Here is a 144,179-nt window from a genome sequence, read left to right on the forward strand (position 1 = left end):
CTTCAGTGTCAGCAAAATCAGCACATTAGATCCTGCAGAGGAAGGTATTGTTGAAGTGGTCAAGATACTAAAGAGCTAACAGATTTACAGAGTTGCAAAAGCAGGTTTTTACATCAAATTTCTGGGCTGGGAAAATGTCCAAATCCCTGGAATGCTTTCATTGCAACTAGATGGTATAAAAGACGGGAAATACCAAGTGTGAAACCATTAAGAGAAGGAGGTCAAATACCAGCCAATGAGGTGGTAACACCTAGATGTTTAGTAAGCCTGTGTGGAAAGAAATTCAGAAGTCTGTTTGAGGCAGTATTTAATTTTCAGTTTAAAGAAGTTTATAGATGATGGAAAAAACCCATTCACTTCTTGCAGTAGCAAGATCAAGTAAGTATTTTGTTGTCAAAACAACAGTTTCTTTAAGGAATAGCACCTTCTATATTTGAGTCATGAAATTTTACATCTCTTTGATTTTTAACAGAATGAGGCTGATAAGTCTGTCTTTTAGCCCCATAATGCACTCCTAGACCTTAGTGTGGTGGCCTCTTTTTCCCTCAATTCATTCAGAACAGTGAAACCTGTGAACAATTCACTCAGAACAGTGAAACAGAAAATTATGGTCACTGTAATGTCAGCACCGAGTTTAAAACTGTGTATTTAAACTGGTGTGTTTAAAACTGTTAATGGGAAGAAACCTAATTTCACAGTGTTCTGTAAGAAGTTTGAGGTGATGTGAATAATTTTGCTTCTACATTTACGCCAGTTTACATTGCTGCTAAGAGTAACAATCCCTTTACTGCCCTCACTCAATGCTTCCAACATGGGAACATTTTCATGTATTACATGAAAATTTCTGTCTACTTTCTCTCCAAACATCAAGGTGTGATGACAATTGTTCCATCAACCTGAAATTTGACAGTCATTAGTCTGAGTTTCGGACCAACAAAAATGGGAAAAGTGATGATCAGAAGTACGTAGTCTTCCAGGCACATCTGGTACACTTCTATTTCATGTAACTTTTTGAACTTGCTGCAATGTGGTTCCTTTGGAGAGCTCCTTATGTATGAAAGGCTTATTTTCCCTTTATTTTGTTTTCTTTTGGAATAATGATAAAAAACTATTTGAAAATAGTATGGTCTGTTTTACAAATGGGATGCTAAACCAGCAATCATTCACATAATCTGCCTCTGTAGATTTGGGAAGTCAAAAAAGAGTCTGAGTCAACCAGGACTCTGAGATCCCATATTGCATTTATTTTTCTAAAGTCACGCTGAGCTCGAAAGGAATTTAGCTGCCTAAAAATTTTTTCTTAATTTTGTTGGTAAAATCTCCAGATTTTTAAAAAATCATGTTATAGATAATGGAAGAACTACAAACTCATCTATTTATATTAGCACATAAAACCATCTGCAGATAACATGCCAGTAATTATTTAGATAGTGGTAACACTATCAGACAATAAATCCTTTGTTGCAATTTCAGGTAAAATAATCCCCTTCTCTTAACTAATGCAAATGGGATTTAAAAAATAAATAAATAGACCTCTGAGGGAAAGTTTTAAAGTCTTGCTTGGATATGCTACGTTTCTCTATAGGAATCTGAGGGTGAAGCCCTTCCATGTGACAGATGGAAAGAAACAGACACAACGAACAGAATGATAGAAAGAGATAAGCTTCTCTGAGTAACTGGGAAACAAAGGGTGGAGGGAGGAAATGTTTTGGTTTTTTAAAGTTGGTTTGAAACAGTTTTTGAAATAGTATGACTCAGGGAGTGGAGGGTTTTTGCCTAGAATAAAACTGGAAGAATGATTCACCACATGTCTGCCACTGCTCCTTGATCCCAGTTAAGTTTGACACCACTAACACCTATGAGTCAACAGAGGCTCTTTGAGATGTGCTTTGCCTGCCCTGTTTTGAGACTGTTCCAGTAGGATCTTTATCCAAGGCTAAAAACTGGCTCCCAGCATTGCCTATGTCAGTTTTTCCTGCCGACTATCAAATACCACCAGCTTCACCAAGAGAAGGGATCTATTACTACATCCCAGGACCTCTGCACTACAGCTGTACTAGTCTATACTTCACTGCCTGTGTCCAGGACCCTAACACTCTTTATCATCTCTCTGTAGCCAAGATAACAGATGTTCCCATAAAGACTTTGGGGCACTGTGTTGAAAATGAACATTTAGAGTGGTCAGCATAGCCTAAAAAAGGAAAGCTGTCATAACCAGCAGTCATGCCATGGGAAGTTTTTGTGTTATGCTTGGAGGCTCTTTTATTCTCCTTGAATATTCACGTGCTCTGTGCTTAAGTCTAAAAAACAGTTCTGCTTCTAAAATGATATGATGTAAGTTGGGGATTTGAGAAAGTAGGAAATAAGGGAACTCTTCATGTATGATGCCATGTTGTAACCACATCTTATATGTTTTTGTCTTGTCTGGTTCCAAGATTGCTCAGTCTCTGAGCTGTTTCAGCATTCTATCTGGACTTGGCCTACAAATTCTTAGACAATTGTTACCACATTTAAATTTTTGGCTAATGGACAGGCATCTATCTTCTGGAGCCATTTTCTAAAGAAGGTTGTGAGAAAATGGCAATGGGAATAATTGGGAGCACACTTGATTGTTGTGCTGGCTACATTTAAGCAGAATTAGAATATTTTACAATAGTTCTCATAATTTCTTGCAGTTGTATACCTACCCCTAGTTGCTTGTTGATTTGGGTTTTTTGGGGGGATGAGACAGAGCGTTAATGAATCTCTTACTAATGATCTTATCTATACTGCAGAGAATGTACTGTTGGCTGCCCTGCAAAACAAAATAATGAAAATCATTTATGAGAGCCATTTTTCTTCAGATTTAAGTACCAGCCACCACCTACAATCAAAAATATTTTATATATATGGCACATGGTCTTCTTTTAGGAAGAGAGGTGTTAGAGAATAATATTACCAAATAATTCAATGTATTTAGAAGCAAGATTTACCAAGAGGCACAGCAATTCAGCAACAGGTCTGGAACACATGGCATGGTTTTTATGCAAAAGCAAGTATGGATTCATCTTCCAGATTTCACTTCAAAGTATTCATTTTAATGTGAGTTGATGGATAGTCCAGATAAGAAAGTGTTCAAATAAATCCTCATGTCTGTCATGCTTGCTCTATAGGCATTGATTGTAAGAAGTTGACACTAAAAGTAAGACCAGTTTTGGGAATACAGAGTAAGGTGTTTAGGAGACACTTGGCAGATGCTTAAAGAACTCAACAAACCTCTTCAGAGGAAAAATCACCTGCTAAAGTTTTCACTTTGCAAAACCTTGTGAGTAGTTTTCCATGCCAGTCAGTCTGAGTAAGCATTATCTGGCAGTGGTATCACCTGGAAAAGCAATGATTAAGGGGTTAGTTAACAGCCATGTCAACCACATAAAATCATTTGTGTTGGTGATCACAAGTTTCTAGGGCAAGGGAATGGTTTTGTTTCTCATCTGTTTACTTTGGACTGATGCACTTAATCTACGCCTGATGCTTTTCCTAAACTGGAAGACAGCACAGAATTCAGATCACAGCTGGGTACAGAAGGCATCATCTTTCCATGGTACATCACTTCCATCTGGTGGGAACCAAAACACTCATCTGCCAAAAGTTCTGTAGAGTTTTGTAATACCGGGTTTTGTTTGTAAAGCCCGTAACAGCATTGTAATTACAGTAATTTCACGATTATAAGCCGCATCTGATTATAAGTTGCACTTCTGGGTGTCGGCAATTTTTTGTTCTTTGTCCATATATAAGCCGCACCTGATTATAAGCCGCACGTTACAATAAAAGGTATCTATTCTATCACCATCTGTCGAGGGTGGGGGCAGTGATCCTTATCTCCGTGGGAGATATTCTGCTAATGGGCCATCCATTGAAACCAGGCAGGGCATTGTTCTTTATCTTTTCACAACCCATCCTTTCTCCAGCGAGTCATTTTCTGCTGATGGCCCATTGAGTCCCACTGTGTGACTGATAAAATTACTTCTTCCCATTGGAAGTTGCTCCAGCCAGGGGGAAGAGCCCAACATTTCTTACCAAGATAAAAACAGAGGTTTTGGGACCCTAAGGTAACCCCTTTCTCCACTGGACTCCAGAGGAAAACTGGATTTCTCCACATCACCACTGGACTTCCGGAGGGAAACTGCACCTTCTACAGAACCACTGCTTCAACTGAATCACATCTGTCACTGCAAGAGGACTGCAACCACTGTTTAATCGAACTGCTACCAACACCACGGGGTGTCAGGTTGTACTCTGACTTTGTCAGGGCTTGGGGTTTGTTTCTTTGTAGTACTGTATTTCTATTTTAATTTCTCTAGTAAAGAACTGTTATTCCTAATTCCCATATCTTTGCCTGAAAAGCCCTTGATTTCAAAATTATAATAATTTGTAGGGAGGGGGTTTACATTCTCCATTTCAAAGAGAAACTCCTGCCTTTCTCAGCAGACACCTGTCCTCCAAACAAAAACAGCAACTTTTCGTTCTTTGTCTATATATGTCGCACCTGATTATAAGCTGCACTTCGGGTTCAGACCAAAATTTTAGTCAAAATGGTGCGGCTTATAATCTTGAAATTACAGTAAATTCACGAATACAAGCCGCACTGAGTATAAGCCGCATCTCTGGGTGTTGGCAAATATTTCGGTTTTTGTCCATAGATAAGCCGCACCCGAATATAAGCCGCTCTGTCGTTCGCAGCGAGGACCCGCGTGCAATTAGTAACAGAACCGTGGGAGGGCGGGGTTTACTGGCTGAGCTAAGGCTGTGCAGGCTCGGCCCGCTAGGGGCCGCTGACGGGGCCAGGTGGCCCAGCACGGTGCTGCCGCTCGGGGCCGGCCGCCGCTGCCACTGGGCTCGGTCACCCCGGGTCGGCGCTGCCCCGCGGTGGCACGCAGGGAGGAGCTTCCCCTGCTCCTACAGCAGCGGTGGTGGGCATGGACGGAGCTTTCCCGCACCCATGGCGCCGGCGGCGGGCGCGGACAAAGCACCCCGCCTCCTCCCCGGACCGCAGCAATGGCTGCGCGGGGCTCCCGTCGGCTCCCCGAGACGCGGCAATGGCGGCGCGCACTTCCCCCCCCCCGCTCCCCGGGCCGTGGCAATGGCAGCGCGCACTTGCCCCCCCCCTCCCCAGGCCGCGGCAACGGCGGCGCACCCCCCCTGTCGGCTCCCCGGGCCGCGGCAATGACGGCGCGGCCCCCCCCTCTCCTCCCCGGGCCACGGAAATGGCGGCGCCCGCCGCCCCCCCCCCCCATCCTCCCCGAACAGCGGCAATGGTGGCGCCCCCCCCCCCTCCTCCCCTGGGCTGCGGCAGAGGAGGGAAGAAGAGAGCTCTCCCGCCTCTCTCCCCGCCCCCCGTGCTGCCTGCAGGGAGCCCGGGCAACACGGTAACATTGTAACAATTGCGAAATGCCGGCTTTTACTGGCAGGTGCTTGGCTCAGCACTCTGGCTGGCACGTCTGGGGTTGTAAATGTCAGAAAATTATTCACATATTAGCCGCCCCCGACTATTAGCCGCACTTCCGGGTTTCCACCAAAATTTTTGTCAAATTGCTGCGGCTTGTATTCGTGAAATTACTGTACTGTTTTATCTTGTCTCTGGTTGTTCCTGTTTTACAGTCATGGTCAGAACTGCATTCCTGTTCACTGATAAAGGATACAGTTTTTTTTGTGGAGACAGGGAAAAAATCCACTGGCATTTGTCTTTCTGGATTTCCTGAAGGTACAGAGTAAGTGCTGCATCTGATGTCAGGCTATATAGAAATGCTTTAACTGCTGTTTCTTTGATTTATTATTGACTGAACAAGAACAGTGTCTCTAGAACAGATTATTTATTTTTTTAAAAATCAGTACAAAACTCCCATGCTTTTTAAATGCTTATGTAAAGGATTTTTATTTTTCTTTTTTGTTCTTAATTGACTTCAAAATTTACAATCTTGAAGACTGACACTGAGCACATCCTGCCCTGCCTGAGTTTACACTGTCCTTGAACTTCCATCACGAGGGAAAATTATATCAGTTCCTACAGTCATGCTCTCTTTCATTCAACAACTCAAACAAAAATTTTTCTAAAAATGACAAATGCATTGTTATTTTAAAAATAGATATAGGAATTAATTCCATTTTGTCTGCTCACCGCTTGAAGTTTTAACACTCTTAACTTAAATTCTCTTTAGCATCTCACAGAATTCTAACTGTGAAAGGTTAAACCTTTACCAAAGCATGGTCTTACAAGAAAAATTGAGGTCACATTTAAAAAAACTTGTTCCTATACTGCAGTCTGGGATTCTTGTACTTCTTCAAGCCTAGCCTCCAATCTTTCTACTCTTCTAGAGCTTTGAGACAAAGAGATTGGAGCACACCAAGCTAGTACTTTGGGAAAAGCTTTAAGGTAACTTTGCCAGTGTTGTAATTTCTGTTCTCTGAGGTTGTACTTTGTGATAATTAATTTGCAGGAAGTTTTGGATCTTTCAGTGTTAAAATAATGGTTTTTTTAAAGTAGAAGACCTCATATGATTTCTAAATTTGCAGAACAAAAAGATGGAACAAACATTTTTGTTTTCAAATAGTATGCAAGATAAAAAAAAAGTATAAATATTATCAAAAGGTTATTTGAGAGGAATTTAAAAATGCTCCTGCCAAAAAAACCCTTCAGAAACTGATAGAAAAGTCAATATTTAAAGTTTTTACTCTTTAACTTTCTTAGCAGAGTCTTTTCAGCAAACAAAGATACCCTATTATTAGCCATCCCCTCGGACTGTCCTCTCATAATTCTGAAGAATGGTCAGAAGTCTTCATGAAGTACGGCAGTATTTTAATATGTAAAAAAAAAATGTAAGAATGATTATTCCATTAGAAGATCCTGTATTTTTAAAATAAATGGCCTTTTAAGTGACACACAAGAATTTCCTTTCAGACTGGCCTTGTGAAATGTAGTGGCTTTGTCTCTGTCGTGGTTTGGGTTGGAGGCCTTTTGGTAAATAGTAAGATTTTTTAGTTTTTGTCTGATTATTCCTTTAAATGCAGTCTAATCTAGGGTTCCTTCTGGGGCAGCAATAATATTGCAGTAAGTGCTCTGTCTTCAGTGCAGAAGGAAATGGATTTTAGGAAATGACATTCAACTACACCTAACTTTTGCTGTCAACTGACCTGCAACTATTTTTCCATCCAAGTTTGCCATTAAAAGGATTTCTAATTCAGTATTTTATCAATCCATAAATCTTATAATCCTGCTGACAGGTGCAGTCCTTGAAGGCATCCCCAACATCCTAGGGATATGTATATCATTGCTAGCCCTTTGTGGCCATGTTACAGACCAGCAGAGGAGAGGGAAAAGCAACCCTTCACAGGGTCACTGGAAAGTGTGCATTGTCAGGGATGCTCAGTACTTCCCTTTTATTTTAAAATAAAAGGTGCTGACACTGGAGACACTTCCTGCAAAGACCTGTTTCATCTATCCCATCTGGTACATGCTTTCTGAATCTGGGATGATAAATAGCCAAAGGCTTCATTACAATTCTTTTATTGCTATCTGCAACCACAGCACAAAGCTGCACAAATATTGTTGCTGCACTGAAGAGTTTAAAAAGAAAATGTTAGAACTATGAGTTAGGAAATGTGTCTGTTTTGTACCCAGGGACAAAAATTTAGAGGCATGAGGCTAAAGGTGCTCTTGGTTTCTTGCCTGACTGATGATGACTGGTCTACCCTGGTCAGAAAAGTTAGGGCTAGAATTTATTTCCTTGCATTGTACAGTATGGAAACTTACACATGGAAAATTCTTAGGTTGCTGGAGGAAGCGAAAATTAAATTTGAAGAGAATTCCTTATTTCCCTAATTATATACCCAAGTGCTTTACTTAGTTCAGAGGTGGGTGAATGGTCTACTTCAGGTAGAACAAAATATTTCCATATTAAATTGCTTGTTATGAATTCAGAATGTGAATTTACATCAGTCACTGAGTTTATGTTTGGAAAAGCCATTTAGGTTTAAAACTAAAATTTGCCTGATTTTTCCAAGTTTCTGTTCTCTAGACCCCCAGGGTTTATACCAGTTTTCTTTTTCCTTCTTTTTAAAGTTATCCATCAATTTTGAATATTTTAATAAAAAACTTGTTGCAGCTTTTACAGCTTTGATTTAGCCAGTGCTCTCAGGAGACTGAGGAAGATCTGTAGAGACACTAAGTGGAGCAGTTCATGTCTGTGTTATCACCCTTGGTGTTATGCTTCTGTGTCTGTCACTATAGAGGTGAAAAGCTTTCCCCAGTCTAAACCATACACTTTTCTGCCTCACTTCATCCAAAACTGGAGTATTTTCTGCAGAAAGTTGAAATTTCAGTTCTAGAGGATGTTGCTCAGTCTAAATGGCAGTGAAAACAAGTCAAGTAAATTGAAGTTATTTTCCTCTGTCTTCTGATGTTGATCAACTCTGATGACCATATTTTGTGTTTTGTGATATTTTGAAAACATCATTTGAATTTAGAAGACCTAACTTTTTACCAATGTTTCTAAAAATGTAGCTGGTGCTGTTATTTCCAGGATAGGATTATTCAAAAAGGTACTCTAATAAGAAACAATAAATTACTCCTCATTTTACAAAGTCTGTCTACTGGTTTGCCACGCAATGTCTGGGGACTTCATCTATTGCAGATGTCCCTTCATTCTTTTATGTGACAAAATCAGGTTCTCTTCTGTAATAGATCAACATTTAATTCCCAAATTCGCTTGAAAAGTAGACAGCTTTGTTTCAAAGGGAAAATGGCCAATATTGTAAAATGCTAATGAAAATACAAAAAAGTCTTCAAAACTTCAGTTTTTCTGGTAATTAATTTGCCATGTTCTCCATTCTTTCTATTACCTCTTTGAACACACTTGAGGGACACTTAGAAGGGGACTAAAGAGTAGGAGTCAATAGACCAGACTTTGTAAACATCTGCAGGTGAGACAGCAAGGGTGGTAGAGACCAACATTTCGACACCCAAATACCCTTGAAGTCAGGAAGAGGAAGGTGCTTCCCAGGATTTTGAGCCCCAGGATCTTTTGGTGCATATCAAAACCAGCAGTGTCCCTGAGTGGTGAGATCAAGAGCTACCTAGGGGGCAATTGGCACCGACCCACCAAAGTGGTGATATCCTGTCTGAGCTGGCATATACAGCAGGCAAAGAAGGATATCCTTCACACACTGAAGTCTGATTATTAGATTAGATTCAGCCAGGATCTCCAAGGTGCTTGGGGAAAGGTCAGAAAACAACAGATGAGATTTGCATCAAGGCAGATGCTAGCATAAGGGGGGAAAACCCACTGGGTGAGTGATGCAGCACTGAGAGAGAGGAAGCTTCATCCTTGGAGATGCATTTTTTTGGAGAAGCTCAAGACACAGCTGGACATGGCCCTGAGCAACTTGAATACCTTTTGGAGTTAGCCCTGAATTGAGCAAAACTTGACTTGAGGGCCACCAGTAGTCACTTCCAGCCTCAGCTATCCCACAGGAATTTTCATGTAAGACACCCAGGTAGGGTAGATGTGCAAAGACTGAAAAAAAGATTCTCACGCCCTTCAGAGAGATAAGGTGAAAAAAGAGAAATGCCTTCACAAGAAAGGCAAATGACATACAAATCTTGTTCAAATACTCCGGTTATAGAAAATAGTCTGTAAAGTTCTCTCAAGGATGCACTTTTTGCAACATACAATGAGAAATCAGTTGTCTTCTGAAAGGATTTAGTTCAAATCCTTAAGTCAGTAGCAAGCTGGCAATAGTTAGTACCGAGCAGCTGAAAACTATTGGATATTCTGGAAGGTAATCCCCTTCCAGTTCATTATGACATTGTGGATTTCATTTTCATTTAAGAGAAAGTTCTTGTAAGAAAACATTCACAGTACCTGTAACAATGATACTATAATAAGTTTAAATTAGTGCAATTTTTAAAAATCCTCAAAAATGTACTACTTTTTTTCCTCTGAGAAATTTTTCCAAAAGTAGCTTTGTCTTTACTTACATGTTTTCTCACAGAGAAGAAAAGTCATCGCAGTGAAATAGGAAGACATAAATCTATTTTTAAGTCCAGTGATGCACATTTCAAGGCTGAAAATATTTTGAAATCCTCTCCTAAACTATACTATAAACAAAGCTGCCACATTCTTCAAATATAAGGCTAGGTTTTATGAACATCAGTGGAGGTTTTCTAGTCATCTGCTAAATATGCAAACATAAATTATCAGCTTTCTGAATTTAAAGTCCTACCTGGAAAGGAAGACAATACTTGGTTAAATCATTACTTAAATGCCAATTAAAAACTTGACTCTATGAAAGAGTCCATGAGTAATGATTTTTTATACTGTTTAGACTTAAAATTCCTCAGAAACAGTGGTTAAAATGTTTTAAGCGCTAAATTACAATTTAGCTTTCCAAAGTAAATCAACTGGATTTACTCAACAGGAGATTGCAAATCAAAGTTTGCTTCTTTTCCTTGAGACACTGGTCTAAAGCCTGTTGAAGTTAACTGGAACCTTTCAAATTAATTCACTTTGGGCCTTGGAAGATAAATATTATGTAAACACTTTTGCCTTTACAATCACTTTCTACTTCCATGCAGGATATGCAAACAAAGGGGAAACTAATAATTGGATAAAAGCTTCTGAGTGTTATGTCTGAGGAGAAGTAGTGACACATGCTAAATATCCCATTTCAGGGCTCTGGCAAACAAAAGTTAAAAAAATCTGCAGACAAGCATGCACAGCCACCTGTGCTGCTGTATGCATGGTCTACCCTTTCAGGCTGTAGATCTTACAGGGGCACTGGATCATCCTTTGCAATAGCAAAGTCTTTGCTCGGGTCTGACCAAGCCTCCTGCAGTCGCCTCACTCCTACAATTAACATATCCACAGGAGATATCTGTGATGTGCCCAGGGTTTACCTTCTCTTACTGGTACCTCTAGGTATCTGTGTGCTGAGTTTCACCTCTTTGCTTGGCATGTCTGCACTGCTAATCCTGATCCCAGTATTTCCAAGTCATTACAGTCCTACATCTTACCATGGAACATGTCATTCTCAGCTCCGTCTCATTCACCCACCTGCAATGTGCTTTGAAGTCAAAAAGGTAGCTGAAATAAAGATATTTTTGGTGCTCACCTGTCTTGTGGGTACTGGTATCATACAACAATCAGCCAAACTTCCAATTATTTTCTTTTTGCACCAACACAGAACAATTTTCCACAGGCAAAATCCCAAAGCATAAAGGGCAGCAAGACAGAAGCTCTGGAGAAGCCAGATGCTCTTGGGAGCAGGGAAGAAAGGCACGAGTGGGGTTTGTTGCTTTTGGGAGATGTCCTTCCCATCCACAGCCCAGGTACTGCAACCCTCACTGCTTGATCAGCACTTGGTATTTACACAGCAGTTTACATCGGGGTGGAGCAGGTTTGAATGTACTTTGGGTGGCAGGGTCAGAACTTGGTGAAGTATTTGTGTCAACTCCTGCCAAAACTTTGGCATTTGCTAATCATTACAACCTCATAGTGTCGAAAAGTGCATTAAATTGTTAAGTATTTTTGCAGGACTGGAGGCTACCAGACCCCATGTCAGGTATCTGAATCCTTTAATGACAAACTTGCAAGTTTAGGATTGTGCTCAAGTAACAATGAGATGGTTTCCCAATAGATTTCTAGGGATTTAGATCAAATTCAGTGGCAGTCTTGGTGATACATACTATAATGTAGTTCAATAACTTTTTAAAATCTCTGCTGTGAAATGACTAGCTAAGGCACTGAAATACACTCCTGATACTGTTTGTTTCATAAGGAAATACTTATGCAGCAAGTCCTGAGCCCTCCCTGCCACCTGCTGCTGAGCTACTTTGTTCTGAAGCTTAAACCAAGGGTTGGGATGCAAAGGCACAAGGGTCCCTCAGAGCAAAATTTCAGTATAGTACCATTTGACTATTATGCATGATGTCTAAATATAAAATACAATTCTTAGCTCAATCTAAGGTTTATTATTTTGTTATCATAGTTAACATTTTACTGCAGGAAACCTGAGCTTGGTACCTCAGTTGCAATGAAAGGATTTTTATGACAAACTTCGCTTTCCTAGTTTTCTAATTTGCCTACTCCTAAAATGCCCAGATCTTTACAGATTAATGTTTTTGTGCAGACCTGGAAAAAACCCTGTCAGTGTAAAGCAACCTATATGATAATTTACAGCCTGAAACTAAATTTATGTTGCTTAAAAGAACTATTTTCTAGCTTAGCTGTTGGAGGGGCAGAAGTGCTAAATCTAACCACAGCCTGGTTTTGCCCATTATAAGAGGTTAAGACATGAGACAAGACTAATGTGGAAAAGTGGGGCTGTAACTTTACTAGTACTAGAAAGCTGGCCATAATCAAGATGCTGTCTGGGCTAATACCTCTTATGAGTTTCCTATCCTTGGATAAAACACCAAATCTAGATTAAAAGCTCCTCCTTGCTTCAGGAACACAGCCAGAGATATTAGGCTGCATGTCAGGACCTACTCGAGGTCACCCAAGGGAGCCATGTGGTAAATGCTCTTCTGCCGCAGGGTAAGATGCAGACCTCTCTGGGTAGAGATCGGTCCTTGGCAGTGAGTCCTGGTGTATATATTAGCTTAAATATCAACTACCTGCCAGTCATGCTCTTTGGAGCTGGTTTTTCAGGAAGATAAAAGCACCCAAAGGACCAAAGAAAAATCTACACTCATTGACACTAGGCACATGTCAGAGGAATGCTGTCTGGGCAAAATACAAAAGGCAGCAATAAAACATCCTGCTACTCTGAAAAGTTTTCCCATCCAGCCTCATGGAAACCAGCCTAAAGCCAGAGAACCCAGTCTGTGAAGGAGGTGGAAAATTTCACAAAGTGGGAAAAACTTGAACCTTTGTGAAGAATCTGGATTTGCTCTCCCAAGCCCTGCAATAGGTGGATGATCCTGCACATGGCAGTCTTGTCCTACTGGTATGTTCCATGGGGTGTCATGCAGCATCTTCACCACCCCACATCCATAGGCAAGCCTAAGGAAAGGAAAATCCCTTTGGGAAGCTTGTCTTCTTTGACATGCGGGAGTGTCTGATCATGGATTGCAAAGAAACAATTGCACATCACTAATAATTGCACAGTAACTTTAGGGCTTTAACCCACTCTTATTATATCTGGGAGCATTTTTCTTGACTTTTAGATGTTTGGGGCTGGCAAAACAGCCTCCGTGGATGATATTTGGTGCTTCCTGGATTTTCCATGCAAGGTAAGCCAACAAGCCTGAAGCAGCTGGGGCTGGCCAAATCCTCTTCCCTGTTGTGCAGACTCAAGGTGTGCCAAGAAAGCTCCACAAGTGGAGGCTCAAAGGTCAGAAAGCAGTGGTGGGGGTGATGAAACTTGGTTGTCTATTTCACATCACTTCAAATGACTAAACGTCCAGGAGGAGATGTGAAAATCTCTCCCTGCATGTGCAGGATGATAAACACAAGACCTTTCTACTGAAGCCCCAACATGTGGTGGTCTTTTGGCCCAGAAGTGTTGTACCTGGCCATGTGGAAAAGGACAACTGTCTTCTGCGGAAAGACCAGCAGATTGGGTCGTGGTTACTGATCCTGTCTGCGGCTGAGGGCTCGCTGATCTAGGAGCCTACATCCAGCCTTTAGTGATACTCCTGCCTTCCAGAGGTGGCTGGCAGAAGTTGCTGATATCTTTGGCTGCCCTGAGTGTCCCTCATTCAAGGTCCTGCATGGAATTCCTCCCTCTGCCAGACGGTTTAAAAAAAAAAAAAAAAAAGAAAAAAGAAAAAAAAAATTAGACTTACACTTAAAAAAAAAAAAAACAGTTTGGAAAACATGTTGCTTAAAATTGACCCCCATTTATAAAAATTAGTTCAAGATGTTGTCACTTCCTGAGCCAGCAGACATTGGTAGCACAATGCAGGAAGCCTGTCCAGCCCCTGCACTCCCGTCGGACAGGGACAAGTTATTATGGTGTGGGTGAGATTAAAAAAGGTTCTGAGCACCCAGACAAAATTTTCCTTTGTCTCTGTGCAGTGTGCACGTAACACAGTCTGTGACCTGCACTGACCAGGGGATGGAAAAGAGGTTCCAGAGTTTTACCTCTATGAAGTCATTTGTTTCAGACAAATTGCAAACAGCAACACAGATCCATCTGTGGTAAAGACTATTTCTGCCATGTTGTCAGTGGGATGTTGCTAAACAGGGCTGCCTGAAACAGACTTTCTTTACTCCACAAGCCACCCTCAGGAGATCAAACTGTCAGGGAGAGATGCAGTAGGATGTTGATGCCAAGCAATCACAGAATCATAGAATGGTTTTAGGTTGGAGGGGACATTAAAGACCATTTCATTCCAACCCCCTACCTTGGGCAGGGATACCTTCCATTAGACCAGGTTACTCAAAGTCCTATCCAACCTGGCCTTGAACATTTCCCAGTGACTTGAGTGTCCACAGGTTCTCTAGCAACAAGTTCCAGTGTCCCACCACTCTAACAGCAAAGAAATTCTTCCTAATATCTGATCTAATTCTACCCTTACACTAATGCAGGAAGAGCATGAGTCAGCTATGAGAGACATTGGAATAATTAAATCATTTAAGTGAGCAAGAACTGTGCTCTGTGTTTCTAAGGGTATGATACACACACTAAAAAGCACTGAGCCATAAAGATGCCTACTATTGGTAATTCTGTTACCACAACATCTGTGTTCCAGCATGACCATGCAATCACATTCACAATTTACTTTAGAATTGGGAGACGAGGAATAGTTTTTTTCCTCTTTAGCACTTTAGGACCATATCCCAAATCTCTTTAAAATCAATGGGCACTTTTCCAATGCTTTCATTAGGTTTCAGCATATACCCTAGCTGCAGTAGAACAAATGGGGATCATTATTTAGGCAGATAAACCTTCCAATACCTTTAACTATGAGTAAGTTTCAGTATGACAGAGAGATGTCCTATTTGGGAGTCCATACACTGCTTGTCAACTCTCTAACAACACTGGGAGATACATGTTTTTGGAACTGAACATTTCAAGGAGATATAAACTGGAATCTGCAGTGCATAAACTGTTGCTTCCAGGAGCCCCTAAATTTTCTTCTCTTTCTTTTTTTTGGTTTCTCATTTCCTTAGTTTCAGCTTCCCCTTTCTTAGATTATCTTACAGTCTTCACTTCACTGAGGCAATGCTCAGCATATTGAATGTGAATTCAAAGTTGAGTTTCTTCATTTTAAGGCAACTCTAATTTGACTTTTCTCCATGTTTTTAGCTTTGCAGCTCTTTTCAGCATCTTGTAAGTTAAAATATATGGCATTGTAGTGTGAAATAAAGGTTTAGAAGACACAAGAAAAATTTGAAAATTTCATTTTCAATCTATATTATAGTAGACAGAACCACTGACAGTGATATGCTAATGGCTGGATGCTGGATGCAATAATCTGAAGGTTTTTTCCCAGCCTAAACAATTTTCCAAGTCCATGAATAAATTTAGTAAGCATATAATTTAGTATAATTTTGTAATTGTTTATATATGCAATTAGAACTTCCAGAGTTTTTTCTCAGTAAACATTTCTGAAGAATAACAAAAAGGAAGTTTAAAGGGTCTAAAACATACTCTAAAGTATTTTCAACATATAGACTATTATAGCATTGGTGCTGGACCTTCCTGGATTGTCTGTAGAAAGCACTTTTTTTCCTTTGATTGATGTTATCAAAGTCTTGACTAATTTTTGAAAGTGAATTTCAGAAGTTATGTTTCAAGAGAATTTACTGGCAATTGAAATATTTTTTAGTTTGTTTTTTTTCAGGGGTTGAATATTTAATAAACCAGTCTTTGATAATATCTTTAAAATGCTCAAATGTGAATTTAAGAAACTGAATTGTGAAAGTTGAGTTGATTCTACATAACAATTTTTAAAGAAGATTGTTTCCTGTAAATTAAGATCCATACCTGTACATTGACAAGGTTTAATTTCATAAAGTGGTTTGAACAAACAGAGGCATTTTCCCCCTCTCACTTAGAGACAACACACTGCAGAGATTAGCAAATACATGTTATTTGCTTCCTCAGATTTTGGTAGAAAACATTTGTTTTCTCATCAAAGTAATAGAAGTCCCATTTTATCATCAGCTGTAGTATTCAATCATATTTAAGTAAATTAAACCATGGCTACAGATTTACAGGTCTGAATTCCAGATCAGTTGATAACAATAATAATAATAATCCAAGAAATCAGTTATGTGATAAAGGAGAATTAAAAAATCTAGGAAATTATTTACTTCATAATATTTCTATCTAAAGGAAAATTCATAGCAACTTCTGTTAAAATTTGCAGTATAAGGCAATACTTGCAACAACAACTTAGAAACCTGAATCAATTACTTCAGGGTTTTTTTGTTTTACAGATACTGAGCTTAAAAATTCCTGATAAAATGAGATTTTTTGTTTATTTTCATTAGAGAGAGATGAAATGAGTCACTAAGTCTTTGACCTAAATGCCTGTTTGCTTGCATATGTTATCTCCAAAAGACAGAACAAAGTGTTATTGGGCTAGTTATTTTTCAATGTGTGGGTTACTTTCAAAATTAAATAAGAACATATTTATACTTGGTTACATATGTTCATTACCTAGTGCCACTTTGCCCTCTTTCATATGTACATTTCTCACATCCAAAAAGGATTCACTCCCATCCAAAGTTTCTTCCTAAAATCAAAATATAAGAAGGTCAGAAAATAAGAGGTTAACCATAACTTCTAACACTATAAATCCATTCAAGCCATAAATAGAAATGTGATTTGGTCTCTTAATGTTTACTGTGACCTTAAAATGAGTAGCGTGGAATTTTAAGTGGTGGAAAATTGAAGATTATTAAGGGTAATGAGTATCAACCAGAACTTAGATGTTAGAAATTGGGGCATAAAGCAGGCCAAAGCTGTGCTGGCTCTGAAGAAGTAAGGGTTAGGAGCAAGACTCACTGAGTTTATGTCAGAGAAATTCTCATTTGAACAAAACACTCCACAAAATCCACAGTACCTTGTCTGTGTTCCAGCAGCTTTCACAAAGGCAAGGCGTCACAGTGAGACATTTTCCTGCTCACCCCATGCAGTCTGGGGCTGAGAATTTCAGACCTCCAGTTCAGACTGAGATGTTGGATGTTGGGTGCCACAACATCCAAAAAAACGGACAGTCATTGCCTGGGAAGGTAAAGTTTGATAAGGAGTTACCTTGATGGTCTTGGCTTAACCTTTGGGCTTGACTTTGAAAATGCCCACTTGCAGTCCTCCAGTGAGAGTTTGGGTCTTGTTTTGAGTTCGTTTACCTTGAATAGATGAGCAACTTGGTGTCATAATGTCCTGGAGTTAGCATAGCATTACACTGTGGGTTTTCAAACAGATTATCTCAGTTTTGCCCAGTTGTGTTCACATCTCCTCTTGGAATCCTTGCAAAGCTTTGTGTAGCCTAAATTTGAGTCCTCTCAAGGAATTTCTTTCAAGTGGAACTGGCTATCCAGATTATTAGCAGAGGGTGCCACAATCTACAATGTATGGAAACCTCAAGCAACAGGGTTCTCTAGGAATTGCACACATGCCTGTACGTGCATTACAGCTTGGGAGGCCAAACCTTTTTTGTTCATCATGGCAGGACAACTTTTTGTGGTGCTCCAAGTGCACTGAAGCTTGATCCATGGGCTCTTTGCACCAAACAGGACACCCAGGTGACATCACAGAGCCTGTGAACAATGCTGACAAGCTCTGAGCTGAGCATGAGTAAAGAAAATCCAATTTGTGCTGAGCACCAACACTGAATCTTGGCCTTATGAAATGCGCTTACTGGCAGAAGGCTGCTGTTTGCTTCCGCTTTCTTTTTCACTAGAGCCAAGTCTTTAATCTCAGTGAGTGCCACCCCTGAGCAGTCTGGCATGTGCTCTTTGGGGGCTGCTGAGATACCAGCAGCCTCCTGCCAGGAGTTCATTAACTACAAGAACAGGAGTGCTTCCTGTGTGCTGTGCCAGCATGTGGCCTCCAGGTCTTTGACGGGGTGTGTTTATGCAACTGCAGACAGTACTGGCGTCTGCTGCACCTTGCAGGGTGACAAAGAAATGACAGTAAATTCAAGACCGTGCTCATTCATCGCTTATGTGAAAATATGCTACCTTCATCATGCCGGAGAGAACGCTCAGATGTGTGATGTCACTCCCCCAACATCACATGTCTCCTGGGGTACTTGCATGGACAGACCAGCAAAGTTGACAGGATACACATTTTGTTTCAGAGGCAGTTGACCATCACTCCGCTACTGAGGTCAGTGGAAATGGAGACAAGTCTGAGCCAGGCTGAGCCATGGAGCTCTCTGATACGGGCCTTGGAGCTGCCCAGCTGTAGAAGGGCTGCCTTCCTAGATTTCATAGACAGAAAGCAGTATGCAAGAGTCAGTGACTTGTTCTGTGCCAGTCAGAGTAGGTCCACTGGATGCTGTGGACTGACATTGTTTTGCACCACACAAGGATCTGGCACGAAGTCCTTTGTGCTTCCTTATTGGTATGAGTCATCCAAATTCCAACTGAAATGTAACCCCATTTTAAGACAGTTAAAAAATATAAAACTAGTGCTTAGTTTCTTGACAGTTTCTTGACTGTTAGCAAGGTAGCTATCTGTAATTTTAGAATATATCAAGAAGTTTTATAGATCTCATGAAAACACTCTTTTTCATCTCCCTGGCTATTTAGCCTTCCACTTGCTTTTTAACTTCAGTCCATCTTTAGATCCTGTGGAAACAACACTAAATCTAAATGCAGAAGAAAAATTAACTCACCATATGGAAAAACTTCTTTCTTGGAGAGGCTATGTTTAACTTGGGAAGACCCCTACCAGATTAGCAGGAATTCAAATGAAAATACATGTGTTGTAATACATGTGTTTTAAGGGTTTATACAGTGGTACAGAGCATTACACTCTCTGATAACCTTGCCAGGATTTGCCACATAGGAACAACAAAACAAAAATCATTTTCGTGAGCAGACGTCAACCCTTTTCAATGTTACACTGAAACAAAGGGTTTGAGGTATAAGAAGAAGATTAATAAGGCTGAAAAGTTTAATATAACAATTATAGCAGTGATGGAAACTTCCAAACATGGTGTTATAACCATTGCATGTAAAATGAAGAGTAAATAACCACTACAATAATATCCAGTGGTTTTATATATGTTATTCTTCTATTGTACATACATGCAGAACATACAAGTGAATATAATATGCCATTAAGCGTGAGGGGTGAGTTGTTCTCAATTTCCATTCTGAAAAGGGATCAAGCACTTTTGTACCAAAGAGGAAATATTTATAATATGCCAGTACGTTCCAAAAATGGAAGAATCAGGATGGAATAACTGGAAAAACAGAGTGATGTGAGAGAGCTTGGAGCAGAGGCCAGCCATAGGGCAGATAGAGAAGGAAAGACTTTTGACAGAAAAGCATAAGCTTAAAATTAGAGTATAACTTAAATGACTGACAACTGAGCCCTGCAGCTACTCCAGACAACTTGAAATAAAATACTAGGGGATGTAGAGTGAACTGCCCTGTGCTTTTCCAAGAACTGCATAAATTACAGACACTAATTTTCTTTCTTAGAGTTTACAAGTCTTCCATTAAGAAATTTCACAAAAGGTTTTAAAAAATGAAATGAAAAATGAACAAATAAGGAGCCAAAATCATTGTCATACTGGACCTGGAACCAAAGATATTTGATAGGTTCTGTCATGATGTTCCTTCTTCTTGCAGTTGCAGATTAGAGAGACATTGATTCCCCTGCTACTGAACATTGCAATGTCAGTCTTGAATTGGGATTCCTGCTTTCCTGTCACACTTGCCAGAAAAATGTAGCTGAAAGTCTGATCTGAAATGGAATACATTATTTCTGTTATCTGATGCTGTGCAAAGGGTGAGACTAATCTTTCATTTTCTGTCAGCAAAATAAAAAAACAGACTCTTTGAGTATATCTCCCACTGTCCTTGACTCCATACTTGCATAAACTCACAGAAAGTTTAGGCTTTCAGCTTTCTAAAAGATTAGATGATGCAGTTGTGCAGATGTTCTTCACAGAAGGTTGTATTACAAGGACAGTGCCATTACAACCAATGAACAAGAATTTGTAGGCATTCTCAAGCACTCTTTTTGTAGTGCAGTTGGGCAATTACGCTACTTCAGCAAGTATGGTAATGGAACCTGCTGGTTTTATTCAACAGAGATTCCTGCTGACTGGAAGGAAGACAATGTTATTCCAGCTTACAGTGGCATGAGGGAAATCTTGGGAAACTACAGACCTGTTAGCCAAGTCTCTGTGCCTGGGAAAATTACAGAGAACATAATACTGGCTGCTACTGATAGGACATTAGAGGACAAGGCAATCATCAGGCACAAGTAAAATGCACTCACAAAGCACAAGTCCTGTATAACTTATTTAATATTGCTCTAGCATAAAGTCACCCACCTACTGGATGAGGGGAAGGCAGTGGAGGAAGACTTTCTGGATTTCATTTTATTAAGGCTTTTGATTCTGTCCCTCACAACATTCTTCCAGACAAGACATCCAACTGAAAAGTGAACAGGTACATGGTTCAGTGGGTAAAGAACTGAATGAAGAGCAGGGCTCAGAAAGTTGTGGGCAATCTGGCTGGAGGCCAATTACCAGCATTGTTCCTCAGGGCTCAGTTCTAGGGACAGTTCTGTTCCATATATTTATCAATGATCTGGAGACAGGAGTTGGAATTTTGCTGATGATGCTAAACTGGAACGTGCTGTTGACTCTCAAAGGACAAGAGGCCTTGCAAAGGGATCTGGATAGACTGGAGCACTGAGTAATCATAATGGCATGAAACTGAACAAAAACAAACACTGGGATGGAGAAATACTTTCCACAAGTATGAATTGGGAGTGGCATGGCTGGAGAGCAGCCCCACAGGAAGGGGTCTGGGGCTGCAGGCTGACAGCAGGCTCAACACAAGTAGGCAGTGGCAAACCCATCTCAAGACGCATCAAATACACAAGCAGCTGGTCAAAAGGGATGATTGTCCTGCTGTATTCAGCACTGGTACAGGGTCATCTTGAGTACTCTGTGTCCCAAAATTTAATAATGTCCAAATTCAGCAGCTCCGTTAAGACAACTTTTCTTGGAATTGAAAGAACAGGGTTTTAAGTGCTGGTTGTTTACTTCCATTGGCTAGAGATTATTTCACATTTCATCTATTCACTTCAGTAGGAGGTGCAAATGTTTAGTACTTCCCTGAAGCAAGTGTGAAAGGTCAAATCCATCCAAGGCCTCCTTCCTTCTGCAGGGCACCTAAAAGCCAAGCACTGGTCCCTTCAGGGCCATGAGAGGCACTAAGTGAACAGCGGCTGTGTGAGCAAAACCCCATGAGTGCTCTGTCAGACTGGTCAGGTCTTTCAGCGATTTGTATAGCCCAAAAAGAAATGCTGATGTTTAGGAACATTTTATTAGGGATTTGGGTCCCCATAATTAATGTCCTTTCTATAAATTCATAAAACATGCTGAGAAGGGGCAGGCAAATATGGTTCTTCATCTTCTTCCTTTCTTCCTCCCTCACCCCACTTCTTTTCTTTGGGGTGTAGTTGACTGTTTTTTTTGGCTACCACTCCGTTGGCATACTTTAATTCTGCCTTATTTTATTTATTTTTTCACTTTGCTTTATTATTGCTGTTTTTCTCCTCACCTACATGAAATATGAACTTCACAGATTTCTGAATGAGATTTCCAATCTAGGATGTTCCAGCAGGCTGGAAACAGGGAAAAATGTCTTAATTTGGAGTAAGTTTTCTCCAATGGTAAGGGACACTGCCTGCTGCTCATAACCTCCTCTGTGTTCAAGCAAACACATTTGACAAAACAAAGGATTCAGAACAGATCCTGTGCCAGCATAAAACATCACATTTCTTTGGAAATTTGAAGAGTACTAAGCCATACCCAAGAAACCTGATTCCTTTGACAGGTCTGGGTCTGCAGGAAGAGGCAATGTCTTAAATTAGCCAAACTGATATGCTTGCAAAAGTAGCCAGCTTTAGGCAAGAGCTCCTCTTCATGCCTACAACAGAAGCAGTTTCTTTCAAAGCTTAATGCCAACTGAGAGAGATTATTCAGAGTTTAGTCCTTCTAATAAGTTGTGTTATTTATTTACTTTATAGTAGAAGTTCTAAGTCCTATAAATTTAAAAAAGGTACATATTGCTTTATAGATTCAGCATTTGTTCCATGACAAATCTTTTGAGTTTTCTGTATACTATTTCTTTAACTTGAGAGTCTGAAAATATTTTTTACATCATTTCTGTAGAAGAATGATGGGAGAAAACATCTTGCTTTCTGTCTTTCTATGAAGCAACTGCTCAAGAATGAGTTACGGTCATGCATACTGGATTTAGTGCAGGATCTTACTTTCATAAAATAAAAGCAATGTGGGCTGACCAGCATAATTCCCCATCTCCCTTGGAGAAATGTGGTGTATTTCCTGGGGTTAAATGTCTACAGATTGTGCAGAGCCCAGAGTTTTAACACTGTCATCATAGTTGGTAGTCACTTGGGTCACCAGTAAGGGTATCTCCACTGTCACTCATCATTACTTTCAGCATTTCCACCTTCTGTGCTCTTGCCAGTGCAAACTGCTGCCAATACTAAGAATGTCCTTTATACAAGTCACTTACTATGGGGTATTACAGCAATAAACAACGGTTGCTACATGGCACCAAATCTGCGATTAAAAAAACCCCAAACTCAACATCCATATGAAAAATTGCCCCATCAAAATAACAGAAGCAGCTCTCATACAAAAAAAAGAGGAAACAGGTGAAGAAATCACATGAAAAAGTTAATTTCAAAATGATATGGCAATGGAAAGACAGGAAAGGCTTTTCCCACAACTTTAAAAGCCTTATAGGAAAGCAGAGAAGATCTACCTACCCTCTGTGTGGGTACAGCAAGGTCCCTGACAGACCTGAAGAATGAAGAATGAAGATGGGACAGTGGGGACAGGCTGAAGGGCACTTTTTGGCCACACAGGGGGCTGTCACAGACTGCTGGACTGGGACAGGAGGCATGAGCACAAACCCCTGCCAGACAGGTGGGAATGGCAGTGGCAGAGGTGATGAGAGAGGGCACGCATTCTCCATGGAAAACAAACTGAGTCACTGGCCTGGCCTGAAGGATAATTTTAGTGCAGAGGGTGAAACCCAACCCTCTCTTTCAGCATGACATGGGCTGGCAACTCAGCTGCTGCTGTTTCAGTAACGTCAAAGCTGTTTATCAGCCCTGAGCAAGCGTGGGAAAAACCTTGGCAGAGAGCAGGGTGAGCCCAGCAGGTTTTCCTTTTATTTCCTCTCCTTCCCTTTTGCTCACGAGCCCCTTTGCCTGGCGTCATGGAAGGCTGAGCTGAGCCCAATTAATGGTGATGGCTGGGTCTGAGGGCATGAGCAACACCCCCGTGCACAGAGTGAGTGCACAGGGCACAAAGGGTAAGCCAGACAAGTAACATGCACACATAATTTTATTCTATGTTTTAAGGTAGGGGCTGGGAACCCTCCATGACATTGGTGCTATCGCCCCAATGCCTCCAGGCCTTTGAGGGCCCCACTGGTGGAGGCAGTGATGTTGGCCCAGCATTATCACAATCAGGAAGGCAAGGGTAAGTGGAAACCAGAATTATTGTTCCTACCTTGCAGGGCGAGAAGGAAAGGAGTCTGAAGTAGATTCCTATTGATGTAGTGGTGAAAAGATTAATTCTTCAGTCCTCAAAGGCAGCACTCTTTTAAAGGCATTCTTGTGCATTCTTGTAGATAAACATGCAGGTCATCAGTCACACACTCATGCCTGCAAAATGCACAGCGCTGGGCGATTTGTCTTTATTTCAAACAAAATATCATACTGCAGCTATGTGCATCACTTCATTCAGGATGCAGTTTCAGGTTCTATGCTGAAATGGCCATACCAAACCACATGGATCTTTACCCTGGAGTGTGCTGAATCAGTAGGCACTCAAAGTAGTGTTTGGAAATTTATGCTAACATCTTCAGGGCAGCATTTGTCCTACATTTCTAACAGTTTTCTTCGACTACTGACTGGACCATTAAGTTTTTTGCTCTTCCTTTACAAAGCAGTAAGTGCGCAGGAATGTTTAAAAAGTTTTCCAAGCTTGCTTCATTTGTTCCTATGATGAAATGCAGATCTGAAGAATAAATCTGTAAATGTTTGAGTCCATGCCATAATGCAGCCTCCTGGAAAGACTGTGAACTCCAGATCTTTATAGCCAGGGACCTCTGTCTATTTGCATGGGTACCCTTTCAAAATTTTTATTCTAAGCTATTGATGATCTTGTGATGTGCCTTTCTGTCATGTAGGAACATCCTGCAGCTTGCCTCAAGCATCAGTTTGTGGTCAAGGATGCAGAAGACGCAGGATGTGATACAACAGACAAGACTTCTCATTAACTGGTATTTTGGGACTGGTATTTTGGGACATCAGCAATTGCATATGAGCCAACTCTGGCCTCTCTGTTGGACACCCACATGTAGTTCAGTGTATGTTGCTCATATACAGCTGACACTGCCCTTGCTCTTGAGATAGAACTGCTGGCAAAATAATAGGTCAAGTCTAGCCAGACCTATCAGTTATTTAGATGCTCAACTCCTATGGAAATAAATGCAAGTGAGGGTTGCAAACACTTCACTGGACTTCACTGACAGTAAAAAGTTAAGGGTGGTGGGAAAAGAGATACAAGTTTGCAAGGAGAAAGTGTAAGCACTAAAATGAAATTAACTTCAAGGTGAGAAATACACTGATTTTGTTAATGTCCCAAAATAAGAGTATAATATATATCTATACTGTTTATAGAGATTTCTGGGCTAAAATTGATTTTGACAATTGATTATTGTGTTTCTTCCTATGTACTTCATGATGGTTGGCATTCCCTGGTAAATGGCAGCACTTCCACAGTGTGCAACATGGCTCGAAGCAGAAAAATACTAGATTTAATACTAGAATTAAGCTAACTGTTAAAATAGGAACTGAACCAAATGCCCAGATCTCCTCCCCAAACTCAAACGAAACCTTCCTTTGAGGTTCAGGGATGTTTGGTTAACTTTAAATTAAACAATGTTGTGTTTCTACAAACCCTGCTTTCAGTAAAGACTCCAAGCAGAAACACAAATATATGGCAAGCAGATCTATGTTTACACTATTTCTGGCCCAGCGGAAACCAGGAAACACGGGAAATCTCACAAAATCAGCTTTGCCTCACAGACTATTCAGCTATCAGGTTCTGTTGCTGTAACCCAACAGAATACAATATAACTCATGTACATACAATTTATTATTATTTTTTCACCAAATAACTGTGATAAACAGGTTTGCCAGACAGACATATGAACCCCCCATTTTTATTCAACTGTGGCAGCATACTATATAGCTACCTTATATTCCTTTCGTGCTCCTTCTCATTGAGTCACTGGCTTAGTTGCCTAAAGACATGTCTCTTGTGGTACACAACAACAAACCAAAGCACATCATAACAAAGATAATAAACCAGGTGTACGCATGTTGTGCTTCATATTTGGTTTGTGGCTAATTCAAAATACGTAATCCTAAATTTTGCTGCTTGACATCTCTTTGTCAACTCTTTGGACTTGTAGAGCAAAATATGAAGAAAACATTGTTTTAGAAGGAACATATTTAGACATATAAAATTGCCCTGCAAGTCAGGGCAAAATTTTTAAAGCACTTTTGCGTACCAGATTTTAGCAAATTTTCAAATTCATATTTAAAGGAACATTTAATGCTATTGCGAGAAACTACATCATTGTCAGCAAAACATAATACAAACACCCTAATTACCCAGCTATCTGCTTGACCGCAACAAAGCCATCCCAAACAATTCAGTATCACAGATTCATGTTTGTTAGCCAGACTATGTTTCCCAGATTCTAACAAGACACATATTAAGAAATGCATCTTAATCATTATCCTAATGAGAACTATATGCAGTTAGCATTTAGAGTGTCACACAAAAGATACACAAGGCAAATACACAATAAGTGCACCTTAAATTCAAGGAAACCCAATCCTTCTTTTCATTAGTGTGTTTCAGTGAAACAGCCCTCTCCAAGAGAAATTTTTAATGAACTAGATAAATTTTAACCAGTATTATATATGCTTCCATTAGGCATGGGGCAAAGTAAAATGCCATTCTGACCATGACTGTGAAAGAAATACAACCACTGTATCGCTTACATACAAAAAGCTATGAGAATAAAAAACACTAAAAGCCTTCCCAGCATCTCTCCTCTGGAGATACCAGACTTCCCAATGTTTACATTTGTTTACAGCCAGATGACTTCTGGAACAAACAACTACTCAACATGTGTAAGAGGACAAGAATCTGTCTTTAAATTTATTTTCAAGTAATAAATAAAATACATACCTTACAAAATAAATCAGTTAATCTAATTCGGTAAAAGTGTAAAACTCATCACACTTCTGAGAATCTCAAAGGTGCATGAAGGTCTAGTTTGAATTTTCTAATGCAAAATATATGCACTCCATGGACTTTTTGGTTATGTGAAGATATTAAGATTGAAATGCTGATGAAACAAGAAATAAAACAGGCTTCAACGGAGTGGGTGCGAAAGAAAGCAAGATTGTCATGTCTGCTTAGATTTCAGTGTCTTGCTGCCACACTGCAGAGAGGACATCTAAAACCTGTCTCTCCCATTCCTCCTTCCCACCTCTCTAACAGGTCCCAGGCTCTGTCTTTCTCTCCATCCCAACCACCAAACACTGTGTGAATGTAGATTCAGCCTTTACTAACTGTGTACGAAGAACAGCTTTTTTTTTTTTCAAACCTCCCTGGAATTATAAAGGTGTTTCCACACCCTGACTAAAGACTGTTGAAAGTAGTTACAAAACATTAAAGCAGTTTAGAGTGCAGTACTGTTTAATCCCTTTGCATAGGTTAAAACTAGTATTGCCTTGAAAAGTGAGTGCTGAAGTAAAATGTGACTGAAAATTGTCTCATTACACACCACTGGAAGCCTTCTCCAAAAGGGAGATGCATAAAAACTTCGGCTTACTTCTTTTTGAAGGTGTACCTCTCCCTCCTTCCCTTCCTTTCACACCATTCTCCCAAGAAACAGAAAAGTATTTTTTTGCATGTCAGCAAGCATTACATGAAAAGAAACTCCAGTTTCTTTTCAGAAAGAACAAAACTTAGCTCAAAAATTGACTATCAGCTTCCTGAAGAGCAGAGAGAAAAAAAACCCAAACAACCAAAACAGAACACAAAGCAAAATAAAACCGAAACAACAAATTTACACAATTTTGATGCATATAATTTAAAATTATATTTTTTACTTAGGGATGAGGTTTTACACAGGTCACCTTTCCCTTCAAGTTTCCAGAAGTAACAACAAAAAAGACAACAAAATTTAGCTTTACTTCTAGACAGTACCATTGCTGCTGTCTGCTTATGCTTTGTCTTCTTGAAAAAATAAATGCAATCTTTGCAAAAGGAAAAATCAACCTTAAATAAATAGTATCTAGAAATGCTATCTTACTGGTAACTATATAATACTGCAAGTGCTTCACTGAGCAGATTAATGTGATCTAAAGATATCTTTTGTTTTATGTATTTTACTGCTATATGCCTATGTTCTCTCTCAAGTTTGTTCTCAAAACTTACAAATTCCAAAAAGAGCAACAATTAGCTTGAAAAAGTATCTTAGATGTCAACAACTGACTACTAATAACCATCCTCTTGGCTAGTATGTGTTTGCACAGGGCAGCCAGTGTCCATAATCAGCATTCATCTTTCATCCTCATCAGTTGGGCTGTCTGGCAGGTGCTGGGTGGGGTGAAGATGGAGGGGTCTGCAATGCCTGGATGGATGTCAAAGAAGCGAGTGGAGGTTGTCACGCTGTAGTTCTTGGTGTAGGTTTCCTGTACTGGGTAACAGTCTTTGACGGTGTAAATGCCGACCCAGGATTCCACTGCAACCAACCAGAAATGTGACAGCTTTAGGTGACAAGATGAATGGGACAAGATGATGTCAGGCCGGGGGGATGTGGCACGGCCACCAGGCAGGGGGAAGCCAGGACCTGCCGCAGCCGCCGGGCTGGGGGATGCTGGGACGCGGCGCGGCCGCACGGTGGGAGCTGGGAGCTGCGAGCCATGACAGCTGGCGCCGAAGGCGAGCAGGACTGCCGGGGCCCGCAGCACAGGGAGGGCACTTGGGGCTGCGTTTAAAGGCTACACCGATCTGTGAAAAATGTTTGCAAATTGAGCACCTGCCAGTAATTCGTTACTTTGTTGCACGTGGCACAGCTCCTCCCTGCAAAAAAAAAAGTGCACCTTATAGTCCAGTCACCTTATACATTGTACAAAGTTGCGAAATTTGCTGACTCCCAGAGGTGCGCCTTATAATCTGGTGCGCCTTACAGTCGTGAAATTACTGTACCTACTGTGATCATAAATCAGTTCCGCTGAGGAATGCCTGTAGCAAATTCTTCTAGTCCTGAGAACACTTATTTTCTCCCACCTAGCAGCAATCACACACACTTACTTTCAGTACTTTCAGTTTTGTGTCATAGGCTGTACCACAACCACATTACCAGAAATAAATGGTGACATGAAACATACATATACTGTATCCAAAGAAAGGGTAGCAAACTAAGCAGTATTTGAATATATCTATTTGAGAATGTTAATATGCAAAAAAATTTCTGACCTTGATACAGTTTTAAGTAGACAGAAATGGAGGCAACCTTTTACTGAACAAGTCTTCTCTCAGAATTTAGAATAAAAAAGAATGGCTAAATATGATGCTACCAAAGTAGCCTGTATCTCCCCTAAAACTTTTATAATTTTAAAAGAAATATAATTTTACAATACAATTCTAGTTGAAAAGTATATAGGAGATAGTAACTTTCAGACATTATGAATGATTGTACAGAAAAGCACTGGAGATACAAAATAATACAGGATCAAAATCACACATCATTAATTGAATGTATCTGGATACAAAGTTCAAAAAAAATTCCAAAAATATCAGATCTGAAAAAAAATTATTATTGGAGTGAGTGATAATTTGCCTTTTGCAGAATGCCAGAGGATATATCAACTTAGTTACAGAGGTCTAATGATCTTATCCTTCATTCTCTACTTCATTTGTTCTACTTTTACTCAAGAAAGAAATATTTTCCTCTAGCTAAATGCTCAAGTTCATAACCAGCCTATGTATTAGATGACCATAACCATAAAAGTTGCATTAGCTGAATAGTCCCATAAATTTCACAGTTTTAAAATTATTTTTATAGTTGCCTAGGACATCAATAAACCATAGATGAAATGGAAGCCAAACTGCTAATAAATTTCTATGCATTCAAAATTTAACATACTACACCTTGGAAAATTCAGCCTCCTTTCTTTTACGATGCAAGTGTTCATCTGCCACGTGCAGAACTAAGTCTTGAGAGCAGATATTTCTTACCAGTATAGAGGACAACAAAATTTAGGCACATATTAAGGATTTCAGTGGCTGCAGAACCATGTGTAGACAAACATTGACAAAAAACTTGCTTTGTTTCTGCTACACAGGCTCTAGTTTGTGTGCCCCTAAATATAGTACCAATTCTTCTCTAGATAAATTTCGGATACAGGCTGACAGATTCAGACACGAAATGATGCTGTTTCCACGCCAAACTCTGTCTGACACCAAATACAACACAATCAAGTCCCCTGAACATATTTAATCCTGCTGAAATATGACATTTTCCTAAAAAAATGCATTATTATTAAAATTATATTCTGTCCACAGGGCATTTTCATTACTTCTTCCAGATAACTTTATAGAAATATGGAAAGCCAGGGTGAAACGTGAATAATTTTATTTTTCCCTGTGCAGCAGAGACATTGACTATTATTAAAATTAAACAAAAGCATGCACGTACATTTCCTGGCTGGTTTCCTGTCAGACCATTCCTGTACCATAACTTCATCTCCAGGTCCCCCAATGGAGTACTGATCTTCATAAGTTGAATTGGCAGGAATATCATATGGATCCCATGGCTCTGTCAGAGAAATCTTTGAGCAAAGCTTTGTAACTTGTTCAATCTGAAACATCACCGCATCTTTGTAGAGCAATATGTACTCAAAGAACCTGAAACATTAAGAAAAAGCAATTAATATATATAGTCTTTTTCTATCCTAAGCAGGGAACATTGCTGATATGTAAGCTTGCCTTTGACTTCTCAGTATAAGAACATTTCCATTTGCTTTAAAGTTTGCCAAACTTTGAGAAATGCTAACCAGTTGGGCAAAATTTCCCATGCTGGAAGTTTGTCTCAGCTGATTCTTTCCAAAATAAATAAATCAGGCTGAACTAGTTCAGCTGTTTCTGAGAACAACAGAACAAGCTTTCTGAGAACAACTGAGAGAAAAACATGTTATTATTCCTAGTTTTGGTTGAGGTTTTTTTTGTTTGGTTGTTTGTTGTTTTTTTTAAAATAGCTGTTTCATTAAAAAGCTCCAGTGCCTCCATGTTTTGCAAAAAGAACTTAAAATGTTGGCAAGAGAAAAGTTTTTATTAAAAGTTGCCCAGATTTCGCTAAGTTATAAGCCTTTGAAAAAAATCCGCTTGCATAGGCTGGATAGAAACACTTAGCCACAAATGTGGTAGAGACTTCCTCCGTACTGGTTAGATGGTATCTGCCATCCTCACAAATTTTTCTCCATGGCAACACACACAGCTTAAGTTGGACAAGGTGGTGAAGGAGGAAATACATGGCCCCAAGTGCAGAACCGAGAGGGTCATCCTCATACGGCACAGTTTCTCTCTGAAAGCCACCACACCCAAGAAGTAGTGAAAAGAAAAAGCAGAGGAGCAAAACAGTAGGGCAGAGATAAGGAGAGGTGTGGAGCTCAATGAGTTTGAGAGGCTAGAAGGTCAAGTCATCAGCATGGACAATTAATAAGGATTTAAAACCAATCCTGTAATGAGTATGAAGTGTCCAAGCCATGCTCTGAGAAGAGATGATAAACATTTACATGGACACTTTCATCTAGTTTCTGTTTACAGTGGTCTGGTCTACCACCAGTACTGCTACATTGCTCCCATACCTTCAAAAGGGAGGTGGTATGTCCTTACCTTTAAACTGGGCACAAAACCAGAGAGAAATAGAACATCGAAATTATCAGAAGCATCAGCTTATCTTGAATACCCAATTGGAAATTGCAGAAACTTAACTTCTCCAGGGTACACTTTGCATTACCAGTCAGATGAGAAGTTGTTCAAAGCATGTCATAAATCATCATCATGCATGTTCTAAATCTTTTGCAAAGGACTTACAGGGGTGACTTTCTAAACCTTCTAAAACTCTGAATTCATTATTAGAAGCTTCCCTTGAATATCTCAGCTCAAGTATTTGGCTAAAAGCTACTGTTATGCAGTGACTCTAGAGAAAAGAAAGGGAACAGCTTCATCTTTCCATCTGTAATTCCTCGCTTTATTCATAATACTGTTTCCATTTCCTGGGGGGAAAAAAAAGCAGCTTGGGTGTCTTTGGACACCGACATCTTCTACTTGCTAGTACCTAACACTATTCATCCTATGCCACCAGAAAGATGGGAAGATAGTATAAAACATTGCATAATTCATGTAATTGAAGAGATGATGCACAAAAGCAATAGCAGACCATTCTCTATTTCCCAACTCCTGCATATTTCTCTTTGCAGTCCTCACATTCTTTTGGGGAGGATGCAAAATTTACATAAAAGAGGGTTGAAACCAAAACAATTTACAGTTTTGAATTTGTAGTACACAATTGCACCAGACAGCAGGAACTTCATCCTCCACTGATGCTGTGGCATTTTAAGGTTGCCTAATAACAAGTGTCTCAGCCTGGTTGAAAGCATCTGAGCAACATTCCCATCACTTCTTGAGAGCATCATTTATCCTGCATGCATGGAAACATGGTTAGGCTAAATGCCCTTAGCCAAATTGAACAGTAAAGAGTATAAAATCGGACAAGGAAACTAACATGATGTGAACTGGGGCCCATCTCTCACTTACAACCTTGCAAAACATGGGAGGTAGCTTGTCCTGCTTTCCAAGCGGGAAACTGGGAACTTCCCCCAGACTGACAAGACTCATGCAAAGAGGATGACAAACTGCAAGGCCTTCCCCATGGTACATCATTCTCCTGCCCATATCTTAAAATATTCCTGCTCCTGCCATGACTTTCACCAACCTAAACTTGCCTGCCATTTTCTTAGTCAAAGGCAAGGTTTCCACAGTCATGATGCGCTACTGAATTATTCAGTATCTTTTTAAACTCTTTTCTTCTGTAAACCCAACCTGAGATTACATAAGGGCATACATAACTTTCATATCACATTTGGTGCAGAGAGTACACAAGAACACTAAAATACATTTATTTATGTGTTTTCAATGACAGTCTAATCACTCAACTACTCTTCAGCTGGCTGCCCAGCAGTTTCCATAGAAGTAGGATGGGAAATGCCTTTCAGAGTAATCTATCACCATGTTTGAGACATCTGAGTGATAATACAGTGATTTTGTAAAAGAACACAAAACCCCAGTGTATTAGAAAAGCATTACAAACCACCAGGAATAAAACTAAAATGTCATATTTCTTTTTTATTTAAAATCCTCGCTTAATTCACACAGAAATTTTACTCACATTTTTAACAATCCTGAAGTAAGCAAGATGGACATTATGAAACTCCAAAGTAAATAAAAATGAGGAAAATCCAGACAAATGAAACTCAGCACCAGTCATCTCTCTGGTAGCCATTCTATAGAGAAAGAGACTCCACCACTGTGGTGGCAGGCACATGAGAGGAGATCTGCAGAAAACATCATTCTGCTCACTGTGCACGACAGCCCTGGGTAAGCAGGGGCAAAATTTACACTGTCCTTGTTCAACTCAGATGTGCCTCACATCCAAGTTTCATACAGAATTGCACTGTATCCTGGAAATAGCCAGCACAGAAACCCAAGATTACACAGGATCTGAGTTTATGGTATACAAAAGGGGAATGGTTAAGTTGTTGTTGTATAAAGAGAAGTATTTACCAGCCAAAATTAACAGCAAAATGTGCATGAGTATAAAAATGATAACTTAAAAAAATTTAAAGTAAGAAATATTTCCTTCCTTTTGTTTTTAACCAGCCAAATCCTGAGTATACTGCCTCGATTTGTTTGAGGTGCCTGAGATTTCATTGGATTCTTGAGGGGAAGCACAGAGTCCTGAAAATAGGTCTTGGCAAAGTAACAGGAGCGAAAATTATTTTTAATTAGTTTTTCCAGAAAAATGTAACATATTTCCAGCCTGCATCCACCTCTAATATTATTTTTGTAACAATTTAATTACTTAAACTGTAACTTCAATAAAGCCCTAACCTAAAACCAAGTGCCCCCACTAGGCCTCAACTAGGCACCTTGAAACAGATTTTAATAAGATACTTGGACAACTATCCTATTTGCCTGACTGAGATCCTTTCCTTTTTCCTTTCCTTTTTCCTTTCCTTTTTCCTTTCCTTTTTCCTTTCCTTTCCTTTCCTTTCCTTTCCTTTCCTTTCCTTTCCTTTCCTTTCCTTTCCTTTCCTTTCCTTTCCTTTCCTTTCCTTTCCTTTCCTTTCCTTTCCTTTCCTTTCCTTTCCTTTCCTTTCCTTTCCTTTCCTTTCCTTTCCTTTCCTTTCCTTTCCTTTCCTTTCCTTTCCTTTCCTTTCCTTTCCTTTCCTTTCCTTTCCTTTCCTTTCCTTTCCTTTCCTTTCCTATCCCTATCCCTATCCCTATCCCTATCCCTATCCCTATCCCTATCCCTATCCCTATCCCTATCCCTATCCCTATCCCTATCCCTATCCCTATCCCTATCCCTATCCCTATCCCTATCCCTATCCCTATCCCTATCCCTATTCCACCCTACCCTGTCCTATACCTCATCCCCTTGTACACTATGAGACTCTCATGATCCTTAATACTCCCTTTGTCTGCACCTGAAAATGGATAAGATTTTTTCCTAACTCTGGACCATATCCTGCACAAATAATTTCATTGATTTTACTGGAAGCAATCATGTAAGACAGGTGTGATACAGGCTGTATCAGTACTTTCATCTCCCAAGCTAAGCAGTATTTTTCTGAATAAGAGACCAAGCAAGTTAAATGCAAAGCCAGAATACTACACAATCACAAGGTGAAACACTTGTGTTAAGGACATATTGTAAGGGATGGGTGTGCATCCAAATACTGTCCTGTGTCTGAGACTCCTCATGAAATCTGGGGAGATAGCTAGAGGTCCCTCTCAGGACACAGCCCAGATAACATAAAAACACTCCTGGACCCTCACAAAGGCCTTAACTAATAAACTTGTCTTCTGAATGGGTGATTTTTTTGCATGTTAATAATGAAATTCATAACAGTGAAGTGTTTTTCAACATTTGTCAGAAAAAAATCATTAATGGTAAAATCATGCTACCAGTTCTTTTTCAGGTGCTCAGTCTGCATCATGCACTGGGTCCTCCCCAGTTCTGAAGCCTGCTAGCCTGCCCATTATCTAACACATCTGCCTGACACCCAGGGCTCACTTCTGCACTTCCAAGGGCTTCCTTGTGAAATACAAACGGAGAAGAAAGAGCTGCTTGCTGTCCAACTGTCTTTGTAAGTGACTCAGAGGAGCAGAGGCACAAACAGTGGCATAGCAAGACCCATGTGATGTATTGAAGAACATCAGACAAGGTCATTTGCTAGAAAGAAGCAAAATAATGGTCTGCGATGGGTAATATAAATTGGGTAATACAAATACAAACACTTTCTGTGTAAATCTGGCTCTGCATAATTTTCCTCTATGGCTTTGTACTATCAACTTACAGTACCAGAGCTTTAAAATACTCTTTATTATTTTCCTTTGATTGTTGTAGCACTGGAGAGACACTAATCTGTGATCACAAACCAGTTGCGTGAGACACTGTATTAAGAGAGAACAGTACCACAAATCCTGCCCGAAAAAACCACTGAAACAATGGTAAAACAGACTTTACTGCAAAGGTGTACTGGGGTTTCTTGAACCTAGGGCTTTAACCTGTTAATTCAGACTTCCCAGCAACTGTAACCTTAAAACTCTCACTCATGTCAGCCAGGACTTATATTACCTAGTAGTATAAAGCTAGTGAAAAACAGAAGCAAAATTTTATGTATTATTTGTATCTGAGATACTGTATTACTCAGTAGGAAACAGTATTTGCTATTCAATATCTCAAGCTGAGGTCACTGCAATGATTTCCAAGCTAACTTTACTTTCTCTTTTGCAATTAAATTAATGCTTGAAGCCTCTGTCTGCCTTTGTCAGTCATTCTTTGCCAGCTCTCTTTGTAAAAATACTTTTTAAAACATTTTGAAAGAAGCTAACCTCACATCTAACTAGAAGAAATATCCCAAACAAATTGCCTGTTCTAATGTGTGTGGATAGGTACAGCTGTATATTTAATTCTTGAGGTTATCTTGTATCCTCTTGCATCATTGTGGGATACCCCCACAATACCCCACAATGATACCACTCTTTTTTACACATTTTTTTACTGAAGATGGACTGGGAGAATGGGAACCTTTACTAGAAGTGTGACTACATAACCCCATCTTCTCTGGTCCACAGATCAATAGTTCAAGGGAGCAAAGCAGATAAGCAGACATGCAGACAGTTGATAAACAATCATCAGGTGAAGAACATTCATCTGCTTTTGGAAGGATCTGGCAAGCTCATTTCAAAAGGCAGAAGCATTCGTTTTTTACTACAGTAAATTCATGAATACAAGCCGCACTGAGTATAAGCCGCATCTCTGGGTGTTGGCAAATATTTCGTTTTTTGTCCATAAATAAGCCGCACCTGAATATAAGCCGCTCTGTCGTTCGCAGCGAGGACCCGCGTGCAACAAAGTTGCCAAATAGTAACAGAACAGCGCCAGGGTGGGGTTCACTGGCTCAGCTAAGGCTGTGCAGGTTCGGCCCGCTAGGGGCTGCTGACGGGGCCAGGTAGCCCAGCCCGGCGCTGCCGCTCGGCGGGGCCACTGGGGGCCAGCCGCCGTTGCCACTGGGCTCGGTCACCACGGCCCGGCGCTGCCCTGTGGTGGCAGGCAGGGACGGAGCCCCCCACCGCCTCCCCGAGCCGCGGCAGGGGCGGCCCGGGTCCACCCCCTCCTCCCCGAGCCGCGGCAATGGCGGCACGGGGCCCCCCCGTCTCTCCCCCAGGCTGTGGTAGGGAGCTCTCCCGCCTCTCTCCCCGCCCCTCGTGCTGCCTGCAGGCAGCCAGGCTCCACCCGCGGTGCAACAGAGTAGCAATTTGTAACAATCACAAAATGCCAACTTTGCAGCAGCTCGGCTCGACACTCTGGTTGGCTCTTCTGAGGTTGTAAATGTCAGAAAATTATTCACATATTAGCCGCTCCTGAATATTGGCCGCATTTCTGGTTTAGGAGCAAAATCTTCGTCAAATTAGTGCGGCTTGTATTCGTGAAATTACTGTATATTTCTGGGAACTCCTTTCCTCTTTCCCATGAAGTTTTTGGTAATTTCAGACTTGTGTTTTTCTTCTGGCATATCAGACCTCAACAACAACAGCAATTTACCATATTTGATCTCACATGTTTGGCAATGGTGCAGGACTATGGTATATTGTACAAATATAGGATTGTGCAAATACATGTGACAGTAAATGTAAAGTGATATTGTATAAAAGCAGTATTCTTAGTCTGACTTAAATCACTCACAGACTGTAAAGGCTTTCTTTTTATTTCTTCATTTTCAAGGAGATCAGGACCCCTGTATCAGGTATCCAATTAACAAGGTATATGATGAACTTTGACTACACCACCAGTTTCTGAAGCAGAGAGAATTAGCCAACAGTAAGTCCTCTTAATTATGCAGTTGGTATAAAAAGAAAACCTTAAATACAGGAATCAAAAGGTGCTAAGTCAAAGCTACACCAGCTAAAGTATGACATACTTTTGTGATGTTAATTATGAAACTCAATTAAAAATTATTAATTTCTTATTATTTTAATTGTTTTCCCATAAATTAGATTAGCTAATAGGGATAATCAGCTCTTCAGCAAGAAGCCTGTCTCCCTTCTGTCCCTTTTTGGCTATTTGACACTTCTTAATAATCCAGCAAGTCACACTCCTGAGAACAATGCATTGCAATTGAAGTTGAAATTCAGAAAAACAGTAAAACATTTTGTTTAAGGGAGTTGTGTTGTGCAAGAGGCTAAAAGATGCACTTTCCTTAATAAAGAGCATCTGTATGTTTCCATAAGTAACAGTATATTTGTAATTGGAGCCCTCAGTAGACAACAACACAGCTTAAAATGAAATGAATGGAAGATATGGCCAGCACAGCATAATGTTTTCAAATGAAACAATGGAATCATCTCCTAGGGAATATGACATATACTCGCAGAACCACATGATATCAAAATACACTTAAGGTCAGAGATAATTTTCCTGTTATGGGTTTGTAAAAAAGCCTAGGACAATGACGCTTCCATGAGTAAGTTAGTAACAGTTACTGGAAAATCAGAGCAGGGCTTAGAAGAGACCAAAAAGAGTGCGGAAGGCTAGGATTCACCTCTCAGTATATACAAAAGACCTTAGTAAAGATGAAATAAAGAGGGAAATGACAGAGGTGCACTATAATTTATATATTACATTTCTCATCCTTCTTTGTGCTATATACAAAAGGGCAGTAAATAACTCAACTGGAAGAATTGATGCTCAGAAGTGAGACATGGAAATGCTCTTTTGAATGTAATTATTTTAAGGCATTCTGGGAGGTTGTACAGATGTAAGAAATAGGAAACAGAAATTTAACATGTAGATAGAGCCAGAAAAAAACATGGTTAGAATGACTGAGAGCATCTCAAAAAGGAAAAAAACCCCATACCCAAACATAAAAGACATACCTGTGTTACTGTTTTTAATTTTACCTCTAGAGACCAGCCAGGAATCTGCAGCTCGTGCCAAAAGGTCTGGCAGGACCTGGGCAGGGCCAGGAGCAATGGTGGCCAAGCCCTACTAGCATGTATAAATGGAGCCCACAGGGAGCAGTACAGGCCAGGATAGGCCACAGGGTGTGGGGCGGCTTTCCTGTTCAAGGGTGTTCAGTGAGGGTGCTGAACCTTTGCCAGGTTGACCAAGGAGGGAGCAACAGGATGCACCCAGCAGAAAGGCATAGCCTCCCTAAACTCTGAAGCTGCTGCAACTGATGCAGCTGCCCAGACAGAGTTCTACTGGACCCAGGTGTCACCTGCAGGGTGCACCTTGCTTAGATAGTGGCAGTGAGCATCTCTGTGAGAGCTGAGGCCAGGTACAGGAACACCTCTGCTTAGTGACAGAGCTGCGGGAGCAGGCAAGTAGGCTGAGGAGTATCATGGATTGCAAAGACCTTTGAACTGGGAAATGGGAAAGAGATAAAACCAGGTTTGCTAGAGACAAGCCTGGGGGAGGCACACCAACGCTTGAGGTACTAACAGGGTCCTTTGGTCTGCCCTCTCAGTGGAGGGTATGGAGCTCTACACAACAGCAAAGACACAAGCATTATTGATGCATAAGAAACCATGGAAGTGCTTGAGAACAGTCACACAAGACTTCTTCCCCTCATAAAACAGGTGGCAAGATCAACAGCCCAACTGAAGCACATCTACATGGATGCACAGAGCAGAGGCAGATGGAACAGGAAAAGCTGAAAGCCATTCCGCAGCAGAAAACCGTGATATAGTTTGAAAGATGGCAGGATGACTTGTCCTGGTTTGGAGGACAGGTGTCTGCTAAGAAAGGCAGGAACCTCTCTTTACAGTAGAGAATGTAAACCCTCTCCCTCCAAATTATTAGAATTTTGAAATCAAGGGGTTCTCAAGGAAAGATATGGGAATTAGGAATAACAACAGTTCTTTACTCAGAAAATTAAAATAGAAATACAAAGCACAAACCCCAAACACTGACAAAGTCAGAATACAACCTGACACCCTGTCAGTCAGGGTGTTGGTAGCAGTCCCACTAAATGGTGGCTACAGTCCCCTTGCAGTGACAGATGTGGTTCAGTTGAAGCAGTGGTCCTGTAGAGGGGTGCAGTTTCCCTCCAAAAGTCCAGTGATGATGTGGAGAAGTCCAGTTTTCCTCTGGAGTCCAGATGGATAATGGGGTACTTGGTGTCCCAAAATCTCAGTTTTTATCTTGGTAAGAAGGGCATGGTTCTCTCCCCTGGTTGGAGCATCTTGTAAAGGGATGAAGTAAAGTAATTTCACGATTATATGCTGCACCTGGTTATAAGCCGCACTTCCAGATGTTGGCAATGTTTTGTTCTTCTTCCATATATAAGCCGCACTGGATTATAAGATGCACTTTCGTTTGCAGCGAGGATCCGCGGGCAATAAAGTAACGAATTAGCAACAACCATGCAATCACGGGGTTTACTGCCTCAGCTCAGGGCCAGGTGGGCTTGGTCCCACTCGGGGCTCCCAATGGAGCTGGGTGGCCTAGCTCGGCGCTGCTGTTTGGCGGGGCCCTTGGGGCTGGTCGGGCGGCGCTGCCACCGCCACCAAGCAGAGCCGCACTGACACCACTGCCGGGCTCGCTTTTCCCGGTCTGCCACCTGCACTGCCATCACTGGGCTTGCCCCGGCCTGGCACTGCCTGCTCCCCCCGCTACGCAACAGAGTAACCAATTTGTAACAATCGCGCAATCGTGGGTTTTACTGGCAGGTGCTTAATTTGTGAGCTTGTCTTGGCCCACGGCTTGCACTTCTGGGTTGGGAAATTTCTGAACTTTGTTCATATATTGGCCTCTCCTGAGTGTAAGCCACACTTCCAGGTTGGGACCAAAATTTTAGTCAAAATGGTGCGGCTTATAATCGTGAAATTACTGTAATTTTATCAGTCATACAGTGGGACTCAATAGGCCATTAGCAGAAGATAGATCCCTGAAAGAAGGATGGGTTGTGAAAAGATAAAGAACAATGCCCCACCTGGTTTCAACAGATGGTGACAGAATAGTACACTTGATCACATCCTATATTGTAACCCAAGACACTTGCACAGCTAGAGTGTTGTAAAGGATGACTGTAAACGCCTCAGAAGAGATAGGAAGGAGAGATAAGTCAAAGTCCCAGATGTCTGCTGGAAATATAACACAGCAGAGAGGAAACAGTCTAGAAGGTAACTGGAATGTGTGGAAGATAACTTCCTGGCACAGCTGGTGAGGAAGCCAGCTAGGTAGGGTATCCCTCTGGACGTGTTGTTTATAAACAGTGACAAGCTCTTTGGTGATGTGACAATTGGAGGCCATTTTGGGCACAGTGATCACAAAATGACAAGAGTTTTAAATTATCAGAGAAGTAAGGACAGGGACGTCAGCAGAACATCTTTGACTTTTGGAGGGCAGATTTTGGCCTATTCAGGATGAGAAACAGGCCAAAGTAGTTAATGCCTTCTTTGCCTCAGTCCTTAATGGTAAGACCAGTTGTTCTCTGGATACCAAACACCCTGAGCCGGAAGACAAAGACAGGAAGTGGAATGAAGCCCCCATAATCCAAAGGGAAATGGTTAGTGACTTGGCCATATTTGTGCATGACACACAGAAGTCCGTGGGGCTGGATGGGATCCACTCGAGACTATTGAAGGAGTGCACGGAATTGCTCACTGAGACAACTTCCATCACTTCCCAGGAGTCCTGGTGTTGTAACCCTGTACCCAGATGCTTTAAGAATGGTATGTCCCTGCAACCCCTGTAAAACCTATGGACTGACCCTCTGCAATGGGATTGGCAAGAAGCCAACATTCCCCTCCCCTTTCCTGACCATTGAAAAGACCCCAGACCTTGAGGATCCTCCTCTTTCTTTCTTCTTTTTCCCTTCTGAAGCCATGAAGAAATAAACTGAGGAAAACCCTGGGAAGAGCCTCTATATATCTTATCCTGTTCTACATGATAGCTCCTCAGGCTAGCTCTGCAGGCTACATAGGGAGCAATAGGGTGTTTTATCAGATGGCACTCCAACGTAGGTTTTTTTCATTAAAATCCATGTGAGAGGCTGTGACCCGTACTTACAGGGTTCAGAATGCCGAAGGTTTGCAGCTACCCTGAAGGCAAAAGACTGCTTTTATAGTAGTTTCAGCTTACAGTTTCAGTTTCAGGGATGAGATCGGGACCTCATCAAGCCCAAGGTGGGCGATCTCAAACAGAGACTTCAGTGCACAGTTTTTCACAGCCCCAGGCACTTGCTAGAGAATTTTAAGTATAAAAGCTCCCTCCCTGGGGTGTTTGTGTAACAGCGGGGTGCCGAGGGAGCTCGAATTCCACACGGTGGCTGGCCTGGGGTCGGAGCTGTGCAGAGCTCTGGAGGCACACAGAGGGGAGGGCATGTTGAAGCCTAAAACCAATCTGCCATGCGGGAAGTATAGTGCGCCAGAACCGGTTTCAAAAAACAGTGGCACCGCCCTGCAGCCAGCGGAGTCTCCATGGTGGGGGCAGGGGGGAAGGCCCAGCCGGCACCTTTTATTCCCTCCTCCTTGCAATGCGCGAGAAATACAAACAAATAACCACATTTTTCTGTGTTTCGACTGTGCACTGCGGGGGAGATATTAGAGTAGATTGCTTTGGGAAAAATCAAAATGGGCACACAGCAATCTAGTTAAAAAAAAAGTGTGTCTTCTCAGATTAGAGAACTTTTGAATTCTGCAGATATTAACATCTCTAACAGAAAATCAGTACATTTTGCAAAGGGGCTGTCTGTGGAAAAATCAGATCTTATTTTGGAAGATATGAATTTGGTTCTATTTTGGAATGAAATTGGGGATTTATTAACATTAAAAGTGGAAAATGGAGATGAAAAAGCCTCTATATTCCTCCCAATATTTTTGCAAATTAGGAAACTTTTACTTCAAACAGAAAACAACAGACAGCCACAACAAAGCACCTCGGATTCCTTTTCCCTTTCTTTAAAATCCACTCACCTGGGGCTGGAGGAACTAACGGGGCCCCAAAAACCTCCCCAGTATTCAGGATGTGAGGATTTTTCGAAAATGGTCAGCAGTTCTTCGCTCTATCCCTCTTTACCTACTGTGTTTCCTTCAGAGCAGAGTTCCGATCCCCCTCCCCCTCAGGGTACTGGCCACATGGCTGATCCTCAGAGGCCTGAGGGCAAGAGCCAACATGGCTCCAGCCACATGGCTTGCCCCTGGGGGTCGTTAGACAATAGCGGCCACGTGGCCCTTATTTCTTCATCCCATAATCCCTTTTTCCCTCTGGGACCACCCCTAAATCCATTCCTACCCACATCCTGTAATATGGGTTTCCATGGTTACCCCTCTCCGGCTCAGGTTACACATTCCTTTCCTCCAAGCTATCAGGATGGAAGGGTGGGGGGGGGGAGGGCCCCTTGCAGGACTTTCCTGTGGGCCAGGGCTGAGCTCACAACCTCCTCGGGACAATGCCTCTGCAGAGGAAAAGGATAAACAAATCACAGAGCCCGAAGCGGGGTTAATGCCCAGCTCTGAAACTTTCAATCTGGTAACCAATGAGATCCCGTCTGCGGCACCTGTGGTCTATCTGGGTAGGAGAAATGGAAAAAGGACTTATCAACCTTATCCTATCAAGATAAAAAGGATATTTGTAAGGTTCAAAGAGAATTTGGCAGAAACAGTGAAATATTTAAAGGATTTTTAAAAGCTACATTTAGTTCAAATGAGATAGTACCCAATGATATTAAGGATTTGTTCAGCTGTCTGTTAACTCCCTCAGAGTATGATCTGTGGGAAAGCATGTGGAAAAGATCTTTAAGAGTGCTTTTACAGGAACTTCAACAAAGCCCAAATGGTGCAAAAGATGAGGATAATAATGATACTACACAAGAACATCTCATTGATGAAGGAGATTGGTAGTGTCCTGAAAAACAAACTCGGGTATTAACCAAGTTTGTTTTGGATAAGATCTGCCTGGTAGCAGAAAAAGCCTTCAATCAATTACCTACTGTTGAAGTTAAAGGTAGTTATGTTAATATTAAACAGTTTCCTTCAGGAAATTTCTTGCATTTTCTGGACCGTCTTCGAGTGCAGGTGGAAAGACAGGTACCAGATCCAGTGGTGCAAGTCGAGTTAATTAAGGAGATGGTTCAGAGGAATGCTAATGAAGCCTGTCGCAGGGTCATACTTAGTCCTCCCCTCGAGCCAGCACATAGTCTAGCACAGATGATAGAAGCCTGCACCAGAAACACAGAACTGTTCAGTGCACCAGAGAGGAACCCAGGACCAGCACAACCAAAGTCTGCAGCAGCTGTAACACCAGGACCAAGAAAGCAACCGGTGCCTCCAAAACAGCTGCAGCATATCACCTGCTTCCAGTGCAAGAAGACAGGACACTATGCTAGGGATTGTCCAAACAAGCAGAAACAGAAGAAGACCAACAAACAAAAAAAACTAGTTGCACAGTGCGTGCCTGCCATAAATATCATAACGCCCAAAGATAAAAATATAGCGAGTTCCACACTGGCAAAAGCCTCTCTCTTCAAAACAAAGGGAGAGGATGGGACAAATGGTGTGGGGATTCAAGATAGCATAAATGTTAAATATTCAGTTAGCAAGGGTTGGATGCCTTTTGGTCGTCTCAACCTCAAGACTACAAAAGGTTTGTATTTTATGTCAACAGAGTGGACAGTTATTACAGTGAACCTGTCTAGCACTTCACTGGACGTGATGCTGTTGCATTTGGAACTACGCTGTAAGTATTTAGTTATGGGGAACACAGCACACACACCCTTGGAGATGGAGTTACTTCCCATATCCAAGAAGGAAAACATCTCCGGTTTCATTCTCTTAGCACACTGCCCACAACCACCTTATTACCTGGACAAGAGGCAAATCCTCACCCAGGCCATTCCTGTTCCAAAGGAAATCACAGCAGAAGGAAAATCACCTGAAGCCTATTGGGCAGAAGTGGTGGGTGAGGAAAAACCCTCTCTGGCATGCAACTTGACCCACGGTTCAGACCATCTCCATGTGGAGGGGGTGCTGGACACAGGGGCAAATGTGACGATCATACCTGAAAGGATGTGGCTGTCACAATGGGAATTACAACCCGTGACAGGCAAAATCCAAGGTATAGGGGGAATCAAATTGGCTAAAATATCAAAAAGCATCGTGCAAATTGAGGGGCCGGATGGAAAAATAGCTAGTGTCCATCCGTTTGTTACAGACTACAAGTGCCCCCTGTGGGGAAGAGATACCATGTCCCAGTGGGGGACGAAAATAGTTATCCCCGAAACTCCCCAGGATTTTTAAACGCGGCCACTGAGGAGCGCCCTGCCCACAAATTGACATGGTTAGATGATTCCCCAAGATGGACAGCTCAGTGGTCAATGAGTAAAGAAAAACTCCAGGTGCTGGAGGAGCTTGTAACAGAGCAATTGGCAAAAGGACACATAGAAGAAACTACAAGCCCTTGGAATTCCCCGGTATTTGTAATTAAGAAACCAGGCAAGGATAAATGGAGGTTGTTACATGATCTCCGGAAAATAAACAAAATTATAGCAGACATGGGATCACTTCAACCAGGGATGCTGTTGGGGGTTGGGGGATTTTTTAGAAATTTTTCCCATTATTATGTTAAGCTGGCCGGGGCGGGTCCCCTTTAGCTGTTAAGTGCTCAAGACAAAGGGATGGCTGGGCTGGCCTGATTGCTTGATTTCGGAAGGGGGTTTGAGGGGTGGGGGGTGGATGATGGAGTGTTGCTTTGTCCTTCCGCGGGTGGGGGGACACTCGCAGCTCGCCGGCCCGAACTCAGGGAAAGAGGCTGTTTTTCTCCATGGTGGGATCAGGCCCCTGCACTCCGACTGCTAAAGCTTCCTGCTTCTGAGAACAGCGCTGAGAACCGGGATGCCCATGGTGAGCAGAGTGTTTTCCTCACCCTTCTCCCACCTGGGACGGAGCTACCGCCTCGCTCCCCTGCTCCTGCAGCAGCTGCGACTGAGAGGCTGCCTGCCCTGCTCCATTGGGACTGTGTGGATGAGGAGGACATCTGTGACTGGAGAAAGGGACTGAGACTGAGTTTCGTTCTGTTCTGTCACTGTTTTTTTTCTCATAGCTGATGCTGGTTTTGTTTGTCTTGTAGATATATCAGTAAAGAACTGTTATTCCAAACCCATATCTTTTGCCTGAGAGTTCCTGAATTTCCAAATTATAGTAAACTGGGAGGGAGGGGATTTTCACTATCCATTTTTTTTAAAAAAAACCCAAAAAAACCTCTCGCCTTTTCCTCTTCATGGCAATACTGTCCTTTTAAACCAGGACAGATGCCCTCCCCAACGATGCTTCCTCAAAATTGGAAATTGGCTGTTTCAGATATTAAGGACTGTTTCTTTCAAATCCCTCTACACCCAGAAGATGCTCCACGGTTTGCCTTCTCTGTTCCTACCATCAACAGAGAAGCCCCAATGAAGCGCTACCATTGGAAAGTACTCCCGCAAGGGATGAAGTGTAGTCCCTTCATATGCCAGTGGTATGTGGCCTCATTGCTGTTCCCCAGTACGTGCTCAAGAAAGGAAGCTATCATCTTACGTTATGTTGATGATTTGCTTGTGAGTGCCCCCGATGACTCTATACTCCAACACACACTTGACCTACTGGTTAAGGTTGAAACCTCTGCTGGATTTCAATTGCAGGATGATAAAGTCCAAAGGATGCCACCTTGGCAGTACCTGGGCTTGGAAATCACTGCAAGGACCATTGATTCCTCAAAAATTGGACATTAATTGTAATCCAAAGACCTTAGCAATCTCCATTCCTTGTGTGGGTCTTTGAACTGGGTTAGGCCCTGGCTAGGCCTCACTAATGAGGACCTAGAGCCCCTTTTCAATTTATTGAAGGGGGAGAGAGAGCTGGTTTCTCCCAGGGAACTGACCCCAGAGGCAAAAGCTGCAATGGAAAAGGTACAGAAAGCTCTAGCAGAGAGGCAGGCTCATTGCTACAAGCCTGAACTGCCTTTCAAATTCATAATTTTGGGAAAACTACCACACTTACAAGGTTTGATATTCCAATGGATCGAGGGGCAGAGAGATTCGCTCTTAATCATAGAGTGGGTCTTCCTCTCCCACCAAAGATCTAAGACCATCACTAAGCCACAAGAACTCATAGCTCAGCTGATTCGGAAAGCAAGGTTGAGACTGTATGAGCTGGTTGGTTGTGACTTTACATGTACCCACCTTCCAGTCAAACTCTCTGAGGAGGGAAGGAACTCTCCTGAGAGGCTGACAAAGAATATGTTTGAGCACTTGTTCCAGAGCAATGCCAGTCTCCAGTTGTCTCTGGACAGCTACAGTGGACAAATATCAGTCCATGCCCCGTCTCACAAGCTGTTCAATGAGGAATTCCACCTCATTCCTCGTGAGGAGTCGGAGACCACTCAAGGCTCTCACAGTGTTCACAGACGCTTCTGGGGCTTCCCACAAGTCGGTGATGACTTGGAGAAATCCTCAGACTCAGCATTGGGAAGCTGATGTTGAGTTTGTGGAGGGATCGCCTCAGGTAGCTGAACTGGCTGCAGTGGTAAGAGCTTTTGAGAAGTTCTCAGAGCCAATCAACTTGGTAACAGACTCAGCTTATGTAGCGGGGGTAGTGTCCAGGGCGGAGTAGGCAGTGCTCAAAGAAGTTGACAATGAGCAGCTTTTCAGGTTGCTGTCAAAACTAATCTATCTAATTTCACATAGAGAACATCCGTTCTATGTGATGCATGTGAGGTTACACACTGATTTGCCAGGTGAGATTGCAGAAGGGAATTGTCAGGCAGACTCCCTTGCAACCCCAGCTGAAAAAGTACGCCTCCCAGACATCTTTCAACAGGCAAAGCTGAGCCACCAGCAGTACCATCAGAATGAGCCAGGTCTGATCCATCAGTTCAAACTAACATGGAGTCAGGCTCGGGCCATTGTGGCCACCTGTCCCAGCTGCCAGCTCCAGGCCATGCCATCGCTAGGTGCAGGGGTTAACCCCCGAGGCCTTGGCAGCTGTGAGGTATGGCAGACAGACATCACACACATTCCCAGTTTCGGTCGCCTCAAATACGTTCATGTAAGCATTGACACATATTCAGGTGCGGTTTATGCCTCTGCCCACGCAGGAGAAAGAGCTGTACATGTCAAACAACACTTAGTGCAAGCCTTTTCCATATTGGGGATCCCTAAGGAAATCAAAACAGATAATGGCCCAGCGTATGTGTCCAAGGAGTTCCTGGAATTTGTCTAGCAGTGGGGAGTGGAACATAAGACTGGCATCCCCCACTCCCCCACAGGCCAAGTTGTGATTGAGCATACACACCAGATGCTCAAGCAGGTTCTGGCTAGACAGAGTAGTTTAACTGTGTGGATGAATCCACAGCAGAAGCTCTGCAAAGCCCTGTTCACTATCAATTTTCTGAACTGTTCATTTGAAAACATGAATCCTCCTGGTCATCATTTTAACAGTGGTAAACAGTTCAAGTTGTCTCAGCATCCACCAGTTTTGATTAGGGATCCAGAAACATGGGAAATCAAAGGTCCTATGAGCTTGTTACCTGGGGACGTGATTATGTGTGTGTATCCACTCCCTCAGGCCCTCGACAAATTCCCCAGAAATGGGTGAAGCCTTTTGTTGCCAAACAGCCAGCTCCAGCTGAAGGGGAAGAGAAGCAAGTCGCAGTTGCTTCAAAAAGAAGATGCTGCTGGAGAGGAAAGAGAACCTACATAGAAGACTACCTTCCGGTAGATTCAGAGACTCTTAACATGCTTTAAAAATGTTTGTTTTCTTTTTAGAGAATGCCTTCCTTCCACTCAACCCCATGATAAACCCCATCCAGGATGTCATCCTGTTAACATTGAACAGTCAGGTAGCTGCATGGATCATCCCTTGGCCATGCAAAACGTCTGGGTGACCCTGGCAAAGACACTCCAACAGGAAAACATATGCCTGTCCACAGCAGCAGCAGAAAATCCTATGTCCACCTGCCTGGTAGGAGTTCCCTCAGCCAGTTTTGAAATAGAGATGTTAAATGAACTTCTCAAGTCACACACAATTTCAGTATACAAAACTTGTAGGCAGCAAACAGAAAAGAATCCTATAGAGGAACTGCTGTCAAATTTGCCAAAAGCAGCTCAGGAACCTCAGGAATTAGAGTTGTTAGGTTCCTATCCAGCACAATACTGCATTCATCTTGCAATCTATCAAAAAACCTTCTGACACCAAAGAATTCCACAACATAAAGCAATATAGAGAGGAATTCATGGCCAAAAGGTGGTGCAATGTTCTGAGTCAGAATTGCAGCAGATACCCCATTTCTAACAAGTCCCAAGAGCCTCCCTAAAGGGTTGTTCTTGGTTTGCGGAGATCGTGCATGGGCGGGAATTTCCTCGCGGCTTTTAGGAGGACCATGTGCCTTTGGGTGGTTGTCCCTGTTGGTACCCAACAAAACCTTAATTAATGATTGGACTCATAAAAACAAATCAGTCTATAAAATCCAAAAAAGACGTGTAGACAATTTGGACAGAGATTGTGACTCTGAAATTTTTCATTGGGCCAAGTCAAAAAGAATTGCTGTATCTGTGTTTCTTCCATGGGTTGCAGTAGTCAAGGCTCTGGGTGAATTGGGCCACCTAGAGTGTTCGGTAGTCAAACAGGCAAATTTGACATCCACTGCCATCAGCTCCCTCCTAGAAGATGAGCAAATTACCAGGCAGGCCACACTCCAAAATCGTGTTGTCATAGGTTTTCTCCTGCTGCTACATGGATATGAATGCCAGGAATTTGAAGGACTTTGCTGCATGAACCTGACCTCGAAAGCTCCTAACATCCATGCTGTCCTTCGAAACATGAACAACTTGATTGGACAAGTGAAGCAAGAATCTGAAGATTGGTTCAACGAACTGTTCAAGGGCTGGGGATTCACTGGCTGGTGGACTTCTATAATTAAAACTATTTTGTTATTCTTTGTTATTCTTTTCCTTGTAATAATGGCGTTCGGAATCCTTCGTCACTTAGTTCTCAAGGCCGTTAGTGGTCTCATGCCTTCTGTCGCAGTGGTAAATCACATAGAGATGAAAACCCTGAAACAATCTAATTCTCCTACTAACTCCAAGTGGTGGGAAAAATAATAATTTTAATCCAGAATAACCTAATATCCTTCTTTCATCTTTTAAACAAAAAAAAACTGTGAGATGTTGTAACCCTGTACCCAGATGCTTTAAGAATGGTATGTCCCTGTAACCCTGTAACCCCTGTAAAACCTATGGACTGACCCTCTGCAATGGGATTGGCAAGAAGCCAACATTCCCCTCCCCTTTCCTGACCATTGAAAAGACCCCAGATCTTGAGGATCCTCCTCTTTCTTTCCTCTTTTTCCCTTCTGAAGCCATGAAGAAATAAACTGAGGAAAACCCTGGGAAGAGCCTCTATATATCTTATCCTGTTCTACAAGATAGCACCTCAGGCTAGCTCTGCAGGCTACATAGGGAGCAGGGCTAGCAATAGAGAGTTTTATCATCCTGGCTCCCTCAGAAGGTCACAGTTGACTGGAAGCTAGCAAATGTCATGTTCATCTGCAAGAAGGGCAAGGAGGAAGATACAGGGAACTAAAGGTCTGTCAGCCTGATGTCAGTGCTGTGAAAGGGTCACAGAGCAGATCACACCTTGAGTGGCATTATGCAGTATGTGCAGAGTTGGGTCTAGCCCACAGGCATCTATGAAAGGCAGATCCTGCTTGGCCAACCCAACCTCCTATGACAAGATGACCCACTCAGTAGATGAGGGAAAGGATGTTGATGCATTCCTGGGTTTTAGTGAAGTCTTTGGCACCATTATCCACAGCAATATCCTGAAGGAACTGGTTGCCTACGGTTTATATGGTGCACTGTTCACTGGGTTAAACTGTCTGAAAAGCTGGGACCAAAGAGTGGTGGTGAATGGAGTTAAATCCAGCTAGTGCCCAGTCATGAGTGGTGTTCCCAAGGGCTCAGTACTGGGGCTAGTCCTGTTTAGTATCTTTATCCATTAACTGGGTGAGGAGATCAAGTCGCCCTCAATAAATCTGCAAATGACACCAAGTTGGGCAGCAGTGTTGGTGATCTGCTGGAGGGTACAATTGCTCTACAGAGGGATCTAGACAGCCTGGATCAACAGGCTGAGGTTAATGGTATGAGGGCAACAAGGGCAAGAGCTGGGTCCTGCGCTTGGGTAACAACAACCATAGGGAGCACTTCAGGCTGTGGAAGAATGGTTGGAAAGCTGCCCAGTGGAAAAAGACCAGAGGTTGCTGGTAGTCAGCCAAATGAACATGAGCCTGGAGTGTGCTCAAGTAGCCAAGAAGTCCAATGGCATCCTAGCTTGTATCAGCAAATGTGACCAGGGCAGTGATTCTGCCCCTTGTACCAGCCCTGGTGAGGCTGCATTTAAAGTAGTGTTCAGTTCTGGGTCCCTCACTACAAGGACATTAAGGTGCTGGAGCATGTTCAGAAAAGGGCAGCGGAGCCAGTGAAGGGTCTGGAGCACAAGGCTGATAAGGGGTGGCTGAGGGAGCTGGGTGTGTTTAGCCTGGAGAAAAGGAGGCTCAGGGGAGACCTCGTTGCTCTCTACAACTTCATGAAACAAGGCTGTAGCCAGGTGGGTGCCAGTCTCTCCTCTCAAGGAACAAATAATAAGACAAAATGGCTTGTAGCTGTGCCAGGGGAGGTTTAGATTGAATGTCTGGAAAAATTTCTTCAAGCATTGTAACAGGCTCAGTTGGGTGGTTGAGTCACCATCCCAGGAGGCATTTAAAAGACCTGAAGATGTGGTGCTTAGGGATATGGTTTAGTGGTGGCCCTTACTGTTGTTAATTTAACTCTTGGACTCAATGATTCTAAAAGTAATTTGCAACAAAAATAATTTAATTAGTCTAATTGTCAGATTCATATGGAGTTTTCGGACCTTTCTCTTAACCAGGGTCTGAAACAGGATATTAAATTGGATGCTATCTCTTCCCCCATGAAAGTGTCTATTTTACACATCAGAAAGGCATAGAACAAGGTTCCTTAATCACAAATAACTACATTGAAATACTCTCCGTTTTCCAGACATGCATTTTAGAATAAAAGAATAATAAAATATAAAAAAACTTCTTTCAACTAGAACTGGGTACTGCTGCTTCTTACACATCTTAGTTTGTGTTTATGAACAGAGAAAGATCTTCATATACCATGAACAGGGATGACATGCATTTCAGGAGCCCTGCAATGATCTTCATCAAGATTATAAATCCCATCATGCATATACTTGGCTAGTTAGTTGCTTTTCAGTATGCATTCCTGCAGAAAAAGTACAGTAATTTCACGGTTACAAGCCGCACCTAATTATTAGCCGCACTTTCGTTTGCAGTGAGGATCCGCATACAACTTTCACAAAGTTGCCAATTAGTAAAAGAATCGTGAATCGCGGCATTTGCTGGCTCAGGGTCAGGCGGGCCCGGCTTGTGGCCGCCCCTCCGGGGCCAGGGTATGCCTGCCACCGCCTGGCGCCCATCCTCCGGGGCCGGGGCATGCCTGCCGCCGCCCTGCGCTGCCCCTCTGGGGCGGAAGGCTCATATTTCCAGGTTGGCGAATTTCTGAACTTTGTTCATATATTGGTTGCATCTGATTATAAGCCGCACTTCTGGGTTGGGACCAAAATTTTAGTCAAAATGGTGTGGCTTATATTCCTGAAATTACTGTAATCATGAAGCAGTCTGAGGAACAGATTGACCTTTGGAACAGATGGGGAGGAGGTCCCTATTCTGATAGAGCAAACTTTTATTTCATGATGGACTTATGCCCTGGAAAAATTTGTGAGGATATGCCCTTGTACCAGATTGCTGTCCCAAGATGTAATGTTTTCCACCTCCCATCTGCAATGCTTTCCTGAAGAGGGATGATACAGGTCTTTGTGATATCTATCCAATATAAAAAAGCAAAAGACTGTGTCTGTTTTCAAGGGAGTTTGAAAGTCAGGCCAGATAATCAGATGCAACAGTTTGACAGTACTCTTCAACTTTTCAACCTCCATCCAAAGATCTGAGTATAGCTTAAACAAACTTTGTGAAGGATGGAAATTCACTTCACTGGAAAAAACTGCAACCTGAAATCAAGAACTACATTCTTCCTCCCCACCTCCACTGTAAAAATAACTTCATTACAACCAGAAGTCTTGTGCAGGTCATTTTCTTCTTCCTTCAGCAGCTATCAATCAAAAGTAATATTGTTAGGTGAGTGCATAAATTAATGACTGGATTCAAACACAGTGTGTCAGTGTGTTAAAATTCCAGCTGGAACTGACTGAAAGTGTAGAAAACAGAAGAATTATGGAAAAGAAGGGAGTATCTGTGTGAAAGAAAACATATAATTAGGGAAGATGCTAATTGCTACAAGGTTGTAAAGGAAATGGCATTTTGAACACATATCCACTGAGAAGTGGTGCAGTGCGCAGTAATGATTTAGAAAGGGAAGTTTACAGCTCATTAGAAAGGTCATTTTTTCTGCTCTGCTTAGTCCTGATGTGACCAGAACACTGACGTTGCTCCTGGTTTTAGATGCCTCACTTCAGGGAACAGATAAACAGGTAGGATATAGTCCATTGAACAGCAAGGACGGTGGGATGTTTTAGAAACAGGACCTATGAAGAAACTGAGCATGTTTAGTCTACAACAGTAAGACACAGGTACAATGACAAAATGGTCAGTATACTAAAAGCTAAAACTGAATACCAACTTTTCTCCATGTCACCTGAAGCAAGGAGAGCTTACTTAGGAGATACTCTGAAAATGTCTGTGTCTTCTTACAGTACAGTTTTTACAAGAACTGGTAAGAAAATCAGAATCAGAGAAAACCAATATAAAACTTTTCTCTTCCAGGATGGAGCAACAGGTTACAGTAATTTCATGACTATCAGGCACACCCTTTTGACTAAAATTTTAACCCCGAACCCGGAAGTGCGCCTTATAGTCCAGTGCGCCTTATATGATCTACAAAGTTGCGAATTTTGCTGACTCCGGGGGGTGCACCTTATAGTCCGGTGCACCTTATGGTCGTGAAATTACTGTATATGGCAACTTAGGAGGCCTTCCCAGCCTTACATGTAAGTGACTGGAGAATACTGATGGCTGCTGCTCTATTTTTTGTAACAGACTAGCTCAATCAGTAAGTCCTGATATGACAAGACCTGGACTCTTGACTGCTACCTTCCTAGTGAACAACCTTTGGAGATTACTTCCTGAGACCTCCCAAATGCAATAGTAGCACTCTCTGAGGAGTCTCAGCAAAGGGCTCCATCTTAATTTCATATGAGAATTTGAGAGATGGTGCCAGCTCCTGCACACTCATGACCTTCAGCTCTGTTTGCCTGCACAATTAACTCTAATTACACCATCATGAATGAATTAAAGACAAGTACTGTCTAAAATGAAGACTGGTGAGATAGTGGTCAAATGAAACATGATCAACAATCACAGGGAATACAGTAATTTCACAAATACAAGCCACACGGACTATAAGCCACATCTCTGTGTGTCGGCAAACATTTCGTTCTTTGTCCAAAAATAAGCCGCACCTGAGTATAAGCCACTCTGTCGTTCACGGCAAGGACCCGCGTGCAGCAAAGTTGCCAAACAGTAACAGAACCACGGCATGGTGGGGTTTACTGGCTCGGTTTGGGCTGTGCAGGCTCGATCCGCTCGGGACTGCCAACGGGACCAGGTGGCCCAGCCCGGCGCTGCCGCTCGGCGGGGCCACTTGGGGCCAGCTGCCACTACCACTGGGCTCACTCGCCCCAGTCCGGCGCTGCCCCGTGGTGGCAGGCAGGGACGGAGCCCCCCCCCAGCTCCCGCGGAGGCAGGTGGGGACGGAGCACCTCGCCTCCTCCCCAAGCTGCAGCGATGGCGGCACAGGGCCCCCGCCTTCCCCCTGGGCCGCAGCGATGGTGGCATGGGGCCCCCGCCGCCTCCCCGAGCCGCAGCAATGGCGGCATGGGGCCCCCGCCTTCTTCCCGGGCTGCGGCAATGGCGGCATGGGGCCCCCCTGTCTCTCTCCCAGGCTGCAGCAGAGGAGGGAAGGAGAGAGTTCTCCCGCCTCTCTCCCCAACCCCCTGTGCTGCTTGCAGGGAGCCAGGCTCCACCCGCAGCGCAACAGAGTAACAATTTGTAACAATCGCAAAATGCCAGCTTTTACTGGCAGGTACTCAGCTCGGCACCCTGGCTGGCACTTCTGGGGGTGGTAAATGTCAGAAAATTATTCACACATTAGCCACTCCTGAGTATAAGCTGCATTTCTGGTGTGGGAGAAAAATTTTAGTCAAAATGGTGCAGTTTGTATTCGTGAAACTACTGTAATTAAAAGGTTGAACTATCTGTTAAACTTGCTCTTCACAGAACCGTTTTTCTTTGGTCCTCTATTGAATCATTGTGCTTTTTATGACAACGACTTTTCTACTGTTGCGGGGTGGGGACAGGCTTTCAGCAGTCACCATATGCCTACTGCTTGTAGGAATTCTCTGTAAGCAATAACCATGATGCAGCACAAGAAACTGGCATGTCCTTAAAAATCAGTTGGGCTGAAAATACATAAATAATTAGTAGATGAAAATTCACTTCAAGAACTTTATTTTAAGTTATTGGGCACACATCGGTGTGTTTGATACAGAACTATTTCACAGGTTATCTGTTAATCCATCACAGAAGCAACAGCTGCTGAAGAACACTGCAATCAGCTAAAGGAAGAATAGTTAAGCATACATTTCTATATTTAAGAATGTCTATAGCTATTTTAATTGTATTAAGCACCTGACACACCTATTTTTCATTCAAGGACAGTTCTAAGAAGCAAAGAGCAGAGGGCAAGATGTGTAAATAATATTGGTATAAATATACTACATTGGCACAGCTGAAAGTTTTCCGTTACTCTGGAAAAGGTCACTAGCCCTATTGAACATGTTTAGACTACCCATGGTGCTTAAAACATGACAAAAATAGCTTTACCATTTAGCATCTGACACAAATACAAACTGAAGTCTTTAGCAAAGTGGTATGCTTACCTAATTTTGGGGTGTTTTCCTGACATGGAGCCCAGTGTCCTACATACAGGGAGCCATCATTTTCTTTAAGTTTTGCCTAATCATATGAATTTAGAACTTCTGTGCATGCTGAATGTCTCTTCCTTTACCATTCCTATAATCATAACAGAAATGAATGCATCTTGTTTTAAAAAGAGAAAATTACTTCATAGTTATTTAAAAATTACACAGTCTCATATTTGCCTATTACAGGTTTTTTTGCTGTTCTAACTGCACTACTTTACATACGTAATGGGCAAAATTTTAAAAACTGAGCAGTGATTTTTAACAGCCTACTATTTTGGGCATTCAACATGAAGGTACTTAAAAAGGGCAAATTTTCAGAGGGACAGCATTCAGTATTTTCTAGAATTCAGCGTGTCAGAATAAAAATTTCAAAATTGAGGTGCCTAATTTCAGTAGACACTTTTTTTTGTATTCAAAGACTGCATAAGAAACTCCTGAATTCTCTCCCCAGAGAAGCATATGAGCAGAAATCACTTTCTGCCCATCAGATTTTCTCTCTTGTTTCCAACTGCCAAGAGACAATTGTTTTTTACACATCATAAGAGCAGATCCTCATGTAACTGCTGTTGTTTGCAATTTCCATCCATCAGCTACGTAATTAGAGAAAAATATGGCTCTGTAACCCTTTCTCCAAAATTATACATTAACCTGGCCCAAAGTCTCATGAAATCAGCCAGAAAAGTTTCACTGATTTTTACAGATGCTACATCAGGTGTTCCATTTAGAAGAAAAAATAAGCTGAAAAAAGTTTAAAACCTAACATGGTGATCAACTTATCTCATATGGCCAACTTAAGGAGATGTTGAAAGGCAAACACAACATTTTATACAATCTCAACTACACAAATATATACTTCCACAAGTTTTAGCCAACTTTTGCATATTCTATGCTTTGTGATATTTCTTCCCCTTCTTCTTCTCCCTTATAGTGTTCTGAGCATTGCTTTTGTCATAAAAACTCTCCTTTGGGAAGTTTTTTTTTTTATGTAGTCTCCTGCTACAGCTAACTGGACAAAAATCCTACAACTCTTAAAGTAAGGAAACTCGGAAAATTAATTTTCTTATGAGAAATCTTTGGAGTATTTTAATTTATCCATTTGTTTTCTGGTCTGCTGTACTGCTTGCAGTGCTTGATCTCCCACATTCTCTGAATTGCATTAACCATGTAGCTGGACTCATCCAGGGAACAGGAATGGTTTCTGAGGGAAGAAGGAGGTGCTACTGAAAGGGTAGAGAGGATGGAAGAAACCTTCTGCACCAATCAAGCCTCATGTGGCTACTGCCTCTCCCAGTGCTCTGCCCTGCAGCTGCATCTCAAGGGCATTGTACCTGGAGGCTGCTATGTATGACCAGGTCTCACAAAATTTAAGTTCTACATGTGCTACTTGAGTACAAACAGTTTGGTCTAGTGATTTGAGCTGACTTCATTCCTTATATTTGATGCCTGTTCATACACTGTACTAAGATGCTGGTAAATATCACATACATATTGTAATGATGAGATGTTCTCTTACTTTTCATAATATTTTAAGGGACATTAAAAAATACAAGAATTATCTACAAAAATAATCTATAGAGTTTCAGCCTGAAACTGCATTCACATATTTGGAGGCCAGGGTTGTAAGCCTTGTTTATTCCATTCTTTCAGAGGAAGGAAATCTGAAGAACCAAACTGTGTTTCAGACATGTGTTAGACTTCCAAAACACAAGGCAGAAGGTCCCACTTGACCCACTATGTATCCGTCTACCAGGTTCCAGCTAAGCAGTTGTGGTACCTACATTTTTGAGGCGGTGCCTCAACTATCATCTCATTGTACATCATTTTGACTTGGTTTGACTATGCTGGCACAACTTACGTTATAGAGTGGGTACTCTGGACATGTCTAGTGACCAACTGTTTCCTTCCTCAGAGGACAAGATTACTTACAGTAATTTCATGAGTATTAGGTGCACTGGAGTATAAGGCGCACTTCCGGATGTCGGCAATTTTCCAAATTTTGTCCATACATAAGGCACACTGCTGTATAAGGCACACTTTTTTTTTGCAGAGAGGATTTTTGCGCGCAACAAAGTAACAAATTAGTAACGGAACCGCGTGATCGCAGGGTGTACTGGCTCGGCTTGGGGCTGGGCGGCCCTGCTCGGTGCTGCCGCCGGGGTTGGGCAGGCTCGGCTCGGCACTGCTACCGGGGCCAGGTGGGCTGGGCTCAGCACTGCCCCACCACCGGCCCTGGGCTCAGCTTGGCTCAGCGCTGCCCCACCGCTGGCCCCAGGCTCGGCTCAGCTCGGAGCTGCCCTGCTGCCGGGGCCAGGCGGCCTCGGTTCAGGGCTGCCACCAGAGCTGGGCGGACTCAGCTCGGGGCTGCTGCAGGCTCACACTTCCGGGTTGGCAAACTTCCAAACTTTGTCCATATATAAGGCACTCTGGGGTATAAGGCACACTTCTGGGTTTGGACTAAAATTTTAGTCAAAAGGGTGCACCTTATATGCGTGAAATTACTGTATTTTAGGAATTTAGGAACTTAAAATAACCTGGCTATGAGGTAAGTGTCTTATGAAGTCACCTACTCTCACATTCAGTGAACCTAAAAAAAAATGTAAGTATGGCACCAAAGAATGCACATAAATGTATTGAGAATAATTATCTTCATGTTTACATTTGGTTTAGAGTTAGGGAGAGCTGAAGTTAAAAAAATTAGCAATTTTTTATCTTCTGCTGTGTTGAAGCAATTATATGATCTCTTACATTTTCCCTCTCCAATAGTAATGAGATAAATTTAATGCAGTAGGATGTTTCTACTCTCATTCCCTTATCTCCTCTTACTCTCCCCTAATGATTTTTTTTAATCTATAAAAAAGTGCAGGAAATACCTCACCCTCACACATTTATCAAGCACATTATCTGAATTTGTGCCGTCCTCTGTTTTCTGGAAGAGATACAGTAACAAATCAGTTTTGCTTTGCAAATCCTGTGTGGTTTTGGGCACAGGTACTTAAAACAATACAAGGAAGTGTCCAAATAATCACAGAATGCTTTGGGTTGGAGGGGACCTAAAAGATCACCTAGTTCCAAGCCCCTGCCATGGGCAAGGACATCTTCCACTAGACTCAAAGTCCCCAGGTATTCTCATAAATAAGAAAAAGAAAGTAATTTCTTGTACAGAAGATACAAGTTAACAAATCTGGATGTAATTAAATAGTGATACATTAATTTGGAAACTAATTCTAATACGAATTCCTCAAACTGTACAGAATACTGCTCTACAAATAAGCATCCCCTGAGAAATACTGGAACTGCACAGCATGAGTAAACTTTTCAGTACTGGTTGCCTGAAGTATGGCAGAATCGTAAGTTTCCTGGCAAGAAAAGTACCTGAATATGATAAAGTTGCAAATAGTATTAGGAGATACTGAAAGAATGAAAAATTAAATCTTTCTTCATTGTGTTCACTGGGTGGACTCTGAACTTCATATGAGTGTTTAAAAACCTTTTGCACTGCCATGCACAAAACTGCCCTTGAAAAACTCTGGGGAAAATCTGGCCATTCCCCCTCAGAAACATTAATTTCTGAAATGACAGGTACCCATACAAACAGTAGGTTTCCATTCAGACAGACTACTTAAGGAGAAATTTCCCACTGTTTAACAACTACACAGGTCTCACAGCTGCTTTCTTGTGTAGGGTTTCACCAAAATAAATGGCAAAGCACAACACATTTAGAAACCCTCGTATCTACTGAGCCATCTGATTTTCAGAAGAAGTAGCAACTGTGAATTCCCACAAAGAACTGACAGAAGGACAGCAAACTAAGGTTTGATAAGTGTGAAAGTATCAGAACTGACAAGAGTAAGGGATGGGTAACATCAGAGACCAAAACTTCAGCAGAAGTTTTAATGGTTTATCCCTTGCCATCTTATACCACTTTTTTTTTTTTTTTTTTTTTTAACTGTAATTGGTCCCAAGTTCCAAATAAGAACAGGGTAGAACGAAGACAGAGGATTTTGCTCTTTATCTTGCTGATAAGATGGACTACATAATGTGGAGGTGTTTTGGGGGCCTTTTCATCTTACTCCATTAAAGCCTTAAGAAAATGTACATTAGAAAATGGTTTGTTCCACACAGACAACCTGAAAAACTAAGTTACAGACATCACAAAACTTTTCCTGCTAAAGCAGTTGACTGTGCCTTTGAACATATACTCTAAAGTATGAAATAATATTTGGCAACAGTTAAAAATTAATAGCTTCTGAAGAGCACATTACCACACTAGAACTCAATCATTAAGGGTCAGTGAATCTGTTTTTGGAATGATTTACTTATGAACTATTCAACTGACCAAAACAGTAAATATGCAGGGTATTATTACAGTGCTGTTTTTTAAATTAAGTAAAGAAGTAAGTGACCTTAATAAGAGATGTCGCAATACATGTGGTAGTACTGGTCTTCTGCATTGTTTGCTGTCTATCACATTATTACATTCCATTATGAACTGTCTTCGGGAAAATTAATAAATATAAAAAATAGGATAACTAGTAAGTACACAATATCACTTTCCATTTGAGAATCGCAAATGAGTTTAATGAATTTAAGGATAAGCCACTTCTTAGATGCTTCATATAAACTACAATTTGAACTGCAATGAAGAGATTGCTTTTGTTTATAATTTAGGGAGAAGTTAGAACAAAGAAAGTTAAGGTGGATCAAAGAAAGTTTCAGTCTTCTAATATTCGAAAGAAGGGAGCAATTGGGATCTTTACTATTCTTTCAGAATTCCATAAATCTTACGTGCTCTTATACCTGTAGCTGTTAGATCACTCCTTGAGGATAGTTGGGTAGAATTAGACAGTTATGCAGTCCTACATGTATTTCTATTAAGCTTTGAAACATGTTCTTTTTTAGTTACAAAAACAAACAAACAAACAAGCAAACAAACAAAAACAAAATAATTTCAAAATGGAGACAGAGCTCCAGAATCAACATAATTTGGTATTTCTCAATGATATCTGATAATCTAAATCTTCTTCACTGCCAGAATCTTACATATTAATTTTGTCAGAAATTAATAATATCCTGAGATTGCTCACTTTCATATGCAGAAGAAATAAGCTACACACATGCAGTGCGGCATCTGCATGCATATTACCATGAATTTTCAATCACTCCTTCAATATGGCAGTGTATACCACTGACCTTCAGCCACAGGGTTGACTGACTAAGGTAATTTCCAACCTATGCATCCAGTCTCTTCTGTTCCTCCTACATATATAGGACAGCAACTCAGAGGGATCCAAATTTCAGACAAACATTAAACCAACAAGGAGCTATTCAGTGGGGAAAGGCAGAAGGCTGGATCAAAGTTCCCTCTGGACTGAATTTAGCCCACAAAACATAGTCTGGATAATGCCAGAATGGAAGGGTAAATTTCATAAGGAATGAAAGAGAGAAAATAAGTTTTCATGGAATGAATAGCTAAGTAGCTCCCCAGACACATGAACTCTTAGTAGCCAGAGACTGAAAAACTGTAGTAACTACAGTGTGAGCAATGTACAGGAAGAAAATACCTGCCAAATTAAAGTTCTGATGCCAGAAATTTTTAAAATAATGAAAAAAAATAAACAAAAATCTGTAAAAGCATAAATACGGTCATTGCTAAGTTGTGGGAACAACGTTAGGAATGTTGCTAAAAAATTCTCAGAGCAAAAATAAGAATTGCAGAAGTCACCTTACCTTTTTGACTTTTTGTGATACACGGGAAGCATCTTTTAATAATCAAGTGGGACACAAAGTCAAACATCTGCACCTAACCCTAAAACCAATGATTAAACTGATTCTCAAATAAATGTTAGCCAGGGATCATTATTAACGAAACATGAAAAAAAAGCATGAGTTCACATGAAAACAAATTACAGTAATTTCATGACTATAAGGCACACCCTTTTGACTAAAATTTTGGCCCGAACCCGGAAGTGCGCCTTATAGTCCAGTGTGCCTTATATATGGACAAAGTTTGGAAATTTGCCAACCCGGAAGTCTGAGCTGCAAGCCGCGAGCGGAGCCGGCAGGGCCGCGGCTGCCAGGTGGATGCGGGGCCATGGGGCCGCGGTTGCCGGGTGCAGGGACCCGTGGCACAGCGGCTGCTGGGTGCAGGGGAGCCCGCAGAGTTGCGGTTGCCAGGTACAGGCGGGCCCAGGGGCCCATGGCTGCCGGGTACAGGCAGGCCTGGTGGCCCGCCGCACCACTCCTGCTGGGTACAGGCGGGCCTGGGGGCCCATGGTTGCCGGGTACAGGTGGGCCCGGGGGCCCGCGGTGCCGCCCCTGCCGGGTGCAGGGGGGCCCGCAGTGCCTCAGCTGCCGGGTGGAGGCGGGGCCTTGGTCAGTAACGACGGCGGATCCTCGCTGCAAAAAAAAAAGTGCGCCTTATAGTCTGGTGATCCTTATATATCGGCAATATTTCAGAAATTTGCCGACACTCAGAAGTGCGCCTTATAATCCGGTGCACCTTATGGTAGTGAAATTACTGTATTCCTTCTTTCTTACTACCACCTGTTATAAATTAGGTTTTGGACAAGGACATTTAGGCTGCTGCTGGAAACCCCTAATTTACTCCTGGGTATTAAAATTTAAGAGGTTCCAGCTCCAGAAATTGATACACTACTTAAAACAAAGGCTGCCTCACATGTTGAACCATCTGTGCTTTCAGACATGGGAACAAATTCTTGGCAGAAAACCCTGTCCTTGGCCCATGACTCTAAGGTATGGGAAAGTGACCAGGATACAGGCAAAGAAGCATCCTCTGGAGCTTGGGACAACACAAAATTTCCCTGTGAAATTTAAGATCTCTAGTGAACATACATCTCCCCTGAGGCCATAAAGTGAGGCAGTAAACAAAAGCAACTGAAAGAAACGGGGTTGCTTGGCAGAGGTAAGGAGAAGTTTCATCGGCCACTGGTACCTTCACATCATGCAATGCCATGCCGGGCATAATGCTCCTTATCCAAGAAGAGCCAAAATATTGCACAAAGTGGCCCTATTTCACCCAGACATCATCCCCTCCCCAGCACATCAGACACTATACCATGCCTTGAAAACACTCTGGAGGAGAAAATAATTGCCCCTTTGAGTAAATAAGAGTAACAGGTAAAAATACTTCAGCAGAGAGAACTCATCAAGTTTCTAAGCATCTGCTTCCTTACAAATCTACAGGTAAGGCCAAGATGAAAGTCATCTGAAGACAGGGATGAGGCTGATCACGATGAGGTTCAGGAGTTGGATTACTGGTGCTGCAGCTATACAGATTCAAAGCTGGATGGCCTCAAGTCTGAATAGCTCACTATTATTTATTATGCCCTGTCAAGGCTAGCCACCAGTCAGTTTATAGCAAAATTGAGAGGACAGAAGGATACCTGAACCACAGTTTTTAATTTTGAATCAACTAATGACTTGGCATACCAAAAAAGGCATAATAAGTTACCATCTCACTGACTTCACTTGTCTGGGAAAATGTCATCCAGTTGAAAACCTGTCCCAGGCAGCTAATAAATGGATAAGCCTGTTCATACGCAATAAATATCAGGTCCCTATCTGGAAAAGAAAGCTTTTTTTTTTTTTTTTACCTCACAGAAGCCTTATATTAGAAAATTCTGGTTTAACCTTCAGAGGAGACACTTGTTCAGATCAATGGCCTTTGGTCCTGTGAGAATAGGCGTGATGTTGCCAGTTGTGAATCCTAATTGCATCAGGCCTCAACCTGAATGGAGCTCAAATTAAGATCATGAATATAAAGATGTCTTTCATTGTGTTTGTTTAGCTATGCAGTCACATCACCAGCAGCCGTCTGACCGCAGAATACTGAATCTCCTTCTATTCATGTCCATCCTAAATCTCTACCAAAAAAAAAAAAAAAGTTACAGTGATTTATCTTTTGAAAACATTGGTCCAAGTCATAGAGATATAGGCATATTATATTTCAATTGCAGTCCTGGTTTTGCCTTAAGTTTTTGCCATAATGTCCAACAGTACAAAATGAGTCATAAGTTTCAATGCAAAAACACATTATTTCAAAAAGTTCAGACAAGCAAGAGATGATAGAAGGGAAAAAAGAAGTAATTCCCTAGATTTAAAGGGTTCGGGTGGATAAAAGGCTTAAGCCAACATCCACTAGCATCAAGTACAACATGGTGTTAGTGACTACCATTTAATGTCTTCTAGAAAAACAAAACTTCTTAATGAGAACCTCTGTTTTTTAAAAACATCTAGTAAACAGTGTCTATAACTCACATGGGAGTAAAGACCCCAGTGAGTGTCTGACAGTGGTTTTTAAGTACACCAACCAGCACTCTAGCAAATTATCAATCTGGGGTCACTGGACACCTCATCTACATTTTTTCTCCAGCTTTAAAGGGTTTTGTGGATCCTGCTATTTTGAATTTAAGAGCCAGTTTATTTTGTTCAGTTTAGATGTGTGTATTGGTATTGTATGAAATGACTCCAGAGCACCTAGCATAAACAAGTTTCAAGAACACTACACCAAACAGAACGGCCATCTCAAAGCAATGGATTTGCTTACTCATACTCAGGTGGTTTTTTCTGCATTTCTTTTTCACAACTAACAAAGATGTTGTTGTTCAAGGAAGCATAGCACACAAGACAGAAAAAGTTTTGCTAGGCTAACAGTTTCCAATTTCCTCCAACAGAGTCCACTTGTTTGTCACTGCAGCAGTTTGATGGCTGAAGAATTTCAATTGCCTCCGAGCAGTGTTTCAATCTCTTTCCAACCAGTCCACTGGTAACAACAAAAAGCAATTACAGTAATTTCACGATTACAAGCCGCACCATTTTGACTAAAATTTTGCTCCCACCCCGGAAATGCAGTTTACACTCAGGGGCGGCTAATATGTGAATAATTTTCTGACATTTTCAACCCCAGAAGTGCAAACCAAGGTGCCGAGCTGAGCAACTGCCAGTAAAATCCGGCTTTTCGCCATTGTTACAAATTGGTTACTCTGTTTCGCGGCAGGTGGGGCCGGCTCAGTGCCGGCAGCGCGGGGGGGGGGGGGTGCGGGCGGGGAGAAGGTGGGGGAAGGCAGGGAACTCCCTCCTTCAGGCAGCGAAGCTCGAGGGAGAGACGGAGGGCCCCCCGTGCTGCCATCCCCGCGGCCCGGGGAGAAGGCGAGGGGCTCTGTGCTGCCATCCCCGCGGCCCGAGGGGAAGGTAGGGGGCTCCTGTTCTCGCCTGCCACCGCCGCCGCTGCCGCAGGAGCAGGCAGGCTCCCGTCCCCGCCTGCCGTGGGAGTGGGGGTGCTCCTTCCCCTGCTGCCGCCGAGGGTGCCAGCGGGCTCTGTGCCCCCCTGCCACCACGGGGCAGTGCCCGTACGGGGCGAGCAAGCCCAGCAGCAGCAGCGGCCGGCCCCAGGTGGCCCTGCCGAGTGGCCCCGCCGAGCTGGGCCACCTGGCCCCGTCGGCAGCCCCGAGCGGGCTGAGCCGGCACAGCCCGAGCCGAGCCAGTAAACACCCCCGATCCCGCAATTCTGTTACTAATTGGCAACTTTGTTGCACGTGGGTCCTCGCTGCAAACGACAGGGCAGCTTATAATTGGGTGCGGCTTGTGTATGAACAAAGAAAAAATGTTGCCGATACCCAGAGATGCAGCTTATAGTCAGTGTGGCTTGTAATCGTGAAATTACTGTAACTCCAGTGTCTTCCTGAATAGCCTGGCCAACTTCCAACAAGATCAAGAACTTGGAAAAGAGAATGATTGCTGCTGCCTGTAGGCAGAAACAAACAGAATGAACAGTTGGGGTGAGATGAGATGCTCCTCCATGCAGCCATCACAGACTACAGTTCCTCCTTACACAGTGCTCTTCTCCAAGGAACCAGCTGCCTTGGCAGGGAACATTACTGAGGGATTCAGTAAGCTGACTTATGATGGAAATGCAGGACTTGAGGCTTGTACAGTCAACACTCCACATCCCATCACACAACTCTCACTAGAACAAATGAAGCTTGCTTCAGGATATTGTCTAGCATCTGACTGTCCACGTGCATCCAGCACAGCAGCTTTCCAAAGCCACCTTTCCAAACTCACAGTCATGACCAGCAGCAGACACTTGAAAGAACCGGACACCTATAGGAGGAAAGTAAATGCAGGAGGTCTAAGTACCTTCCCTCAGTTCTTGTTCTCAGAAGAACAAGCAGTTTATGAAGAATCTTAGCAGTTTATGAAGAATTTGATGTCCCAATAACTCAGGTTACATTTAAAGAAACTGTTGAAAATTCATTTCTGTTTCACTGCAAATTAAAGGTCTCACAAGTCTGCACACTCTACATAATCTTAAAAAATGGATCGTGGGTTCATGGGCAACTTGGTCAATTCTGAAAATTTTATCCGTGACAGTCTTTCATTCTCCAAAACACTGAACTGCAGAAACCACTCCCAAAACCAAGTCTGGGAAACAAAATTGCAGTTGCTCAGGGTAGCTCAATACCTAGCCTATTGAGTCACCACAATGACCACAGAAAGGATGGATTATATGATTTTAATAAGTCAGACATCGTTGTTTTTTCCTTTACAATCACACATCCTAAACCAACTAAACAGTAGTTAAGTCAGATGTGTGTCCACACTCAGTTTATTTTGCAAAGTCATCGCCTCTTCTCCAGATATTGTATTTGCACCTAACCTTATGCTGTCTCTCTTCAGTCAAGGACAGGGATTGACACACACAGGAAAAGAGCCTGCCAGAATAAGAGACTTATTTCTCTAAACATAGCTTTGTCACTCTATCACACCAGCAGTTTGTGGTGCCAGGTGAAGAATTTATCCTCCCCTTAACTGTGCCTATCTTTTGCAAATATGATTGAACTAAAGGAATTTAACATGCAGTTCTGTTTTTAAATTAAGACTGATAGGGTACCTCCTGATTGTTTTTCTGCTGTGCAGCTACAGTTTTTAAGACACTAACCCTAACAGTTGCAAATACACAGGCACCTCAATGTGCTGAGTACTGTACAATAGGGCAAGGAGGTTACAGTTAAAATACATGCACAGAAGGAAAAAAAAAACCAAAAAAACAAACAAACAAGAAAACAAAAACTAAAAAAAAAAACCCCAAAAAAACCGAAAAAACAACAAAAAATTTTCTTCCTCCTAATGACTGTCTTGACCACATGGAAATTTTTTTTCTTCCCACCATCACATTTCACACCAGGGGGCATTGCAGATGAAGCCTGCTTGCAGTGTGAACAGTTGAATGATCTCCTTTCGCTGGTGCCCAAGCTTAAGGATGAAGTTGAAAGACTAAGGAGCATTAGGGAAAGTGAAAGGGAAATAGATTGGTGGAGCTTCACCCTCCTATCCTTGAGGGAGGCCCACCAAGAGTGAGAGGACTCCCAAAACTCCCACTGTCAGGCAACAGGAGGACACCTGGGAAGTGGAAGTGGGTCCATAAAAAAAATTCCTTCCAACCCCCATCCCCTAGCCAGGTTCGACTTTACAATAGGTACAAGATCCTGGATTTAGAGAGCCAGTCAGATGATTTAGAAGAAAATTATCTGAACAGTGAACCTCCCAATCATGCTTCATCTGTGAGATGGAACACCATCTCTTACATCATAAAGAAAAGAAGGGGAGTCATGGTGGTTGACTCCCTTCTGAGGGAAACAGAGGGCCCCATAGGTCAACAGGGACCCATTCCACTGGGAGGTGCGCTTCTCCCCCGCAACCCGGGTAAAGGACTTTCTGGGCTGATTCGGCCCACTGATTATTACCCACTATTGATACTCCAGGCTGGCAGCGATGAGATTGGAAAGCGGAGTGTTAGGGCACTTAAAAGGGACTTTAGGGCACTGGGTCAAGTGCTTGATAGGGCAGGGACACAGGTAGTCTTCTCCTCAGTCCCTTTGGTGGCTGAGAAAAACAGTGAAAGGAATAGGAGACCTCACATTACTAACAAGTGACTCAAGGGTTGCTGTCATCAGCAGCATTTTGAGTTCTTTGATCATGGGGCAACTTTTGTGGCACCTGTGCTGCTGAAACCAGATGGGCTCCATCTTTCTGTTGAGAGTAGAAGGATTTTAGCTTATGAACTGGCAGAAGTTGTTGAGAGGACTTTAAACTAGGTTCAAAGGGGGAACGGGATGCAGTTGGGCTGTCTGAAAGCAGGCCCAAGGGTGGCAAACCTGAGCTAGGGATGAAGTCAGTAGCCCAGCTGAAGCGCACTGCACGCAGCATGGGTAAAAAATGAAAAGCTGGAAGCCATGGTGCAACAGCAGAGCTATGATGTAGCGGCTATCACAGAAACATGATGGGATGACTCATAGTTGGAGCACTGTACTGGATGGCTACAAGCTCTTCAGAAGAGATGGGGAAGGGAGAAAAGGTGGAGGGGTAGCCCTTTACATTAGGGAGGCTTTTGATGCCATAGGTATTGAAACTCATGATGATGGAGTTAAATGCCTATGGGGAAGAATTAAGGGTAACACTAACAAGGCTGACATCCTACTGGGAGTTTGTTATCGTCCACCCAATCAGGAAGAAGAGATGGACAACTTATTTTTTAAGCAGCTAGAAGATGTTTCAGGATCATCAGCCCTTGCTCTTGTATGTGACTTTAACCTGCCAGACATCTGCTGGGAACTTATAACAGCAGAAAAAAGGCAGTCTAGGATTTTCTAGAGTATATCAAGGACAACTTTTGTTGCATCTGGTGAGTGAGCCCACGAGGGGAGAGAATATGTTAGATCTGTTGTTTGCAAATAAAGGTGGGCTGGTGGGAGATATGGGGGTTGGAGGTCGCTTGGGGCACAGTGATCATGGAATCAACAGAATTCTCGATATTTGAGGATAAGCATCAATAAGACTTTTGAACTGGATTTCCAGAGGGCAGACTTTGGCCTATTTAGGAGACTTATTCAAAGAGTTCCTTGAGAAGCAACCCTTAAAAACAAATGAGCTCAGGAAAGGTGGATGCGCTTCAAAACAGAGGTCTTGAGGGCACAGGAGTAGAATGTCTCAGTGTTCCAAAAAATGAGTTGACAAAGTAAACATCCAGCCTGGATGGGCAATGAGGTTTTGAAGGAACTTAGGAATAGAAATAGGATGCATCATCTTTGGAAGCAGGGTCAGGTCTCTCAGGAAGTATTTAAGGGAGTTGTTAGGGCATGTAGGAAAAAAATTAGGGAGGCCAAAGCTCAGTATGAGCTTAAAATGGCAACTTCTGTAAAGGATAATAAAAAATGCTTCTACAAATATATTAATAATAAAAGGAAGGATAAGACCAACCTTTGTTCTCTATGGGATGAGGGAGGGAACTTGGTAAATGCAGATGAGGAGAAGGCAGAGGTGCTTAATGCCTTTGTCTCAATTTTTGGTGGGAAGACAGTTTGTCCTCAGGATAATTGTCCTCCTGGATTGGCAAATGGTGTTAGGGAGCAGAATGGTCCCCTTGTTATCAAAGAGGAGGCAGTCAGAGAACTTCTGAGATGCTTGGATATTTATAAACCTCTGGGACCAGAAGGGATCCATTCCAGGGTGCTGGAGCTGGCAGGATGAGGGAGATGGCAGATGAGCTTACAAAGTCACTCTCCATCATTTACCAACAGTCCTGGCTCACTGGTGAGGTTTCAGATGACTGGAAGCAGGCCAATGTGACAGTCATTTATAAAAAAGGTGGGAAGGAGGATCTTAGTACAGTAATTTCACGATTATAAGCCGCACCATTTTGACTAAAATTTTGGTCCCAACCTGAAGTGCAGCTTATAATCAGGTGCGGTTTATATATGGACAAAGAACAAAAAGTTGCTGTTTTAGGAGGACAGGTGTCTGCTGAGAAAGGCAGGAGCTTCTCTTTGAAATGGAGAATGTAAACCCCCTCCCTCCAAATTACTATAATTTTGAAATCAAGGGGCTCTCAGGCAAAAATACGGGAAATAGGAATAACAGTTCTTTACTAGGGAAATTAAAATAGAAATACAGTACTACAAAGAAACAAACCCCAAGCTCTGACAAAGTCAGAGTACAACCTGACACCCTGTCAGGCAGGGTGTTGGTAGCAGTCCCATTAAATGATGGTTGCAGTCCTCTTGAAGTGACAGATGTGATTCAGTTGGAGTAGTAGTCCTGTAGAAGGTGCAGTTTCCCTCTGGAAGTCCAGCGGTGATGTGGAGAAATCCAGTTTTCCTCTGGAGTCCAATGGAGAAAGGGGTTCCCTTAGCATCCCAAACCTCTGGTTTTATCTTGGTAAGAAATGTTGGGCTCTTTCCCCTGGCTGGAGCAACTTCCAATGGGATGAAGTAATTTTATCAGTCACACAGTGGGACTCAGTGGGCCATTAGCAGAAAATGACTCCCTGGAAGAAGGATGGGTTGTGAAAAGATAAAGAACAATGCCCCACCTGGTTTCAATGGATGGCCCATTAGCAGAATATCTCCCACAGAGATAAGGATTACTGCCCCCACCCTCAACACATGGTGATAGAATAGATACCTTTTATCACACCCTGTATTGTAACATGCGGCTTATAATCAGGTGCGACTTATATATGGACAAAGAACGAAAAGTTGCTGACACCCGGAATGCAGTTTATAATCAGGTGCAGCTTATAATCGTGAAATTATTGTAATTATAGGCCAGTTAGCCTGGCCTCGGTACTTGGTAAGGATATGGAACAATTTATATTGAGTGCCATCATGCAGCACTTATAGGATGGCCAGGGGATCAGAACCAGCCAGCATGGATTTAGGAGGGGTAGGTTGTGTTTGATCAACCTGATCTCTTTTTACAACCAGGTGATCTGTGTGGTGGATGCAGGAAGGACTGTGGATGTTGCCTATTTGGACTTCAGCAAGGCCTTTGACACTGTCTCCCAGCATATTCCTGGAAAAGCTGGTAGCCCATTGCTTGGACAGGAGCACTCTTTGCTGGGTTAAGAACTGGCTGGATGGCTGGGTCCAGAGTGGTGGTGAATGGTGCTGCATCCAGCTGGCGACCCGTCACCAGTGGTGTCCTTCAGGGGTCTGTGCTGAGGCCTGTTCTGTTCAATATTTTCATCGATGACATGGATGAGGGCGTTGAGTCCTTCATTAGCAAATCTGCAGACAATACTAAGCTGGAGGCATGTGTCAATTTGTTGGAAGGTAGGAGGGCTCCACAGAAAGACCTAATTTGGATGGATGGGCAGAGTTCAATAAGATGAAGTTTAAAAAGTCTAAGTGTCAAGTCCTGCATTTTGGTCACAATAACCCCCTAAAATGTTATAGGCTGGGAACAGTGTGGCTGGACAGTGTCCAGGCAGAAAGGGACCTGAGGGTACTGGTCAACAGCCAGTTGAACATGAGCCAGCAGTGTGCCCTGGTGGCCAAGAAGGCCAATGGCATCCTGGCCTGTATCAGGAGTTGTGTGGCCAGCAGGAGCAGGGAGGTCATTCTTCCCCTACACTCGGCACTGGTGAGGACATACCTTGAGTACTGGCATGGTTCTGGGCCACTCACTTTAGGAAGGACATTGAGATGCCTGAGTGCCTCCAGAGAAGGTCAACAGGGCTGGTGAGGGACTTGGAACACAAGCCCTTATGAGGAATGGCTGAGGGACCTGGGGTTGTTTAGCCTGGAGGAAAGAAGACTCAGAAGTAACCTTACCACTCTCTGTAACTTCCCTGAAAGGGGGTTGTAGTCAGGTGGGTGTTGATCTCTTTCACCAGGCAGCAACTGACAGAATGAGAGGACAGAGTCTCAAGCTGTGCTAAGGGATAGGGTGGATATTAGGAAAAAGTTTTTCACTGAAAGAATAATGAAGTATTGGAATGCTTTGCCTGGGGAGGTGGTGCAGTCACCATCCCTGGATGTATTTTTAAAAAGAATGGATGTGGCACTTGGTGCCATGGTCTAGTTGAGGTGTTAGGGCATGGGTTGGACTTGATGACCTTGAAGTTCTCTTCTAACCTTGTTATTCTGTGATTCTCATAGGACAATCTGTTATTGGGCCTTCCCTGAAAATAATTTTGTGGAAAACAGTATGGAAGAGAAGGGTGAAACTGCGAACACAGCATGTGGCAAGTAATTCTCCAGCTCTCAAACACCACCTGTACTATTCCTGCTCTGTTCCATACTTCATGTTTTTCTTTCTTCATAACTGACCACTAACATGTGTTGAGTAGCTTCAGCAGTGGCAGAGTACACACCCCTTGCTCTGTTTCTCTGAGAAAATGAAAGATGATGGATCACATGAAGTTCTGGCCTCAATGCAGTCAGTAGCATTTTGAGTTTGGACTTTGTGCCAGGATTTCTCACCAGTTTGAAAGGTGTCACTCAAATCTACACCGTTTGAAGTTACCTTAAAACGAAACTCTTGCCCCAACTGCAAATCATGCTAATGACTACTTTGTGAAGTGTCCTGAGATAGAGGCCAATAGGGGGTTGAGCAAGAGTTGTGGATGATATAATTCCTCCAAAGCCATCTTCCCCTGGCCCCTGGCATGTAGTTTAATAGATAAGGTCTCCTAGATACCAAGACTGAGCCAAATTCCTTAAGAATTTGGTCACTCTCGTAGCACCTTGGAAGATTATTGGTTAGAAATTAGTTTGTGTAATTGGTCAGTTCACTTTAGAACTTTTGACTTAGATTGGATGCTGTTCTTTGTATAACTTTCTATTGGTTGTATTTTGAATCACCCCTGAACCTATAAACATGACTGCCTCCCCTTTGTGTCTGGGGATCCTGCTCAACAACCCTTTGCATGAAATAAAATTCTTGTGGAACATGTCATGTCAAGGGCCTCCAGTCTTTCTCTGTTGACTAAATGTAAACTACTGAGAAGTCGCTGATTGATATCAGCACTCTCAGGTCCTGGCAAAACACTCACCAGAGACAAAAAGAAAGTTTACAAAGAGTGAGGAAGGTTTAACATCCAGAGAGCACAAAAGGAAGAAACTTCATATAGTAGGCAATAAAAGACTAAAACCCACGTTCTGTATTTAACAGCATGAACACAGCTGCACCTCAGGAGTTCTAGGGAACTTCCCCTTTCACATTTTATCTGGAATGACCTGGTCCAAATAGGAAATAGCTCAATATACTCAGTGTTTGTTTTCTCTTCTTCTGCTATCAGTAGAAGCTGAGCACTATGCACACTGTCCCCGCCCATCTTGTCTATTCCCAAAAATTTGATCCTGAAGCTGAAAGAAGCAGCAGGGCAAGGCATGTTGGAGAAAACAAAAGAAGCAGAGTGCAGCAAAGACTGGGTCTGTAAAAGAAGTGAAAAAGAAAGCCCAGAAATGAATCCAATTGGAATAGGCTCTCCTTGAAAAATCTTAGTCTAGGATCATTGTTGGTAGTTTTTACACTCTGAGCCAGAGTGGCGGAGCCAACTGTGTGACCTAGAGAATCACACACGGAAGACGCTGGCTAAAACCACATCTATGACTTCTTTAATGGGTCGGCTCTGTTGGTTGCCTGGCAAGCGAGGTGTGTGCCCAGGTGGCAGGTGACACAGTGCAGCTGGACAATAGGGAATGGGCAGTCTTTATCAATGTGGTCACTGCATCTCAGGTGATCTTAAAACAACTGATGTGCAAAGAAGTGATGTTAAACGAAGCAGTAGATGGGTGGCTACTTTTCTGAAGCTGAGGTAGGTATGCTTTATTAGGCTGATGTAGATATGAAAATATCACATAGCGGATTCCATTAATTTGAAACATGTATCTACCTAATAAAATCTGAAAGTTTCATGTTTTCTTGCAGTTATCAGCCTGCAAGCCTTTCCACACCTGCAAATATTTGTGTTTTTGATTAACCTCAGCGAATAACTCAGACAAAGCTGTGTCTAATTAAGGTCCACATTTGCAAGAAAATTCAGAAAATGTTTTGTAGAAAAATGTGGTTGTTGGCCAATCCTGACTGCTGCTCATAGATTACATCTGATAGGAGCTAAATGTGAGAATTTAGACTAAAATTTCCTTAGAGACCAGGGCAGCACTATTTTTCTTGTTGATTTTGTAATCACTGCCTTAGCATAATTACAGTAATTTCACGAATACAAGCCGCACCATTTTGACTAAGATTTTCCTCCCAAACCGGAAATGCGGCTAATATTCAGGAACGGCTAATACGCGAATAATTTTCTGACATTTACAACCTCAGAAGTGCCAGCCAGAGTGCCGAGTCAAGCAGCTGCAAAGCTGGCATTTCGCGAATGTTACAAATTGTTACTCTGTTGCGCTGCGGGTGGAGCCTGGCTCCCTGCAGGTAGCACGGGGGGCGGGGAGAGAGGAGGAAGAGTTCTCTCCTTCCCTCCTCTGCCGCAGCCTGGGGGAGAGACGGGGGGCCCCGCGCCGCCATGGTCGCGGCTCGGGGAGGCGGCGGGGGCCCCATGCTGCCATGGTCACGGCTCGGGGAGGCGGCGGGGGCCCCATGCCGCCATTGCCGCGGCTCGGGGAGGCGGCTGGTGCCCCGCGCCACCATTGCCGCGGCTCGGGGAGGAGGCAACGTGCTCCGTCCCCGCCCGCCGCCGCCGCCCGGGAGCAGGGGGGGGTCCGTCCCTGCCTGCCACCACGGGGCAGTGCCGGGCCGTGGTGACCAAGTCCAGTGGCAGCCACACCTGGCCCCCAGCGGCCCCGCCGAGCAGCAGCGCCGGGCTGGGCCACCTGGTCCCGTCGGCAGCCCCGAGCGGGCTGAGCCTGCACAGCCTGAGCCGAAACAGTAATCCCCGCCCTGCCGCCGTTCTGTTACTATTTGGCAACTTTGCTGCACGCGGGTCCTCGCTGCGAACGACAGAGCGGCTTATACTCAGGTGCGGTGTATTTATGGACAAAAAACGAAATATTTGCCAACACCCAGAGATGTGGCTTATACTCAGTGCGGCTTGTATTCGTGAATTTACTGTACCCCTTTCTTGTAAATTTCAAAACTGAGTGGAAAGAGGTTATTTTTCAAAACACAGGATAAATCCCTTTGCCTCTAACTTCTGAAGGCTTCAGTTTACAACTCACTATGTCCACAATGAAATGAAGTTGTGATCGCAATTCTAGACCTGGTCCAACACGTACTGAAACCAATGGGAGACCTTCTGTTGACTTACATGGAAGAAGCTGGGTCATGCTCTGAGCAGATGCTACAGCACATATAACAAAACCTCTCTCCAATAATTTTCTGCCAGTTTTGGATGGCAAAAAACATGGACCTGGAAACATTAAAGACCCCTGAGGTTAGATATTGTCTACAACAAAAATCTAATACAGAAAAAACCAACAAGTGCACCTGTCTGCACTCTGCCGCTTTCTAGCCCTACCAACCCTGTCAAAACTGCATCCAGAGCAGGTATTTATCAAAAATGATAAATAAAAGATAAGATCTTGGCAAAAGGCAGACTTTGGCCCAGAGTCTAAAATGTAGAATAATTATTCAACCTTAAAGTTTTCAAATAAAATAAACATAAGCTTGAAGAAATGAGTACAGTACAACTTAGGAGCTAGAAAAAACCTGTTTCAGGCTATGATATGAAATTGATTGCCAGAAAAAAAAGACAGTAGCAAAAAGGAATATTGATCTTTCAACAGGAGAGACCACTAATCTTGATGATACAGCATTTGTAGGCTAGTCTTTACCTTGTCTCACACATGCCCAGGGTGGACACACTATTATTTAAACAATTCATAGGTGGGAGAGGCCAAGGTATGGACAGACCTACTATCCCCACACTGGGAGGTATGACATGTTGTCTGAAAGTGACTGACACTCAGTAACCAGAAATGTCTCACCAGGAAGGCCTTTCTAGGCCAATCAGTTCTTCCACCCAACCTGAGCTTGGCAGGCTGAGGAAGAAAAAAAGAGGCTCTTTAGTCAGCATTTTTCTACATTTGCTTTTCAAGCAAATCAAGAAACAGACAATGACACAGGGATTTTTGGGATTAGTTATGGGCTTAACAGATAGATCCTGTATAAATGAAGAACAGGAGGTCCCGCAAGGCTGTGCAATAGGAATGAATACACTGTACCACACATAATGGATGCATCCTGACACCTTGACTTAGGACCAAGCACTGGCAAGGACCAAGAAGGTCCAGAGAGCTTGTAACTCAAACTTGTTAGCAAATTACTGAGTTAGAACCTTCTCCCTTGCCTCATAACGTTATTCACATGTTTGAGTATATTCTTCATTATACCTCACCTTTTTGCATTAGATTCCAACTCCAATTTTAATAGCAAAACAGCTGGGAGGGAGGGTATCTCTGAAGGTAAAAAGGTGACACTGTTGACCTTAAATCTCTCGATATATACACACATACATGTACAGGAAAGATAGAACCAAAGCATGTTGCTGACAGGTTTCCTAGCGCCAGCTGCTCCCAGCACGCCGGTGCCTCGCCTCCGCTGGCCCCGCACTCCCCCGACTCACGCAGGGGAAGTGCCGCCAGCAACACGGGGCCCGAGGGACACCCGTCCCTTCCCGGCTTCGCATCACCCTACACTGCCTGGGAGGAGCCTCCGAGCTCTGTGCCGACCCTCACCGCCCCGCCTGCCCCCGCCGCAGATCCCGCCGCCACCTACTTCTTGCAGGGGATGAGCGCCTTCCTCTCCTCCAGGACGCGGAGGCGCTGGTTGAGGCCGTCGTAGGAGACAGCGGCCCGTGTGTTGCGGCCCGAGCCATGCTCGTAGAACACGGTGCGCCCTTCCCACTGCCGCGGCGCCTGGCATGGCTCGGCCGCCGCCGCCGCTCCACTGCGTAGCAGGAGGACGCCCAGCAGCAGGGGCAGCCGCAGCACTGGCCTTGGCCCCAGGCGCAGCTGCCACCCGGCGGCCGGCCGCGCCATTCTCCCTCCGCGCTCCCTCGGCGCACGGCCGCTCCGCACGGCGCGCAGGCGGGCGGACAGGCTGTGGCGGGGGGCGGGGGCGGCCCGCCTCCAAATCCGCATCATCTCGGCGGCGAGAGTTGGTTGTTGCCATAGCGCCCGGACGCCAGCGGGGCACGAGGCAGCGCGGAGACAGGCGACGGGGACCCTTCCCCTCCCAAGTCTCCCTCCCGGCAGCCAGGAGGGTCTCGGGCGCCCTGGCCGTGACCACTGCTCCGCGAGAGTGCCCAGAGGGGCAGCTCGAGCTCCAAGCCCTGGGCGCTCTGCGTGACCTCGGGGAGGGAGGGGATACAGGAAGTGACCTGCTGGGACAAACTGCTGTAATGGCGCCCTCGAGGGGGGCATTTAATTGCCTCCCCACGGACAGTGTCACCAAGTGTTCCTTCACCACTTGCATTGCTTCATCTCCCACTGCCCTCTTAGGTGTATCAGCTAAGTTTCCTGCCTGGTCTGGATGTGTTTTCTTCACCCGCTAAAGGAAGGGGAGGCCCGTGCCCCACAGATGTTCCATCTGCAGCTCTGCTGCATCTGCAGAGGGCAACAGCGGTGGCACCAGGATACGTGGCCGGGGCAGGTACTACTGAGCCAAGCTGGGGCTGTTTCAGGTCACTGGGATAACCTGGCATTGAGTTAATCTTCTTATCTCAGCGCATCCTCAAAGACTGGGGAGTGGCATTTCCCACCGTGAAGAACGGACCCAGAGGTGCAAGAGGGCAAGATGGCTGTAAGGGAACGCTTTGTCCCCGCGTGGGCACACCACTCCGCTGCACCAGGAGCGCGTGGCCGTGGAGCATCAAGGGAAGAAAACTAAAAAACAGCTTGGGAAAAGTCTGAAACCCCTTCTTCCACTCGTGTGCAGATGCGGTGGTGGACAGAGGCCCGCATAGCAGCTTCACGCTGGCCCCGCCGCCCGCTCCCATCTCGGCTCGGCCGCCGCCGCTTCCCCTGTCCCGAGCAAACTGAGCCACGAGCCTCCACCCCGTCTGTCCGCCCACCCGCTTCACGCTTTTCCCCGTCCGTGCCGAGCTCATGGAGGGAATTCTGCAAACCCCTGAACGCGTCGGGAACAGCCGCTGGAGCTTGGTCAAGCCAGCAAAAAGTTTCTTCTCCCTTGAGAAAACGCGGCACATAAAGTTCAGCCCCACGAGAAGAAGCTGCGATTCGTATACCCTCGCCTTCCCTCTCCCCGCGCCGAAGCACAGAGCCCCGCGGCAGAACCGTGTGGTTTGGGTTTCTTTCCCCCTCCCCTCGCCCCCCTTCCACCTGAAGGAATTTATGACACAGATGAAAACTGAAACGGAGCTGGAGCAGCGGCCGAGAGACGCAGTGATGTCGCCGGGGGATTAAACGGGGTGGAGGTGATGTCACCGTGCCTGCACAGCAAAACGCACACATACACGCACACCCCCCACCCCCCGGAGGAGTGGGGCTGCCAACGGAGAGCGATCGGCCCCACGTCACTCGTGCCACTGGCATAAATGCGGTCCCGCGATGTCCATGGCTGTCGGCGTGGCGGCTCCCGCGACTTGACTTTAGCAGGGCTCCGGGAGGCAGCGCAGCTCCGCGCCCTTCGGCTGCCGGGACCCGCGGTGCGGCGGCGGACAAGGAGGAAAAGGAGGAGCAAGAGGATGCTGCGCGCCTTGGTGGCGGTGTCCCTGTGGCTGCGGGTGAGCCCGCGGGCGCAGGGCGCGCCGTGCGAGACGGTGCGCATCCCCATGTGCCACTCCATGCCCTGGAATATCACCCGCATGCCCAACCACCTCCACCACAGCACCCAGGAAAACGCCGTCCTCGCTATCGAACAGTACGAGGAGCTGGTGGCCACCGGCTGCAGCCCGGTCCTGCCCTTCTTCCTCTGCGCCATGTATGCCCCCATCTGCACTCTGGAGTTCCTCTACGACCCCATCAAGCCGTGCCGCTCCGTCTGCCAGCGCGCCCGTGACGGCTGCGAGCCCATCATGCGCCGCTACAACCACAGCTGGCCCGAGAGCCTGGCTTGCGACGATCTCCCCGTCTATGACCGCGGCGTCTGCATCTCCCCAGAGGCCATCGTCACCGACGTGCCGGAGGGTGAGAACCCTGGGAGCAGCGAGAGGTGGGAGGGAGGACTCCCTCCCCGCGCCGCGGGACAACCCAGGGTGGGACGGGGGGCTGCGGGACCTCCACGCTCCACTCCTGGAGCCTCTACCGATAGTTTTCACTCCTTGACGCACCTCTGTTTGCAGATGTGAAGTGGACGGACTTCACACAGGGCTTTATGGTGCCGGGCAGAACCCTGGAGCCCGACTGCAGGAGCCGCGGCCAGGGTGAGCCTAGGACGACTCCCTGCCTCCACCTCCCCGGAGACTGGGTCCCTCTGACACCCCTCAAACTTTCTCCCTTCTCTTCCTTTGAAGAGCGATGCAGGTGCAAAAAGACAAAGCCTACGCTGTCAACCTACTTGGCCAAGAACTACAGCTACAGTAAGTGCATGGGGGAAATGCTTCACTTTGCCTGTCCCACATCCACCTTGGGTCCCTGCAAGTCAGGCAACTCTGTGTGGGTGCTTAACCCACACCACGTCCATCCAGCAAGTGTGACGTCAGAAGACAGCCTTTCCAAATGGGTGTTTGCCTGGGCATACTTAGCTGTCCTCTTCCAGAATCCAGCTATAGCACACACCATGTGCTGGCAGTAGTAGTAATTGACTAGTAGTAATTGCCTAGATGATGGTGTGTTTCTGACAAAAGCAGTAAAATGTCGGTAATGCACACCCTTCTGCTCTGCAGAAAGGGTGCTTGCTGCTGCAAAGGTCACTCGTCTGATGTGATTGTGATGCCTTGGCCAGCTCCTGTTTTCATCCAGCATGTAGAATAAACAGGAGTTTGCTACCCAAATAAAACTCGTAAATGTGAAACAGCTGCAGCAAAGTAAAATGTTTTTAGAAGGTTATATATGCTTTTACTTACTAGCCAGAGTTCTGTCTGGTGCAGAAGGTCAGAGATTTACTGAATTCAGTGACAATTTGCACCATCCAGCCAAGGAGATGGTTGATAGTTTTGTTATATGTTGCATGATATATTGGCAATAAAATTAAATATTTACTCCTCTTCCCCCTTGGCTTCTTCCACCTCAGATTTCTGATGGTGTGAGTCAGGAAGAACTCTAATTAAGATTAGATAAATGCCAGATTAAACCTAGTGTCAATTACAAAGCCCCTACTAGCTATGATTTTAATATAAACTACTGCTTAATTTTGCATTTTGTGGGCATTTTCTCAGATGGCAAGTTTTTTCCCAGTCATTTTTCCTGTTCTTCTGCAGTAGAGTTATAATATAATTAAATTCCTATTTGTTTGATATTGAATGAAAGTAAGTTTGTAGCTATTTGCTTCTTTGTTAGCATGTTTGATGGGAATAATTAAGCTGAACCTCTAGCTTAGGTGATTATACAATTTTTTTGTGCATTATATCATTTTGGTGCATTTACACAACATTCTCTTTTTATATAATTCCTTGATCAGGAACATCAGTACAGCATAGAGATATGTTTAGGTGGAGTAATAAGCTTCCACAGTTGCCTGAAACATATGAAAAAGTAGTGATGTCAAATGACTGTTCCAAAATTAAAGACAGGTGTTAGCCATGTAAATTCTGATTTCAGTGATTTCAGTGGTAGTGTTCCTTGAGTAAAGCCTGTATACTGGAGTCCAAAATTCAATTCCATTGCATTTGTGAAATCAAGATCTTGTTTTTGAGATGTAACTTTTTATTCAACACCCTCTGAGATAAATAGACCTATTTATATGGAAAATTAATTGAGGGACAAGATTTATTGAACTGAAAAGCAATCAATTTTTTTCCTGAAAACCTTTAAAATAAGACATACAGCCAAATTGTACTTTTGGCTATCAGAACCAATCAGACTTTTAAATGGATTTGAGTCTCCAAAACTGAAATTCCTCACATGTTTTGTGTCTGTTGTACATGTCTTGATAAAGGTAGCACATAAACCCCAGACTGCATTAAAAGTACTGGTCTCCTGTTGTCTGCATGTGAAGTAGAAATTCCAAATGTTACGAGGTTCATGTGAAGGTTTTTGACCCGGTGGCTGGCAGGGGCAGGCCGATCACCCTGTGGTCTATGCACTTCTAATGCTTTTTTCACTGAAGAGTGTTTGGACAGTAGAACCCTTTCTCTGTTTTGATATTTTCTAGAGACAAATTCCTTTATGTAAAAATTAATTTATTAGATCTGTTTTTTCTCACAAGAGAGAAGAGATGAAATGCTGGAGTGGTAGGTAATGCCAGGGTTTGTAGGTACAAAGTTAGCCAGGGATCATTTCAGAGCAATCTGTAGCATTTCACATTCTTGCATCCATGCAGACATGCAGTTTTCCTCAATGAAAGGTAAAAATACAAGTGATTGTGTATTCAGAGTCAGAAGAACCTGTTTCGTTGTCTCATTTATATGAGGATCTCACTATTGGTAGAGAATTCAAAGGCAAAAGATGAAAAAAAATAGCTTAGGTAAATTATGGCAATCCTAAGCCTCTTAGTTTTTTTGACTATTGTTTCTAGCCTTCCCTTGTTTCTTATATTTAAGAAAAGACTTTTTCCTGGTTGCAATCTACAGGAAGTTATTTTAATTTTGAAAAGACTGAATTAATGACAACTGTCTGTGAAGTAAATTATTCATTACTTAATTGGAAAAAGCCGTACGTGGAGAATGGGTTAGGTTTATGCAAAGGGTTGTTTGAGTCTGAGTTGAAGGAGCTGTTTTGTGTGTGTGATTCCAGGTGAGATTGGTTGGCCTGATCTGGCAAAGATTTAAGCACCTGTTTAATTTCACAATTGTCAACAGTCCTATTGAAAACCAAATCGAGATCAGGCCCCTGTTATTCTAAGCCACTGTTCATGCCCACACAGGCAGAAGTAGTTCTAGTTGTGAAACAGCAGCAGTTGTGAAAACAACAGCTTCCAATTCAATATATTTTATTTAATTCTGAGATGTGTTTAAATTTCTTAGACTGTTTATTGTTCTCACTCCTCTATTTTTCTATTTGAAGTCATTCATGCTAAAGTAAAAAGCATAGAAAGAGGGAACTGCAATGAGATAACGACTGTAGTTGAAGTCAAAGACGTACTCAAGTCTTCAACACCAATTCCTCTGTCCCAAGTGCCTCTTCTTACAAATTCCTCCTGCCAGTGCCCACTTCTTCAAGCAAAGCAGGATGTTCTCATCATGTGCTATGAGTGGCACTCAAGGTGAGCTGTGACAATGTGCAAAAATGTGTTAAAACTGGCTGTGATAGATGGGAAGGAGGACCAGCAAAGCTCACTTCCTCATCATAGGCTTGTTTTGCTGATAGTTTTTCTTAGTATAACTCATACATACATGTACGTGTTTCCATTACCTTCACAGATGACTTTCTCCACTTTATCAGCCTCAGCTCTGCACCGTGATGTGGTGTTTACAAAATTTGGCTCACGCAAAGAGCATAAAATCTGTTGGCATTAGGTGCTGACAGCATATTGACGAGGCATCATGCGGCAGTTCAGTCACCTCCAGCTTGGGAGTGTTTTTCCAGGACCACTTTCCATAGGGATGTGCTGCTTTGTTTGCAACAAGCCAAATGGTGGCAGGACCACGTGGAAGGCATCCTTCTGTCTCACCAAGGGAGGGGGCAGGAGCTGATACACATCTTCTGTGAGCAGAGCTGCTGGAGTCAGAGCCAGGCCTTCTCCACTGGCCTGTCCCTACTTTGGACCAATGCCATCAACAAGATGTTTCTGATCCCACAGCCATACCAGGACCAGCCAAAGCTGCAGCCACTGGAGATCCATCTCCCAGATTGCAGATGAAAAATAAATACTCTCAGAGCAGCTAGCCAATCCTGCTGTACGATTAAACAGAAAAACAAACCAAAATTAACTTTACCAGACCTTTCATCTGGCAGTCAGCCTAGCCCCAGGCATGGAAGGAAATCCAGCATACTGGTCTGGAGGGAATGGAGTGATGTATCACTGCTGCCTTTTCACCCTGGTTCCTTGAGACAGAAGGGGACATCTCATCCCCATTAGCACCCCAAGTGCACCAATAGATGCCAGCAGAGCAGGTTGTGGTGTTTTAGGTTCTGTGTAGGCCTGTGTGTTGTGGTTTGGCGATAAGGCTGTCTGTAAAATGTGCAGGCTGGTTTTACATATTGTGAGGTTGCTGTTAATTGGTCACGCACACTTGTAAGGACCACACAGCATCCCCGTGTGGGATATGATATGCCATGTCCATGTTTTTTATAAGTTTTATGTTGATATTTTGGTAGCATTTTATAGATGTTTCTAAAATTTGCCATCTGATATCTTATTGTTTTAACTTGTTTTTTGGTGAGCTAGCAAACACAGTATTTTATTACTACCCAGCTCTTTGCCCCTCCAAGTCTGAAAGTATTTCACAAGTATTAATGTAGAGCCCCCAGTTTGTTTTAGCCGTTTTAGGGATACAAGCTCTGACTCATGTAGAAGGACTATGACCAGAGCAGTGATGGAGGAGTTCTGGGTTGCAGAGGATCCTCTGGAGGCTGTTAGGAAAGGGAGATTTCATAAGTCAAAGATCACAATCAGCATCTCCATTATTACAGAAAAACACGCAATTCACTAAATATCTTGTGATGGTTTTTAAAGGTCTTTGAGGTTTTTTATTTCATATAGTGTACTAAAATGGATTTGCAACAGAAACATAAACTATTATATGTGTTTCCTGTTGAACTCAGTGGCAGGCAAACAGAAGGTTTTGAGTTACAGCAGTTTTTTTAAATGAGGGAGGCAGAATGAGTAGAAGCTATACCTCCTCTGCAGTCAATGGCAAAATTCCTATTGCGTGTTGTTGGGGTTAGAGCCTCACTGGATAATTTGACCTGAACCAAAGTTGTGCCAGATGTACCCCATATTTTGGTTTCATTCATGGCTGTGTGGCCTTGGTGTCAATCCTGTACATTAATCCTCTAATTTCTCTTTGGAAAGAAAACATACAGCATATTGGTCCTGATTCTGCAAGGTTTGCACTCACGTTAGGCTTTTTATGTTTGTCAAGCTGGATGCACAGCGGCTAGTGACTATGAGAGGCAGCATTTTGTACTGTGTTTGAACTGCTGAGAGAAACAGCTCTGTTTATGGAGGTCAGGCTCTGTTACGCTAACCTTCACCAGCCAGAACAGTGCTGTGTGACATTGTATGCATTTATAACGGCATCTTGATGTTTCCAGCCAACACTGGTGTCTAAATAAAAACCCCAAGAATTTTAGTGAAATTTATATTAGGGTGTGTTAAGACCTGGAATCTCAACCAACCAAACAAAAAACTCCAAAAAGGTTTCTCTAGGTTGGGAAGGTGTAGCATCAGGCTGCTTTAGAACAAGCTGCTTTAGGAGCTGTTTAAGGCATATATATTTAATAGTCACTTTTTTGTTGTTTATTTCATAACACCTGGAATGTTTTCATAATACCTCAATCTTTTCATGCAGGAGCTAGCCAGATTTCACTGGTAGGCAAGTATGGCAAGTATCACTAATCATACATCTTCCAAATTCAGCTTAAAGTACTCATTAAGGAGTTAGACATAGGAAACACATACAGCCATCTTCATGTATTTTTAGGTAGAAACAGATACAGTTGTAAGTGATCATATATTACTATATTTCAACTAAGCTGTATTAGCTGGTGTGTGTGAAACAGCTTCTTTTCTAAAGTCAGAAGTAAAATGCATCTGTTTAATCTACTCTTCACACAAACACACAGAGAAACATATGGTATCCCATCATCCCATACATAAAACCTGTCAGTACTAGTACCTGTGAGTGCATTTCAACCCCAATCTGTGTTAAATCATCTGGACTGGCATCTCAGGAATTAAAATCAGAAATATCTATAACTTGTGTGTATTACTTAATTTTCAGGTTGATGCTTCTTGATGGATGTCTAGTTGAAAAATGGAAGGACCAACTAAACAGAAGATTGAAGGTAAAAGCAAGCAAAGAAAAGTGTGCTGATGTTCTTGATAAAAAGTTAAACACCTTTCTTTTACTTCAGTATTGATTAATTTTGATGACTTTCAGATATATGTAACTCCTATGGGTACCATTATTTTCACTTGAACGTTTTCAGCCCTAGTAGTCACCCAATTATGAGTGAAAATTTGGATACTTTAGTCTTGTGTTTCAGGATCTCTAAAATTTTATTTGTATTTAATTTTACCCTGTGGGATGATCTTCCTGTGAACTCTGGTTTCTTACAATAATGTCTCTAGGAATTTCTTTCATATCCCTGCTACCACAAGGAGTGATGATACGAAAGTGAAGGTGATTATGCAGATGAGTGCATAGTCCACATTAGACAAGAAAGGAAGTTAAAATCCTCTGCACTGGATTAATGTTTTTTGCTGCATTAAAGATTGCAGGCTGGAGACACAAACTTTTCACCAGGTACTCCCTACTAAGACCCACCAAAAGGATTGGACGTTCTCTCTGAATTCAGGAAACTCTGGAAGGAAAGCTCCAATATAGGGACATGGGTGGCAGGCACAGCAGATGCCTCTGCTTTTTGGGGCTTCAGGATAGCACTTGATATCACTCTATACTTTCAAATTCCTCTTTTTAGTGGAAAGAAAGGATGGATTGAGAGAAGGTCTGATTCTTTCTCCCTCTTTTAGAGATGGAAGAAAGTTATTTTTGGAATTCAGAAAGGTTTTCAGAACATTAAGGGCATACATGTATGTTTGTTTTAATTATGAGTTGATTGGCAATTGATAGGGAGGCGGAAAAGAGATGTAGGAATCCATAAAAAGAAGCTTTTAGATTACAGACCAACTTCTTGCAGGAAATTGCATTCAATAGTCTTTCATACCCTCTTCATGTGAAACCTTTGTGTGGAAAAGAAAATGTGCTTTACATCTTTAAAAAATAAATGCATGGCAATTGCAGAGGGTGCCATATGGGATTTAGAAGAATATTGACATATTACTTGGATTCCCGAAATCCTTTAGCTGGCAACTTAATGGCCTGTTACTGGCACACAGTATATTTTAGTCACCTCCTCACACTGTTTGTCATTTCTAATTGTGTCTTGAATCATGTTTGGGCGTTAGTTTTCAAATTGTCAAATAGATGCATGACTGCCAAGCAAAATACCCTTCGAAGCACATGTCATTTCCTCTCATATTAGTAGTTTCAACAACTAAATCCTCATTTAAGCATGTTTGAGTGGGACACGACTAAATGTCTGCTGATAGTTTTGGTTTTATAAAGATGTTTTATAAAATGACTCTCACCACACAAAGCCAGTATGGAGCTAGGTATCACGGTGGCTTCATTTTCATGCCCCTCATTCTTCTGTGAAGACTTGCATCCAAGTTTGGTCTTGAGTTACCACTTCAAATGGGTGTTTTGAGCTGTCTGTCAACCACAGAAGACAGTTGTTACATAACCACAATATGGCTGGTCTTTTCTCCAGCTAGGGCAAGTGTCTGAGTTGCAAGAAAGTCAGTGCAGAGATACTGAATAGGGAAGCTGAAGAGCATTTCTTTTGCTCTGATCACTGGGTAAATGCCCTGCCTTTAGGAGTTTCAGAAGCGAAAGATAATAGAGCTGAGACCCTTTCTGGGTTCTACTACCTACCTTGTTTTCCTTAAAATATGTATTTCTGTTCCTAGAGGTGAAAATCCGCAGTCTCTGTTGCTGTTTTATGGATCCCTCCACGTTTTGGAGAGCTGACTAATTAAACTTAGTGTAAAAACTACTGCACTACTGGGTATAAAAATCTGACAGCTGTTATCTTTGGTAGACTCATTGCTTCTCAAAATTTCTTGGGGATGCTGCTGAATAAAGCTGCAGGTACATTATTCAAACCATGCCATTGCAACTCTCAATAGTGTGATTTCCCTGTGATCATTGCTATTGTCTGTCCATAACATAAGCTGATTCGTGCCCAGTTCTCTCCATCCCAGAGAAAAGTGAAGCAGGAAGTAAATACCAGCTCCCCTTGTAGCTGTGTGCTTAAATATTTATTGTGAAAGGATAGTTTGATTCCTGTAGACTTTTCTGAGGAAAAGTAAAGTAGTACGTTCAGCAAGACAACAAAGAAAGACCTTGCAGAGGTGTTCCAATGCCCTGGTTCTGACCTTTTGATGGCATGGTACCAGCTCCCCTCTATTTCTGAAAAGGCACTTATATGCAGCATGAGTCCGAGATGGGCAATTGTCATTTCTATCCACTGGTGTTGTGGAAATTCCCTCTAACCTAGTACATGTATAAGGTTCTCCCTGCAAATAGCCATAACATGCTGACATCAATGGCCTTGCAATATAGAGCATTAAACTGTTAAAGGCAGCACTGGCATGGGTGGTTCAGGATACCTTGATTACAATGTAATTATTTATGATTGTGTCCTTCCCTAACTCATCCTCTTTGTCTTCTGCATTTCTATAGAGATGGGAACAGCGACTGCAAGAACAAAAGAGGCGAACTGCCCGCAGTAAGAACCAGAATTCAGGACGCAGTGCTCAGAGGGGAGCCCTGAAACCGCAAACCAAGAACACCAACCCACTGATCAGTGGCCCCAAAAAGACCATTAAAATACGAAATGGCCAGAAAGAAATCAACCCCAAAAAAGTATGAGTGTGAAATTCCCGAAAGGAAGGTCTTTCCCTGCATGACAATGGTTGCAATCTGGCATGGTCAGCATGTTTTATTAATCTGGAACTCATTGACTTAAAAAATCATGTCAGTTTTTCTACGTAGAGGTTTTTGCTGCACTTTACAGTTACAAGGTCTACTTACCCTTTCAAGTCACTGCAAGCCATGGAGCATAGGTTTGCACTAATATGAGTCAGGCATATTCCAGCAATTGAGCTTTATCTTTGGGCTCTGATTTCCCATCTAGATAGAACTAGGCTTGGCTGCCAGAGGTTTTGACTCCTTGTACCAGTTGCCTGGTCTGCTTCCCTGCCAGATGTTGGAGAGCTACATGGAGTTTCTCCTCAGCTGGTGTAGTAGTTGGTGAGTTAGTCTGTGAATTAGCTGAGAGCTCGCTAGACTCGGCAGCTGAGGAGCAGCAGAAGGATGGTAACCTCTGGCAGATATTTCAGGTAGCAATGACTGCAGCTGCTGGAGCCAAACCTATCTGCTATTTGGAAGCACAGCCCTTGTTCAGAGTGTTCAAAAGAATAGTTTACCATTAAGCATCTGGGTATGCATTATGTGGTTATTTTAATGTGTGTGACGAAAATATGCTTACAGTGATAGTATTTGATCTTGTGGGCTTGTGTAGTAAAAATGCGTCCAAAGTAGACATTCAGTTTTTTATTGTACTTCAGGTTGGCTTCTGTTGTTCTAATTTCAAACATTAAACATCTAATTGAAAAATCTGTATTTTTTGAAAGAACAAATTAAAGTGAAAAGATTTGTAGGATTCTTTAACACATTTGCTGTATTACAGCTTTGCTATAAAAACTGGAATAGAAGCTTTATTCTAAAGATAACTGGTAGCTACTGTACAGTATTAAGGAGAAAATAGGACTTCAAGTGGCTCAGTAATCATTCAAATAACTTTTTATCATTTGATACCATATTTCTAACCTTTCTCTGAGATCAAATAAATTAATTAATTAATAAATAAGCTTTGTTCCTATTAATGAGCTTCTCAAAGCAACTGGCTATCTGCAGTTTTTCTTATCAGAAGGTAACATTTACCCTGGAAAGGGTGACAGGAAAGCAGATGTTATTGTTTACACAGTGAGTTTACTTACTTAACATTTTCTGTGTGAGATATTAGAGCTGCCGGGGTGATACAAATCTAATCAACATAACTCCAAGATGGCATTTATACTATTCCTTCCAAGGTGTACTTGGATGAGGCAGCATAGATAACACATTCTGATTTCAGTTTCATGTAACACACAAGAAGATCACCCATATTAAGATCAGAAGAGCTCATGGTAGATGCCTGAAAGATCTTCTGAATTTCCTACAGGAAGACTAAGGACTAGACTGGTCAATTCTGGCAAAATGAGGATTTTTATAATAGAGAAGTTCTATGTCAGAAAAAAAAAGGAGTTTTGTGTAGATTATCATAAGGAGTAACAATTTGTCGTGTCAGTATTTTGATCTTTGCCACAACAAGAATTCCAATGAAATTTGCATGTGTGAAATTCACAATAGATTATGCTGAAGGGATTTTGGTTGCAGCAGTTTTATACTTGGTAATTTGCTCAAGCAAATTTGAGACATAGATGCCGAGTTACTATGTTTAAAACAAACAGATGTGTCAGAAGAAAATGGAATCTTGTAGTTCATTATATAATTAGGTGGTGCAAAGATTTGATTATAATTCTTCCAAGACTAACAAAAGATAACATAATTATTCTTCTGATTTTTGTTCCAGCAGAGAGAAACAGAGCCATAGGACATGTTTATTTGTACCACAGATCACATATTTCCTTGTTTAGGAACTTTAATGAAACCATAACCTGACCCCAAGACTGTATTACAGATCTGTTTCAGTTTAGAATGATAAACAAGAGGGTTATAAACCTCAAAATACTGTTTTTGAAGAAGTATGTCTGATTGTACTGCATTTTTGTACTGAATTACTACATAAAAAAATAAGGCAAGTGCTTTTTTTCCCTGCCAAGAAGATGGAATCAATCAGCTTGTGGCTGCACTCTTTTTCCTTTGCTCTGACTACTGAATGAACTACACTGGCAAGTCACACCTAGCAGATATCTGTTCAGTTTCTCCACATTTCTTTGTGAGCAAATGATCAACTTTCTGGTTACCTTGCTCAGAGAATACATACTGAAGTTCTCTAAGTATCTACAAACTAAAGTTTTTATCCCACGGTAACCACAAGGGGCGTCTCTTGATTACTCTGATAAAACATTAACCTTCTATCTGGATGTACACTGCTTGATATGTTTAAGGTACGTTTGGGGCTTGATCTTAATATCCCTTCCTTGCTTTATGCTCATTTCCATAGTGTTTTATCTACAACCCTTTTGGCAGCAGCAGGAACCAATCTAATATTAATAGATTATCTGGAAACCCTCAGATTTACTGCATATTCAACAGGCAAGTTTGAAATTCTGTTTTACCTTCCAAAAAGGCTGTTTTTTAATTTCAGAGATGCTACATGAAATATCGTGTTAGTAGTTGAAATTCACTGCAATTTTTTCAGAAAGTCTTGGCTAGCTCTAATCAGAAGTAATGCACTTTATAGAAAGTAATGACTTGAGGGTTATTGGGGGGTGCAGGTATTTATAAATGGAAACATAATTTTTTTGAATGCTTGTTGACCCATATTGATGGATTATATTTACAAAATTAATTGTAGCTGATGTAGTTTACCAGAAAAGTCTGGTTGAGGAAATGTTTTCCGATGTTCATTTACATTCAACTGCTAAGCACAGCTAAAAGGGATGTGTTGGTTGTGCATAATTGGAGTAAATATTTTTTCAGGTTTCATTCATTTGGAATCTAGGTTACAATTCTGGATAAAATAATTTAAGAGCTATTTGAGTATTTTGGACAGGAAAATCTTCTTTTTATTTGCTTAGGAAGTATTTCTCTGTTGCATGCACTGACTGGACGAAAGTTGCAACACTGAAGTGAAGTGACCAGGTCACTCAGGTCTTGTTGGAGAGGGGTTTTATGAGTTTTTTAAAAACGTGTTTCATAAAACAGTTCTGAATTGCTTTTGCAGTGGGCGTTTAAAATGGTGCAAATCATTCAAAATTAGAGTGAATATTTTTTCAGGTTTCATTCCTTCGAAACTGAGGCTAGGACATTCAGTGAAAATACTGAATGATACTTCTAACTAAACTGAGCACATGTGTATGGGTGGTAGTAAGAAACTCACTACAAGCATACATTTGGTGTTCCAGGCAATTTTTATTTTATACTAAAAAAATGCCAAGCCCGTCAGTAAGAAGGCAGCTGCAACACTGAGAAAAAAACCCATTTAACACTTCAAGGATTTGGCCTGTTGATTTTTCATCTTTAAGTAGTTGCAGTAATTACATTAATCCACCAGCAAATTGTTTGTTCCCCTTTGCTTAATCAAAGTTTTATGACTCCAGTGCTGGAGTGCACTAGCACGGCAATGGCTACACCTGGGCATGGATATGAGGGTGAGTCTGACATTTTGCCGCATGCCAGGGAGCAGAGGTGGAGATTGGACCCTCTGGAGACAAATGTGCCTGTTCAAACAGCCCTGAACTGCTCCAACACCTATGGGATAGGAGGGGAAGGGGGAAGGGGGAAGGAGAAAGGGGAAGGGGGAAGGGGAAGAGGGAGGGGGAGGGGGAAGGGAAGTTCCGGGAAGGGAAGGGAAGTTCCGGGAAGGGAAGGGAAGGGAAGTTCCGGGAAGGGAAGCTCCGGGAAGGGAAGGGAAGTTCCGGGAAGGGAAGTTCCGGGAAGGGAAGGGAAGTTCCGGGAAGGGAAGTTCCGGGAAGGGAAGGGAAGTTCCGGGAAGGGAAGGGAAGTTCCGGGAAGGGAAGGGAAGTTCCGGGAAGGGAAGGGAAGGGAAGTTCCGGGAAGGGAAGGGAAGTTCTGGGAAGGGAAGTTCCGGGAAGGGAAGTTCCGGGAAGGGAAGTTCCGGGAAGGGAAGTTCCGGGAAGGGAAGGGAAGGGAAGGGAAGGGAAGGGAAGGGAAGGGAAGGGAAGGGAAGTTCCGGGAAGGGAAGGGAAGGGAAGGGAAGGGAAGGGAAGGGAAGGGAAGGGAAGGGAAGGGAAGGGAAGGGAAGGGAAGGGAAGGGAAGGGAAGGGAAGGGAAGGGAAGGGAAGGGAAGGGAAGGGAAGGGAAGGGAAGGGAAGGGAAGGGAAGGGAAGGGGCTGGAGGGTGTGGATTCAGTGTTCTGGGTGTTCTGGGTCTAGTATCAGCTGGCAATTGATGTCATGGGGAGTTAATAATTGTAGGGGTTTTTCAAAACACAATTACTTGCATTAGTGCTGAAGTGGATTGACCCATGGCTTCTTAAAATACAAGAAAAATGGGTTTGGAAAAACACACTAACTTATTAATTTATCCCTTGCATGTCTATTCTCTGTATTATGATATCCCCAGCTTTTTGTTGTATTACCTTTCCTTCTTCCTTATTTTTACCATATCAGATTGAAAGTTAGTCAACATAAAGTGTACATAAAAGTGTTAAGGAGTTTGGAAACACCTGGCTCTGTGCATCTGTGTCTATTCCAGCGTACTGGAATGGTCAGTCTAATGACAGCAACTTGGAGAAGGAACAGTGACAAGTCTCTGGAGAAAATAATTTGTATGTTTTTACCCCTGGCAATACAAAAAAAAGTTTTACTTTTAACAGTTGTAAAATAATATGTGATGTTGCTGTGGAGTCTAGGTAACTGTTCTAAAGGTTTCATTTAACAAACACCACATTTGACCATGTTCACAATAAAATTTCTTTAAGTGATATATCCCTATTTCAGTATTTGTTATTTCAACATCATATTGATGTGACTATCACTCATTCTTTAATGGCTAACCATATATACATTTATTGGGGTACTTTAAATTTGAATCAATAGGTAATCAAAGCTTAAGAATTCCTGCTACAGAGTACATAAAACTATTTTTGAAGTTTTCTGATCATACTGATCTTTTAGGTCATGCCTACTTTAGACAGCATTTTCAAACTCACATAAATTAGTCACCTGCAAGTGAAATTCTGTTTACTTTGGTTTCTATTTAAGTTTCTCCATTTCACTGAACATGATTAAGGTTCCACCTATAGGCTGTATTTAAGCACCTAAGTTTCTTGTCTGTTTTTTCAGACATGTCAAACACACATCATTCCTGCTAAAGACAATAGATACTATATATGCTCAGCATTCCTGACACCTGGAATGAACTTTAGATCTAGTTCGGCAGGTGTTCCATGTTAACAAAGTACTGCACCTCCCCAGAATAACCACTAAGGGCTACACTCAACTGCTGACCTTTGTATATTTTAACCAGTTACTCAAAGCTCAACAATGACCACTTAGGCTGTTTTATTTTTTTTTCCCTGAACTATTCTATATGCTCTTATATTCTATATTCTGTTCCATTTCCTAAACAAGGAAATATGTGGTCTGTAATACAAATAAACGTGTCCTGTGGTTCTATTTCTCTCCTGCTGGGACAAAAATTAGAAGAATAATTATATCTTTTGTCAGTTTAGGAAGAATTATAATTAAATCTTTGCACCATCTAATTCTGTAATGAACTACAAGACATTTTCTAAATAAAGTCATAAAGGCCACATTCTCTTTTGAATTGGCATTTAGATATGAGATAAATGGACAGAGACTTTTTGTAAGTTTTATATACAGCAGTTTTGTGTAAATTTAATTGCAGGAAGATTTTAATCTGTGAGATTCCATGGAGTTTATGTTGGAACAGAGTCCTCCTGACTCTGTAAATCAAAATATTGCTGATCCCACCAGAAATGTTCAAATCCTTAAAAATTGTATCCATATCTATGTCACAGTAATATAATTTTCAAAGAAGAGTGGATGGCAGTATAAATAATGTGTGCAATACCTACGGGATGATTTAAACTTTTAGAGAGACAAAACATTCTCTTAAAATACTGACAGTATTTTGATTGCCATTCTTTTGAGTGCATATTTTGATAATTGTAGAAAAGTCTGCTTCTCAGAGATATAAAAGCTTTGCAAATCTTAATCTCTTCATCATCTGAATAGAACAGTTATGTTTGCTGTTTTAGGATGTATCTGTTAAATTTCTCCTTTCCAAAGCTGCTAGAAGACTTTAAGAGCAAGAACATGTTTAGGAGAAGAAGATTAGCATTAATAAATGAAATGTTCCTACATTTCAATTTGGGTTTGGATATGTAGGCAACATGAAGAAAAAAACCGTCATAGATCTATGCACAATATTTCAATGGAATCTACTTAATCGCTTTAACCAAACACAAAGTGGGGATTGTAAATGATGCACATGAATATGAAACCCCGAGTAGACAAAAATCCTTCAACATCCAATAGTTAAACCAAAATGATGAAAATGTCATATTGTTTGAGAATTATGTGATGCAATATGAAGGATAATGGTTAAGCAAGAGCAAATACTCAGTATACAAAATTCTACCCCACTTAAATATGCAGAGGCAGAGCTATGGTACCCTCACAGCACATTGAAATTTCTCAGTCCAGAGCAATAAGTGATTCACAGGATTCATAACCCCCATATGATACTTATCAAGCTCTTTGATTGTGAACTTCCACCAGACATGTAATGGACTCTTAATAAGTCATAAAAGCATTTTGCTGTTTGCAACATTTCTGCTCCTGTCAAAAAAAAAAAAAATCCCACCTAAACTTTCAACTTTGTCCCGCTAGTTGAGAAGCTATTAACTCCAGCAAAGATCTGAAAGATGAGCTGAATTGATATATGTGAAATTGCTGTACTCAAGCAAGCTGCTCTTTTCTGAGGCTGCTTCTTGGTTTAAAATACAGTATGCCAGGACCCAAAAGACCTGTTTAAATAATGTCAGGAATAACAGTTTAAATGAGTTTTTGAAGTAAAAAAAAAAAAAGAAAGAAAGAAAATAAGATACAGCAATCCTGAAATATGTTTCTCAGAACTCACCTCACTGAGGTGACATAAATTCTGCACTAATTACAACATCCTGTAGGCTAGCAAACCTCAAGCTGAATTTGTCGCAGTAAAGCAGCTGTAGGTGAAAAAGGGCCACTAGGAGAATGCTCAGTCCAACTTTTGCTGGAGGAATATCTATAATAACAAATGCCCCATTACAACAGAAGTATTTGTCAGGAAGCTCTTTATAGCAGCTAGTTATATTAAATACAATAGGAGCAATAAAAAAAGTATGAGAAGAACTTCATTCTAGACTTCACACTTAAAATCAACAAGGTAAGTAAATTGCTTTAAGGGAATGCCATTCTTTATAATCTCAACCTTCAACAGACTCAGACAGCAACAGTGAGAATACATCAGCTACAGAATAATGTTTGTATTCTTCATGAAGTCCAGTCAAATTAGACTGGACAGGATATAAATTTGCTAGTGTGGCAAGGGGGTACATGTCAAGAATAGCTACTATGTAAGAGCTGGCTTTATATTTTAGTTCCTAGAATATATTTTGAATCAAGTAAATGGACTGGAAAGGATCTTTTAGTTTATTATCCTACCTGTGACAGTAATCACTAGAAGCTATTTAGGAAGAGGATGAATAAACAATGCAAATGTTTTTAAGAGCCCTGAGGGTGCCAATAGACCTTAATAGCCCAGAACAGTCTCACCTGGGATGCACATATATACAGTTGGCCAGTGGGCCCAGGAGCCCCATTTGGCTCACATTTGGAGCTGCAGAACTCAATCCACATCACCAGCGGTGGTACCATTAATAGTGTTTTAATCACCTTCCTTGACCCTTGTCCTTCCTTCTTTTTAGAGTAGCTATACACAAAACACTTTAGAATCCTGGAACTGTTGGAAAGGCATAAATCTGGCCAAATGATAAAAAAGAAAAATAATCTACTCAACATAAAGAAAACTGTTACTAATGTCAAACTCCTAGCGGGCATTACTAGTTACATTGATATGCTTTGCAATATGGAAGAGCTGATAACAAAAACTGCCCAACCAAAACTGGATGGAGTATGAAGAAAAATGTTTGCTTATGTAGTCCTAAAATTAGTTGTTGGGTAGACAAATACATCTAATTACATTAATATCAATTTTCAGAGACTGCATCTTAATTGTTTAGTCTGCATCTAGCTCTCCAAATGCAAACTGAATGCTTCTTTGTGCATGTTCTAGATTAGATGATCCGTGAACAGCATTAGACAAAATATCGTGTGCAAACTGAGCCCGAATTGATTCAGGACAGGTCTTCTTTGCCTCTTCTGGATCAGTTGGACCCATTAGTTGCCTCCACTCTTCCACAGCATTTTCCTTTGATAAGACCATTATTACTGATGGACCCCTGTAAAATCAATATAAAGAAACTCTTACATTATTCTGAGATTTCTGACATGCAGACTTAGCTTTAATGTCAGAGGTACCATGAAGGGTTCTAATAAGCATTGATCTATCTTAATGTTATTAAGCTGCTTAAATATTAAAATTTGTTTCTGTGTGTTTTGTTTAAGGAAAAGTCACGTATTTGAAAGCCAAAGAGATTATGATTATCAGACATTTGGATTTGGACTTCTTGTCCAAAAGACATTCTCACCCAGTCATTTCTGAAGCAAGACAATACATACTATTTTTATCAGTTATACTAACAATATTATGAGGAAGATATTTGTCCTGCATGATGAGAAAAAGGATTCTGTTGGAAAGCAGTTCCTTTTAGGGAAAATAAAATCCAAAATGAAACTACCCATAAGTTTGAAAAGAATTGTAAATCTCCCTTTTAAAGGAAGAGTATTCTGTGCTGGAAGCCACTAAACTTGCCAGAAAGAGTGACAGGTTGTAAAATCCTATACAGTAAATTGTACAGAGTGACAGGTTGTAAAATCCTGTCATTACAGTACTGTAAAGCAAGATACTTACTGTGCCATACAATCCACCAACTGTTCAAAAAAGGGTTTTCCTTCATGATCCTTGTAAAACTCTGCAGCCATTTCACGAGTTAAAGCTTGTTCTTTTATCTTTGAGATGCTAAATCCAGCCTCTTTAACTTTTTTCATAATTTCATCTAGGAGAATAACAAACAAGCTCATTTTTTATTTAGATGGTTTAGATGCAACAACTGTACATCCCATACACCCAAACTTTAAAAGTTTCAGGAAACACTAGATGCCTTTTCCTAAAAAAAAATCACTAATAGCTATTAGAATTCAGTATCAAACCAAATACAGACAACATAAGAAGCATTTCAATAGTCCTCTAAAATAGGCAGAAACCATTGTCACTGCATTATCCATCTTGATGCATGTATCAAACTGAGATTTTAATAAACTATGCCAATAACATTCACTGTTATTTCTCACATTGAACAGAGTGTGGACTGTAGTTGTAATGCTGTATCAAACATCAGCTGGCTGGACAAAATCAATCTGGATTTTCACAAGAGGGGAAGATAGACTCACAAAAGCCAGTGATGAATTAGCATTAGAAAGACTACCAAAATTTGTTATGACAGGATAGAATAATGCTAAGTAGAGGATCTAGATAGAGGATTTTTAAAGAGTGGAAGCAGACATCCTTAGGGCAAGATTCTGAATTGTACATAGAGCTCTTTTTATTTTGATTATTTTTCTCCTTACTCCCTTAGACTACCAGTAAGCACCCCTTAGCCAGGTGCCACTTCACAATAGATATGAGGCCCTGGATCTAGAGAGTCAGACAGAATTTAGATGACTTAGAAGAAAATTATCTGCCCAGTGAGCCTCCCTATTATGATTCATCTGTCAGACAGATCACCACCTCTTACATCAAAAAGAAAACAAGGAGAGTCATGGTGGGGGACTCCCTTCTGAGGGGAACAGAGGGCCCCGTGTGTCAACCGGACCCATCCCACAGGGAGGTCTGCTGCTTCCCTGGGGCCCGGTGTAAGGGTTGGTCCGAAGATTCCCTGATCTGCCTCACAATCATCATCAGAGTCTGAGGCCCTGAGACCCCTACCACCCCTTTGGGCAGGAGCTGCTGGGTTGGGACCAGGTGGATGCTTGCCAATGGACTGGGTTTGGGTGCATGCTTTACTGTCATGGTGCACTGCGTTCAGGCAGGTACAGGCTGAAGGAACCATACTTTCTGCACCTGAGCGAAAGGCCTCACACACAATAGTCCATTAATCTCCTCACCTTTTGGCCAGCAGCCACTCGCCTTGAAACGGACTATAAAATTACTATGTTCTGAAGAGACTTTTGATTCTTCTTTCTCCCCACGGATGGAAGACATCGACGGATGATCCGAGGACATCCCATCTGTTGGTAGCTATTCCCCCTCATTCTCTCTCTCTCTCTCTCTACTTTGCCACCTTTATCTTTCTCCCTCTTATCACTATCCCAAAATTGAGTTGTTGACCCTTAATAAACTGCTTTGCTGCTTGTTGCTGAACAAAACCTTAGTCTCTTGCTGTTGTCTTTTGCACCCTGTGGTCAAACGAACCATCATGACCTCCACTCACATTGTGTGGACCGTGACACCTGATTACAGGATATCACTGAGAGACTTCCTGGACTGATCCAGCCCTTTGATTATTATCCACTGCTGATACTCCAGGCTGGCAGTGATGAGATTGAAAAGAGGAGTGTCAGGGCAATTAAAAGGGACTTTAGGGCACTGGGTCAAGTGGTTGACAGGACCTGTCCTGTCACAGGCATAGGTAGTCTTTTCCTCAGTCCCCGTGGTAGCTGAGATAAACAATGAAAGGAATAGGAGAACTCACATCATTAACAAGTGGCTCAAGGGTTGCTGTCATCACCAAAATTTCAGATTTTTTGATCATGGGGAAACTTTTATGGCACTTGCCCTGCTGGAACCAGATGGGATCCATCTCTCAGTTAAGGGAAAAAGGTTTTTAGCACATGAACTGTCAGACCTTGTTGAGAGACCTTTAAACTAGGTTTGAAGGGAGAAGGTGATGCAGTTGGGCTGTCTAGTAGCAGGCCCAAAGGTGGTAAGCCTGAGTTAGGGGTGGAATCAGTAGCCCAGCTGAGGTGCATGTATACCATGCACACAGCATGGGTAATAAACAAGAAGAGCTGGAAGCCATGGTGCAACAGCAGAGCTATGATGTGGTTGCCATTGCAGAAACATGGTGGGATGTCTCACACAGCTGGAGCTCTGCCCTGGATGGTTACAAGCCCTTCAGAAGAGACAGGAAAGGGAGAAGAGGTGGAGGGGTAGCCCTTTATATTAGGGAGGTTTTTGATGCCATAGATATTCAAACTCATGACAATAAAGTTGAATGCCTACGCGTAAGAATTAAGGGCACAGCTAACAAGGCTGACATCCAACTGGGAGTTTGTTATCATCCACCCAATCAGGAACAAGAGATGGACAACTTATTCTTCAAGTAGATAGAGGATGTTTCAGGATCATCAGCCCTTGCTCTTGTAGGCGACTTCAACCTGCCAGATATCTGCTGGGAACTTAATACAGTCAAAAATAGGCAGTCTAGGAAATTTTTAGAGTGTATGGAGGACAACTTTTTGACCCAGCTGATGGGTGAGCCCACCAGGGGAAGGACTGTGTTAGATCTGTTGCTTGTAAATAGAGATGGGCTGGTGGGAGATGTGGTGCTTGGAGGCCGCTTGGGGCATAATGGTAATGAAATTATAGAGTTCTCGATATTTGGTGAAAATCAGGAGGAACATCAATAAGATTTTTACATTGGATTTTTGGAGGGTAGACTTTGGCCTATTTAGGAGACTTATTCAAAGAGTTCCTTGAGAAGCAGCCCTTAAAAACAAAGGAATTCAGGAAAGGTAGGTGTGCTTCAATATAGAGATCTTGAGGGCACAGGAACAAACTGTCCCTGTGTGCCAAAAGGCAAGTCAACGGGGCAAAGTAAACATCCAGCCTGAATGGGCAAGGAGGTTTTGGAGGAACTTATGAGTAAAAAGAGGATGTATCATCTTTGGAAGGAGGGTCAGGTCTCTCGAGAAGTATTTAAGGGGGCTGCTAGAGCATGTAGGAAAAAAGTTTGGGAGGCCAAAGCTCTGTGTGAACTGAAAATGGTGACTTCTGCAAAAGATAATAAAAAATGCTTTTACAAATATATTAATGGTAAAAGGATGGGCAAGTCCGGCCTTTGTTCTGTATTGGATGAGGGAGGGAACTTAGTAACTGCAGATCATGAGAAGGCGGAAGTGCTTAACACCTTCTTTGCCTCAGTCATTAGTGGGAAGACGGCTTGTCTTCAAAACTACTGTCTTTGGTTGGTACATGGTGTCAGGGAGCAGAATGGTCCCCCTATTCTCCAGGAGGAGGCTGCTGAGCAGTTTAGATGTCCATAAATCTATGGGACAAGATGGGATTCATCCCAGGGTAATGAGGGACCTGGCAGATGAGCTTGCAAAGCCACTCTCCATTATTCACCAACAGTGAGGTTTCCAGATGACTGGAAGCTGGCCAGTGTGACACCCAGTCATAAAAAAGGTGGAGAGGATCCTGGCAACTATAGGCCAGTTAGCCTGACCTCAGTACCTGGTAAGGTTATGGAACAGTTTATACTGAGTGCTATCACACAGCACTTACAGGATGGCCAGGGTATCAGACCCAGCCAGCATGGTTTGGACAGGAGCACTCTTCGTTAAGACAGGACCAGTTCTTTGTTAAGAACTGGCTGGATGGCCAGGCCTAGAGAGTGGTGGTGAACGGTGCTGCATCCAGCTGGCGACCAGTCACCAGTGGTGTCCTTCAGGGGTCTGTGCTGAGGCCTGTTCTGTTCAATATTTTCATCGATGACATGGATGGGGGTGTTGAGTCCTTCATTAGTAAATTTGCAGACGATACTAAGCTGGAGGCATGTGTCAATTTGTTGGAAGGTAGGAGGGCTCCACAGAAAGACCTAATTTGGATGAATGGGCAGAGTTCAATAAGATGAAGTTTAAAAAGTCTAAGTGTCAAGTCCTGCATTTTGGTCACAATAACCCCCTAAAATGTTATAGGCTGGGAACAGTGTGGCTGGACAGTGTCCAGGCAGAAAGGGACCTGAGGGTACTGGTCAACAGCCAGCTGAACATGAGCCAGCAGTGTGCCCTGGTGGCCAAGAAGGCCAATGGCATCCTGGCCTGTATCAAGAGTTGTGTGGCCAGCAGGAGCAGGGAGGTCATTCTTCCCCTACACTCGGCACTGGTGAGGCCATACCTTGAGTACTGGCATGGTTCTGGGCCACTCACTTTAGGAAGGACATTGAGATTCTTGAGCATGTCCAGAGGAGAGCAACAAGGCTGGTGAGGGGCTTGGAACACAAGCCGTTATGAGGAACGGTTGAGGGACCTGGGGTTGTTTAGCCTGGAGGAAAGGAGACTCAGAGATGACCTTATCACTCTCTGTAACTTCCCTGAAAGGGGATTGTAGTCAGGTGGGTGTTGGTCTCTTTCACCAGGCAGCAACTGACAGAATGAGAGGACACAGTCTCAAGCTGTGCCAAGGGAGGTACAGGTTGGATATTAGGAAAAAGTTTTTCACTGAAAGAGTGATAACGTACTGGAATGCTTTGCCCAGGGAGGTGGTGGAGTCACTATCCCTGGATGTATTTTAAAAAAGAATGGATGTGGCCATGGTCTAATTGAGGTGTTAGGGCATGGGTTGGACTTGATGACCTTGAAGTTCTCTTCCAGCCTAGTCATTCTGTGAATTCTGTGAAGTTAAACCAAGAATGGGAATGCATCTAATTGAGCAATGACCACTTTTGAGTCAGTAGAAATACCTGTCTGAAATAAGTAATAGAAGTTTGGAAAGTGTCTCTCTCTTTTGACTAACAAAGATGCTGGACAGGTAGTCTGCCGAAGTGCCTGATCCTTAAACAGTTTAACTTAGCTAGCAACTCTCTTCAATTCACCACTGTTCTAGTCAAAAAAGTGCTATAGGCAGCTTAAGCAAAAGCTATAGGCAGCTTAAGCAAAAGAAAGGTCACATTTGAGATCTCGATCTGAATTATGAAAGCCGTCTAAAAGCATTTCTCTGCACAGAAAATGTACTTTAGAGAATCAGAAGAATCTTTTGTAGAAATGATTACATCACTAGATATAGCCCATACTTTCTAAATGCCTTACCTTTATGAGTCTTTGCAGCATCAGGTCTGATTAGTGCAAAGGTTTGTTCCTCAGGGAAGAAGAATTCTAGTTCCTTCTGAGCATCGCTGGTTGTAGAACTTCCATGTAGCTGATTGATAGGTACATTTTCAATCGCATACTGTGCACGCAAACTAAGAGTCATTAAAAGAGTGAGGTTACTTAAAAGCATAGCCATTTTGAGCTCTGAACTATAATTAGTCTTAACCCAGGGAACAGTGTTGATCTGGAAATCAGAAATATGAACACCCTCCCTTCCAACACTTGTGTCGTTATATTGGAAAATATACCACTTATTTCTAAATTAAATGGCACTTCTGACAGCAGCAGGTAAGATCATACCATTGCAGTTTCTCAGAGCAATGTGATAAGCATGTAGAACTAAGGTGTCTTTTTATAAAATGTATAGGAGAAACTTAGTCACAAATAAAATATTCTACTGATGCAAAGTTTTCAATAAGCTACAAAAAAATCATAGTGGTATTTCAAGAAAAGTAATGGTGTCATTTCAAGAACACCTGTTCCCCCTCCCTCGCTCCCTGCCCCCCCACTTTAAGAATAGATATTGCCAACATTTTTTCTCAGACTCACAGACTCTAGGGCTCCCCTTTCACTTCATTGCACTTTTTAAAACTCAGCTTTTAATACTGTTTAGCAGCTATTATATCTAAAAAATGTTGTGGTTTCTATGTGTAATACACTACTACTTTCAAGAAAAGCTTAAAAAACTGCAGAAATGCATATCTTTTTTCCAGATGATGGCACTATAGTTACACTAATTGGAACGTGGAACAAGATAAGGAATGTGAAAGTAAGTTGGAAGCTGTGAATGATGGTTTACTTCTGCAATTATTACCTCTCTGGATTTTCCTTAGCCTCTTCAAGAGTCTTTGGGCCTAGTAAACGTCTCCAGTGGAGTACTGCATTTTCTCGTGTTAGAGCCAATACAAGAGTTGGACCACTGTACAAGGGGAAAAGTAGCATTAAAAAAAAAAATTAACTCTTGGAACTTTTAAAAAGTAATTTGGTTATATATATCCCAGACTAGGAAAATCAGCTCTAGTAGTGGAGTACCTTAAAACTGATACAATTATTTAAACAGGTACAGGCTGATAAAACCTTATGGGCTTAAATATGGATTTAAATTGCAAAGTTACTGTGTTTTGTTACAATGGTGTCCTGGGGTGATGTTATGGTGGCTTGTATCCCCAACTGTGTGTTCTGTTTAAGCGAAAGTTTGTTTAGCCTACTTATCAGTTGGCTCCCCTCCCCCATGTCTGTGCTTGGGAGGCTAGCTCTGCTGGCTCAGGCTGCCTCTGGCTATTTGCTGCTTTTGCTTGCTTTTGCTTGCTTTTTGCTTGCTTTTGCTAGCTTTAGTTTTGCTTTTGCTTATTAGTTAGGCAGTCCAATCTCTTTCCGTGGACTGTTCTTTGTTCTTTCTTCCCCCTTTCCTTTCTGTATACCTTCTGAACCTGTTTGGACCAGACCTGGATCACCGAGGAACACCGGGACCCTGCAACTGAGATCTGCAGCAGCCATTCTCAGCGCCGGAGACTGACACTACCCACAGGAGAGATTTTCCTGAGTTTGTCACCCTCTCACACCGGTGAAAGAGTTTTTTTTTTGTCATCCAGGGTTGTTAATTTTCTTCTCTTGTGTTGGGGAGTGTTTTGTTAATTAATAAACAGGTTTTTTCCACTTTTTCCTCTGAGGAAATTCTTCCCGAACCCGGTAGTGGGGGAGGAGTCTTGGGGGGGTTTGGGTTTTTTTTCTCCTGGGGGCTCCTCCAGGAGGTTTTTCCCTAAATTTGCCCTAAACTAGGACAAATGGCAAGACAGAAAGACTGATTATGCCACAACTGTGTCCCAAGTCAATAGGAAAGGAATATCCAAACATGATTTATTTCTCTTCCCCAAGGTACCCAGCACACAGCCTGGCTGAAGATTTCAGAGCTGTCCTACAAACAACCTAAATGTAGCCTTTTCAGAGCATAATCAAACTGTTTTCACTCAAATCAGTGAACTTGACCACAAAGACATCGTACATACAGCAATATGGAGTAGGTAGTAACTTCTAAAAGCTTGGAGATTTTTATTTGTTGTACTTGAAAATTATTCCATTATCTGCAGTTATCTGTTCCTGTTTTGCCTTTTAATAAACTTTTAGACACATGTGTATCTTGCAGCCATGTATTATCCAGAAAGTGTTCAATACCAGATTGGATGGGACTCTGAGCAACCTATTCAGGTGGAAGGTGTCCCTGCCCATGGCAGGGATTGGAACTAGATAGGCAATAATGATCCCTTCCAATCCAAACCATTCTGCACATCTATGAGTCAATAATTATTTAATGTGAAAATTTCAGTCTTATCTCATTCTATATAGATTCTATAGATTCATATTCTCCTTTTTCATTCAATGTACCTGGTCATTTGCTCTAGAAGGACTGGGAAGTAATCTTGATCTACATGTTCTTTGTAAAACGTACGTACTTGTTCCTCAGATAGAATTATTTCTTTCTGCATTGCTATTTGGAAACCATCATCCTTTATTCTTTGCATGATGGAATCTGTTAAATATATTGAAATAATTTTAAACTGCCATCCATTCATTCATTTGCATCCTTGTAGAGAAATGACATGGACTTTTAAATGACAATGTTACATTTTATGGGTGAATTTGTTTCCTTACTAAAGAACAGGAAACTAATTTAAAGAAACTGTTAGGAGGCATCACTAGTTGCCTGGACACTCAGAAAACAATCCTCATGATCTTTAAGCACTCTCTTGCTTGAAAAACCTCTATAGGAATTCCTGACTGAGAAATACGATTCATATTACTATCAGCAAAAGAAGGTCTAAGAAATTTGAACAGGTGAAATGTTTATTTAACTAAGTCTTACAAGACCACATGAGTGTGTAAGCAGTATTTGGCAAAAAGTCAAAATTACCTACAAAATTACTGTGTAATTACCTAAACATGAACTGCAGAACTGCTGCTCTAAGCAAAATGCTAGACAACCATAAGGAAAATAATTTCACAAGGAAAGATCAAAATTGTAGTCTTTCAGCTCTCTGCACATAAATTTGCTCAAGTACAGGGATTCTCAAGTTAGAAATAAAAATACTATCTGAAATCTAGGAAGAAATGTAAATATATGACTGAAAAGTAAAGCAAACTTTTTTGGATGAAGCTGCATGTAATGGGGTAGATTTTTAAATTAAATAAAAAACACTGTCTGTTTAGAACTGCCCTTGACTTGCATTGCCTCATGCAGCATAAAGTGTCTTGGACTGGATCTTTTTCCCCTTGCTGTTGATCTATCTTGAGCATGCTGTTCAAGAATATCAGCTACTTTATTATGGTGAGAAATCTAGTCCCCTATACTACATTTGAAAATATGAGCTTCTCTGAGAGGTCTTCTAGAAATATTCCATCAACAGAATTTCTTGAAAAATTAACCAAAGGAACAAAATATAATTGACATTTGCATTCTCAAAGTATGAAAAACATTAACCTTGTAACTTCATTCCAGAGAAAGATTACTGCTGGCCTAGTGGTGGAGAGACAGTATAACCTAAAAACTTCTCATTAATTGAGTTAGAATTTATAATTCAAAATTCAAAATATGAGAGTATTTATATACCTTTGATAGAAAATACAGTTATTAACACTTACCTCGCCTTTCCTTCAAGAGACTAGGTCTAATTATGGCCAAAGTCCTTTCAACACGTTGTTCTACCCTATTTATATGAAAATTTGGGAAAAAGAAGGCAAGGTGTCTGCTGGCGTCTTCAACACTGTCTTGTACATCACATAAATTTACCAGATTCTCAGTTTCCGTGAGTCCTGGCAACCTGATGAAACATGAAGTAATACTGTATTTAAGTCGCTGCTTAGTGTTAACAAGCTGACTTTTTGAAGACTTTCTTAAAATTTAGTGAAATATAAGAATAGAATGCAAAACTAAGTTTTTATTAAATTCAGATTCATGAGTAAGGTATCATTTCTGAGAAGAGAATTATTAATCTTCTCAAAAAGTGCCTGATTATGTGCTCTGAAGGAGAAATCTTAGCCAGGCCACTTTAACGATTCTACTGTACCTCATCCAAAACACTTTCTCTGTTACATGAGGCAGAATTACTATTGACAAGTGTATAGTGTATAATGAATGATCAGTAGAAGTCTTGTGCTCAATTCATGCACAGCATGATCATAAAAATGATAGCACTATAGAGTTGTTGATAACAGAGACACTTCTCATTGTTTCTTGCCTGTTTGTTTAGCTGTGTAAATAAAATCCCTTTTGGCCACTTGTAGAAAATGCAGTATTCCCCAGCTGTGCCAAATAAATGCAGAAAGGGATGCAGCAGGCATCGACAAAAATGTCAAGTACTATAACAAATTCTTTTCCGGACAAAGTATTTAAGCTCATGTTGCTTTAAATAAATGTCTAGTCTAAATATAAAATTTAATCCGGTATTTGAATTTCTGTGAATACTTTATTGTCTGAGGCTGTGTACACAACTACCATCCTTAAAATTTTCTACAAACCCTTGGCATAGAAGAAAAACACACATTTCAAGATACCATGGTTGTGAACAGCTAATCCTTACAAATTTTTTTGTATCTTTAAGCAGGGACAGAAACCCAAGTACCCTTCCCCTTCTCTGCTGACTTTTACAGTGTTCCCAGGGAGAAGAGCATGCCTCAAGTGTGCCCTGGTCTACCCTGAGCTATATCTACAGTTTCCCAAGAAACACAGGAGAGAACATGTGAAAGAGCGCAACCTTCAATCGGCAGTGCAGGCAGTCCCCTGGCATGGGTGAACTAGAATTGCAAGGACTACATCAGCTTTGAAGTGTGTCATTGTTCCCGTTTTTCTGAAAACCCATTGAAGGTGAGTTCAAAAAGATCAATGATCTTGGCTTGTCATCTTTAACTAGGAAGCAAGGAATTTCTGAATTTCTGTGAGAACTGGGGTTACATCTCTAGTGGTGGTCCTGTGAAGGACTAGGCGATAAACTCTGACTGCTCCCTGGACCTGCACACATTGGCACATCTGTTTCTGTAGGAAGATGCCCTGGTGTATGGTGTGCTCTGAACACTGTGACTGAATCACAAATACACATTTTAACTTACTTGACTGGCTCCTCAGGCTCACCAGACTCACTTGTTTTGTGGAGTTCTTTCCACTGAGGAATTGCATCAGTTGCTTCTTTTTTAGTGATTATCAAAACATGGCATGGTCCACTCATCATGAATTGAACAAATGCATCAAAGTCAGGCTAAAAAACATAATTCCCCCCCACCATGAATTGCAGGAATTCTGAGTTTGTCATCAGAAATGAGACAATTATGCTTTTAAAGTAACTCATACATTCCTGTTCCAAACTGGCATTGACATACATGTCTCAGAACTCTGATAGATTGTTTGTGAAGTTTGTTGATAAATCATTTGAGACAACATTATCAAATCTAGAAAAGTAAATTGCAATTGCATCCAGAGGTTAGTGGTCAGAGGCTCAGAGTAGCAATGGACATCAGTGACAAGTGGTGTCCCCTGGGAGTCATATTGGGGACCAGTGATGTTTATTATCTTCATTAATGACATAGGTGAAGTAATTGAGTGCACCCTCAGCAAGTTTGCAGATGACACCAAGCAGACACACCCTAAGGACAGTATGTCATCCAGAGGAACATGCATAAGGAGGGGGCCCATGAGCATCGAGCATTAACAAGATCAAATGTAAAGTGTTGCACCCAGGTCAGGACGACCCCAGGTATCAGCACAGACTGGAGGGATGAACAGATTGAGAATAGCCCTGGGGAAAAGGATTTGGAAGTACTGGTGGATGAGAGGCTGGACCCAGCAATGTGCACTTGCTGCCCAGAAAGCCCAATGTGTCCTGGGCTGCATCCAAAGCAGTGTGGCCAGCAGGGCAAGGGAAGGGATTTTGTCCCTCTGCTCTGCTCTGCTCTGGTGAGACCCCACCTGGAATGCTACATCCAACTCTGGGGTCTCAGCACAGGAAGGACATGGACCTGTTGGAGTGAGTCCCGAGGAGGCCATCAAGGCAATTAGAGGAATAGAGCACCTTTCCCATGAGGAAAGACTAAAATAATTTGGATTGTTCAGCCTGCAGAAGGTTCTGGGGTCACCTAATTGCAGCCTTCCAGTATACTTGAAGGGAGTCTACAAAAAAGATGGAAAGGGACTATTTACAAGAGCATATAGTGATAGGACAAGGGAGGATGGCTTTACATTGAAAGAGAGTAGATTTAGATCCAAAGAAATTCTTTACTGTGAAGGTAGTAAAGAATAGGAATAGGCTGCCCAGAGAAGTTGCGGATGTCTCATCCGTGGAGCCCTGTTCAAAGACAGGCTGCATGCGGCTCTCAGCAACCTGTTCTAGTGGAAGGTGTCCCCACCCTTGGAACCAGATGATCTTTAAGGTCCCTTCCAACCCAAGTTATTCTGTGATTCTATGATTCTGTATCAAACATTGTGTGTTTCGTTTGTCTTTGTTCTTCCTGTGCCTAAGTCTACATTTAAGTAGTCTCAAATTGGCTGCTATTCCCATGAAGATGAGTTACTTTTACCTCTGTTTCAGAACTTCCTCTGTCTAATCTACAAGCTCAGCTTTCCTAAAACCAAGATCTTCATGGTTCCTTATAAGATCCCCTTTCTAAACCATAGTGCATCCATGCAGTGATTACAATCAGTTTTCTTTTTTCTCTCTGACTTTAGTAGGAACCATATCATCTCACTCTTATTCATCTGGAATGCCACAGGAACACCTTCCCACCTTCTCCTTCAGATTAGGTGAACCCTTCCATTGCTCCCTCTAGTAATATCACACAATTTGTCTGCATGTAATTCCAGCCTCTATTTTACACATATAGCAGAAAGTATAAATATTTGCTAAGCAACTTCATTTTTTGTCTCAGATGCTTGTGAAGCGTTATTTTAGCTATCACACTGCTGGAAAATATGGCCATATCCATGTGCTAGTTTGCTATACCATTGCCATTTAATGGTGGACAGCATAATTTAATAATTTTTTTGAACTTTATGTCTGTCTTTAGCTATTTTTGTCCGCTAAAATAGGACAAGACACACAAAAAAATACATTTTGGCTGAGATGCTTCCCACTCTGCCTTTGCACATGTTTATTCCCAGAACTACCCCATGATAAAATCTGGGGGGAAAAAAAAAAAAAAAAAAAAAAAATATATATATATATATATATACATATAATATGTAGATATGTAGTCTCACTTATTTTCTGGCTGGAAAAATGGAAAAATATATGTCAAATACATATGTCAAATAGATACTGTCACATAGGTGGAAGTATTGCAGAAATAATCTATACAGCACCCTAATTTTCTTTCCTACAAAGGTCACTGGACCTGTCATAATGTTTTAAAATCAGTATAATTTTATTTTGATAAATAGTGTTATAAATTAGCTCCTTGTCTAAGTTTCATGCACATTTAGATAACAGAAAGAAGAATAAAATTTTTTAGTATTTAATTGGAGGTCAGTGTAATTTGGTTGAAATATTAAATTCCTACATAGTGATGTTTTTATGAGTTAGTGAAAGAAAAGGGAGAGAGAATATCTCTTTTTGTATGTACTAAATCTAAATTAATTCATTTATTCAATATACTTAAAATTTACCATACAGAGATTTGCAAGCATACCTTGGTAACAATTATATATTTTACCTGTTCATTTCATTTATGTTTTTTAGTTTGTTCTTACCTCTTCTTTATTCCGGGCATAAAATACTCTGATTTGTTCTTCAGTAAGCATTCTCTCCTCTGCTGCTTTAATGTCAAATCCTGCATCTTTAATCTGCAATTATTTGGTTATTACTCATGGGCATTTGAAAATGGATACACACAAAATCATACATTATTGTAAATCTAAAGATTGATTGGTTTTGGAAGCTATCCTAAATTTTAAGTTCTCTGAAATATTCAAAATATAACTGCTATCTTTGCCTAAACTGAACTTTCAGCCTTTCAAAGCATTTCACTAAATTCAGGATTACAATACCCCTAAGTTAATGTTTGAGAACAAATATAGTGCAGTTCAATGTACATTCATTCAATAGTTAATAATCCCTTCTATTTCACACTGAATGAGTTCCTTTGGATCACTTTGAGTGGTTAACATGCAATTCATGTTGCAAGATATTATAAATTATATTGTAACCAAAGTAGTCACATAAATATGCTTGGTAGCAATAGTATTAGGCTAAACTACTTGGCTTTAGAAACAGCAAATAAAGAAAACTGAAATCTGCAGCAATTTCACAATTATAAGCCTCACCATTTTAACTAAAATTTTGGTCTGAACCCAGAAGTGCGGCTTATGTTTCAGAGCGGTCAATATATGAATGAAGTTCAGAAATTTGCCAACCTGGAAGTGTGAGCCCGCAGCTCCGAGCCAAGCTGGAGCCCACCCAGCCCCGGTGGCAGCAGGGCAGCACTGAGCCGAGCCCACATGGCCCTGGAGGCAGCACGGCAGCACTGAGCTAATTCCGCCCAGCCCCTAGCAAAGCCAGTAAACCCCGCGATCCTGCGATTCTGTTACTAATTGGCAACTTTGTGAAAGTTGCACGCAGATCCTCACTGCGAACGAAAGTGCAGCTTATAATCTGGTGCGACTTATATATGGACAAAGAATGAAACGTTGCCGACATCCGAAAGTGCGACTTGTAATCAGGTGCGGCTTATAATCATGAAATTACTGTACTTTATGATTTTTTTTTGTTTGTTTGTTTGTTTTAAATTAGGTTACTGCACTAAATGCAAGCATTTGTGAGTGATGCACACATGACTTCCATTGAAGTTCACAGTCCATTGGTATGAGGTTTGTACCATATACTGATATTTTAACAGCAAGGGCAGTATCCAGTCCCAGTACTGATGACACACCAATATTAATCTGTGTACCAGCACTTAGCCCTTTAAAAGCCCCTGTGCTGCTGCTGAGTGTTTTCAGCCTGCCCTGAAAAGGCTGACTCTGGATCCAGTATGGGAAAACACACTTCATGGCTGCTTCAGCTAAATTGTGGTTTTTTTGTCTTTCTGAGCTTTCTAGCTTCCTTCCTTTCCAGCTAAGGTAGGGTAATTGCAAAAACAATATATAGTACTGATTCCCTTTCCTGCAAAGGTCACTGTCCCTGTCATAACACTTTTAAAAATTATTCTAATTTGGTCCTAATATATATTCTTATAAGCAATTTTAAATTTTTTTTGGTAACAGAAGCAATATGAATCAAAGTCTAACCTCTGCTGGCATAGAATATTAAAACAATTGTATGAATTTGAATGTCATATTATTTCAGGTAAAAATCATTGGGCTTTTATCACCCTTAGCAGAGAAGCTTTATCAGATTCTGTTCCAAAGTCTGGGCATAAATAAGGATCTACTTAATCTTACATTTTGCTATTATGCCTCTTAAATGAATAGAATGAATCAATAATTTAAAATTCTCTCTACCTTTTTTTTAATTTCTTCTACACGTCCTGATAAGACATCATCAGGTTTTATAATTCCAACAGAATAAGTGAGTACTTCTGAAAAAGGGAAAAAATAATGTGCTAAGTAATACATTCACCAAAATTAAGGGGACCATCTTTAATGGACCTGAAGTTCACATTTAAGCATTTTACTGTAACTCAATCAGATCCCAAAAATTGTAGAAGAATTTCAGATAGTGATAATGGAAACAACAGACTACTGCTTGCTACCAATACTAGAAACACTTAAGGAACTGCGTATGTTAAGAAAAATGTTAGCGCCAAATGTTAATATATTACAGTGTCTGAGAGATCCTCTAACCTGAAGCTGAACCTGAGCTAAACCCCTCTTTTCTGATTTTCTTTCATGTTTAGGTTCTGAGCATTAGTGTGAAGCCTGTAGATAATTGCTAAATGATAGTACTGTACTTCTAGGTCTCACAGCGTTTATGAGAAAAAATATAGGCTAAAGCTGAGTTCAGGAAAATGCCAATTGAACCATACAATCAAAACAAACAACAAAACGTGAAGAGGAAGGAAAACTGTGATCTAATGCCTCTCACAGGGAAAAAAAGCACAAGATCAAGAAGAAGGAGAGGATGGAGGAGTTTGTTCCATCTCAGGGTTGTAGAATGGCATTCTCTGCATAGATGAAGCAGTAGGAACATTCAGTAGCCACAGATAACAATAAAAATAGAAAATATGTAGGTCTCAGCTAATGAAAAACCTGAGATAAATCACAGACAGGACTTTTAAACAGGATGGTGCTTATTTTTCAATATTTTTGGAAGCTTTTCCTGCTTCTGTGGATTTATGTTCTTCATTAAATCTGTTATTAAATCTAATCTGGTGAAAGAGTAATCTGAGGTAGAAGCATGCCATGCTTCACAGATTAACTCTTCCAATCCTCTCAGGTTGGCTCCATCTTAGTATTCCACCTCAACAGAAGTACAGAGCTCATACAGGGACTGTGTGGAAGTGACTTTCAGGCCTTGACTTCACACAGGAAAATTCCCTGACACATATAACTTCTGTCTAAAGTCTGAAGGTTCCCAGAGTGGGGGTGAAAAATATAGATGATGATAGTCCAATATCTTAATTCCTTACAGAAGAAAGCTCAATCATAGCATTTCATTAACACAACCAAAGGAAGGTCTATTAGTGCTAGACATAGGCAATTATTAATGAAAAGACGTGTTCTCTTTCTTTCTGTTAACATTTTTAAAATAAATCAAATGTATTTACCCTCTTCTACAGTGTCCTCAGCAGATCCTTCTGATGAACCTTCTTCTTGAAAAACGAGTTCTTCTACCTAAGGTAATTGCAAATGGAGTAAAAGTATGTCACCAGTGCAAAATTAAAGTCACCAAACATAGCTGTCACCTCTTTATAACACATTTATCTTAATGTAAGGATGGATTTGCTACCCTGGAAAACAAGCAATTCTAAGAAGGACCTTTGGTCGATCTGACTTTCCTTAATTGAATTTCAGTTTGTTAAAAAGTCCTTTTTACTCTGAGTTATTTCATCTCCATTTTAACAAAATAAGCAATGAGACATGATTATTTCCCATGTCTTTGTTTCATATGATACATATATATTAAAAATACTTAGCCCTGAAAGAAAAAAGATTGCTAAAACATTTATGTGCTAGTATCATTTTGTCGGTCTCTCCACTTCTTAAATTGCTAGACTAACTTGCAAATTTGTTTTTGTAAGGTACCATAGTAGAAATTTGGGGGTTCTGAGGAGAACAAGCAACAAGGGAGGACTACAGTAATTTCACGACTACAAGGTGCACCCTTTTGACTAAAACTTTCCCCCAAACCTGGACGTGCGCCTTATAGTCCGGTGCACCTTATCTGATGGACAAAGTTCGGAAATTTGCCTACCCGGAAGTGAGAGCTGCGAGCCGCAGGGGGAGCCAGCAGGGCCATGGCTGCCAGGTGGAGGTGGGGCTGCGGGGCTGCGGCTGCTGGGTGGAGGCGGGGCCATGGGGCTGGGGCTGCCAAGTGCCTGCAGGGCCAGCACTGCCGGGTGCCCACGGGGCCAGGACTGCTGGGTGCCTGCGGGACCAGGGCTTCCAGGTGCCTGTGGGGCCAGGGCTGCTGGCTGAAGGCAGGGCCGGAGCTGCTGGCTGGAGGCGGGGCTGCGGGACCAGGGCTGCTGGGTGCCTGCAGGACCGGGGCCACTGGGTGCCTGCGAGGCTGCGGGGCCAGGGCTCCTGGCTGGAGGCGGGGTCGGGGCTGCCGGGTGGAGGCAGGGCCACGGCTAGCAAACACGTGGGGGGAGCTGGGGGCGGATCCTCGCTGCAAAAAAAAAGGGTGCCTTATAGTCCAGTGCGCTTTATATGATCTACAAAGTTGCAAAATTTGCCGACTCCCGGGGGTGCACCTTATAGTCCGGTGCGCCTTATGGTTGTGAAATTACTGTAACTTTCTAGGCTTCACAACTACTGTGAATTCCAACTGTGGGATATTTCACAGTGCAGGCTATTGAGGTCAGACTGAGCTGTCCTTATGTTCTCATGTTACCTGGAAGTCAGGAGTCAAAGGTGACAGAATAGAATTCTTGAATGGCCTTTGTTTTTAGTAGCAAACTGGATTATTAGGTACAGAGCAATCCCCATGGCTTTGAGCAAACTGATCTAGTGAAAGGTGAGACTGCCTGTGGCAGGAGGGGTTGGACTTAGAAGAGTCTTAGAACTCAGATAATTTTACTTGATTTCTAAAAAAAAAAGTGTATCATATATATCATTGTTTATTGTTAGGACAAAAATACAAAAAATTAAACATTATCTAATCACTATCATAGACATTTAGAGAAAGTGTAAGTGTAATAAAAACACACATTTATGCATAAGTGTCTGGTTTGTGAGTACCTCAGCACGTTCCTTCGCTCCAGCTGCAATTTCCCTTTCTTCTTGCACTAACTCTATTACTGTCTTAGTTATGAGAGGGGCATTTACACCTTTCACCAGCGCAAGAATTTTACCATGCTGTAGAAGAGAAAATAACACTCTCAGTGAATTTTCATCACTTAATTTACACATTTACTTGAATTTTTGAAACATGCAATATCTTGACTATTTTTTTCAGCTATGGGATCATTTCCTATGCCCTATGAAGGGAATACCAAAGCTACTACTGCCTCTCTTATTTCAGAATGAAATTTTTGTGCATTTAATTCCTTGCTTCTTTCTTTACCAAATTTTCCCTGTTTATTTCTAGGCTCAATACTCATAATGCATTTGGAAGCAAATGCAAATATGAATTTTACTTGTTCTTAATTTCTCTAACATGGAGTTTTCTGTCTTTTTTTGTGTGCATGTGTGATATTTCGGTGCATTCTCTACCACATTCAGATGCATAGTAGTGAAGCTAATGGTGACCAAAAATATTGCTAACATCTCTACACAGCATTCAGATTCAAACCTGAAAGTGTCCTGAAAGTATCGTTATCCTTGGTCTCTACTTATGGAAATTCAAATCTTGGCACCTTCAAGTTAAAACAATCCCCACCTATTCTTGAGTGAGCAGTGCACTGCAGCTGTGTCCTAGGAGAACCAACTTTCTGTATCCATCAGTGAGAGATAAATATATGGTTAATTGCTATGATTATTCAAGTATGAAAACAAAATTTTATTTGTTATTTTAAACACCTTATAACGCCAGGAAATGTGAACTCTCTTTCTGTGATGAAAAGATAATCATTTCAGTGTAACCACATGTAGGCACTTTATGTAAGGCAAACCTGGAAAACATAGCTGGATTTCTCACTAACTACCAAACCAGTGACTACCACAATTCTTCTGTGCTGTATGTGCAGCACACAAGCATGGGAAACAACTCCAGCAAACAACATCAGATAGTACCATTCTACATAATGTAAAATATAAAGACACGATTTATACAGCTTCACATATATTTTAAAATCTATTGAAAAGTTAAGGCAGAAGTAGGCAGCACATTAAAAGAAACTGATGGGATGTACTTACAACACTAAAAAGAAACATAGGTTCACAACTCCTCCTAAATGGTTTCAGAGTTTCAATGCTGTCAGCTTCTGCCTGAAGTCAGACAAAAAAAATTATTTGCTTACATAAGTGCATATGCATATGCATATATAAAGGAAACCCTGTTACTCGCAGGAAAACCCCACTCTTACATACTTTGGTGTTGCAAATTCAAACTGCAGTCCTAAATGCAACTAGTCCTTATAGTGATGAAGAAAGAACTGTTTTGGTAATATGGGATTGTCCTCCGTTTGTATTACAGCACTTAATAATGGAAAAATATCTTCTCTTGATACTATTTTCTCATGTAGGTTATAATAACATCTATAAATGAAGAAGTAGCCCGTGCAGTCTTGATGGAAGAGATTATCCAGTGTATTAATTTTTTTTTTGTGAAATGTGGTCAACTGTATGAAAGCATGTGAGATGGCCTCAGAACATAACTCCCTGCCTTTTTAATGTATAAAAAAATCCATGTTTTTTTCTGGAAAGTTCTTTCATCTTGGAATTTTAAGTTTTCACTAACATAAAAAAGGATGAACTTGGTCAATATCTTGGTTAAACTGAGTCTGTGAAACAAATTTATCTACTTTAAATATGAGATATAATACACTCATATATATATACACTGCTAGTGTAAACAAGTATTTTTATTACTACAGTCTTGTGATTTTTTTAGATTTTCCCCCTTTTTATTTTCTCAAAAATGAAATACCTGGTAACATTTGCAAAAAACGATGCAACAATTTTTCACAGATGTAAGAATTTTAAATGCAGTGGTCCATAATGCAGAGACCTAAAACTAAAAGTCGTATAGTCTGGCTTTTGAATATTTCTGCAATCTCATCAAGGAAAAAAATGTTATGGGATATCAGCTCTTTTTTTTTATTATATCTTCTTAAATATTTATTACCAATTCTAATCTACCTCTAAACAGAGTCTTATGAGCATATATGCAGGGAAGGCAACCAGGCCAAAATTACGGCAACTCAATATAAGGACAGTAAGATGAAAGCTCTGGATATGCAAATCAGAAGAAATATTTAAATGAAAATGTAAATATAGTCACACACAGGATTTATGTCCTTACCACAGCAAAATGCAGGACATTGTCTTCACTGAAGTCATTCCTTAGTTTTCTGAATAAATTTAGCACAGCTTTGCAAGGACCACACCAAGCTTGATACACATCTATTACTAAAATGTAATAGTTTAGAATTACAAACAGATGACTTGAAGAACTTATAAAATGTAACATTTATGTTTGGGTTGAAACAGCACTGGGAAGGCATTCACATGGATCTTTCAGTCCTCTTCTAGTCAATGAATATATCCTTAATACGTCAATGGACTCAGTGGATACATTAGTGGATGAATACTCTTTAATTTCAACTACTTTTGACTTTGGAAATCTGCTTCAGCATACTATTTGAGATTATTAATCCAAATAGCAACTTTTCTCTCATATTCCTTTTCCTTTTATTTTCTCCTCTTCCCACTGTTGGTTTTCATTCTTATCTAGACCTTTTTCTACAGTATTTTCACTTCTCTGAACCTTTGCCTGTTTTTATCCCTTTGTAGAAATGATCCTGTTACAGATTTGTTCTTTTTTACCAAAAAACAGTTCCTACAAGACATAGGAGACATAGTTATTGGACTAAGTGAAATGAAAAGTGGGAATAATGCATGCCACAAAACTTGCATCCTCTAGAGTGCTGCAGTAATTATTATTATATTGTGCAAGATTTTACACACAGAAGTGTCCAACTCCCTACCATGAAGAATACCATATTGGAAAGATATTTTCTAAACATTGGTGTATAACAGTACATAAAAATAAAATTTAGATACATATTATTTAAATGAGTATTTATCATATAAGATACTGCATATTCAAAATTGCAATATATGATCTTAAAAGTATTTTCCAACTGAAAGAATTCTATGATTCAATGACTCTATTATATACTTTTATAAATATATATTACTATAGCCTTTCTTTAAAAGATATGGTACTAGTCTTCTAGAATATCTGTCGAAGATGATAAATAAATATGAAAATGTGTACCTATGTCCATAAAAGAATAAAAAGAAAATATTAGCTGTTAGTACCTACTATACCCTTTGTCAGCAGCATTTCATCCCACTGGTTTTGATTGCTTATTATGGTCTGAAACAAAATTAATTAACATTTTAACATTCTAAAAAGGCAGAAAAAACATCTATTTCCCTCTAAAATTATTTAAGTAATTAGGATTTATACCTGCAGCTGGATTTCTTTCTTCTTGCCTGCCATTTCCCTGTGATTACAGGAACAATATTAAAATCCAAAGTACTTTTAAAGTTTTTAAAAGAACATATGACATACAGAACTGATTTTTATGGTTCTCAAAGTATTGCTACCTTCTGATGCCCTAAGCATTTGACTCAACATAAGCCCCTAGAATGATGGTAATTAATATTCCACTTTGGAAGTCTGTGGAGAAATATACGACTTGTTTGCAAAACCCACATGGCACAAGAAAGAGAAAAAAAATTTAGTATCTTAATCTGTTAGGATGTGCAAAACTTTTGACCTCAACAATCTTTCATGCTTATAATCACTCTGCTCAGAATAGCCACAGGCACTTTAATGGGATGACAGCTGCTGTAACACTGGACCATTTCAGAAAAATATTGATTAAAGAGCTTCAACTGTAATAACATCAAATCAGTCTTCCTGTCTGCTGTGATACATAAAAAGCAATGACATACTTGTGCCCCATAACTAAACTCCCAAACTGAATATTGATACATTCATCATTCTGTCATTAATGAATAATGTCCTTCATATATTTATGGTAGACAACTAACTGTGAACTGGACAGAACAATGATCTCAGTTGAGATGCATACGTGGATGGAGTTTGACTTCAGCATGAGCAGCTTGAGTTTCTAAGGTTCTTGGTTAAGGTGGTGGTCTTTGCCTCAGGAAAAATGATAGTGCCTCGATGATTGTGACCTCCTCTGGCACTGTTATTTGAGAAATCAACCAGCAAATACGTCCAGGGTTTGAACTATCCTGATACACTCACCAAAACTGTTCCCTTCAGATCACAGATTGAGGCATAGAAGACAATATGAGAACTCTTACCCTCATGTTTGTTTCACATTTCATGTAAAAGTGTTAAGAATTAAAATTTTAAATGCAGGCTTTCTTCAAATCTTTTAAACCAGGTGGTAGTACAAAGCATAGCATTAATTCCTATCCTTTGAAGACTCCAAGGAGATGATGCTGTCTACTGACACTAGAGGCAACTGGCAGGTAGAAATATGTCATATTAGTAGGAAATCTTCATCAAAATAACCTATCTTTCATTTTTACCTTCTGTCACAGAGCAATGACAATAAATTCCTTGCAAGATCAGTTCTGCAAAACATAAACCAATACATGAAAATGGTCTATACATCCCAACTGTTCTACATGCTCCCGAACTAAAAATATGCAGTCATACACAATCAGATGGAAAACCAAAGCAATGCAGAACAGATACATATTGCTGTGTGAAAATATACAAATGTGGACATTATCATGGCATAGTAGCTGTATGTGGTAGACACATGAAGGCTACACGTGACATCTATACTTTTAAATAAAATTTTCACATAGCATTCTCTCAGTAATGCAGGCAGTATTTTACTGATTAAACCTGAACAGACAAGCATGTTTTCTCCTTTGTCTATGATACAGGAAACATGCTTCTCTAACCTTGACAAAAGGCATTTTTTGATCCACACTCTGCAAGCTCTGCATTTCTTACAACACTCTTTACAACCAAAACTGCTTCCTTGAACTAGTTGGACATGAAAATAGACTGGGTGCATACTCAGATACGCTAAGTGATATTCACACAGTGAATACACAAACTGATATTTAAATATGCACAGTCTTTGCAGATAACCATTCAACATTTTAGTACAAACCCTCGTTACACATATACATAAAGATACCCTAGAGCTTGTGAGATTTTGACATGCTGCTATGTATAGGTATGTGCATGCAGACACATAACACCCGAGCATAATAACCTCTTGTGTGTGTGACAGTGGATCCTTGTGAGTTCCTAGGTGGCACTCTGGTGGCTCATCTTCACACACACACACACACACACACACACACACACACACACACAGAGGAAAATGTGTAAGTGAACAAATGCATAGTCACACAGCCCAGTTTGGGGCCGACAGCACTCTACACCAGATGTTGTAACCAGGAAGAGTTCCCAGACACTTGTGTACCCCATGGTTTGATATACACCCTCCACAGTAAGCACATCACAGCACAGTGGCTTGGGTACTGCTCTGCCCTGAGGTGAGAGTCCACTCAGGAACACACAGGCACCCCCAGCCCACTTACACCTATCTTGGAGTAGCCGCTTGTCTGGGGACGCTCTGTGGCCACCCAACTGCTGCCTATCAACGGCCTTAACGTCCTTTCCCATCCTTTACCCAGCCCAGCCCTATCTCTGCTCCATCTCCTAGGGTCATTTTTTCCCCATCACTCTCTATTATCAGTTTGGGATTGACATGGCACCAGCAGCTGAGATACAGGCCTGCTGAGAGGGATATGGGGAGGGGGCTGGGGTATGAAAGGTTGGTAAGAAGCATCACCATTTTCTCTGTTTTCTTTACCCTAGGGAGAGTCAACCTTTTCCTTTTAACATGTGAGAAAATTAGTCTTGGCACCTAATTAGTGATCTTCCTTCACTGTCTTACTTGCAAATTAAGAGAGCAAGACAGCGGAGGCTAAAAGAGGAAGATTTTAGTGCAGGTCATGGTGACCAAAAGAGGGTCTTGAAAGCATAATAGTGGTGCCCATGCTCATACACTATCAGTGCAGGTCTGTCATCATACGGGTGCAGAACAAAGTTATCATTTTAAAGATGAACATTTGCACAGCAGTAGCCCCCAAAAAGTTCACAGAAGATAAAGGCAAAGTTTATTTGCACACATAGAAAGCACAATTGGTCCAGAGTACAGTGGGGCTATTTTCATGTATTAACTCTTACAGGCATCATTATTGGTGGGAATTTCTTGTGAAGGTAAAGGCTTGAGAATGTTCACAAATCAAACATTGGTGTCTCTAAACTGCACACATTTCACATATGCATGTTGTTACAGAACTATGAATTGCCTGTGCATCCAATTTATTTTTCAAACCCTGCCCGGTCATACTATGCCCAGGCTGTCATGTCCGTCTCCCATATATTAAGAAAATCTACTCTCAGTGACTTTCTTGTAGTTTTTCTAGAGCATTCTGGTACTGCTAACCGAAGTATGACTTGCAAAGCCCCAAAGGAAGAGTTACTTTTATTTTATTTCATGAAAATAATATGAAGAAAATAAGTAGGGCACTAGAACAGATGCTCTTCCTCACAGTTGAATCTTCTCAAGTTGAAGGATGTTCATTCTGCAGTAGTGGTAATGAGGCAATGTTTCCGTAGAGTTGCACCAGTTTTCAATGCTGAGATCGTGCTATGTCCTAACATCTCGGATTAGATCAACAATGTGGCAACAGAGATTTTGTATTCAGATTGGAAATAATGCATTTATATGGCAAACATAAATCACTTCCTACATTTTTTACTGGAAAACCCTAACTTTGGAACTAGTGCAAGCTCTGCATTGGCCTCCTTGGGAGTGGGGAAGTGCTATTGAATAATCTTTATTTCCCTACATGAAGTAGGAAAACCACTTTTGAAACTTTCATAGATTTAAAAATTGGAAAGGACTAAAAAAGATGAGATATTTAACCCAACTGCCATGTGGAAGTTAAAGACTCAAAGACTACACTATGTTTTTGGGGTTTCCTTCACAAACTGCTAACTTTTTTATCCAGACCACTTTCTTCATGAACAGCCACATTTTTATATATTACAACCCACCCACCCCCCTCAAAAAACAGTCTTTAAGATGAAACACTAGAATGAGGTAATGCTCATATACCAAATATTAAAAGGCTAACACAGCCTGTTCTTTAACTGCTCTGTTAGAATGAATTATATATATGCTTTGGATATCACAAAACAGTTAATGTAAAGGGATTTGGTATTTCAAAGTGCTGAGAAATAAAAAAATATTATCCTTCTTTTGGTTAGAGGGTACAGTTCTATAATTTTTTAAATTAATTTATTGATGACATACTTAGCTTATGTAGACCAACAGTATTCATGACCCTTATAAAAGGCATCCAGAGAGAAGGGGTTAGGATTTTACAAGGTTTTTCCCTGAATCAAAACTATTCAAGTTTTGTATAGTGTATATGAAAAGTGTAATGAAAATATGCAATGGATAAACCACAAAAAAATAGATTAATGATTCATAACTGCATAGTTTTTCTGAGTAACTTTAAAACTATTTCACTCTATTTTGTGCATACCACTTGATTTCAGGTCTGCTCTTTGTCATGAGCTGCTAATGTCCGGAGCGACCTAGTTCCAAATTACTAACATTCTTTACAAAATAATGGAAAGCAGTTGTACACTCTTCTGAGACTTGTAAACCTCGAGATAAAACTAGAGATGTGTTTTCCCTGCTAGTCACGGTTTTTATGTGCCCTAATACATGCTCTGAAGTAATGCCTATGCAGCTCTGATGATTGCCTGCTGGTAAACACAGTGGAGGTCTTGATCACTCTAATTTATAAACTTTTGAGGTCTTTTCAGTGGCTCTGTAGTTCTCATGCATACTGATGCTGCAGTGTGTTCAACCTATGCTCCCTGCACATTAGATTTCCTGCATGTGTGCTAGTGGTCCTCCTGCCTCTCTGCCTGGATTCGCTCTAGGATTGTTTATGATGAGAGAACATCTGACCTTCCCAACTCTTTTGCACAACTGTTCTTAGCCTGGAATTGTGGCAGCCACTGTAACTTGAAAGCTCTGTATGTATGTATTAGCTTTTTCTGCATCAGTCGTAAGGAAACCATGGATCTGATAGTAGTGGAACAACTTTCTGATTTCTTATCTTTTTCTGTAAAACAGAAAGAAAGTATGTGAAATGGTGGAAAACTTAACTTCTTGAAATCAAAGATAGCTTTTTTTTACTTTAGAAAGTGCAAAAGTGTAGAATGCGATTTGTGCTGCTGTAAGTGTTGATCTCTATCTGATGGTTGCTGGAGGGATAATTCTGTGCAGTAGAACTGTTTTGGTAAACAAAGAAAGAGCATAAAATAAATAAATAAACAATTTTCTGTAAGGAGTTTCTGTGAAACACCAGTCAGGGTGACAGACCAGGTGACTCCAAAAGCAGACAATGCACTTCTGAGGGGCAGCCCAAGACTGCCACAAGTTCCAGTTGTGGAGGTTTGAGGAGCAATTTGTTTTGCCCATAAGTGGACACAAAGGATTTGACAGCTTGTTTTTCAGAAATTACCCAACTTTGTCAGAGGTAGGCATATTCCCCTAACTTGCCCTGAAAATAACATGAATGGTAGCCCTAAAGGAAGTTACTAATACATAAATGTTTGCCAAGTTTGTGCCACAAGAGAGGTTCATGAATGTTAATGTTCAATATATAAAAAATGAACAGATGAAAAGGAACTCAGATAATATAGTAATTAAGACATCTTTAGAAATATAGGCATTCGTCCTCTCAAGTAATATGACTATTACTTCTGGGACTTGATTCCCTAGAGCAAGAAAAATCAGGGATTTTTTTTTTTTACCTTACATAGAATCTTAAAATTATCTGAATAACAGCATGGTTAATAGTTGTGGATGTACACATGATACTTTTATTTATTTTTGATCACAGACTTTATCAAAGTTTTGAGTTGGGTAATTTCAGTACTAATATTTTCATGTATTAATTTTTTCTTATTCCTTGTCTATAATGATTAATCTTTTGAGTGTATGAAACACATTTGACATGTTAGGTACTGATTTATAGAATATTAGAGCGTAACTTTGGGAACATCCTTTGTAGTTATAGTATATGCAAACCCATGAACACAAGAGTTTAGTGAGACATAATCAGTGGTTTCCAACAGCTCAAGAAACTAGTAACTCTGATTTGCATCATACCTAAGCCACCTCAAAACAAACTAGTAGTTTGCTCTCTAGCAGTATCAAAAGTACAGATTCACCAGATTCACGTAGTTTTACACTAGTTATGTGTGGAGGTTAGCCTTCTACTCAAAGAGATAGAGAAGACTGGTCTTTACATTGGGATCCAGAAAGTGTAAGAAAATGAAGAAAAATAGTATTTTCACAATTATAAGCCGCACCTGATTGTAAGCTGCATGTCCAGGTCTCAGTGACTTTTCGTTCTTTGTACATATATAAGCCGCACCAGATTGTAAGTCACATTTTCGTTCACAGCGAGGATCCTTGCCAATTAGTAATAGAATTGTGGGATCGCGGAGTTTACTGGCTTGGCTCGGTGCTGCCCCGCCCCTGCCAGGAAGTAGCCCTGACTCTGCACCCCCATGACCACCGGCTATGCTCCCCCGCCAGCGATGGCCCCGGTACGGCTCCCCCATGGCCACCAGTCCCGCTCCCCCGCTGCCACCGGCCCCAGCCCGGCCTCCCTGCTGCTGCTGGCCCTGGCCCGTCAGCGGTGGCCCTGGCCTGGCTCCCCCGCCCCCGGCAGGCTCAGCCCAGCTCCCCCGCCGGCAGTGGCCCCAGCCCGGCTCCCCTGCTGGCGGTAGCCCCAGCCCGGTTCCCCCGAGGCCATATATTGGCCGCTCCGGAGTACAAGCCGCACTTCTGGGTTGGGACCAAAAATTTAGTCAAAAGGGTGTGGTTTATAATTGTGAAATTACTGTATCTTCCCATATATCGAAGTAAAACCCGTGATACCAGGTAACGAAGGTAGATTGGCGTTCACGTAAGTATTTTTAACCAAAGTTAGCTGGTAAAGATACAGCAGTGGTTTCTATTTTACGAAACCTAAAAATCTCCAGATATGGAGATCCTAAAAGTCATTCCCTAGTTAGGGAGACACAAGAGGCTTCTCTCATAGCAAACCCTGTTCTGTCACGCCAATGTACCCCTGTTCTGTTCCCTTGGTCGGCCTGTGGTCCCTACCCTGTCCCTCAGTCTTTTGGTCACTCCCATCCTGTTTTTCCATTGGCTCCCATGCCCTAACCCCACCTTTGTGCCACCCCCATGTCCCCTGGAAATTGGTCTCTGATGCTCCCTCCACCCCAAACACCTATGTACTTGAACCTGGACCCTCACTACAACCTTTGCCTTTGCTTCTGACCCTGGACTATCCACGCTCATGGCTGAAATAAGCATCTCTGTGGAACTCATACAAGGGCCCTTCCTGCTTCTTTATTGCAACAGTCTTAATAGCTATCCAGGTCACAACACCCAGAGTCCCAGTTTAAGAACCTTCAGAACAGTTAAGATGGCTCAGCTGAACTCAGACCTCTCTATACTTTAGGGATCTTCAACTAGTATAATTTTCTTGCATATTCCTGTTTTGACAGGGAGAAATTCAAAAATATGAACATGTGAAAAATGTGACTGAAATATGTGAAAAGCTTGACTACAGTAATTTCACGACTATAAGGTGCACCCTTTTGAACCCGGAAGTGCGCATTATAGTCCGGTGCACCTTATTTAATGGACGAAGTTGCGAAATTTGCCAAACCGGAAGTGTGAGTCGCAATGGGAAGCAGCCCTGGGGGGCGGTGCCACGGGACCGTCGAGTCGCGAGGGGGGGCGGGAGTGGGTGGTCATGGCCATCAGGAGCCATGCAGAGAGGGAGGGAGCTGCTGCTGGCCCCGGCCTGGGCGCGGGCGGAACAAGAAGCCGGGCGGCGCCACCTGGGGCGCAGCGGTGGGGGAAACGAGAAGCCGGGCGGTGCCAGCCCTGGTCCGGGTGCGGGGGAAGTGAGAAGCCGGGCGGCCCCGGCCCGGGCACAGGGGGAACAAGAAGTGTGAGCCCGCAAAAGCCCTGAGCCGAGCAGAGCCCGCCCGGTGGCGGCATCGGGCCAGTGGTGGCACAGCCCAGGCGGTTGGGGAAAAGTGCCGCCGCAGCAGAGCCCCTGCGGCCGCGGGAAAGCAGCGGTGCAGCCCCTGCGGCCACGGGAAAGAGGCGAGGAGCGGCAGCGCCGCCACCAACCGTGGGGAAGGGGCGAGAAGTGGCGGCGCAGGCGCCGACCACGGGGAAGGGGCGAGAAGCGCCACCGCCACTGGCCGGGGGGAAGCTGGGACGCAGTGCGGCCGCATGGTGGGAGCCGTGAGCTGTGAGCCGTGCCAGCCAGCGCTGGGGACGGGCGGGAGTGCCGGGGCTGCGTTTAAAGTTTACACCGATCTTTGAAAAATGTTTGCAAATTGAGTACCTGCCAGTAATTCGTTACTTTGTTGTGCGCCGCGCGGCTCCTCGCTGCAAAAAAAAGTGTGCCTTATAATTCGGTGTGTCTTATGGTCATGAAATTACTGTATATTCATAGTAGTAATTCCAAGCAGTACAGAAAAGATAGAAATTATTCATCCTGACACATGAAGTATCAAAATTTGCTGGAGGAAAGATTTAGAGGATTAGAGAATACCAGGCCTGAAAATAAGATGGAAAATTACATGAATGCTTGAATTGTAATGTAGCCCAAGCAGAATAAGCTGTTACATCCAGTCATGGGACAAGCTAGTGTCTGCACAGCTGTATTGGGTAAGACATTTTGTAGCATATGAAGTAATGTTCCTTGCTAAGATAGGAGTGGAAATTAGACACAGTAAAAGAGCCACTGAAACTTTGTCAGAGGCTAGTTGAGGTAAGCTTTTATGGACATAATGAATAAAATAATAAAGTAATTGGAGCACAATTTGGCTTCTGTAAGTTTGTTTTGGTTTTGTATTTAAATTCCCTAGGAATTGGCCCTATGGTCATTTAGAAGAAAAAGTAGGAGAATGAGTGGTTTATAAAGAAAAGAGTGCCCAAGGTGGAGGCAGTTGAAGATGACATTGAGAAGGCTAAATCTTAACAAAATCCTGTTAAAATGTTCTGAGCCTAAAGATCGTGTCAAAGGAATTAAAATTTTTCAAGTTGCATTCATTAAAGCTTCTGCAGAAAAAAATGGCATTGAGTTCTTCTCTTTATTGACCTTTTTGGACTCTGAACCAATTCATGCAAGCAAAAAGACTATAAATTTCTAAACAATTTGTTGTGTATCTATTCAAAGTTAATAAAATTAATAGGGCCAGAAAATAGTTCTTGATACAATGTCTTCAATCATCACACCATTTAGCCAACTGAAGATTTCCAAAATAAACCCCAGTCCTTAGAAGATTGTTGGTTAGAAATGGTGACTACTGGTGTGATATTCAGAAACATTTTAAATGTTGGATCTTGCTTCAGGTGCCAGTTTCACATCCAAGGGTTCATGTTGGTTCAACTTGTTTAATGGGTGCAGAATTTACCTCCATGTAGCAGAGCTGCACAGGCTGGCAGTAGCCAAGCTTTGCACCTGGCACAGGCCAGCTTTTTTGCTAAAGGGATAATTTTGAGGGATAAATATCATGTGCCTCCCCAAAATGTGACAGAAGCATGAGATAAACCATAAACTATTGCTTCTGTCATAGGTTCCTGTGGATGTGAAAAGAAAATCAGAGGTTTGGTCAGTAGTGAGTGTTCATACATCAAACAGGGTAGTCACTGCAACAGAGTGTAATAGCCACTTGTGAGCAGGAATTGGAAGTTTTTATGCTGCTAGTGATGTATTTTAATCTCCAGATGAAGGTCCTACTGGAAGAGGATGCTAGAGCAAGCCTGTGGCCAGATGACTCATCCCATTTGTAAGCTGAAAATTGGGTTTCTCCCGGAGTTTTCAGGACAGTGTGTGCTACAGGATCAGAAATAATCTCTGAGTCATCTCAAAACCAGATTTACCTCTGCCATCATGGTTTCCTTCCTATATCCCTGATGTATGCAGTGCAGGAGTACACTTCATGTACCTAGGAGGTGTTCCTGGTTGTAAAGATCCCTAGTGCACATAATTCCAGTGCCAAACACCCTGCCAGTCCCACGGGAACACCACAGAGGTTGGAGGTAAAACAAAGTTGTTTGCCCTGCAAATGTCTTGACAGATATGAAATACCCATATATCCCAGTGAATTATCCTCACTGATCAAATTTAATGCACTTCAGAACCAAATCTAATGAATTTCACTATACTGCTGAACTGAAAGTTTATAATCTTATATCTTTCCATGCATGTTTCAGTTCTAGAGCTCTGTCTGTTTCTGATAACACACTGTGTAAGTATATAAATGCAATTATAAGGCCATCATACCTATCTGGGAGACTTTTGGTAATGATTTTTTTAAACTATTCCTTCTCCTCTTCTACATATACAAAACCTCTATCATGTTGTCAGCAGCTATTTGATCCTTAAATGAGAGAGGTTCTATCTTTATTTCAACTATGGAAATAATTGTCATAGGCTATAAAATAGTAATCTAGTTAAAAGTAAGTTAAGGGTCTTTCAGATATTAGTTTCAGTGCTTTCCTCTGTAAAACAATACAATAGTGTTATACACGTTTCTACATTCAGTATTTTATATCTACTCAAATGGTCTATTTTTTTTACAGAGTAGCTATAAATCTTCCTTTCAACTTTGAAAACAAAGATAAAATCTGTTGTAAATCTCATTGCACCGTTTTCACCTATATTTCTTCAATGCTCTCAATTATGCCCAGTTAATATATCTCATAACTACTTCATAAGCTTTCATTAACTAAAACTCAGAAATTTGAAACTTCTGTGTGTCTCCTCCTAATTTCACCACTTTGCCTGAAATTGTCAGCATCAGAAACACACAAAGAAGCAGACAGTTACTTGAATTACAAATGGCAGAAGTGCATTTTTTCTCTTGCATATAATTTGTGACAGCTGTTTATTTTTAATGCAAGTCAAGTGTTGTCTATAGCACAATGTACACCTAGTACATCAGTACATTAGCACATCAATATGCCTAGAGTTTTAACCAATACACTTTATGAAGTCAGAACATTTTTCTTCCACATCTCAAACTCACTTGTAATTTTCACATTAAAATATTAATGCTATATTCCAAAATAGTTACAATACAAAACTTCATCTCCAGCCTGAGTGTCCTACCACATTTCTCACCTTCAGGTGTTTTGTTTCAGGTGTGTGATTCACGTCAGCCAGGAGGGGTGAGAGCAGCCTGATTGGGTTCAACACAATCCTAGAAAGTTGTTCCACATAGAATATTTGATATTAAAAACAACTACCTAAGGAAGAATCTGAATTACCGAAATTTGTCTTTGTTGGATGCTTCCCCATGACTTGGCAATTTAGCTAGACTGAAACGTCCTATACAATATTTAAAATATTTTGTCTGTGTCAGAGTAGGAAACCTGGCAGTAAACCATTGCCATAGCAGCAAGTTACAATCCTAGTGAGAGAAAACACCCAGAGATGTCTGCTCAAGCCAAGTGGAAGTTCTCAGATTTTCTTGTTTTCCTTTTAATGTCTGTCTAGCATCCATTCTGTATCATTAAACTCTGGTTGCATTTATGCTACTGAATCTAACTGTGTGCAAGAATATTCCCTGGGGCTGGACTTGCTTGGTAAATTTGTAATCTCTTAGAATCATCTGCAAGTGTGGTGAGTGGTCTCAGAAAAGTGTTTATCCCTGACAGCCAGCACTTTTCATAAATATCTGCTCATGATGTAAAAGCTGAGAGAATCTAGAGACCCTGCTGTTTATTCCTACAGATACAGCCATGCTTGCTTTGACATGGTGCTCTGGCAATGTCTTAGTAAGCTTCAGTCTGTGCTCCAGGTTCTGCTGGACATACTAATGTCATGCTATAAAACGCCTTTCTGGTTTGACCTTGAATTGAAGAAGGGCATGGCCTACCCTAAAGGAGGATGTCTACCTTTCTTCTAACCAAAGAGGGTCTGAAAAAATAATCAGAAAAGTTCATCTCCATCTGGGACTCTTTGGGGACCACAGGAGTTTTGAATACCATGTCCTGTTTTCTCAAGACATGGAAAATGGCAAAGGTGATGTTCAGAAGAGTGCAGAGTTGAAACCTCAGTCATCTGTAAAGTCACTGTGTTGGTCTCCAGTAGGTCTTCAAATCTGAGGACTGGGCCCGGAGGAGAGCGTCCCAAGTACACAGTCTCCAGGTTCTCTTTTGATTTTACTTTGTGTCACTCTTCTCCAGTAGCATTTGCCAACTCCCAAGAACAACTCAGGGGCCTTTCTTTCATGTGCTGATGTCCAGATCATCCTGCTCAACAATAGGATCTGGCCTGGGGCTTCCTCCAGTATAGGAAAATTGAGGTTTATATCTTAAATTTTCTCATCTGAGAGAAGGAGGCTGAATGTTGAAGAGATTAAGAGACAGATGCTTTTTTATGTGAGGCAAGATATGCAGAGGCAGGGAATGAGCTGTAGCAGACAGGAGGGTGGAAGGACAGAAGTCAGCAGTTCCTCCTCAACAGAGAGTCTCTTATGGCAACAGCAGCAAGGAAAATAGCATCAACCAGAATTGCTTGCTGGAAAACAGCTGTGGGCCCCATTGGGACCTTTGCTCCTGATCATGACTGGCACCCTGATGGCAAGCACTTTAAAGTAGTTATAGCTGCCAGCTGAGGTTGGCTTTGGCAGGCACATGAATTTGTGTGGGAACATGCTATCCCTGAGTCAGGAACTTTCACTGCCTGCCTCTTCTTCCTTTGCATGTGGGGCTTCCAGGGCTCTCACACACTCTGACACCCACCACAGACCACATCCTTGGTCATAAAAGGCATACACAGACAAAGACATCACAAAGTAAGGAGTGCAGCCTGGCTTCATTTGTAGAGAAAAGCCCAGGGAATGCCCACTTGTCATGTGCTGTGCTGAAGAACAGCTCCCAGGTGGAGGTGATGTAGGTACAGATCTGCACCTTTAGAAGGACTGTGTGTAGATCTGCCAAGGGGGAGAAGCAAACATAATAAATTTCAAAAACTGCAGGCAAGGTGGTTGCAAGGCTGTGATGGTTTGGTGATAAGTTTGAGCACTGTAGTTAGCTAGCCCTAGCCCTGTACCAACAGCCCTTCATGGCTGGGCAGCCAAAGAAGTGCCCTGCTGCACCCTGAACTGCAGTGATTAGTCACCACTTTCTTGTGTCTCCATTTTTTTACATGGCTCTGCATATAAGAAGAAACATTCAGAGGAAACATAATTTTTGTGGCGTAGACAGCTATACCAACAGGATCTTTTGCTTGGTTTTGCTTAAATATGCCAGCAAGTTGTACTACAGTTTAATTTAAGAGGACCTGGAAACATCCAACACTGAAGTCTTTTATGATATGGCAATGATGCAAGCCCTATATCGCACATTTTAACAAGGCAGATTTTTACTGACAAGCAGCATATCCTTGGTTAAAACAGAGGGAAGATTCATTGTGAAACCTGTAGTTTAATATAAATGCAGTACACAGGAAGGTTGTATATGATATTTGTATGCATGTGTATGCAAACAGAATGCAAACCCACAAGAAGGATGCCGTTTTATTTTTCAACACTTGAACTTAATTCAGAAAATCACCATTGAATTTTCAGCATTTTTCAGTTATGTTGTGTTCTTCCATTCCCTCCCTCTTGTTCTTTGTTGTTTTGTTTTAGTTAAATAATTTATCCGGCAGGTCCCACTAGCACGTTCTTTGAAAGGAGTAGAGAAATAAAATGTATAGACTTTGAAGTAGCTGCTAAAATATTGTCTCTTGCAAATACAAAGGATAAACTTTCCAACAAATGCTAGTAATCCTATAGAAATAATTTTGAATTTCATAATGTAGCATTAATATGCATATTCAGACTTGAGCTTCTCAACATACTTTCAGGTCAATCTGAGATTTTATCCTGTTGAGGCTTCCCTAGCATTGGCCACCCTGGCTTTGAGAGTTTTATTTCTGGGGGGAGGAAGGTGAAAAGATTTATTCTACATATGCTGTCCAGAATGTTGAAAATTTCTAAACAGAAATATAATAACATTTTAAAAAATAATATTAAATGTTTCAGCTCTGACTGGAGCTCATCTTGCCCAGAGTCTTCTGGTTATGAATTATTTCAGAAGTTCTAAAAAACTGATATAATCTATCCTGCTTGTAAATTGTGTTAGTACCTGCCTTGGGATGACTTTATGATGCTTGTGTTCCCAGTCGTCTGTTATGTTGGTGTTGAATATTGAGTTCTGCAGCTTTAAGACTGGTTCCAGAAGTGAAGGGGAAAAGAAGAGGTGCAGAGTTCGTTATCAGAGACAGCACTTGCCCCCCTGCATCCTTCACACAGACTGTGTTGTCTGAAGTGGACAGCAGGAGAGAGCTCTCCTTTGCTTTGGTTATTTTTTCTGGCTAGCTAAGGCAAAGAAGCTCCCTGGACTGTTTTTTTTCTATCTTTTTCCTGGAATTGTTTGAACCTGCTCTGGACTGAAAACCCAGAAAAGCACCCGGAGCTCACACCTGTGGCCCACCAGGCCTGGCCTGGGCTGCGCCCTTTCCCAGCGCTGGGAGGGACTCTTCTGAATTTGTCATCTCTTCAGAGTGGTAAGAGGTTTAGCTGCTTAGTATTGTTCATTGTTGTGCTGGGGAGTGGTTAAGCCTGTCAAACAAACAGGGGTTTTTTCCACTTTTCTATAAGGAAAAACTTCCCTGAACCATTTGGGGGAGGGACTGCTTGAATCTATTTCCTAGAGGGCCCCCATTCAGAGGTTTCCTCCCAAATTTGCCCTAAACCAGGACAGTACTTCAGCAGAACTGGATCCTGGAGAGAAATATGAATGGAATGGAGCTAGGAAATGGTGATAGCTGACAGAATGGTAGCAAGTTTGTAGTAAAACTTCACACTTACTTTCTCCTACTGTTCTGGAGTGATAGGATCTTGAATTCTTATCTTTTCAGAACTGTCTCAGGTGGTCTAAATCAGCTGACAATCTGACTTGGAATATCAAAAAAACAACTGCAGCCCTACCATGTCATACCAAGGTTCATAGAAGTCTGTGTTCTATATCAAGCTCTGTATTATACCTCTATCATTGCCCAAAACCAGATGCTAATAAAATGCTAAAGAGGCTAAAAATTATCAAGAAGAAGGTGGGCTGTGGTGATATGAGAGGTCCAGTTAGTCAGAGTATTAAATAGGCTGGTGTTTGCATATGCTGTGATATGAGATTTTGGTTTGAGAGCTGTCATTAAGACTCCAAATCCTGCTGCAGCCCACTAGACAGAGATGTAAGTGGAGATTCAGCTTGGTGCTAGACCTAATTATCAACAAAACAATGGCATCAATGATCAAAAGAGATCAAACCCTCAAAGAGTGGAACTGGAACTCACAGCCATTTCTTTTGAGGTTTAGCTGAATGTGACCTGAGGCTTGACTGAGCCTTGGATTAAGTTTAGTCAATGGAGCAAACTAAAATGAGCAAGATAAGCAAATGAAAAAGCCCCAACAAAACCCAAAGAAAGAAGCTGTGAAGTTAGAAACAGTCATGTAAATATTCCTGAGTAATGACAACCAAAAAAGAACCAAATTCCACAGAGAAATGCAGAGAGTCAGAAGATGGACACCTAGTAAGATCAAGGACTGACCTACTTCAAGAGATGATGGGCAGTACCTCATACCTGCACTCGGCTGGTGAACTCAGCCCAGCAGCAGGTTACTCTCAGCCATCCACTCTGTGCCTTAGCCAGCAGGAGGAATCATTGTCTTAAAAAAGGCTATAAACTGTGTATATTCCTGTTTTCCAGTGACTGCACATGGTTAAGGATAGACATTAAAAGGGACTTGAAGAGCTGAGGTTTTTAAATACAAAGCCTTCCTGCTCTTATGCCTTTTCCACTTTGCAAAGCACACACAGAGCTCATTCCTGTTTATCTTACAAAACCCAGCTAACAGCCTCACTGTTTCTTGCTGATTACAAGTAACATTTCTTCTGCCATGACTTTAGTTATAATCATGCAACAGATTTGAAACAGGGCACAAAGAGCTTGACTTTTATTGTAAAAAAGCACTGCTCTCAAATAAGCAAAGGATGCTTCTTTTTTTTTTTTCTTTTTTTTGTGGGGGGGGCCGAGGAAGGTAGGAGGGGGTAAGGGGGTATGTGTGGGAGGGTGAGTGGGCAGGGAATGCGACGTTTCGTTGCTGCAGGAAATAAAAAGTTGTAGTATGTGAGACTCTCAACAGTGCCATTACTTGGACTCACTTCCAGGACACAGGTTGCAGCCTTGGATACGCTTCAGTCCAAACTCTTTACATTGTCAAAGCCGGGCTTATGCCCTAGCTCCTTGTCCAGGCTTTTCTGCATTGAACCGATATCCCAGATGCAAGCACTGCCAATGAAGTAGTCCGACTACCAAAGCTTTACCACCAGTCCGCACAGAGCTACCGCAGCTTAAGTCAGCGTGCGGAATTCCCCATCATTAGCCTGCACGCAGAAGACTAAAAACTGTTTGCCAGGTGCTCCCCGCCCACCTCCTCCCCTCCAAGCTTCAGCACCGCCGACAGCGGCGGCCGGTGCGGCGGTCCCGGCGGGGTCATCGTGTCCGCCCGCCCCCGGATGCGCCGCGGTCGGGCCAGGGCCAAGCTGGCGGAACCTGTTAGCAAACTGCAGCCTGACATCCCACTTCTTTGTGTCTGGAAATTGATTTGCTCTCCTTTTGTGCCCTTATAATGAGATTCAGAATCATTGCAAAGCTGACTTTAAAAACTGTGAACGGGAATTCAGAAATGCAAGGCCATTTGATAGTTCAACATGAAGCCAAATTACGCACAACAGGCACAGTATTTGTATCTTTATCTGTATGATCCTTTGTGTGTTTTTTATTTCCTCATGGCATCACCAGCAGGCTGGAAATAGGAGATTTCCACACAGTCCCTCCCGGCATCTATAGAACACTCCTAGAGAGGCCCTGCTCAAACAACAGAATAACATAAGCCTAGGAATAAAATAAAATTTGTTCCAAGCTGGACCATCTTCAAGCAGGCACATGACAAATACTCCATTTTGATGAATCAATATCATGAGGACATCACAAGGACAATGTAACATCAGGTAATGCAGTGCCGGTACTATCACAGATGTTTGACTGCCTCCACTCCTGGTTCATCCACCAAAACAATGGGCTCCTCCCATAGATGCCAGGTGAGGTGAGGCTGGGGTTCCCTAACAGGAGGCAGGCAGGATTTTGAAGAAAGAACTGTTTCCAATAATAGTCAGAGAGTTGGAAAACCAAAAGAAAGGAGATATACTGTAGGACACTTCCTTTTTGAAGTGTAAATGCCTAACTTTTCCAAGCTTACTTGTGACTGATTTTAGACACATTCACCCACAATCCACCTGAGAATACTAACTACAAATTGGTAGCAGCTGCCACTCACAGAACAAGGTGAGAGAGCAATATGTTTTCTTACAGAAATAAGCATAAAAATGGCATTGCCATCTGTATCCACATACAGCCAAAGTGTAGCTGAAGTCTGTTGAATTACAGAGGGTCAGGCTTACTGTACTGCTCTGGTAAGAGGCTCTGAAAAGGGAGAAGCGGAAACCACTGGAGCAACAGTCGCATAATACAGTGCACAGTTCTACAGGCTTGCAGGGGAAAATTCAGACTTGCTTGTATTTCCAGTAGCTTTTAGCTATACGGTGTTGAATCTGTATCATGACAAATTGTAGAAATCTTGCCAAGGCTTTCACACTGGCAGTTTATCGAAAGCTTTGTCACTGTTGGCACCCAAAGCAGCGAGCTAGGCTACGTCCATATGGACTGGAACAGCAAATTTGGATAGCAGGGAGGGAATTCTCAAGGCAATAACATGACTCCTACTCTGGCAAACTATATGAGGTACATATATGAGGAAAATGGATGTAAACTAGCTAATGTAATTATTTAAGAATTTAGGATTTCAGGATAGCTTTTGTTTTTTGATTTTGTTTGAAACCAGAAGACCAAGAAGTAGCATCTCTTGATGCTTCTACTCCTAGAAAAAGCTAGAAGAAACAGAGGAGTGACGTGGCTTTTAAACATATAATACACAATGAACTGCAAATGCAAGCCTGTGCTTGGGAACAGAAATAGGAGAAAAATACACTAGGTTGAGCCTTTAAAGAATAAAGATTTGGTTTAGGTTTGCCAATTTTAATATACTCAATTTCTGTTGTGAGATAGGATTAGGAGCAAAAACAAGGCAGGCTTAAAACTTAAAAGGGTATAAAGAAATTTTTTATTAACAACAGAAAAAACAGAGAAATTAAGAAGTTCAGGATAAGATTTTCAGATCACTCCCTCCTCCCCCCCACCTCCCACATTTCTTAACAACAACAAACAGAGACACTTCAGTCATTCCTTCACTTAAATAATTGTTTCAGTTCACTTCAGGGAGAGGAGTTTCTTCTTGTTTGGCTATAGGGATTTTTTCCAAGAGAAAAATAAAGTTCTCTTCTGTCTTCACTTTCATGAATAGCATTTGCCCGGGAAAATCTGCAAATTGTGAAACTCCTCCCATCTTCACAGCTTTCCCAGAGCTGTGTTTGTGGACCATGTCAAACTCATGGGGTATTACTTTTAAGGGTGAACTGTTCAAAAGCAAAAGTTCTCTCCATCTCTTTTTTCCTCAAATTCCTCTGTTCATACTTCATTCCCAGGAACAGAGATTCCCCTTTCTGTCAGAGCAAAACATCTTTTTCTCAAACACTTCAACCCCCCATGTTTTCTCCATGATTTATAGGAATCTCCAGTGTAGTACAGTCCACCCCATAGCTTACAAAAGGATTTTCCAGTCAACTTTCACAGCATCTCCTCAATCTCTTCTCATCTGGAAACATGGCTCTTACTTCACTAACTTTGGTGTATACTTTCTGCTTTATTTCCTCTTACTCAAGGGAGGATAGGAGGTCTGCAAGTCTTATCCAAGCATTGGAAGGGTTAAAATTTCACACAGAAGGTGCAGGTGGCTGGGCCAGGCCATGCTGGAGCTGTGCCAGGATCCCAGGCTGTGCAAGCCGCTCTGGGGGGCATGCTGGACAAAATTGCAAAGTCCAGCAAGCAAATGCATGGAGGAGCTCCACCAAAACAGAGCCCAGTTGCCTTCCCCCAAGCCGCGTGGGCTGCTGGGGGGCTTCGCCTCCCCACAGCTGCTCTGAGACAGCAGCAGGGCCCCATCGAGCTCTGGCCACAGCAGTGGAGGGGAGGGCTAGGATCTTAGTTAAGGGCTTCTCCTCCCTCCTGGCCATCAGGGCCCCTGAGTGGAAAAAACAGGGCCCAGCAGCTCCTGAGCCCACCCTTGCCCACCCAGGCCACATGGCAGGGAGGGGAAGAGCCCAGGCCTGGCCAATGTTACCTGGTGAAAGACTGGAAAAGAAAGAGAGCTTTTCTTATGTTTTCTTGCTTTTACCAATGTGATTCATAGAGTGAAGTAGCTTCTCTAATTGGTTTCCCAGGCTGTTAATTACTAAATCAGCCTCCAATTGGTCTTATCAATTCACAGAGGAAGTTCTTATGGAAAAACTTCTGAGTGTGCCTTCCCCCCCAGGTTGTCTTCAATGCAAAACCAGCGCAGAAAACAAGAGCATCTTGGAAAAAATGCAATGCTAATTAGAAAACAAATATATCTCACAGTTCAAGGAGTCTAGTTCTGATTTGCTACAAATAGAAGGAATTTTTGATCCATAGTAGTGCGTGTTTTGTTACTCAGCTTTAGTCAGTGGGTGAAAGAGAGAATTAGAGAATTTCTACTCTTCCTTTGTAACCCTTTTGAAAGGTTTCTCAGGAAGGAAGTACTGAGCATCTAACTGAATCCCAAGGAGACCACGTCCTTACTAGAGTTCTGGAAAACAATGTTTCAATAGAAATCATGAGTTATCCTGACATGTTTCCTGCTTCCTGAAGTTCCTGGAAATCCAAGGGAGGACGGGCCAAAATCATGGTTTTAATTAACGCATTATAAGACCGGGCTTCCTATGGCCCCACAAGCTCCACTGCCCTTGACTCCCATGCAGCAGTCTGAGAGGAAAGAGCTGTGCCATGCTGTGTCAGCTACATGCAGCAGTTTTTGTTAGGAAGTTTTTCCACTGATGTAATCTGGAACAGACCATAGCAAGCCAGATCAATCTTAAACCCCTCAAACCATGATCCTAGATAAAAAAATGGGCTCTTTACAGGTGACAACCTGAAACGCCTGTGCTTTCACATGTCAGCTGAAAGCTGCATTCAAGATAATTACCATTGCTTAGTGGAGTACTGCACCACACAGGACAGATGTCTAAAGGGCAACAGCTTCCTCTTCTGGCCAGAATCTGTTCCTGCTCCTAATCCTATCTGCTTCCTGCTCTCACCTTGCCTCAGAAAGCTCTCAGCTTTCTGCTGGGTCTTATGCACAAACCAAACCAAAACCACCCTGTAAAGAGCTGGAAAGATTCCAGACCTGCACTATGGCCTTGAGCCCCAACAATACTGTACAGCAACAATTTCCAGTGCCAGGGGCCAATGCAACAAATGTTCCCCGCAGCATTCCCAGAATGGGGAACTGGGAGATCTCAACTTCCCAGGCCCTTCACTCCAACTTGCTCTTTGACACTGACATCTTGTGACCAACTGTGAATATAACAACTCACTTGCTCTGATGGAGATGGGACACTCATTTCAAGGGAATGATCATATCATGTTATTCTGTATTTCCATCTGTTTCCACTAACTCCCCAAAACAACCCCAAAATGAAAACAGTGTTTCCAGTGCACACCATTAGCACAACTGCTCCTCCACACATCCCTCACCAGCACCTTTGCTGAGAAAAAACACAGTTCTTCTTCTCTGCCACTTGCTTAAGATGCATCCTTCAATACTTGCTTCTCAGAGCCAGCCACTAGGGCCAGCAATGCACTGAACTTCACCATGTTTAATTGTCCTCTACAGGAGAGAGGACATTCTGTCACCTGTACAAAAAGTGAAAAACGATTTCCGAAAAACTAAGGTACTCTCACAGTCACTATCAAGGTTCTGTTATATCCATCCTTTTACATTAAAGCTAACAGTCTGTAGGGTTGACATCGGTAAGACTAGGTCTGCACACAGAAAACACTAGAATGTGACTTTGCTGAAAGTTCTAAAGTTTATTCCATGTTAATTTACCAATAAACTCCATGAAAGTGTTCTACAAGTATATATATAATCTGAAGAAAAGAAAAAGTGAATATAAATTACAGTTTAGATATGAACTACACTTACAGAGCTATTTTGGATAGGTGGTCATCCAAATTCAGGATGTAACATCACAGACATCTGGAGTAATCTCATTATCCATGGGTTCTTACAATGTGGAACTCAAAGAAAAATATAGTAAGGGTCAGCATTCAGGCCACTTACCTCAGTGAGTACATATTTTCATACATGTTCTCTGCTATTCTTGGTACCAACTTACACATCACTGAACTGCCACACCTATCTAGTAAATTAGGCATGTCTGGGATATTCCTAGGCACTGAGGCCAACCAATGTGGAGGTGCTTGCGCCTATGCTAATAAATTCTCACATTCTCCAAGCAGGCTGGCTGCACACAAAGAGCTTCCTAGAATGTGCCAGCTCCAGAAAGAATGTTCAGAAGTCCCTGAAAGCGCTCTGAGAGTAAGTACAATAATTTCACGATTATAAGCCGCACCTGATTCTAAGCCACACTTCTGGGTGTCAGCAACTTTTCATTCTTTGTCCATATATAAGCCGCACCAGATTATAAGTTACACTTTCGTTCGCAGTGAGGATCCATGTGCAACAAAGTAATGAATTAGTAAAGGAATCGCGCAATCATGGGATTTACTGGCTCGGCTTGGGGCCGGGCGGGATCGGCCCTACTCAGGGCTGCTGACGGGGCCGGGTGACCCAGCTCAGCGCTGCTGCTCAGCAGGGCCGCTTGGGGCCTGCCGCTTGCACCACCGCCACCAGGCTTGCCCCAGCAGGAGCCGGCAGGAGCCCGCTTTCCCCTGCAGTGCTGGCGGGAGCCCGCTCCCCCCACCCCACAACAAAGTAACCAATTTGTAACAATCGCACGATCGCGGGTTTTACTGGCAGGTGCTCAATTCGCGAGCTCGGCTTGCGGCTCGCACTTTCAGGTTGGGAAATTTCCGAACTTTGTTCATATATTGGCTGCTCCCGAGTGTAAGCCGCACTACGGGGTTGGGACCAAAATTTTAGTCAAAATGGTGGGGCTTATAATTGTGAAATTACAGTAATCACACTCCTTTGCCTGGGCCCTGGTTAACTTACTACCACCAATCCTCCTAGCAAGGAATGTCCAAATACGCTTGATATGACAGAAGGATGGAATGCTATCCAGAGTAATCCCTTACTTTGGTGTGATAGTTTCACCTGAAACACTGTGGCCAGCTCTGGAATCCTTCTCCTATCTTAGAGCACAAGAAAGACATGGATCTATCAGCAACTCCAGAGGAGGGCAACAGGGATGATGACACGACTGAAATATCTCTTCTTTGAAGAAAGGCTGAGAGAGTGGGAATTTATCAGCCTAGAGGAATCTCCAGGGACACTTATTGCAGGCTTTTAACATATGAAGGAGTCTTGTAAGAAGGATGGAGAGAGAATTTTTACCAAGGCTGGTAGTGACAGAACAAGAAGTAACTGAGAACCAAGAACTAAGAAGTAGGTCTCTGAAGAGAAAAAAAGGCAAAAGGAAAGGCAAAAGGAAAGGCAAAAAGACACTCAAAATCATTGCAACAAAATGATACCAATACAGGAATCAATAGTACTTATATTACTGTGAATTACAGTAACATAAATACTATTTCTTCTTCTCAAGATTATATCTTAATTTTATATAAAATTATTAATTATATATGATGAAATACTAATATTCTTCATCTTAATATTTCATTAATTTACAAGAATTTAGTAGTATTGAAGTGGAACATTTTCACATCAAATTTTCTATCATCTTTCTACAATGACAACTGAAAATTATTGAAAAGTGCCTTCAAATAAGCATCATAATACATTAATCAACCACTGAACAAAAAATGATGAGTTCTACAAGTGTCTTTCTTGCTCTAAATTATTTTTAGATTTAGGTGAACTGCAAATCACGATGGATATTTTAAGCATTGTTTTGAGGTTCACTGAAGTGATTTACATGAAGATTACATGCAAGGCAACTCAGCATCATGCAAAAGCTTAGCTATTATTCAAACAAGATAACTGAGGTTGACAAGAAAACTACCAGGAAAATAATTCAAAACACTGGTGTGACACTGTGCCATTTTAAATCTTACATTTTTACCTCAAATTTAGCCTGAGTTCTTGCTGTGCGTTTGTGGTTGTCCCAGCTGCCTGCCTGTGTCAACTCACAGCCTACGAAAGGCCAAGTAAGTCCACACTTACTTTTGCGATTGTAATACATTTTATATAGCAGAAGTGAGACCTATGTAGCTTAGTCTGACGTGACTTTCCGTTATCATGATTTTTGTGGGAGAATATCGGCTTTTCATTTTTTGATATTTATTGCTGAATATGCCTCTTCTAAGACCAACAGCTGTACCCCACAGAATGTGCAGAATGAGGTACAGGATTACTAGTGTCTAAGCTACCTTTTGAAGGAGAAAAGTACAGTGTAATACAAGGAGAGATTTCCAGTCCATCACTTAATGATGGAGAACACAGGTGCAACCTGTGAAGACTCTAAAGTAGCCACTGGCAACTTAAACCAACAGGAAGACACTTACTGAATGTTCCTGAGGAGAAGCATATTTAAGAACTACAACTGTCTGCTTGTTCCTGGGGATGCAGGTCTGCCAACAGTGATGCTAACGCCTTATCAGGGTACGAGACCACAGTATGCACAAAATGCAAACCACTTTCAAATAACTATTGTTCTAATATCTGCCTTTTTCTGCAGCACAGCAGATGTTATCAGGTAGAAATGCCTTTTACCCAGAAACCACACCATAGGTGCTCTGTGAGGCCTCATGCTTTCTGGGCTCTCCCATGTATTTCAGGACAAGGGATCTGTATGGCAAATTTCTCATAGACAAGCTGTAAGAGACCTGTGCCATTCACTTTTCTATGCATCTAACCCATAGATAACCCTATACTAGGCTGTTCCACCTGCCTTCTGCCTAGAGATCCTCTTGGCAAAGAGTAGAATGTTCCTGTTATTAACTTACATAAGAAATGAGCACTCAGCAAAAGGCAGCAGCACTCTTACCAGCAGTGCCTAGCACAGAGGACTTTCAGCTTCATACAGTCAGTTCCACAGGTAACCAGCCCTTTACAGAGGAGGAAGGAATCCCTTGGAAGCGTTGCACAGCTGGCACACTCTTCCAAGTGCCCAGTATATTTCACAATTGCATGGAGCTGGTATTCCAGCTGACCTGTGATGAATCACACATCTCCTTGGTGTGCCATTTGCAGCTGTATATTCACTGTGACATCCTGTGTGACCCTAATCTAGGAAGACAGGCACAGCCCCGCTGGCTTGAAGACAGACCAATCCATGATCTTTTGCCAAGGCCCTGTTTGTCTAGTGGGACATGCCTATCCATCCAGGCTACCTGTGCTGTAACTAGCCACACAACGAACTGCCAATTCAGCAAATCTCTCAGTCAGGCTGTCCTTGGCTGAACAGGGATCACAAGGATTCTGCCTTCCAGGCTTTCCTCCTGCAGCTTATTTAAGTAATAACAAGTCCACCTCCCTTACATTTGTGTTTGCACTTTCTTTTCACTGTCTGGCAGGATATTGGTACTTGGCACGTTTGACTGCCCAGTAAATTTACCGATCTCCTTTTTCAGTTGGTTAACCTGGATAGACAGAAAGCATAATAACCATAAAACTCCTAACGAAAGAAAAAGCATTTAATTGACTATTTCATATTCCGGCAGACAAAAGTAATACTGACACCGCTTTCCCATTTTATATGCTCACCTCTTCTGCAAGCTTTTTAAACCAGTTTTGCAATGGTCTAGACAATGTCTGTCATGAAGTACTCCTCTACCTTGACTGACCACAGTCAGTTGGAAAAATCTCTAACATAAATTAAAAAAAAAAAAAAAGGATTACAGGATTACCATAGCCACTATCTCTCTTATAAACTCAGAGGAAAAAGAGAGTAAATATTTCACACACCAAGATTATATCCAAACCAAGGGTTGTGCTAAACAGTGAACAAGACTCTAAATAAAAACCTTCCATACTCTTAATTTTTCCCACTGAGAACATGGAGTGCCCAATCTTATTATGTGCTATCATCAAATTACTGAATATCAATGTTAATCAAAGTAATATTTATATCAATATCAAAACCAGGCAGGATCAGGATCACAATTTTGGCAGGATCCAGACAGCTTTAACTTGGTTCAGATCAGGTCCCACTCCATTCTAGTGATATGTCAAGTAAGTTAAAAAACTGCTCCTGTATCAGCTGCTCTATTTTCAAGATAACTTGTGTGGTAGCTGAGTTGAAGAACGGCACTGACTCCTAGGCTATAACTTGAGAATGTAGAACACAGCAGGCATCTTAATACGGTTTTTTTTCAACCTACAGACCACTTACAAATGCCAAATGGCAACTGATGCAACAGTAGCCTTTCAGAGCAATGCAACATCTTAATCCTCTAAAAACGTGGAGTTTATATTTTAAGCTTGCTCTTCAAAACCTTGAAGATATTTGTTTATCGTAAGCACCTGCTACTCTTTTACAGTGTAACCGCCGCACACTGAACTTAGCAAGCGCTTTATTCTTACAGCCTACCAATTCGAGTGTTTTGTAAAAACTCAAATAATTGTCCCATGAGCACATGAACAGCTGTAATTTGTCCAAGCATGGCGACAGACTAGCAATTCTAGCATCAGAAGTCCTGTTTTTAGCGCCGTCTTCTTGCATCTTAGGTGTTCACCAGGTAAAGCATCTAGACAAACACGGACAGAAGCTGTGCCGTGACACCTTCCCGTGCAGTCACAGCGCTACCGGTGGGGTCGCTGCACCACACCCTCCTTGGCCCCTGCGGGGGCACCCAAAGGCGACGCCTCCATCCCATCCTTTCCGTCCGCAGCAATTTACCTAAATTTCACTCTTACAGAGTAAGAATTTAAGAAGCCCCAGGGTTACCCTCAACCGCCCTCACCTCCCCCCCCGCCCCGCGGGGAAAGCCCCGCCCTGCCGCACGCGGCGCGCCCTCACAGGCTGCCGCGGACGCTGGCCCCGCCCCTCGACGCCGGCCCACCAATCCTGAAGGGCGATGTGGCTGCACGCGCTCGGGGCGGGACCGCCCCGTCCCTCCCGCCTCCCGCCCCTGGAGCGGCCGCGCGCTCCACGCGTGGCGGCCTGCGGTTGGAGGCGCCGCAGCGGCCAATGGCGGGGTGGCACCTCAGAGCGGCCGGGAGCTTCTGCACCCGGTGGTGCCGCCGCATTTCTGCCGCTGCTCCGGTCGACGGCGCCCGTGTCCCGCCGCGGTGCCTCGACCTCTGCCACCGGAGGCCACCGGGGTCGCCACGGATCCTGCAAAGACCGTGCACCCCGCGCCGGGGGCCCTCGTGACGATTGTTGATTGGCGGCCGCGTCAAGCACGTGTTGGTGCAGCAGCTAATCAGAGGGCGCGAGGGGCGGGGCGAGGGGCGGGGCGAGGGGCGGGGCGGGTGGCGGGAGAGCGGCGTAGGGAGCAGACAGGCCGGGCCAGCAGCGGCTGGATGAGGATGCGCGGGTTGTGGGTGTTGGTGCTGTTGCTGGGGCTGGCTCAGATCGCCCTCCTGGCGCGGGGCGCGGCGGCACAGGAGGAGGATGATGACGGTGAGCGCGGGCAGGGGCGGGCCGGCTGCGCATATTGGGTCCCCCTCTGCAAGAGGCAGCGGCGCCGCGGCCCCGGCGCTGGGCGCTGCGGAGAGCCCGGGCTGACCGGGCGCCGCTGGTGCTGGGGTGCTCCTCGCAGGCCTCTGTGCAGGATGCTGAGTCCATCCCGTGAAGGCACTGAGGGCCGTACGAGCCGCTTGTCCCGGCGCTGCTCGACTGTTTCTACTCCGTGGGGCGGCTCTGCCTCGCCTCTCCCAAGCTCGGAGTTAACAGCTAGCTAATAATTGTTGGCATGTTGGCAAATCCCTTTTAAATGTCCAGGGAATTTGCGATTTCTTTATTCTGACTCGTATCGGGCAGATTGCGATTTCATTATATGGAGAGGGACTCTTCATCAGGAACTGTTATGATAAGACGTGGAGTAATGGGTGCAGATTGAAAGAAGAGAAATTTAGGTTCGATATGAGGTTTACTCTGAGGGTGGTGAGACACTAGGACAGGTTGCCTAGAGAGGTTGTGGGTACCCCAAAAACGGCAGTGTTTAAGACCACCAAGCAGTGGTGTAGTGGGAGGTGTCCCTTCTCGTGGCTGAGGAGTTGGGACTATGAGATCTTTAAGGTCCCGTCCAACCCTTAGCATTCTATGATTCTGTGATCGAGGACTCTTTTCCTTACTCCTTTGTTCAGGGACTCTGTGCATTCTTCGTATTTCAAACTGATTTTTTTTTTTTTCTCCCAGAAGGAAGGCCCATTGTTACCATCTTCTTGGTGTTTCTTCCCACCGTCTTTGAATTTCACTGACGTGTGTCTCCTCCTTTCCAAAATTAGCTGAAACAAAGCTACTCAGGCTTATTGAGCCTGTATGTAGGAGGCAGACATTTGAAGGTGTTTCTTTTTTTTGGTTTTAAGTTTCTTTCATGTGGATTTTGGTAAATTATGCATCTTTCATATTTCCTATGTGAACACTGCTGTATTTTAAGTATTAGAGGGCTTTTAGAGCAACTGGATTA

General features: G+C 42.2%; 4 protein-coding genes across 6 annotated transcripts in view; 2 read left to right on the plus strand and 2 right to left on the minus strand.

Moving 5' to 3' along the window:
* Window positions 1-25,369: 25,369 nt before the first annotated feature.
* EPDR1 (ependymin related 1) lies at window positions 25,370-76,065 on the minus strand. 2 transcript variants are annotated; one of them, XM_033082778.2, is made up of 4 exons: window positions 75,767-76,065; window positions 30,018-30,226; window positions 28,356-28,399; window positions 25,370-28,058 (listed from the first exon to the last, which is right to left on the minus strand). In XM_033082778.2, exons 1-4 carry the CDS (start codon window positions 76,027-76,029, stop codon window positions 27,981-27,983), a joined length of 594 nt encoding a protein of 197 aa, XP_032938669.1. In that variant the 5' UTR covers window positions 76,030-76,065; the 3' UTR covers window positions 25,370-27,980. The 2 variants fall into 2 exon arrangements, with proteins under 2 accessions (XP_032938669.1, XP_032938661.1); XM_033082770.2 differs by lacking the exon at window positions 28,356-28,399.
* Window positions 76,066-77,016: 951 nt separating this feature from the next.
* Window positions 77,017-90,325, plus strand: SFRP4 (secreted frizzled related protein 4). 2 transcript variants are annotated; one of them, XM_033079084.2, is made up of 6 exons: window positions 77,020-78,138; window positions 78,294-78,374; window positions 78,465-78,530; window positions 81,115-81,313; window positions 83,997-84,060; window positions 86,523-90,325. In XM_033079084.2, exons 1-6 carry the CDS (start codon window positions 77,547-77,549, stop codon window positions 86,709-86,711), a joined length of 1,191 nt encoding a protein of 396 aa, XP_032934975.1. In that variant the 5' UTR covers window positions 77,020-77,546; the 3' UTR covers window positions 86,712-90,325. The 2 variants fall into 2 exon arrangements, with proteins under 2 accessions (XP_032934969.1, XP_032934975.1); XM_033079078.2 differs by having other exon boundaries at window positions 77,017-78,138; window positions 78,294-78,530.
* A 3,504-nt stretch (window positions 90,326-93,829) lies between these two features.
* NME8 (NME/NM23 family member 8) lies at window positions 93,830-118,130 on the minus strand. Its single transcript, XM_033053023.1, has 16 exons — window positions 117,744-118,130; window positions 116,644-116,680; window positions 116,493-116,550; window positions 115,471-115,577; window positions 114,363-114,434; window positions 113,247-113,363; window positions 111,611-111,677; window positions 110,346-110,422; window positions 108,597-108,689; window positions 105,968-106,113; window positions 104,504-104,682; window positions 103,250-103,394; window positions 101,682-101,786; window positions 100,808-100,959; window positions 95,631-95,775; window positions 93,830-95,058 (listed from the first exon to the last, which is right to left on the minus strand). The coding sequence occupies exons 1-16, from the start codon at window positions 117,809-117,811 to the stop codon at window positions 94,836-94,838; spliced, it is 1,791 nt and encodes a 596-aa protein (XP_032908914.1). The 5' UTR covers window positions 117,812-118,130; the 3' UTR covers window positions 93,830-94,835.
* A 24,886-nt stretch (window positions 118,131-143,016) lies between these two features.
* Window positions 143,017-144,179, plus strand: part of PDIA4 (protein disulfide isomerase family A member 4) — a 14,888-nt gene continuing 13,725 nt past the window's right edge. Inside the window, exon 1 of the mRNA XM_033053011.2 lies at window positions 143,017-143,170. Within this exon, the coding sequence (XP_032908902.1) occupies window positions 143,071-143,170 (100 nt within the window). The 5' untranslated portion in view covers window positions 143,017-143,070. The remainder of the gene's footprint in view (window positions 143,171-144,179) is intronic.

Source organism: Catharus ustulatus, chromosome 1 (assembly GCF_009819885.2).
Source record: "Catharus ustulatus isolate bCatUst1 chromosome 1, bCatUst1.pri.v2, whole genome shotgun sequence".
Taxonomy (NCBI): Eukaryota; Metazoa; Chordata; class Aves; order Passeriformes; family Turdidae; genus Catharus; species Catharus ustulatus.

Bases quoted from the DNA above. Each gene is read 5' to 3' on its own strand.
- NME8 (XM_033053023.1), bottom strand. From the start codon at position 117,811: ATGTATTGGTTTATGTTTTGCAGAACTGATCTTGCAAGGAATTTATTG. The intron at 115,578-116,492 runs GTACTAACAGCT...ATTACATTTTAG, and splicing joins GCTGACAAAGGGTATAGTAG to TAATAGATGTGTATCAAGCT. The intron at 103,395-104,503 runs GTAAGTGTTAAT...TATATTTAACAG, and splicing joins TCTCTTGAAGGAAAGGCGAG to ATTCCATCATGCAAAGAATA.
- SFRP4 (XM_033079078.2), top strand. From the start codon at position 77,547: ATGCGGTCCCGCGATGTCCATGGCTGTCGGCGTGGCGGCTCCCGCGAC. The intron at 81,314-83,996 runs GTGAGCTGTGAC...CTTAATTTTCAG, and splicing joins TGCTATGAGTGGCACTCAAG to GTTGATGCTTCTTGATGGAT. The intron at 84,061-86,522 runs GTAAAAGCAAGC...GCATTTCTATAG, and splicing joins AACTAAACAGAAGATTGAAG to AGATGGGAACAGCGACTGCA.
- EPDR1 (XM_033082770.2), bottom strand. From the start codon at position 76,029: ATGGCGCGGCCGGCCGCCGGGTGGCAGCTGCGCCTGGGGCCAAGGCCA. The intron at 30,227-75,766 runs GTAGGTGGCGGC...TTAATGTTTCAG, and splicing joins GCGCTCATCCCCTGCAAGAA to GTTCTTTGAGTACATATTGC. The intron at 28,059-30,017 runs GTACGTGCATGC...GGTTGGTTGCAG, and splicing joins CAGGAAACCAGCCAGGAAAT to TGGAATCCTGGGTCGGCATT.